The sequence below is a fragment of the Garra rufa genome, chromosome 23 (assembly GCF_049309525.1).
Source record: "Garra rufa chromosome 23, GarRuf1.0, whole genome shotgun sequence".
Classification (NCBI taxonomy): domain Eukaryota; kingdom Metazoa; phylum Chordata; class Actinopteri; order Cypriniformes; family Cyprinidae; genus Garra; species Garra rufa.
In genome coordinates, this window is record NC_133383.1 from 20972631 (window position 1) to 21078238 (window position 105608).

Genomic DNA, 105608 nt, shown 5'->3' on the forward strand with positions numbered 1-105608 from the left:
CAAATGATTTAATTAATCATATACTTACGATTAGTAGGACAATTATAAAAATAAATAACTAACTAACTAACTAACTAACTAAATAAATATATATATATATAATAAGCTTAAAAACATTACGTCGTGAATTGGGAACTCAAGGAACTCAAGTAAGTAAGAACATTAAACACTAACTCACAGTAGGATTTTTTTGTTAAACAAATGAGTGTGTCGATATGTATTGTTATTGTGATATAAGTCTTATAGCGATCAATGCAGTAAATTAAAAAAAAATGATATGCTTAATGTGTATTATTGTATCAGTAATCAGGCACGTGCAGAGGGGGGGGGGGGGGGGGCGGAGGGTGCTCGAGCACCCGCCCCTTTTGCTCAGATGCCCAAAGTGCCCTTCTGTCAGAGGGCACCTGCAGGTCCTAAAAACTCCTCAATTTAGTTGTATCAAATTTAAGGCCATAAAAATTTTGAAATATGTTAAATAGTATAAGAAAATACTTAATTATAATTTAGGAGGTCGTACATTTGGGGACGGAAAGACGAGAATCGCGATATGGCTGGATTAAACTTCAAAAGGCAATGATGTCATTGAATAAATATGCACGCTGTAGGTTTTAAAGTCAAAACGCGGCACTGATGTCTTTATATGAATTTATCTGAATGGGAACCGACTGTCCTCAGAAACATGTCGTTGTCATTTTCATTTATTGCCTGATAAACAGCGTTAATGCTGATTTGTATACAGCTGTTACTAGAGAAACCTTAATATTTCAGCGCTCTTAAAGCGCCCCCTTGTGACAGAGAGTGACTTTTTCTTTTCCACATTTTTTCAGCTCTTTATGGTCAAATTATTGCAATTATCGACCCACGTTGTTATGCAGCAAACACAGAGTTGTAAATGTGAAAGAAGTTAATGTGCCTTCTAAAAATCTAAACAAATAAGACAGTAATAGTTATGTTTTAAATACATATAATAAATGATAAACTCGGTTTATCCCTTTTAATGGAATAAAGGCTGAAATTCCATTGTATAAGATATTTTGTTTTGTTTTGTGTAAAGCTGTATCTGAATTAAAGATCATGCCATTTTATGCCTTAATATTCTACCGTACATTGTCAAATCCTACTCATACTGTTCATTTTACTTCTGCAGCTCTTAAAAAGGATCACAATTTGCCTTAAATTGATATTTAAAATATTTTAAATAGTGAAATAAAATTCCTTCCTTAATATGTTTGTTTTATTTCTATACTCTGCAGTAAAGCCTGTTGTCTACAATCGTACAATACAATACAAATTGTACAATACAATACAAAGTGAAAAAAATATTACTGATTCTGTTGTTTGAGTCCTGGAAGGCAATTTAAACTTCAAATAATGCATAATTTGTCTTATTAATGACATTGTTACTTGTTACATAAGTAACTGGATGCCTACAATGAGGTGATGGACCCTAGGGGCTCTTTAATGCCTTGTTTCAGATGCCCTTTTTATACTTTGAGCACCTGCCCCTTTAAAGGTCTCTGCACGGCCCTGTCAGTAATATTAAAAGACCACACACATCTTATGAATCATATTAGTATGAAATGCATGCAACACAATAGCCTACGTTTTTATCAGCTTACTAGCTTTTATTGTGACAATGTGGGAATACGTTTTTTTCTGCCATTTTCCCAAAATCTTATGTTTCAAAAGTACATACGATATGCTATTTATGACAATGTGGGACTTGACGACAATAATGCTACACTTTTCGGTCCTTAAATAAATAAAAAACATTTGTATAGGCTAAAGTGTTTGTTGAGTAAAGAAAACTATACATTTTCAACGAAACAGCTGGCATCGCATGTAAGCAAGAGAGAGAGAGAACCAAAATGTGCGCGTGTCGCTGTAGGCTACTCCATTCACAACATGACTGTGTGGATTTATGATATTTGAACATTTTTAATAGATAATAGATATTATAATAGAATAATTTACAGAGGGGATGCTTTTTGTCATTTTACTCAACAATCCCTCGCATCCCTCTTCAAATCGAGCCCTGGGTATAACAGGTTTATCGTTATACTAACCACAATAGCCTATATATATATTATACTGTACAATGAGATAAAAACACTCCAACGTGTTACAACGTGTCTTTACACGTAAAAAACGTGTTGTAATCACGACGAGTTACCAGTGCTGTCGACCAGACGCCATGACTACACGTAAACAACACGTAAGTACATGTAGAAACGTGTTACAAGTTAAAGATTATAATTTTGTCTCTTTGTTTGTGTGTGGCTAACATGAAAATGACTTGTGCCTCGATAGCGAGTCGGCTGGAGCTGATGTTGTTCAAATAGGCAGGTCATCTGCATCTGCGAGTATAGCTGTTTCATTGAAAATGTACATTGTTTTCTTTACTTAGCAAACACTTTAGCCTACATAAATGTTTTTTATTTATTTAAGGAGCGAAAAAGTCTGGTATTCTTGTCGTCAAGTCCCACATTGTCATAAGTAGCATATCACATCTACTTTTGAAACATAAGATTTTGGGAAAAATGCAGGAAAAAAACGTATTCCCACATTGTCACAATAAAAGCTAGTAAGCTGATAAAAACGTCGGCTATTGTGTTGCATGCATTTCATACTAATATTCATAAGATGTGTGTTTTCTTTTAATATTACTGATACAGTAATACACATTAAGTATAGATATTTGTTGAATTTACTGCATTGATCGCTATAAGATTTATATCACAATAACGATACATATCGATTCACTCATTTGTTTAAGAAAATTCCTACTGTGAGTTAGTTTAATGTTCTTACTTGAGTTCATAGGCGGAGGGTGAACCAGCTGTAAGGCTAACTACAAACATCATAAACTCGTCTTTTAGAAAAGAAAACAGACGCAGCTGTCATGTAGGCCAATAAAATATTTTTAATGGGACGGACTTGTATTTAATGTGATTACAATTTAATAAAAACATTAGAAATTGATAATTATAACTTTTCATTTCAACAGTTATTAAAACAGCGATTATAGGCCTATTCAGAAAACTACATTACCACTAGCTTTCCAAATCTCACTCTCCAAAAAAAACAACAAACAAAAAATAAAATAAAATAAAAAAATAAAACGCGCACACACATTAAACAGGGACGCCTGCAGAATTTCTTCCAAGGGTACACAGTTTTTTTTTTTTTTTTTTTTTTTTTGCGAAGGCCAAATGATCAATGAGACGGTTTAAACTCAACAAGAATGCATCTATCAAAAGCATGCTTTCCGCTATTAAAATAGTTCAGTTTAATAATGGGAAAGTGATTATTTTTCGTTTCGTTTTTTTATTAAGTTAATTTAGAAAAACGTTTGAATCATTTTTTTTTTTTTATTGTTAATTGTACCTTAAATGTTTTTAAAGTAATAACTAAGCGGCCAGCAGCAGTGAGTTGATCATCTATATTTGATCAATTTAGCCTTCTCAAAGCACAAGGACTTGCCTAAATTAAAATTCTTTATATAAAACAGTTCAAGCATATTACACGTTAGTTTAAACGTTTAACCTTGATAAATGCGCGCTGTTGGATGAATATCCAATCGTTTGTGTGGAGACTGGAAGGCAGCTGATGCTTTGTAGGATGGAGGCACCAGTGCATCACTTGTTTGTTTGTTTCTGTGAAAACAATCTAGAAAAAAAAATTCTTCATTTTTGCTCATAAAGGTAGGAGTAATACATCAACTTTTATTTTAGTGCACTCACAATATAAACAACTCGTTTTGCGTTTATAAAATAAATAGGAAAACAGAAGATGCGCCGTCTGGTCTTGAACGGCATCGCTTCACAATCAACTGAAACTCAGCGAATAGCCTCACAGACATGATATATATATATATGATGATATATATAGAAAGCTTTAAATTACCACTTTAAAACGAAATAATTCAAATCGAAAATAGAAACTTTCATTATGTAATCTGTAAAGATTTAAAGATGTTTCTACTGTATATAAAGGCACGTTCATTGAAGAGATGGCGAGTAATTTTTTTCTTCATCTCCATTATTGATGAATGTCTAAAATATAAAAATAAGGAAAAGCCTAAAACAGGCCCGATAATATTTGTTTTAAATTCTATTAAAATTATAATGTTATGTAATATACTATAAAACTATAATTATAATTACAAATTATACTGGCATATGTAAAACTTTAATAACTGTAGCTGCTTATATATTTTCCGATTTTTATGTCTCTCTGTTCTAAATATCTTAAAATTTAGAGGATTTGCTGCAACACACTTTTGTACGATATGCGAATTATTAATTAGCCTATTAGTATTTTAATCCATACCTCAAATGCTTTAAAAACACCTTTAAAAATTACTTTATTGCATTCCAGATGCTTTTAAAGAACTTTTCAATGTACATGTTATCTTAAATTTAAACCATGAATTTGTTGTATTGTAATGAATCTCTTAACATTGTAGGTACGTCTGAGCTTTGTTGTTTATGATGAGAAAAAATCAAGAGTTGAGCGCACTCAACAAAACTGACAAGACTCATTTGAACGCTTCTGATTAGACATTTCATTCCTAAACTCAACAGAATCGTGTGTGATGGTTATAATATGCAACACTGTAAAAACGCCTAAAAAGAATTACGGTGCAGATGAGCAGATCTGTATGTAATGCCGCAATTTACACTTTCTATCATTTTCATTTTATTAGCAACAGACGTAATATATTTAATTTGTTTGTGCAGGGGAATATGTCCAATTTAGTGGCATTTTTTGCCCCAGGTCCCCGTGGCCAGTACACACGCTCCGCTTGAGTTCCTAACTGAATGTGTTCTAGCACTCAACCAATTCACGAGGACGTATTGTTTTTTAAGCTTATTATTATAAATTCTTTTGTAACTGTATTACACGTCAATAAATATGACTAAAAGTGGGTTTTGCGTTGATATCCGAACATTATTTCATAAAACAATTTCTTTAGCAGCAGTAATATGTACATTCATAAAAGTACATTCAAATTGTTTTACCCGTCTGTCAAATGATTGAATTAATCATATACTTACGATAAAAAAGATAAAAATAAAAAATAAGATTTCAACATTAATGTTTAATTCAGTACACTTGAAAGTTAAACTTATTCACATCACTACATTTATTACACATTGCCACCTGCTGTGGAAAGAGGGTAAGAGTTTTTTTTTTATTAATGCCATAAACAGATAATACAGTAATACAGAGATAATACAGGAAACATCAACATTCCAATCAAGTACAAGCAACAACAAAAAAGCCAGAGTTATTTTTTGATCATTTTTGAATTCCTAATGTCCAAATTTTATAGCGCTGACGTCACGTGAGGTCGTCACGTGGATCACCCGCAGAGAGTTCAAGACGTGCGGTCAGACGTTCGATTAGCCGTTCGGCTGTTCGGTCGGTCGGTCGGTCGTTCGGTATTGGCACGGAGTACGCGCCATAGGTGTGGCCTTCAGATTATGACGCTTGGCGTTCTGTCTGCAGCGTCTTTATAAAAGGCTTAAATTCAACACATAAAAATAATAAATCTAAAATGTCAAGACACACAATCTACGTATCTTTCCTGCAGTTTCGCTGTAAATTTAATTTAGCTACCATGTCACGCTGTGACGTATCGATGTGCTGTTGGTCACATGCTTCACGTGACGCAAAGCCGAGGTCAGAGTTCACCAAACTTGAAGTTCGGAACGCTGCGACACGCCAAACTTTTTGCACGTGTTTGCTTTTCTGCATGGAAGATTATGAAGAAAGAAGAAAGATAGACTCAACGCTGCAAACGAGCGATTAAGCGATGCAGCTGTTACTATGAGTAACGTTACAAAAAGCAACGTGTTGCGATACAGTTTGATACCGCGATCTAGCCCAGCAACTCACGGATTCGGTTTCGCGGATGTGATGGAAGAAGGCCAACTGCTCCTGTCCTGTGGTGAGTGAGAAACAACAACAACAACAACAACAACAACTTTAGGGCATTTAAGTATCTTTTATAAACGTGCCTTAGAAAATAGTTAAGTTCAAGTTCAGTTAAAACAGCCTACACAACCCTACTGGTGCTGGGATACTGGTTTTAGCTGGTTTATGCTGGTCCATGACCAGCATAGACCAGCAAAGGACCAGCATTAACCAGCTAAGGACCAGCATAAACCAGCAAAGGGCCATCTTAAACCAGCTAAAGCCAGCATCCCAGCACCAAAACATACCTAACCAGCATATGCTGTTTTTTCAGCAGGGCATGCTTTTTAAAAAAATGTTTTATGCCTTGTTTGTAAATCCTGGGGATAGCGTAGCAAGTAATAATAGAAAATTTATAATATAAATAAATGAATTTAAAATAACACAACAACAAAACAGAAAAAATATGATCTGCTTAAAATAATATCAGTATTACAGTTGGTTAATATTAAAAATATAATAAAATAACAAATACACAATAAAATAATTGGTTAAGATGATCCTTTAAATAATAGCAATAATGTAATATAAAATAACAAATAATAGAATATATAATAGTAACATGAAAATAACTCTTAATTATAATTATATAAATGCAATATAAATTAACACAAAAAAACCTGATGTATGAATATAGAAAATAAAAAATGCTAATAATAAAAGATAATAAACTCAGAGACATGATAGTCTTCACATCGCAGCTTCTCTTATCACAGAGCTTGATGAAGCACCTCAGTGGGTGATGAATTGGCCTCTAACCTCACATGATTAATAAGAATATATTTGCAAATAAGCCGCTAAGCGATGTGACTAGGGATGCTCATTTCGGTTAATTTTCCTGACCGACAACCGCTGCTCGTTATCCGAACATTAACCGTTAACTGATAAAATTAGAATAATAATAATTTAAAATAAAAATAGAATGCACGAGTATCTGTGATGATACATTAAAAATACAAGCAAATGTTTCATTTTAACGTGCAAACAGCAGCATACAGAGTAACAACAAAAGCTGTATTGACATACTTAAATTATCGCTCATCAGCAGCGGTTCTGAGAACAGAGAAAATCTGAATGAAAAAAAAAAGAATAATATAAATAGGCCTACACTAAATATGTATAAATTAAATAACTACCTAATTAAGATGACAAAACTAAAACACACTGAATCCTTTTATGCGCTTTGAAGAACTGTACCGGTCTTATTCTTCTCGTCGGACATAAAAATATATAGCAGGCCAGCCAATACCTCAGTGTGCCTAGTTTTTAACATGTCCACATGCTGTATGGATAGGCAGGACCGCTGCCTGTTAACTTTTAGATCCGCGAAAAAAACACCATCACAAAAACCCTTTCAAATTGCGGTTCGGGACTTCCATCCACTGTCATATGCGTGTGGAGAAGCGCGTGTTTTACAGCGTTCAGCAATAGCCAATCACAGACATGTATGTTGATTTGATTATCACTGTGGCCAATCAGAGGAGGCTATGTTACAATCCACTCACCAACCAAAGTGCCGGTTTCAGTTTTGCTGACTTCTACACTTTCGCGAACTCTCTTATTAAAACAAAGTGTTGGCATTATATAAATAAGAGATTAATTGTGCAGTCTAAAGGTTATTTTATTACTTTTTAATAACTTTATGAGATTGCGATGAACTACTCTAGGATGAGTGATAGCTTTCCAGTGATTGTAACGGGAGCGCCTATTGCGCACTTTCTAGACTATAATTCATTCAGAATTTGAATACATTCACTCACGGATTCACTCTCTGATAACCCAATAACGCCACTTGTCATTGAGTTGCATATAATACATCTGTTTACTAAGTAAAGGTGAAGCGAAATATGTCTGTACAGCCACACTGCACGTGTCGACATGCGCGCGTGAGTAAACAGATAACTTACAAATAGCATTATTTCTTTCACCATGCAGCAAACGTAAAAAAAAAAAAAAAAAAAAAGAATAGAAAAAAACCCTTTTAAACCGTTTAACTGATAGTAATAATCAGTTAAAATTCTTACTGTCGGTTAACGGTTAAACGGTCAATATGAGCATCCCTAGATGTGACTACCAGTCAGAGTACACAAGATGATCAATCCTTGATAGTTTTGAATACCACAGAAGATAGAATATAATCTGAAGAATATTAGTACAAAATATCAAACAAACATCATATGTGTAATATATAATAAATGTAAATGATGAATGAATGAATATATTTTGACATTTTTGAAATGGAAAAAAAAGCAAGATGCCAAAAAATTACTCTCCAAGTATTCTTCGTTCTGCTTCAGTCATTGCTGTACAGTTCTTTAAGGTGTTTGTGAATTTGTTTATGTATAGGTCTAGCCTGGCAAGCCAGACCCACATAAATGTAGGGTCTGGGCACTCTCCATAGACAGGGCTCAACCGGAGGGGTGGGATAAACGGTTGTCTTTCAAACTCCTCTCCACGCAATAGGATAGCGCTACAACCAATCAGAGACGGTCAGGTGACGTAGTCAGAGCGACGAAGATTTTTAACAAAAATCAGTGCACTGTGCAGTCTGTCAGCTAAATAATAGACATAGATGGGCACTAAACCTTTAAAAGTAATCAAAAACATGCACAGACAAATCCAAATTACACCCTGCGGCTCTTGACGATACATTGATGTCCTAAGACACGAAACGATCGGTTTTTGCAAGAAAATGAACAGTATTTATATAATTTTCTTTTTACCTTTGATACACATCCACATCCATCTGTCATGAGCACGAGTTTAGCATATCTATGATTCGACTCGTCACATGTGAACGCGCTTTGATGTAGTATACGCAAACACCGAAAGGGGAAATATGTAAAAAAAAGTCCAGGATGAGTTTGCGCAAGCAAACGTAATCTTTTTCAGCTTTAAATGGGTTTGAACAACCAGGACAAGCGCAAGTAATTACCATTTTGAATAGCAGCTATATCCACAATCTCTTGTGCTGTGTAAACAATGAGTGTCGTATACACGCCACAGATCGCTTCCGGTGTTTGCGTATTCTACACCACAGCGCGTTCAGATGTAACGAGCTCCTGCTCAGGACACATGGACGTGGCTGTGTATCAAAAGTAAAAAAATATATAAATACTGTTCAGTTTTCCACGCTTAATTCACGGAACCAGGAATTCATGTCTGACTGAATTTATGGTCGCAGTTCAGTCGTCATCATGTTAAGCCCGCCCACCGACTCGTGATTGGCCCGGTACATCTTGGATTTTTCGGAAATTTAAGTGAATTGAGAGTAACTAGACTGACCTTAGAAGCAAATGTAATTTGCTGCCGCTAGGGGCGCGTCTAGATTCTAGGCTAGTATAGGTCTATTTATTGATTTAAATTTGTGGCAGTGAAGGAAGAAGTGCAACTCTGTCTCAATCTCTCCTATTTTGCAGCGAGCACACACTCTTTCTTCTCTGGGTAACCAGCTCTTTTTGTGTCTGCTAGTTTCAGTGGCTAGACTGTGCTTACTGAGCCTGTACTTGGTCAGGATTTGTCTCTGCTTTGTGTTTCTGATACTCTGAAGATATTCTTCCAGTTCATAATTTGATTTTATAGTTCATTATAATTGTAATTTACGTGGTGTTTTAGTTTTTTGATCCCAATATTCCAGATATATATTTTAGATTGTTTAGTAACTTCATTTATTTTGATGTTTGAGTAAGAAGCAGTGCCGCTTATTGTTAGTAGAGTTAGTCAGGTTAGTAAGACTCAAAACCAGCTGACTTGGAGGACTTTTTTTTTTCCGGGTGTTCAGTTCTTTGGTTTGTAGTGATTCTGTAGGACTTTTTTGTATATTAAAGATCAATGGAAATCGCCCTAATACTGCCCTACATGCGTTATTGGGTGTTCTCCTTTGTAATTTTAGAATGATTTAGCAGAATTCTGTGTGTAGGGCTTCTGTTATTCATAAATAATATTAATATTACAATAATATAATGCATTCTTCTCCTTATTATTATTATCATTATTATTATAAATACCAACTACTATTCAGACTAATAATAATTACAAGATGCAAAATAGAGATGCATAATATTTTACAGTAGATGCACTTTTAACATTTTTCACAACATTTAAAAGACTTAAATAAAAATAAAAAGCAAAAGAATTTGTAACAGAAAGCCTTATATAAAGAGAGTTTTAGACAATAGACATTTGTGAATAAAGAATTTGCGAGTATGGTTCTGACGTAATTTCCTCTCGTCCAATGGTTCCTGACCTGCACCAGCAATGCCTGAAAAAATGACCAGAAAATAAAACATCCATTTAAGACTTAACTTAGGGTTGATGCCATGTAATGTTCCGGGGTAGACAGATTTTAGCTGTTGCGGTGCAGTAGGAAACACTATAAAATAATTAGTTAAGATGATCCATTAAATAACAATAATGTCATATAAAATAACAAATAATAATAGAACATAAATAATAATAATAACATGAAAAAACTTGAATTATAATGTTATACAATAAATACAATGTAAGTTACCTCAAAATACAAAAACACACAATAGAAAACAAAAAAACACAATAGAATATGTATAAATATAGAAAATTAAAATAAATGTAAGTAAAAACAAATAATAAACTGCCTACTGGCTAACAACTCAGAGACTTGGTAGTCTTCGCATCGCAGCTCCTCTTATCACAGAGCTCAGTGGGTGATGGATTGGCCTCTGTAGTCAACTTCTCACATGATTGCTGTGTTGGATGGTGATGTATAGAGTTGGCTGGTGAGTGCTGTCCCATCACACCATATCAATGGGAATGACCAGTGCGTCAGGTGGTGTAACTCTCTCACTCGCCCAACTCTCACCTGAAGCACTCTTACCATAGCGAGACGCTGCTTTAGATTCTGGCACTGACAGTGACAGACCAATAGTGAGGCATCGCTCGGTGGGTGACGGATGGTGTCAAAGACAGCTTCTCGTGAGATTGTTGACTACAAAAATACGAATATATTTGCAAATATGCAGCAAAGCGATGCGGCGACTACCAGTCAGGGTACAGGAGATGATCCATCCTTGATAGAATTGAAAACCACAGAAGATAGAAGAATAATCTGAAAAATATTAGTACAAAAAACAAAAAAAACAATATGTTTAAAACATAATGAATGTAAATGTTGAATGAATACATTTGACAATTTTGAAATAAAAAAACTAGCAATATGCAAGTAGCAATTTGTTCTGCTTCAGTCGTTGCTGTAAAGTTCATTTATGATTTGTAAATTTGTGTAAATATAGGCCTTATTAATATAAATGTCTTGCAGCGAGCACACACTCTTTCCTCTCTGGGTAATTAGCTCTTTTTGTGTCTCAATGGCTAGACTGTGCTTGCTGAGCCCCTGTACATGATCAGGACCCCAAAGTTCCAGATATATATATATTTAGATTGTTTGCTAATTTGATTTATTTTAATGTCTGAGTGAGAAGCAGTGCTGGTTATTGTTAGTAGAGTTAGTCAGGTTAGTAAGTCTCAAAACCAGCTGACTTAAGGGACTTTTTTCGGGGTTCAGTTCTTGGGTTTGTAGCGATTCTGTAGGACATTTTTGTATATTAAGGATCAATGGAAATCGGCCTAATTCTGCCCTACATGTGTTATTGGGTGTTCTCCTTTGTAATTTTAGAACGATTTAGCAGAATTCTGTGTGTAGGGCTTCTGTTGGAGGTCTGTCCCATCTAGTGTAGCTTCCTCTAAATGGCATATATAGCTTTATATTTGAGGGCATTCATTGCTGTACTGAAACTCCCCGTTGCAGTGATGATCAGGGTTTGAGTCCAGGGGCTGTAGACTGTTCCAGCTGCATCACTAATTCATGAATGTAAATGTGGAACAGTGTTAGCCTGGAAAAATCCAGACCCTAATCTATTAAGATTAAGGGTCTGGGATCGAGCAATGAAAACTGCCTAACTCGAGGGGCGGCACCAAGCATGCATTTGAAACTCTAACTGCACACAATTGGATAACGCCACGACCAATCACAACAATACACGCTTAGCTACCAGCAGAGCTAAATGATGTTTCATTAACAAAGTTCGGGAGAAGCGCGTCAGATGCTTAGCGTAAACATCACAAGTCAATCAGCGCCATAGGTTTAAATACAGCTGACTCACCTCAATTCACCCGATGGTTTATCAGTAAACCTCCACCACCCCATCTCATCACTCCGAGTTCTCGCTACTCCTATTGGGGGGTAACGTACTCTGGGTTCGGGCCACTCCCGAGCTCGGAGCCCTTCACCGGACAGCACGCCAAAGATGCACTACTATTCTCCGGCTAATTATATCAAGCGTGAACTCGTGAACTGATAGATTAAACTCTTGCCGTATCCAGTCGGCAAAACAGCAAAAACGTCCTTCTTGCAAAGGAACGATTCGAGTTTTCGGTTTTCTGTTCCTCTTTTATATGAAAAGCCAAGTCTAACTCGTTCATTGTAGCGGCCAAAGCCGTTTCAAACAACTTGTTGTTCATCTGTAGCGACAGCGATCTTTCAAAGTTTACTATATGATTCGGACGTCGCAGTGCTGTCATCATCAGCTTAGCTCGCCTCTGGCCCGCCTACATCAGATACACCGATTTGATTGGTTCCCACAATTGCTTACGTATTGCAGTAACCTGCATCATTGCTCGATGCCAGAGTGTCTTGCAGAGACAATTCAAATTGTGCTCTCGCGAGACCTCTGGATTTCCAGGGTAGAACAGTGTTGGACTCAGGCTACAGCCCTGCCGCACTCCTCTTTTTTGTGTGAAGAATACTGTATGTATGTTGCCAATTCATATTGCACATTTGTTGTTTGATTTAACCCATTCTTTGATTTAATAATGTCATAAACTTTACCCCTACACCACTTTGTAGAAGTTTGTACTATAATCCGTCATGCCAAATAAAATCAGATGCTGTTTTGAAATCGACAAAGCATGCAAATAATTTTCTGTGCTCTGTGTGTTTTAGGTGTTTATTGATTAGGGTGTGTAGGTTGTAAATGTGGTCAGTAGTTCTGTAATTTGGAAGAAAACCAATCTGACTAAGGCTCAGGACGCTGTTCACTATTCTATTGTTTAAAGTACTGCTAAATAACTTCCCCAGATTACTGCGCACACTAATGCCTCTGAAATGATTAGGGTCCAGTTTATCTCCACTCTTGTGAATTGGGGTAATATTCCATCCTGTTTTAGTAAGTCTTGTGCTGTTGCGGTGTGGCACAGGAACTGTTGCGTCTGGTGTGGACAGAGTTTAGCTGTTGTGATGCGGCGCAGCAACTGTTGCTTCCGGTGTGGACATGGTGTAAGGGTAAACATTTGGTCGAAATCATATTCATAACGCTTATTCCAATTTAAAATCCTGACGGGAGAAGTCATAGCTGTCTTTCAAACCGTAACAGTCAACTGCCCCCAGGGCTTGACATTAAGCTTTGACGTGCTTGTCCGAGTAAAAAATGTACTTGTCCAGGGCAAAAAAAAAGCTTTTTTTCCCCACCGCTGCTATAAATGTAAGGTGAAGCAATAGTCTTATCACTACTCTATAAGGTCTTACTTTAATCAGACAATTTGTGATATTTGCCTTAAAGTGCCCCTATTATGCCTTTTCAAATATGATATTTCATGTAGTGTGTCATGTAGCTGTATGTGAACATAAACTATCTGCAAAGTTGTGACGCCGACAGTGCACTATAAATGAAGTTTTTGTCTATCAAAAAAAAGAGTCGGCTCACATTCGCCTAAACGAGTCGTCAGCAATTCGAATCTTTTTCTGTTACGGCCACACGTCACAAACTACACATTTGCATAATGTCCGCCCACGTTCTATGTCGTGAACAACTTGCCCGCCCACAAACAGTACAATTTTCACGTGGATTACATCATGTCAAGAAGACGCTGTATCCTGCGCTGTGAGAGTAAATTTGTTTTATATGCCCTTCCGAAAGAGTAATCTACAAAGAATGAGTGGTTAACATTAATTTTTTTCAACAACACCTCAGCAGTACAATTCCAATCTTGTGTTGTGTTCGCCTCATTTTACTGATGACTGCTTTTCCAATCTTGGGGAGTAACGTTACAACGCGGGATTCACCAAACGCTTGATTTTAAAAAATGGATCAGTGCCCAGTTTATTTGGACCGGCTTGCTCCTCTGAACTTCTCCCTGTAAGTATGATTAATAATTGATGATTGTATTTTCTAGCGATCGTTCAAAATACGTCTTTGTGTACGTTATGGTGTGTAACAACCCCGCTCATGTCTTGGTAACCGGCTAACTTGCGTTTCTGTTGTTCAGCTGTGAGTGCAATGTAGTCTAAAAATTGTGATTGATGCAGCTTGACTGTCTGTCTGCCTGCCTTATTAGTTTAAGTAATGATAATGATAAACGATGGCTTAACGCAGTGTTATGCATTATACAATGTTGAAGTTCACAACGTAGAGGTGTGCCCGGTTCGCTTACAAAAGCAAATTGCAAGCAATTTTAACAGGTAACGTATGACACCCACTGAGAAACGTCCTGCTCCAGTCGTGCTTACGAAACAGTTTCTTGTCGATGTGCCACTTCAACCGTTTCATCGTCAGACTCCGGCTCGAATTGATAGGGTAAAATCGAGGCTATCTTTTCTATGCATTAACAGGTCTCCGCAGCTGTCATTCAGTTATGCCAATGGGCGTTTCGTTTTTGCGCTGTAGCGGTAGACCAATCCAAAAGGACTGCACCATCTGACCAATCACAGCAGTGAGGGCTCACTGAAAGGAGGGGTTTACAGAGACTGATTCTTCGAACTGCTTCACACGAGTCGTTTACGAATCATTTAGAAACGGGGTAAAATTAAATCTAATTTTGGAGAAAACTAAAGTGTTTTTTGAACTTGCATACATGTAAACCTGTTTTAAGAGACTAATACAACAATATTAACTACCTTTAAAATGGCATAATAGGGGCACTTTAAGTTATTTTCTAGGACACTTTTTAACTTTATTTTCCTAACATTACTAAATGTATGTCCCCATTTACGTCAAATTCTTACATTTTATCAATGCATTCAGTTATATACAGAATAATTAGACTCTGTATGGTTAGCATTCAAATTAAATCAGTATTAATAAACTCAATTTTTCCACTGCACAGGAAACAAACGAACCTGCATCGAAAGTGCCATTAAAATGTATTTACAGCTCAATGAAGAATGAGAGGTTTCAAAAATACATTTACACCATAAAATTGCAAAAATAAAGTTATAAGATTAATGTTTTACTTTTTTAAACATGAGTCTAAAATGTTGGAAAAAATGCAATACTTTTAAATATGAAACCAGTAGGTGGTGGTAAGTCACTGTCTTGATGAGTAAGCCACAGATTAGAGCCCTGCGCGGGACTGTTTTCTTCATCCCGCTCCCGCCCGTGCCCGCCGAATTTCTGACCATTACCGCCCGCTCCCGCAACGTGTGTGTCACACTCCCGCCCGCACCCGCAATATGTATGACAACTCCCGCCCGCACCCGCAAAACTCTGAGAATTTATTCCCGCACGATAATAGAAATGCATTGATTTTGCCTCTTCTCCCGTCCCGCAGGGGAAAAAAACGTATTTGTATTGATGTTATTAAGGAGATTCATGTTTGTTTCTTTCCCTGGCCTGCATGTATTCTGACACACTGGTAGGGAATAGTAGCCTGGGCTATCGAGGACATCTAAAACGCTTAGGCTACCAAGTCCGACTTCAAGTACTTTTTTCACGTAATTGCCGTATGCAGCCAGATGAGGGAGCGCCGCGCAAACATTACAACACACAGACTAATCCAGCGCGTTGTGCCGTAGACAGGCCGTTAGAAGTACAGAACGGATTTGCATCGGGCGAGGGAAGAGGGAGGGCACCCTCTCGAAATCCCCCTGCAAAACAAGTTAAGCTGTCCAAGGAAATGGAGTTGCACTTTACCTCCGTCCTGAAAACGAAGTAAGTTTAAGACTTTTTTTCCTCACTAACGCAAAGCGCGCTGAGCATCCGGATCCCGCAGTGCTTTTTTTAGCCGCCCATTCCCGCCCGCAGCAAAGTTCAAACCGCCCGCTCCCGCGAGATTTGCGTTGGGTCCCGCGGGACCCGGCGGGTCCCAATCCCAATGCAGCCCTCTACCACAGATTCAACCAGTTTGTTCAGTGACTGACCAATTCGTTACACAGCTGTGTTTCTTGAAGATTTCCAACTGTTCTGCTGTGGCTTTGAGTAGAACTATTTTCATTAGCAAAAACAGTCAATGATGTGCTAGTTAATCAGTCAGTTAATATTAACTACTAGTTTATTGAACTACTGTTGTGTAAAATCAATGTCACATTTGCAATCGTAATGCACAAAGTAATACAATAAGAATTATTCTCATCAAAGTTTCGGTGCTGTGCTAGTTATTGTTTGTTATTGATGTTTTAATCAAGTTACTTGTTAAATTGTCTATCACTTGACCCTTCACCAAATCCACTCGTTCCAGACAAGCGTTAATGTCGAGACCTGACTACCACTGTACGGTGAGGAAAAGGTAAGCAAAAATGGCTTGATTTAGTAGTTTTTACACATTTAATGTTGAGTCTCTGTTTAAATAGGTGTAATGTGTTTAAAATATTTAATACTTTTTTCTGCTTGATATGTTTGTAACTTGGCGTTCTGTTTGCACACCTGTTGATGACACGGGTAAAAACTGAGGTAAATGTTAAACTTTAGTTCGTACTTGTTGTAGTTTAGTTGTTTAAAATAGCAACTTAAGCACAACTCATCACATCATAGCTTTAAGATTTTTTTCAATTGTAAGACAATTATATCTCTTGTCACTTCGACTGGAAATAAGCTGGTTAAGGCGTGGTCACATTCACCGTTCTCAATTGATCCTGTAGCTCCATTGTTTTCAGTAGGTCTACGATGTACTTAGACTTGATGCTTTTGGGAAATGCAGCCCTGTTTAGGATGGGGAGTAAAATCTTCGATCAGCCACCATTGTTCGCTTATCTGGAGATCCGTTATTAAAGGTACCAGCCTCGCAGCTCCTCACAATTGTGTCTGCCTGTTACTCCAGTATTTGCTCATGCATACAGGTGAACTGAGGGTATGTGATAAGGATTTTGCACAACAATTCAAAAACCTAGAAGTTTAATTTGAGGGAGTAAAGTAGGCCTTTTAAATAGCAAATAACAGTACACTTCTTATTAGGCTTCACATCATGTCTAATAACAGTGGTGAATATGGACAATTATTTTCTACCTGCCAAAATTTGTATCTCCCCCTTCCAAAATGTACAATCGATTTCTTGATACCTGGCAAAAGTTATAGTGGGTTACATATTTTTTTCAGACTGTATTTTCAACATGCCAAAATTTGTATTCCCCCTCCAAAATGTACAATCGATGCCCTATCATGAAGTGTTTTATATCGTAAGTACTTCACATCATATTTAATAACAGTGGTGAATATGGACAAATTTCTTGTTACCTGGCAAAAGTTATAGTGGCATACATACCTTTTCAGACTGCATCTTCAACCTGCTATAAAAAGTATCCCCCATCCTACAAACTATGGCCTATCAAGTGTTTTATTTTGTTAATACTTCACATGTCTAACAACAGTGGTAAATATGGACAATTATTTTCTACCTGCCAAAATTTGTATCTCCCCTTTCCAAAATTGTACAATCGATGGTCTATCATCCAGTGTTTTATATTGTGAATACTTCACATCATGTCTAATAACAGTAGTGAATATGGACAAGTTTCTTGTTACCTGGCAAAAGTTACAGTGGGATACAATCCTTTTCAGACCGTATTTTCAGTCTGCCAAAATTTTTATTCCCAAAATATATGAATGAAGGCCTATCATGAAGTGTTTTTTTTTTTTTGTTTTTTTGTGAATGCATCATGTCTAATAACAGTGGTGAAAATGAACAAGTTTCTTGTTACATGGCAAAAGTTATAGTGGGATACATATCTTTTCAAACCATTTTTTTTTCAAACTATGAAAAGTATCCTACTCCAAAATGTACAAATGATGGTCTGTCATCAAGTGTTTTATTTTGTGATTACTTCACGTCATGTCTAATAACAGTGGTGAATATGGACAAGTTTCTTGTTACCTGGCAAAAGTTATAGTGTGATATGTGTTTTCAGACCTTATTTTTAACCTGCTGTAAAAAGTATTCCCCCTCAAAAATGTACACACGATGGTCTATCATTGAGTGTTTTATTTTGTGATTACTTCACGTCATGTCTAATAACAGTGGTGAATATGGACAAGTTTCTTGTTACCTGTTAAAATTTTGATTTTTCTCCAAAATATATGAATGAAGGCCTATCATGAAGTGTTTTATTTTGTGAATACTACATGTTTAATAACAGTGGTGAACATGGACAAGTTTCTTCGTACCTGGCAAAAGTTACGTTGAGATGCATATTTTTTCAAACCGTTTTTTCAACCTGCTATAAAAAGTATTCCCTCCTCCAAAATGTACAAATGATGGCCTATCATCAAGTGTATTGTTTTGTGAATACATCACATCATGTCTAATAACAGTGGTGAATATGGACAAGTTTCTTGTTACCTGGCAAAAGTTACAGTGGGATACATACCTTTTTAGACCGTATTTTCAACCTGCCAAAATTTGTATTCCCCTCTCCAAAATATATGAATGAAGGCCTTTTATGAAGTGTTTTATTTTGTGAGTACTTCACATCATGTCTAATAACAGTGGTGAATATGGACAAGTTTCTTGTTACCTATCTTTTCAGACTATATCTTCAACCTGCTATAAAAAGTACCCCCCTCACAAACGATGACCTAACATCAAGTGTTTTGTTTTGTGAATACATCATGTCTAATAACAGTAGTGAATATGGACAAGTTTCTTGTTACATGGCAAAAGTTACAGTGGGATACATATCTTTTCAAACCATTTTTTCAAACTATGAAAAGTATCCTGCTCCAAAATGTACAAATGATGGCCTATCATCAAGTGCTTTATTTTAATACTTCACATCATGTCTAATAACAGTGGTGAATATGGACAAGTTTCTTGTTACATAGCAATAGTTATAGTGATGATATATTTTCAGCCTGCCACAATTTGTAGCCCCCTTCCAAAATGTACAAATGATGGCCTAACATCAAGTGTTTTATTTTGTGAATACTTCACATCATGTCCATATTCACCACTGTTATTAGACAAGTTTCTTCTTAACAAGCTAAAGTTACGGTGAGATAATTTGTTTTTAAATTGTATTTTCAACCTGCCAAAATTTGTAACCCCTGTACAAATTTAATAACAGCGGTGAATATGGACAAATTTCTTGTTACCTGGTAAAAGTTACAGTGGGATACGTACCTTTTCAGACCATATCTTCAACCTCATATAAAGAAGAAGTAAGTACCCCCCCCCCCCCCCCCCTCTACAAATGATGAGTATTTCACGTCTTGTCTAAAAAGTGGTGAATATGAACAAGTTTCTTCTTACCAGGCAGAAGTTATAGTGGGATACATACCTTTTCAGACTGTATTTTTGACCTGTTATAAAAATTTACAAATTATGGCCCATCATAAAATGCTAATAACTGGAGAATATTTTTGATACCTGGCAAAAATATAGTGGGCCATTTGCAAAGATGCATAAAAAATCCGTAGTCACATCTGCTATGGGTGAAGCTGCATCACGAATGATTCGCACAAACATAGACATATATATAGATCAGGATCGGCGCTTTTATTTTCAAAAACGTTAAAGTAACCTTAATCCTCTGCGGCTCAGAGGCCGGGAGTAAATGACGACTGCTATTTTCATCCAATTTCAATCGGAGAAAGTCTTCCCCTGCACCTGAGTCGACACAATGGCGATCAGAGTCGGACTTTTTCAGCTGGCGGATCTAAGGTAAGGCGCTCATGTCAATCAACTATCGTGGCAGCGACCTCTGTCAATGTCATACTGACAAGAGGCTGAGAATGACCTGATTTTAAAAAGGGGATATTTTAAAGATAATAAAAACACACTGGGTAGATTTTTATCATTGTAGGGTGGTTGTGTACACAAACTGCCAACACACATTAATGTTCAAACTAGGGATGCACCGAAATGAAAATTCTTGGCCGAAACCGAAAAACCGAAAGAATTATGGCAATTATTAGTACCATTGCATTTATGGCTATGACCGTGTACTAATCTTACTAAAATCAAGGCGTTGCAATTGTATAAATTAATATTAAAGTTTCAAAGAATAAATCAATTATATTAATTTAAACAATTATTATCAATCAAATATTATATTACTTAAATAACATATACGTACATTTTACAGCCTTTGTTTAAATTTTTATAACACATTATCTTGTGGATCCATCAGTTCACATTTACCACTCAGGTGTTTCTCTTCCAGCAGGAGGCGCTGTCAGAATGGTACACAAAATAGTGCGGCGCTCATGTTAATTCAATGAATGGCCTTTTGAAGTTTCATCGCAATTCTTGTCTTTCAGTCCCCACATTTAAGACCACCTGAAATCATAATTAAGACTTTCTTGACCCCTAATAACACTGCAGTCATCAGTGAAAATTAAGAGCTTTATTTAAGTCTTTCAAAAAACAACCCTTAAACAAAATACGTTTCTTTTAATTTTTTTCCCACCATGTTCAGGGCACAAGAAAAATATTAGGGGACTAAATTAATATCAGCATATAACGTATAATCGCCTCTTATTGTCTCTGAAGAGAATGCACGTCAGATGCTGAAAGCACTGTCAGTTTTTACTTTCACTTTACATATTGCGCAGTTTTCACGTTGCTTGTGTGATATCCATTGGCTCACCTCCCTGGTTTAAAACAAATATTTATAAAAATACAGTATATTGAAAAGACATATCATTAAAATATTGTGACGTAACACCAACGTAAAGCCATTGTTTTTCACTCACTGAAAGCTACATCTGTGTCGATCTCTGCTCTCATCACTGGCTGCCCGCACCACTGCAGACACACCCCCTCTTGAACTTTCGGCTTTACAAGTTTTGCAAATCGCTATCCGTGGGTCTTTGTCAGGTATACTGAAGTACGTCCACACTGCAGTCGTGTTGCTTCAGACAAGCACGTGCAGGCCGCGGTTTCTGTTTGCATCAACATACTGTTTCGGCCGAGTTGTTTCGGTGACAAAAGTCTTTCGGCCGACCGAATATTCGGTGCATCCCTAGTTCAAACAACATGTAAAAGTGAGTTTTGCATCTGATGACTCCTTTAAGTGACTTGCATTGTCTGACTATAACACTATTGCCTGATTGTTCTCCATTTCTTCATCAAAAATGGCCTGAAAAAAAGTATTTAAACATGGTAATGTTTTATGATTGAAAGTGCATTTTTAATTAATATAGTGATATGATTCCTTTTCAGTTATTTAAAATCATTTATTTCTGTATTCAAAATGTTATGTTATATTTAACACATTGATCTGAAACTGGGTTTATAATTTGATTGCACTCATGTCACCTCTGAGCCTCAATAAACATTTTTAACCTTTAAACATCAGAAGGTAAGTTATTACCACATTCAAGTTATTGAATCAGGGTTATTTCAACCTTAACACACTTCATGTAAAATTAATAAAGAAGTTAGATCAGTTTGTATTTTTGCTGTGAAATGTTGCTATAACAAAAACTTCATAAGCTCCCTTGACATTATACTTGGAGAACAAATTTCTGTATTGTTTTCCCTTTGATTTGTTTTTAGTTGGTCTTGAAGTCTTTACCCTTAAATTTACCCTCATAATACCTGCAGAAACCCTGTTGGCCAAATACATCAATGGAAAATGTATTTATGCATCTTTCAGATGATGTATTAATTTCAATAAATATGACTGGGTTTGTGGTGGTGTTTATTTCCGTCTTAACGCCATTTCAGCAATCATGACTATATTCAGGGCGAGAACCAGTTAGTGTTGCCAAATGTAACTTTTCAGATTACCCTAGCAACTTTCATCCAAAGCACTTGGCAACAAATTTAGCCCTTTTTAAATGATAAGGCACACATTTTCCATCTAAATTACACAAAAATATAAAACCAAAGATGACTAGCAGTACACACATTACAGCTAACTTCCACACTACTTAGAACTACAGTTGAACAGAATGTAGTTTTACTAGTTCACTAGCTTAAATTGTTTAAAAATGTAAGTGTTCAAAAATTTTGTTTGTATTTGAAAATACAGACATTTATATTTAATTCTATTTTATGCATTTATATTATTTTACAAACAAATATAAATAAATAAAAATTTCCCCCTTAGATTTGATGCAGGGCCACAATTTTGCACCATGATCAGTTATGACATTATCGTGCGAAGGTCAGAAAACTCTCAGGTTTCATCCAGAGTATTTTAATTTGTGTTCCAAAGATGAACGAAGGTCCTGCGGGTTTGTTGAGGGTGAGTAATTAATGATAGAATTTTCCTGTTTGGGTGAACTGTGTCAAATGTGTCCAACATGCTGCAGTACAGGACAGAACCACTAGGAGTCAGTAGGATGATGAAAGAATGTACCCTAGAAGTATTTAAACCCTTTCTAAGCCACCAAGTGTTCGCTGTATACTTTTGTTCTGTATCATTTCCTTCACGGAATCATGTTAATTGCTGCCAAAGATAAATGCAACCACAGAACAATTACAGAATACAAAAGAACTGAACATCTCCATTCATTTATTTTTTCCCCCCCTCACACAAAAAACAACCACCATGGAAATACAAGGTAATGAAAACATTTTTACAACAACAAGGGATTTTTATATATTTGCAGGTTTATCTGGAGTGTTTACATTGTACACCTCAGGAGATACATCTACTTATAAGAAAGCTCTACAAATAGAAAACATCATCCACTGTCATGTTCTTCTCAAGGCTCTGTGAAATACAACGTCACTCCAAAGTCTTCCTTGTAGATGTCCCAGGTCTTTGATTTGTGTGGATTGTCCAGCTCCTCCCTCGGGAGATACAGGCTATAACACAAACACCACAATAAAGATTTCAGCTTTAGAAAAAAAAAAAAAAAAATCCTGACAAAATACCCACCTATTGTTCTCAATAAAAGAGGTGTTAAACCAGAAATAGAAAGGACAGTCCTCATAGCCCTTTGGCAAACCCTGGACAGAGAGAAAAAAGGAAGTTCAAGCAACTGTGAACATTTATCAAATATAGGAGTCAATTAAATACTACAATAGTGGAGACTTACAGCACTGGACTCAAACATGACCTTCACATCTCCAGTCACAACAGGCCCTTCCTGTAAACTGATGACCACAGCATTGCTACCAGTGTCAGGAAACACCTGGAAAAAAAATGAACATGACAGGACGATCAGAATTATGTGGAATGTAGTTACTTAATATTGTGCTTAGATGAGTGTTTAGTACACCACGAATAAAGCTGCTTGTTTTGCCCTTATTTAATAGAACATGTGTTAAACACGACAGTCATGTTTATGTTTAGACACTTACCGCACAGTTCTGTTGTTTGGCACAAACACACTGGAAGACAAGCTCTCGACTCACTATGATCTTCACCTTCAGGTCACTTCCATTACCCTTCCCTACACCTGAAAAACAACCACAGCCATGAGAAAAATCACACTGCTTTAATATAATCTACCAAAGTTTTTGCTCGTGTTTATCTTCAAAAACATCATTCATTTTGGAACACAAATTAAGAAGATCTTACAGGTTTAAAACGACATGAGGGTGAGTAATTAATGACAGAATTTCCATTTTTGGGTGAACTATCCCTTTACTAAGTTTTTTTTTTTAGATTTATTTTTGCCTTTTATTGTGAAAGGAGAGATCAAAAATGACAGGAAGGAAGTGGAAGAGAGAGAGGGGGTGGGATCGGGATCCGAATACAGGATGCCCGGAGCGCAACAGCACTGTATGTCAGCAAGCAGCCCACAAGGCTATCGGCGCTGACCCCTTCACGTTAGTTTAATACGCAATTAATATACACACATTGTGTATATATAAACACACACAGTGTTTACTTCAAATACAGTCAAGCCCGAAATTATTCATACCCCTGGCAAATTCTGACTTAAAAGTTACTTTTTTTCAACCAGCAATTTTTTCTGACCGGAAATGACACAGGCTTCTCCCAAAAGATAATAAAACGATGTAACAAACTGTTGCAAACTGTCAAAGTCTATGGGAAAATCCAAAGCTCTACACCATTCCTAATAGTCCAAGCTGTTCTAAAGCATCCTAATTACCTTGATTCATAGGGAACAGCTGTTTTAATCAATTCAACAGGTGAAAAACAGAAGCTCTCTGCTATTGGTCACTGGGGACCTGCGGCAACTTCATTGGCTTATAGCGGCCATGTTTTTTGAGATACACAATGTCCTTATAGTCACTCGTTGCACTTTGAACCAAGGCCGCACATACCGATGATGATAGGACAAACGGTTACATCAGGGGTCCCCAAACTAATGCGGCCCGCCCCCACATTTGGACCGGCCCTCTGAACAATGCCAGAGACATATTTTGAAAATGAAATTTTAAATATGTTTTACTTATATCATGTCGGTATTTGCTTTCAAACTAAAATTTCCCTTAGTTATTAACACAGCCTAATTATTTGTTAAATTCACCACCAGAATGGTACATTCAACGTAATGTGTCTCCGTGATCGAACAGGTGATGCGCGAGCCAGCTAGAAAAATCCGAGCGATGACAAAATGACTCAATAGCATTTGCGGTGAAACTAGCACTGCTTGCGGGACAAGTGCAAAAGCAAGACTTCACTCATCTCCCAGTTACCCAAAGTTTTTCAGCTGAGAACCAGTTGAAAAGTCAATTTGACATGTGATTCCAAAAACACAGTGGACCAACACCAGCAGATGACATTGCACCCCAAATCATCACAGACTGTGGAAACTTAACTTCTTAAACTTAACTACTGGACTTCAAGCAACTTGAGCTTTGAGCTGCTCCACCCTTCCTCCAGACTCTAGGACCTTGATTTCCAAATAAAATACAAAACTTGCTCTCATCTGAAAAGAGGACTTTGGATCACTGCAACAGTCCATTTCTTCTTCTCCTTAGCCCATGTTCAGGAGTGGCTTAACAAGAGGAATACAACAACTGTAGCCAAATTCCTTGACACGTCTGTGTGTGGTGGCTCTTGATGCCTTGACCTCAGCCCATTCCTTGTGAAGTTCACCCAAATTCTTGAATCAGTTTTGCGTGACAAGACTGTCAAGGCTGCGGTTCTCTCGGTTGGTTGTGCATCTTTTTCTTTCACACTTTTTCCTTCCACTCAACTTTGTGTTAACATGCTTGGATACAGCACTCTGTGAACAGCCAGCTTCTTTGACAATCAATGTTTGTGGCTTACCCTCCTTGTGAAGGGTGTCAATGATTGTCTTCTGGACAACTGTCAGATCAGCAGTCTTCCCCAGGATTGTGTAGCCTAGTGAACCAAACTGAGAGACAATTTTGACGGCTCAGGAAACCTTTGCAGGTCTTTTGAGTAGATAATCTGATTGGCATGTCACTATATTCTAATTTGTTGAGAAAATGAATTGGTGAGTTTTTGTTAAATGTGAGCCAAATCATCACAATTTAAAGAACCAAAGACTTAAACTACTTCACTCTGCATGCATTAAATTTATTTTATACACAAGTTTCACAATTTGAGTTGAATTACTGAAATAAACGAACTTTTCCATGACATTCTAATTTGAGATGCACCTGTATATCTTTTGAAAAGAAATGATCATTTGTCTGTCTGGTGCATAAAAAAATAATAAACTATTCTAGCATTAAAAGGTATAATAAATACAGGTAAAATCATAATAAAATAATAATAATAATAATAGTAGTCAGTCCGGCCCATGGAATTTTCTTTTATAAACCGACCCGGCCCCCCATTAAAGAAAAGAAAATTATGTGGCCCGCTCAGAAAAAAGTTTGGGGACCCCTGGGTTACATAGTTATGGCTGTATTATGTTTTTTCCCTCTTAAAGCACCACTTTTTTCATGTGGCCTCAGATTGAGCTCTTACATATGCGTTGTGAATTTGGCGAAAATATCTCATTCCGCTCAAAAGTTACTGCTGTTTTAGTAATGCTTCAAATGCTTTGGCGTCATTTTGCGACGGAGAGTCAAAAGTTAAAGTTTTTTTTAATTATTATTGATATTCACTATCCTGAGAATCTTCTTGCACTGGTTGGATTCTGATCAGGCGAAAAACCTAGGACTAATTCACAAAAGTATTTTTTTATTTTTTTTAAAATGCTAAATACCTGATTTTTTTTTCAGAGTGACGTTTGACTCTGAGGCGTGCGTTTTGTCCAATGTTTTCATACTTTCGATAGCTGTAGCATCCCCGTCAGGCCGACTGGTGACATTGTAGACGGTGTGAGTACTACCATCTCTCCAAGTTTCAAGTCTCTACGACTTACAGTTTGGTCTGCCCAATCACTTTTACGTGAAGATTGCTGACTCTTGGCCATTTTACTATGGTTTCAGCGCTATACGCTTGAACCCCTTAATGATAATAATTGACTACAAGCTGGGATTTACCTGCGATGGAGTGGATTCGAATGCTCTTTATTTTCAGGCTCTTCTGAGGTGGTAGTTGACGGTTGTATTGGTTCTTCATAATCTCATAATAACCGACGTACCTACTCTGCAAGTGCAAACAAACAGAAAATTTATCCAAAAAAAAAAAATTTTAATTCAAGGCTTCCCATGTAGTGTCACACACCTGTGAGGGAGTTTCAACACCCTGGAACTTTGAACTCATACTTTTATCAGTTCGTCTCTCCCCAAAATAGTCTAAACTCTCCTGTAAGATGATTTAAAGAAAAAGATTTAACACAATGTTGAATAAGAAGGGCTCTAATTATAAACGATATAAACGTATGAATAGACCCTACCTGTGCACTCTCAAACTGATCGCTGTCGATGAGCCATGTGCACACCATAGTCCCAGTCCTTCCTATTAAACAAAACCCAAATCATTATACACTTCAAATAAACTGTATTCACAAACAACACCGAATACTTTCAAACAACAGACCTTTCCCTCCTTTGCAATGGATGGCGATTACATTCCTGGAGTCTGCCGCCATCCAATCCCTAACACAGGCTGTGTACCGCAGCATATCTCTGACAGGATTAACAACAGACAGAGCTTCCGTCATGCCTCAAAGATGACAACACACTTGCTAAAATATATATCTGCCACTTCAGCAACATGTTTTGATGTTGACAGCACACTTACTCGAGTGACGGCACGTTATGGTCATCTATCATAACACGCTCCACTCTATAGTGAAAGAACTTTGAATCATAACCCTTCTCACCTGAAACAAGATGTCAGATTAGCCACCTTCTCTACCATGCCTTTTAGAAAGATTAAATTTACTTGCAATTAAAGGGAAAAAATGACAATTCTGTTAATAATAACTCAGCCTCATGTCGTTGCATACCCGAAAGACCTTTGTTCATCTTCGGGACACATATTAAGGTATTTTTAATGCTTTTTTAAACCTGCGTACTACCACCATCAAGGCCCAGAAAGGTATAAGGACATTGATAAAATAGTCCATGTGACATCAGTGGTTTAACCATAATCGGTCTCTGATTTCATCAAAAATATCTTAATTTGTGTTTTGAAGATGAACAAAGGTCTTACTTGTTTGGAACATCTAGGGTGAGTAATAAATGACAGATTTTTCATTTTTGGGTGAACTATCCCTTTAATCGAATCAAAATCATAAAGAGAATCATCTACTCACTACAGAGGTTAAACACCTTGTAATGATCCAGATGTTTGGTGTCCAGGAATCTAGCGACCTCCTAAAATAAGCAGGTCAAATATGTAAACTCTTTACATATAAATAAAATCTTCTTAAACGTTTGAGTTTCTTACTCTGATGGGGTTTCTATAGAGCGCCTGCTTCCCAGAAGATGGAAAAGACATGGCAATGATTCTTTCTAAAGAGAGAGAAGGCCAATGATAAATCACTTTGGTTTAAAAAAAAATATTTTATGTTGATGTGGTTAAACATCTGAGGCTAGATAAAATATGAAGATGAAATGATTATATTTCTGCTGAAAATCGACCAAACCTGTGACATAAGTGAGGTCCAGATCAAATCCATCTTTTTTGTACCGTCTTTTGTTCTCGGACACCTGTGAAAATGATTAGACCAAGTTTATTTATAGAGCAATTTCATACAACATAAAATGCTTCACATGGAAAAAAAATAAAAAAAATAAAAAGTGAAAAAAGACCATTTAAAAAATATTTTAAACATGGATTGAAGTATAAAAAAATAGATTTTGTTAAAAGAAAGAAAATTGTTATTTAATAATATTTCACAATATTGCTGTTTTTACTTTATTTTTGATCATAAAAATGCTGCCTTGTTGAGCATATACGTCTTATGATATTGAAAATAAGTAATTGGCTTAAGAGACACACCACAAAATGAGAAACATTTTCTTGGTGTTAAAGTCACTCACCATTCTCCTGGTGGCCTTTTCAAGCTCAACTTTCTGAGAGGCCAGTCTGAAGACACGTACCAGAATTAATATCCTCAGAACTCTCAGAAAAGTGACCACCCTGCAAACACACCACAGTGATATTGTTATACTAATAGAACAGAGTGAAATGTGAGCATTTTGAAAATGTTTTGGATCTGCTGTACCTGGGAATCAGGCTGGCTCCGGAGAAATCAGAGACTGTATAGATCAAGGTGACCACCAGGGTAATGACCACAATACAAGCATCATTTATATTCAGTTTTGAGCGGAAATACACCTTGAATCTGAAAAAAACGGCGGTTTAATCAGAGATTGCTATGGAATAGATCCTGAATGTGTCACATAATAACTGGGCAATAATAATAATGATTTTTTACACTACCAGTCAAAAGTTTTTGAATAGTAAGATTTTATGTTTTTTAAAGAACTCTCTTCTGCTACACTTCTGCATTTATTTGATCCAAAATACAGCAAATGCAGTAATGTTGTGAATTATTTTTACTATTTAAAAAAAAAACTGCTTTCTATTTGAATATATCTTAAAATGTAATTTATTCCTGTGATCAAAGCTAAATTTTCAGCATCATTACTCTAGACTTTAGTGTTGCGAAACCCTTCAGAAATCATTCTAATATGCTTCCTTGCTGTTCAAGAAATATTTTTTACTATTACTATTATCAATATTTAAAACAGTGGATTACATTTTTTATTTACATTTTTGTTATCTAAAATTAGTTAGCTAAAATAAAAGGGTTTATAACAATACACTACGTCATTCAAAAGCTTGGAATAGGGTTATAGAAATTAATGCTCTAATTTAGCAAGGATGCTTTAAATTGAATGATAATGTAACAAAAGATTTCTATTTCAGATTAATGTTGTTCTTCTAAACTTTCTATTCATCAAAGAAACCATAAAAAAAATCTACTTAGCTGTTTTCAACATAATAAATATTTGTTGAGCAGCAAATCAGAATATTAGAATGATTTCTGAGGGATGCTAAAAATTCAGCTTTGAAATTCACAGGAATAAATTACACTTTTTAAATTTATTCCAACAGAAAACAGTCATTTAAAAAAAAAATAATAATAAAAAAATATAATAATAATAATAATATATATATAAAATTGTTTTTGCTGCACTTGAGATCAAATAAATACTGGCTTGGAAAATCTTATTCAAAATCTACATTAAAAAACTTTTGACTGGTAGTGTACAGTACAAGTGTTCAAAACCTGGTGCAGAGCTTGTGGACCAATTAACTTATTTATGTGTTTGAGCTCTAGAAAACTGGTCCAGAGAGATAAAAGCTCATTTGGAAGGGGAAATGTGCTTCCTGCAGATAATTTCCTATCAAAAGCAACTCATCATGTGAAACACAAACACTACAGTGCTGTTGGCTACTATCAGCATTTTGTAAATGATGTTCAAATGAAGAAATACTACTAACCCTTCCACATATACACGGAGCAGCACATCAATGAGGAAAAAGAAGGAGATGACAAGGGAAACGGTCTCCAGTGCTTTTCCAACATCATCACGACTCTTGTTGGGAAGCGACAAGTCCACAATGACCAGAATAATGTCCACAAAGATCAGTACCAGGCCAAAAACACTGAAAATAAAAAGAGAAGCAGCATATTATATCATAAAAAAAACATCACATACACTTTTATGGGAACCTCTTTATGCGACATTCTGAAAAGAAATGAGATCCCACTCACCGAAAACCGAAGGACATCACAAAAGGAGCTATAGTTTTCTGGACACGACTGCAAAATAAATCAAATACAGGATGAGACATAAAAACACTAATCTCAAAACGTCACTATGTCATAAAATTATAAGCTTACTTACTAATACATGGTATCTGGGTCCTCGGTTTCTTCCTTTCCATCATCTATCTGCACCTCTGCCTCCTCTTTTACCCCGTTACTGCTCCAACATAGATAGATACATTAATAAGAGATACAACTTAACCACATTGCATCATTACGGAGTCATTTGTTACACATGCCATATAATTCTGCTGGGAACAGTGCTGAATTACTCATTTAAAGTTGGAGGAGTAAAGGTCATGATGCTGGTCAAGTGTTAGTAACTTTAACTGAATGTTACTCACTTACCCATTAACTTCCTTGGAATCTAACCCAGGGTTGAAATGCACAGATGTCATTTTTACAAGAGTTTTGAGTTTCTCTCTGAAATAAACAAACATTAAAAAAAATCAACTGCAGGTTATTTACTGTACTTACAAATTATCAATAAACGAGTTATCAATCAAACAAAGCAAAATTAGGTCTAACAAACCCAAACATGACAAAAGATGTACTTACTTTAGAGCAATAAATCCTCAGAGGGTCCAAATTCAACGATTCAGAGGTGGATTAAAAGATTTTCTGATTGATATCCCATGGATCACTAATCCTAAAACTTGTCTGCACCATAAAGTTTCGAAATCAAGTATGAAGCCCTAAATTAAATATCTGCATAAAGAAATATAACAAGCAATCATGTTTGTTTCAGTCCGAACAAGATGATAGCAAAGGAATGCCAGCTTTGGGAAAACCGATACAAACCAGACAGAAAGCGCATCCGGGAAACTGTTTTTTGTTTGCTTGACTCGCCGCTTTTCTGCTCTCTGAACAGTCACATATTCCTAAAACAGTATTTCTACATCTCCATGATTGTCTTTACGAGCGATGACTGTCCCGTGATTTTCTGTGATAACAAAGGAAGGAGGTTCAAAGGTTAGCTGTAGTTTTCGTAAGTATTCCATCCACAACCACATTCACACCGCCCCTTTCTTTACTCCCGCTGCAGACGTAGCGGTTTTTAACTTCCTCGTGCACTTAAGTTCAGATGCACACAAAATCAATATGGGCGAACGAGAACGGTGACAACAAAACGAACGCGTCCCTTAAATACTCTGTGTCAATTAATAAAATATGCACGCACAGGCACGTGATTATATTTTTCTAGTTTTTCTTGAAGTGATATCTCCTTAATTATTGTAAATCATTGTGGGGAACTTTTTGTGAAAACAGCTTCATAAAACGTCTAAGTAATGATTTGATTAAAATCTAAAAGTGATAAAAGACGTCTGTATTAAAGGAGCAGTTCACCCGAAATAAAAAAGGGTTACTTAGGGTAATTTCCTCATTCCTTGCAAAATACGAAGGTCTGAATGACTATTTGTTTGATAGAACTCAAATATAAAAAAAAATGTAAAAACGCAGAGGAAACATTAAGCAGTAGATGTCCTAACAGGGATGGTATAGCTACTACATTGCTAATCATAATATTGGTTTTGTGTGTTTTATGTGGAACAGAAATTCCACATAAATTATAAAGAAAACAATTTTACGTTGTTGCTTCTGGTATGTGTGGAATGGAGGAACATGAAGCATCCTTCTGACTCAGTGGGAAGACTAATGTGGACCATGCGGAACCAGCAGCACCTATAAATATTAGAAATGAAAGTCTGGAGGGCATTTCATTGACACTTAATCTGGAGAAGCACCACGTACACCACGCTCTGTAAGTATAGATTTATATTTAATAAACCTTTATTGATATTTTAAAAAGTATATATGCTTACATTGCTTATTTTCTACTTCCTTGCATTTCTGTACAATGTTTAATGTTAATCCAAATTAAATAAAAGCCTATGTTTGCTACATTTGAAGTTTTTTATTCTTTGACCGGATTAACACATTTCTCTTTAGATGGTCATGTCACAGCTGGTGTTTATCTTGGTGTTTCATGCTCTCGTGTTTCTTCAGAGCTCAGTAAGTTTGACCTGAATTTCTACAGCCTATAGAAACAGTGGTTAAAACAATACAAAGATGTTGTTTTTGGTTTATCGAGGCAGAGGAAGAATGCCAAACACCTGAAGTCATCTTGAAGCTGAAGGAAGAGATTCGTAAGCTGAATAATAAACTGCTGATCGGGGAATGGAAAGTTATGCATCTGCGTAATCACCGTCGCTTCAAGCTGGTTCCCAACCTGGAACTATCACTGGAAGACAAGACGACCTCTGAAAACAGCACTGAACCTTTACCTACCCTACCAAGTACTGGAGGCTCATTATTAGTTCACGACAAAGGTAATGTTTATAGTCTTGTGCATATTTGTAATTAAAACTTTTAATAATTTTATGAGAACTGATTATAAACCAATTTTCAAGTTGATAACATTTTAAAATCTATTTTAAAACGCTATGGAATTAAACCAGTGCAGGAAGATTCTCTGGAGCGTATAAATAATTATCAAAAAAGTCTCTCTAATATATCTATAAAGGAATTAGTTATCTTCCCCAAACTTATAATGCCTATGCAGGAGCTAAACCTGAGGTCACATGAAAAAAAATATCGGAGCTTGCCACTTGGTGGTGCTCTAAGAGGGGGAAAAAACCCAAAACAGCCATAACTACGCAACCGTTTGTCCCATGGACATGAAAATCAGGAGGCATGGTCTATAAGGACATTTGCGTATCTCTAAAAACATGGCTGCCATGGGCCTATTAACTTTGCGCACCTTATAACACAAAGTTAACGGTGGTCGATTGGAATGAAACTCGGTGGGCCTGTTCAACTCACGGCCCTAAAGGTCTGTGAGAAATTTGAAATAAATCACCCACTGCATTCTGCATTTTTAAGGGCGTAAACGATTGTATATTGCACGGTTTTTCACACATGCGCACAATATTCCTATCATAAGATAGATCTCCTCATTCCGAACAACTTTGCCTCTAGAACCACTGCTGTCAATCAAACTTTTTGTTAAATGATTGAGAAAATGTAAAAAAAAAAAAAAAAAAAAAAAAAAAACTACTTTGCACACTAGTCCTAGGTTTTCTGCTCAATCTTGAAAAAAACACTGCAGTACAATTCTCTGGACTCTCTGGGTCAATAATTATTAATATATATATATTTTTATTTAGCCTTTGGGAAGCTATAATGGGGTCGTTTAGAAAAGGGGCCTTGTCCAAATGTACCCAAAAGCCTATAAATCCTAAACGAAAACTCAAAACTTCACAAAACCCATTGAGCACGTGACAGGTGATTTCAAACAAGCATGTAAAGTTTTATGGAAATTGGACCACAGCTGGCGCTATAACAGTTAAAAAGGATTCAAAAACACTGTATGTCTATGGTAAATGACCTCAAATTTGCAGAAAATGTTCATACGTTTATGCATACACCAGATCTTCCCATCATATGATCGATCTCCTCATTCTGAAGAACTTTGCCCTTTTTTTAGTTGCTGATTTAGCTGATAACAGGCTTGCTAAATATTATGTAATGTTTTTTTTTCTTAAGCACCTTATAGTGCTTAAAACCCGGTAATCGCTGTTATTGCTAAGGTTTAATTGAAATACAAAAGTAAAAAAAAAAACATATGTTGTGATAAAACAGTGTTAAACTTTCAGTAATAGGTGTTTGATGGAAGATGTGTTTTTTTGTCATTTAAATGTCTGTTAGATTGTTCTGAGTTATATGACAGACTAAAACCAGCGAGTGGATTCTACAGAATTAAACCCAAACCATCACTTGAACCATTCCTTGTGTACTGTGACATGGAAGATGGTGGGGGATGGACTGTGATTCAGAAACGGATCAATGGGAAAGTCGATTTTGACAGGTAAGTCTATGCAGTATGGATATGCAATGGCTTTGTACAAGTTAATATTTTTACGGAAAATTTATGTTCTTACATTCAGACCCACATGAAGGTCAGTTGATCAAATCAGCATTTTTATTCACAGAAAGTGGGAAGACTATAAAAATGGATTTGGTCATTTTCAGTTAAGCAAAGATGAATTCTGGCTTGGGAATGATCATATTCATGCTCTGCTCAGTGATGGTAAGTTTTGTTTATAAGTTGATCATTCTGCATTTCTTCTCTACAATAATAGTTATAAAATCCTCTTTAGGTGAAAATGTGATGAAAATTGAATTGATGGACTGGAAAGGAAAAAGATCCTACGCCACGTACGACAACTTCAAAGTGTCAGATGAAAAAGTATGTCTTTTTTGTTCTTACCTTTAACACTTTGATGTTTCCTATTCCATCAAATTTCTCTTTGCTCATATTTTTCCTCATCTATCCTCAGGATAAATACAGGCTGCACTATGGGATGTACAGTGGTCAAGCAGGAGATGCCCTGTCTGGAGGGGCCAACATGGTGGAGCAGTGGTCAGCCTCTCATAACGGCATGCAATTCAGCACCCAGGACCAGGATCATGATCGCTACCTGCAAGGAAACTGTGCTGTTGAGAACAGAGGGGGATGGTGGTATAACAGGTGATGCTGAGGGATTTCGGAATTTTATGGTTTTGGCTTTTTTTTTTTTTTTACACTAAACACTGTTTCTTATGTTACCTGTTGCTTACTTACAGATGTCATGCTGCCAATCTTAATGGGAGATTTTACCGAGGTGGAGATTACAAAGCCAAGTATGATAATGGTGTGGTCTGGAGCACCTGGAGAGGCCTGTGGTACTCTCTCAGACGCACAACCATGAAGGTCCGGCCCAGCATCTACATGGACAACATAGGGAGTGGAGTAGGACCTATTGAGTAGCAAGACAGCTGAACAGTCTCATCATGCACATTTGTGTATTTTACAGTGTAACTGTACTATAAGCTGTAAGTACTATTAACTAGAAGCTTTAATGTGGTTTATTAAGTCTGTTAACCACAGGACTGATTCTTGTAGGGACAAAAGGAAGAGACTTATTTTGGTAAACAAATTTTTTACAAAATATTATAATCACAGCTTCATATTAAGAAAAATACTGTTTATGTAAATGGGTAAATATAATCATTAAAGGAATAAAAAATTCTGTCTTTAATTACTCACCCTCATGACGTTCCAGAACCTTAAGACCTTTGTTCATCTTTAGAACACAAATTGAGATATTTTGGGTAAAATCCGAGAGCAATTGACACGTTCAAGGCCCATATAGGTAGTAAGGACATTGTTAAAATAGTCCATGTGACATCAGTGCTTCAACCTTAATGTTATAAGTAATGGTACTCTCGTGAACATGTTTTTATTTTTGTTTTCTTTGCGCATTCTCATCGTTTTATATCATTACGGTTGAACCACTGATGTGACATGGACTATTTTAATGATTTCCTTACTACCTTTCTGGGCCTTGAACTTGTCAGTTGCAGGGTTAGAAAGCACTCGGATTTCATCAAAAATATCTTAATTTGTGTTCTGAAGATGAACAAAGGTCTTACAGGTTTGGAAGGACATGAGGGTGAGTAATTATTGACAGAATTCTCATTTTTGGGTGAACTATCCCTGTAATATTCTAACTTTGCATGCATGCATATAATGGCATTTGATATGCATACGAAAATAAAGCAGCATCTAAACATACCAATCTTGAGATTTTGTATTAAACTTTTTTTTATATAGTGCATCTTTAACATGGTCGACAGTAAAAAAAAAAAAAAAAATCATAAAAGAAATTCATATTTAAAGTATGTATTTTCATGTTCTCCAAATACCTGAGAATTTACATTTTCCAGTGTACAAACAAATCCAAATGTGTACAAAATATTATGATGTGGATACTGTATAATGTCTACGACAGTCTCTTAGTGCCATGTTAAAAAAAAAAAAAAAAAAAATTTACGAGATAAAACTTGAAATGTTTCTAGAATAAAGTAGAAAGGTTTCAAGAATAAATTCGAAATTATGAGAATAAAGTCTAAATATTTCAAGAATAAAGTTGAAAGTTTTCAAGAATAAAGTTGAAATGTTTCAAGAATAAAGTCGAAATGTTTTGAGAATAAAAAGTAGAAAGGTTTCAAGAATAAAGTCAAAAATTACAAGAATTAAATCACACCAATCTTTCATTCCTAACATGTATTTAATATATAAAAAAAATCTTTCTAAAGATTGAAGTGGGCTCCAACTCGTTACCGTAAGTTATTGTCTTTTCTGAGGTATATAAGTGACTATTCACAAGCTGTTTCATTTATGGATTAAAACAGTAAATGACTGAAAATAATATTTAACGTCTTCCATTCATTAATGGTAGCACATCAGCCACCTAGTAATCACAATAATTTTGTGCTTTGTTGCTTTTAATAGAACACAGCTCAGCTTTCACATTTTGTCAGTTTTATCATGAAATACAAATTTTCCTGTTTTTACTCTTTATTTCAAGGTCAACTAATTCTCAGAATTTTGATTTTATTCTCTAAAATATTTTGACTTTATTGTCAACATATTTAGACTTAATCTCACAATTTTGACTTTATTTTAACACTTCGACTTTATTCTCAAAACACTTCGACTTTATTCTCAAAGTATTTCTCGACTTTATTCTTAAAATATTTCTCGACTTTATTCTCAAAAATATTATGACTTTGATCTCGTAATCTCCGATTTTTTTTTAAGTGGCACTAAATCGCAGTCATAAATGTCCATGACAGTAATTTGTATAAGAATAAAATGAATTTTCAAATTAACAGTCAAAACTCCATAAATAATAACTAAAATTGATCATAGGTTTCATTTGAAGTTTTGACAACGTTAATATAATACAAAGAGCTTACAAAATCTGATATGCATGTCCACACAGACCAAAATATCCCCTTACTATTAAAAGCAAGTGCTTCATTCTAATAAGACTTTTATCTGAAGTTTGCTTCAGCAGAGTATAGGAACCTCCCAGAAACGCAAGTTTGATCAGGTGAGTTTATGAATAGTCAGAACCTCCACTCCGTCATCTTCACCCAAGTATCCAGAAATGTCCATCATGTGCTGTTCTGACTCTGTGAGAATATATGGGGAGTTGCTGTAGTCCGCAGAGAGAGGAAGGCTGCGACAGCGCCCCCTGCGCTGCTCTGAGGTAGAAAATGTGGAACTGCGTTGCCTTTGGCAGGTAGATGAATTAGCCTCTTTGAGCTTCCTGGCTAGTATGTTCCTCTGGATGGGAGAGGGGCCTCTTCTGCTCCAGTTCTGTTCTGCCCGTTCAGCTCGGTCTAGTCCAGAAGATGGGCTTCGAGCCACGTGATGACGATCCACCAAGGGTTCTTTTGTTGGTGTTACTGGAACTGAATCTTTCGAGGTTGACTGAGATGGGGGAGTGTCAATCCACGGTCTTCTCCTGTGGTCCACTGAGCTATTAGTTATTCTAGGACTGGAACAAGACCAGACCTCAAGTTCAGGAAGTGTATGCTCCCAGGGTCTGCTTCTACAGCTCCCCTCTGGTAGCTGGCGAGGAGTAACTTGGGTCATGCTTCTTTCTCTGAAGGGTCGGGACAGGGGCAGCTGCTGTTGGTTGTTCTCGTGGAAGCTTGAAGTTCTCCTGAAGTTGGGATTCTTGGAGTATGGCGCTCTACTGCGCTCTACCATCTCCACCCAGTCTGCCGTGCGCTCAAGACGTTGTGAGTTGGCACTGAATGAAGACTTCGGGGGACTCAGCAACAAGTCCACCTTTTGTCTGTCTGATAAAGTGTTGTTTTTGGGAGGCCACGTGGGTTCTGTAAAGGCAGACCTTATGCGGAAATGGCTGCTGCTTGACTCCTCTGGGCTGTCAAGCTCTTGGGGCACCGGAGTTAGACCAGTAGGGGTTGAAGTCATTGCCTCTAGCATGGTGTCATCGACTGGACTCTGGGAGACATGGTAGACTTGAGTGGCCTCTCTTAAACCCTTCTTCTTCATCTCCTTGAGCTGCTGTTGAGCCAAGCGGTAGCCAAAAATAGGTGGAAGGATCTTTTGGCCAGAAGGGGACATCCTCTCTGGGTCTTGAGATAGTGGAAGAGGAAGGGTCATGCTCTGTTGACGAGCCAACACACCTCGGTCTGAAGGTCCCTGCTTTGTAGGCAAGGTAAGTCCTTTCTGTAGAGGAACTGTCTGGAGGCTTTCTGAGAAACTGGGTCTCTGTAAGCTGTGACCACAGATAGAAGCCTCATCAGAGTTCTTCCGACCACTGGGAGAGTGCAAAGAGCCACGGCGCATGGAGCTGCACTTTGGTGCACGGCAGAGTTTTCGCCATACTGTGATAAAGATAGTGGCCAGGATCACAGCCAGGCACAGGAAGATCCCAGCCACTACCACTAGATTCCCAGTTAGGGGCGAGTTCACAGCTGGCGGAGGGGTGAGGGGTGGAGGCGGAAGCTCCTCTGAATAAAGAAAAAAAAATTAGTTTATTCAGAATGAATTTATTCCGAAAACTAAAAATAGAATAGATAAATACAGCAAGTAAAATGTTTACCAGTGCAATCTTCTAGTGAACAGTGTGACTGCTCTCTAACCATGCCAGTGCATTGCATCCCACCACTAGAGGGCAGCAGACATTCACGAACACGTTCTCTCACCCCTTCCCCACACGTCACACTACAACCACTCCATGGCTGCCAAGGTCCCCACATTCCTTTAGAGCAATAAAAACGGTATTAGAGAGAAGAAATACATTGAAATCTAAATTATACTTGATGCCAAGGTGTTGTTAAGAAATTTGCAGAGTGTTCTGGTTAATTGTTAGCTGGTTGCAACACTGTGTTTTATACTTGGGGTAAGAGGTTAGAGCAGAGGTGTCCAAAGCTGCTCCTGGAGGGCCACCTTCCTGCAGAGTTTAACTTAAACAACTGCCAAGAAATTTCTAGAGATCTTGAAGACCTTGATTAGCTTGTTCAGATGAATTTATTTAGGACTGGAGGTAAACTTGGCTGGAAAGTGGCCCTTCAGAAGTGGAATTGGAGACCCCTGGGTTGGGGGTCATGAATAAGGGGTTCAAATAAACGACAGCAACAGTGATAAATGTTTTAGTATTCACCACTAATTAGTGAAATAAGCAAATTGATTAACACATAAAAATAATTAGTTTAGGTAGTGTAATCCTGTTAAGCTTTAAAGAAATTCACCCAAAAAGGAAAATTACCCCATGATTTACTCACCCTCAAGCCATCCTAGTTATGTATGACTTTGTTCTTTCAGACAAATACAATCTAAATTATATTTTAAAAAAATGTTCTGGCTCTTTCAAGCTTTTAGGTCTTTCAGGGCTTTTTAATATAACGAAAGTTTCGTCTGAAAGAAGAAAGTCATATACACCTAGGATGGCTTGAGGGTAAGTAAATCATGGAGTAATTTTCATGTTTGGGTGAGCAATCCCTTTAAACTTAAAATTATGAAATAAACAAACCAGTGGTGCTAATTCCAGAATAAATTAGCTGTTTTGTACATGCTCAAAAGATAAAAACAGACTCACTTGTATGTCTTTGCACAATCACACAGGTGTGTGCTAAACTGGGAGCCATGCTGTAGACGAGTGTGAAATGGAAGCAGTACTTATTCCTTCCAGGGTCAAAGATGGAGCAGTTAAACTCAGTCTCATTCTCCCCTTGTGTGAGAAAATTGAAGGCTAGTTGAGTGGGAACAGCCATGTCATTACTCTCTTCCTTATAAAGCAGAACTTTTCCACTTGTAACTGTACAGGGAGGAGCGAGACGCCGGACAGACACGGATCCCTCACAGCCGCTTTTGTAAATGTTATCCACAAGAAGCTTGTAGGAGAAGATGCTGGACAGGTAAAGAGGATCAGAGGATTTGATGTCTTGCTCGATGTGAGGGGATTTTAGGGAAATCTGGATGAAGCCATGCTCTGTCAGAGGGGACGCACATGGCATCTCCACATGTTGTGACCTAACTACTTTAATATTGTGTCTTATCCGGTTCTGCACCTTCTCAAAGGTGTTCCTCCCTATCTGGACTCGTTCCAGGTAGCTGACATCAAGGAAGACAGTTGAAGCTTTGCTGCTAGAACAAGGATGGAAGTTGTCGTTAGTGTACACTCCAATCCTAAAGTCATTAGAGCTCCGGTTGTTGCTGCCACGATCCACAGCCAGGTGAAAGGTGGGCCAGTGCACATGCAGAACTGGACTCCACCACCAGATGGCGCTCCTGTTAGACACGCCAAGGTTGTGTTTCTGCTCCAGTCTGAATCTGAAATTACCTGCATACAGGAAGCAAGAGCAGTTGAACTCCAGTGACCCTTCTGATTGGTTGGAGGGAAGCGACCTGAAGAGTACTGTAACATTCCTGTCGATGTCAATCAATGATACTGTTATCCTGTGGTCGGTGAAGTTGCTTTCAGTGCTGTAATCCACAAACACACTGGCATTGCTCAAGGCGATGTGCATTGATGGCCAGAGATCAATACCAGCCATTGCTATACAAGAAAGAAAATATAAATTAAAATCAATTGATAGACCTCAAAAATAGGAGGCAAAATTTGATGAACAGCTGGGATCTTTGCTATTACTATGTTCCCTTAAGTGGCATAAATTGGCCAGGAGTGACAAATCTACTTCCTGTAGCTCAGGTCCTGGAGGGCCCCTGTCCTGCAGTCCTGAGTCCTGAGTTTAGCTCCAACTTGCCTCAAAACACCTAACTTGAAGTTTCTAGAATGACTAGTAAGACCTTTATGAGCTGGTTCAGTGTGTTTAACTGGGGTTGTATCTAAACTCAAGGAGCAGGGTTGGACATCCATGTTGTAGCTAAAAAAATCTAAGTGACACTTAACAATGAAAAACACATTGTCACAAGGTAGTGAGAGTGGTTTCCTTTAGCTATGTATTCTGAGTGTGTTAGCATGTAGTCATGCAGTTACAAGGATGTTCTCTGTGGTTTCTAGGTGATATTTACTGGCCAAACATTATAGAGCCCACTGTCATTGCCCTGCCCCAAATCGCGCCCATTTGCGGCCTTCCTCTGAGTCCACACTTTTGTGACGTAATGCCGCTTTGACTGTTGGGTGGAAATCTGCCACAAAGCTCGCCTCAGTGCAGGCTCGGCAGAAGTGTGTGAGCATTCTTCTGAAAGCTAAAATGACAAATGGCGGCAAATCGTAAATGCACATAAGGTGTGCCACTTGGGATAGGCCCAAGTCTCTATGCGGTAGCAGTCCTCTTCTGTCTGATTGCTAAAAACATTAGAATTAGGATTACATGCATGGAAATAATTTCACATTATTTCTTCTCATCTTTCTGGCTTTATTGCTACTTTTATTGAGAGTGACTGTAAGTAGAACAAAAAATAATGTGGAGAAAAGGGAGGAAAATGATCTTTAGAATACGCAAACTTACTATCGCCATTATATGCACCACAGCCCATCGAGACGGAGCACAAGTGGCATCCACTAGGTCATGACTTCAACATAATTGGTCATTTTAAATGGTCTTTTTTTTTTCAGACCTAGATTACACCTCATGGTTTGTCTCTGATATTAGTGTATAATTGAGGTCAAAAGTTTACATCCCCCTTTCAGAATCTGCAAAATGTTATTTTACCAAAATAAGAGGGATCATACAAAATACATGTTATTTTTATTTAGTACTGACCTGAATAAGATACTTCACATAAGACATGTTTACATATAGTCCACAAAAGAAAATATTAGTTGAATTTATAAAAAATGACCCTGTTCAAAAGTTTACATCCCCTTGATTCTTAATACTTTGTTGTTACCTGAATGATCCACTGCTGCGCTTTTTTGTTTAGTGATAGTTGTTCATGAGTCCCTTGTTTGTCGTGAACAGTTAATCTGCCTGCTGTTCTTCAGAAAAATCCTTCAGGTCCAACAAATTATTTGGTTTTCCAGCATTTTTGTGTATTTAAACCCTTTCCAACAATGAGTGAATCATTTTGAAATCCATCTTTTCACACTGAGGACAATAGAAGGTTCAAACGCTCACTGATGCTTCAGAAGGAAACACAGTGCATTCAATTTGAAAATCAGGGTAAATTCAACTTATTTTGTCTTCTGGGAAACATATAAGTATCTTCTGTAGCTTCTAAAGGGCAGTACTAAATGAACAAAATCTGATATTTAGGCAAATTCTCAATTCTGTTCAAAAGTTTTCTCTTAATGCAGCACGTTTTCTTCTAAAGCATCAGTGAGCGTTTGAACCTTCTGTAATAGTTGCAGTCCCTTTAGTTGTTATCAGTGTGAAAAGATGGATCTCAAAATCATACAGTCATTGTTGAAAAGGGTTCAAATACACAAAAATGCTAAAAAAACCAAAGAATTTGTAGGACCTGAAGGATTTTTCTGAAGAACAGCAGGCAGTTTAACTGTTCAGGAGAAACAAGGGACTCATGAACAACTATCACTAAACAAAAAAACACAGCCGTGTATCATTTAGGTAATAACACAGTATTAAGAATCAAGGGGATGTAAACTTTTTACATTTTTTTTTTTTTTTTACAATTTTTATAAATTTAACTATTATTTTCTCTTGCAGACTATATGTAAACATATTTTATGTGAAATATCTTATTCAGATCATTATTAAATAAACAATAAGATGCATTTTGTATGATCCCTCTTATTTTGGTAAAATAATTAACATTTTGCCGATTCTGAAAGGGGAATGTAAACTTTTCACCACAACTGTAGATTTAAAAGGATAGTTCACCCAAAAATGAAAATTCTGTCTTTAATTACTCATATTAATGTTGTTCCAAACCTGTAAGACCTTTATCTTCGGAACACAAATTAAGATATTTTTGATGCATAGACAGCAACGCAACTACCATGTTCAAGGCCCAGAAAGGTAGTAAGAACACTGTTAAAATAGTCCATGTGACATCAGTGGTTCAACCTTAATGCTGTGAAGCTAGTGGTACTGTCATGAATGCATGTCAAAGACTGACATGGAATAGATGTAACTGTTGAATAAAGTACTTATTTTTGTTTTCTTTGGAGACAAAAAGTATTCTCATAGCTTCATAAGATTACAGTTAAACCACTGATGCCACATGGACTATTTTAACAATGTCCTTACTGTCTTTCTGGGCCTTGAATGTGTCAGTTGCGTTGCTGTCTATGCAGGGTCAGAAAGCTCTTGGCTTTCAAAAAAATCCTAATTTGTCTTCCGAAGATAAATGAAGGTCTTACAGGTTTGGAACAACATTAAGGTGAGTAATTAATGTCATAATTTTAATGAATTTTGGCTGAACTAACCCTTTAAGGTTGTGCATTTTGAGCCAGGTCTAAATACTACACTACTACATTTTACTCCTAAATAATAATGCAACTGTAAAACACATAAGTGCTCAGGTCAATGTTAAGATAAGTTCTATCGCTGTACAGTACTGTTGTCTATTCCTGCAGTATGAAAACTTGAGGAGGCACTGTGATTTACAAACGCTGTGTGTGTGGGTCACTTCCTGCAGAAAAAACAAATGCATCCAGGGGAAGAGAGCGCAGGAAAAGTCAGTGACCCTCCCTTCCCCCTCCCTCCATTTTCCTCTCCAACTGAACTTGATTCACCACGGTGCACTTGAAACTGCCAATCACTGACCTTCGTTTAAACTCTATTTTGCATGAGAAGCAGAAAAGTTGGATGATATAACAAAACATATGTGCCGCTGTCATGATTCCTGCGGATGTAATGAGAACTAAATTGTTTAATTACACCTGTTGCATTGCAGGTTTGGAGTTCCCTTCCTTGCCACAGTCACCTTTGGTTTGGTTTGATTTTCTACAAAGCTGCTTTGGCATACAAACACAATTGACTTGACTAAGTTCCAGAATAAACTGTTCTTTAAAATGTAAGGACAAGTTCTCACCAAATCCCATCAGGAAGAGCAGCACAAATGGGGTCGCTGTTGGGAAACCCTGTGTCATTCCGACTTCTGCGGCCTCTTATCTTTCTTTGTCCACATCACCCCAATCCACTTTTATAAACTGTCCTGAAACAATTCAATCAGACACAAGGGACAAATTAAATACGCTCACATCATTTCACTGGACCATTAATCGGTAGGGTGGAAAAATGTTTTTGAATATCTTTTTGATAATATCACATTTTAACACATAGTATACAGAGACTATTCATTACATGCATATGTGACCCTGGACCACAAAACCTTATGGGTATATTTGTAGCAATAGCCAAAATACATTGTATTGGTCAAAATGACTCATTTCTTTTTTATGCCAAAAATCATTAGGATATTAAGTAAAGATCATGTTACATGAAGATATTTTTGTAAATATCCTACCTTAATTATATCCTAACTTAACTTTTGATTAGTAATATGCATCGCTGAGAACTTAATTTGGACAACTTTCAAGGTGATTTTCTCAATATTTAGATTTTCTTGCACCCTCAGGTTACAGATTTTCAAATAGTTATCTCTGCCAAATATTGTCCTGTACTAACAAACCACACATCAATGGAAAACTTATTCATTCAGTTTTCAGATATTGTATTAATCTCAGTTTTTTTTTAAATTACCCTTATCAATGGTTTTGTGGTCCAGTGTCACATATAGTACATAGGCTATACTTACACTTATTAAAATAGGCTATACACAATTGCTTTTCTTTAATATCTTTTAATCTGTTGTGTCCAAAAAATTGAGCAATGTTTAATTATGAAAAAAAAGATTTCTTGCTTAGCAATGATTATGCATATTTCATTGCTTTTCTGAGGAAGTTACACATATAGAGAAAAAGAAATACATATAGGCTGTCTTTATTATTTTTGTTGTAAAAAAAAAAAAAAGTATAATTATTACATAATATCATAAATTATTATAGTATTATAAAAAGAAATGATGAATAATAAATGTTTCAAATAGTAAAACTATAATGTTGCTGGGACACAATACATTTGAACACTGCAAAAACGTCCAAACTCCTTTTACTTTATGTTTGAAGCTTATTACTCATATTTTCCAGATATCGCTAACCTTAAACTTACACAAAATAAAATATAAAACCCTTTATGCATTTCACGTCTTACAGGTAACGTTAACGTTACAAACAAAACCTGTCAATAGCCCACACTTAAATGCGAAGTGTAAAGACAAATAAAGATTTAGAGATAGATTATCAAAGTATTTTACTTACATATGACATTAAGTCGGATGAATACCGTATGTTCTTGTATCCTAGTCGGGCTGAAAGGCATCATGTTACCTTGAGTTTTGTTTTTGAGCGTTAAATGAATGAACGTCACGGAGCGCCACTGCTCTGAGGCACGCTCCCATGAGCGCGCACTCACACAGACGGTGACCGTGAACGCGCGTTCCTTTGCTTCCTCTACCGGCTGTTATTAGGGAAAATTAAGTTAGGATGCGGTCTGCTCTCCACTAAAATCTATTTAGTATTTACGTCTAGCCGACGAATTGTGAAGAACTGCATATTATACTTTTCAATGTGTATCCAACCACAAATTTCTGAAGAGAGCTCTGCTGGCTCTCGTTAATACAGTCAATTAGCTATATAGTTCATGTTTCCAAACAAATGTCAGACGTTAGTGGCGAATCATCTGCTTAATATAAAAAACCTCTCCTTAGTAAATCTCCTCACAATGGCGAGGTTTGTCTCAAGATGAGCTTGGCATTTCAGGCAAAATTTTAAGTTCATTAATATATTAAACTATATTTAGGAACAGTCTACTCATTGTAATAGCAGTTGTCATTACTGACTCACATGTTTCCATGGAACAGACCTTAGAAAAACAGAATATAATTCCTCAGTATTAGCAATTAGTGCCAAAGAAGACAAACAACGTTGGTGAAACATCTGATATTATACACCAGAACGAAAAAAACCCAATGAAATGTGATAAATAATCACATAATGGACACATGAAAGAAAACCCAAAGACCTTAAAAAGTTTTTTAAAAAATATTATTTTTACACAACGGTCCAAAATAAGCGTGGAAGACTTTCCATAAAGGGAAAAGCAGATTGCTTTCAACAAGAGTGTCACTTTTGATTAATTTTCTGGTTTTAATTAAAAATTTTCCCTACCTTCTTTCTCATGTGTTTACATCACAGTTTGATGCATATGTAATGCACACATATTTTTATAGACAATCTGACAACACTGAACATAATATCAACATGAAACTGTGTCTTCTTCATCCTCATGATCATTACTGTCATCCCCTTTTCGTTAGAGGCTGTGGAAATCACTAAACATGTTAGACAGAAAAAAAAACAGATGCTGTAATGTACGCAAGTACCAACATTTATGAAAGACCCTATTGACAAACACAGTGGAAAGTAGGTGCCCACTTGTGTCCAGAGTGAAAGCTGATCAGTTATCAGTTCTAAAAGGGATCCAGGGCCAGAAGGAGCTGAGAGCCAGCCGCTTTCGATAACATATCGGTCTTATGCGTCAGAACAGGTTGGGATAAAAACGCAGACCTTCCACTGAATCGTCTCTGCACAAGTGACCCATTTTTTCAGCTAATAACAACCTGTAAAAGAGAGTGATAACATCAAAATAGTGAGAAGACACTTGAGGGATGAATTATTGATGAAATAAGGAAAAGGATGTCTCCTGTACCTTTCTTTAGCGAGGAGAACTGACAGTCCCAACAGCTTGGCAAACTCTTCGGCTGTGAGGGAGCCTTTATCAGACACCTGGGAGAGAAAAAAAGAGAAGGAAACCTCAATTAAACCAGATGGATGCTCACCAAAACCACCGCTCTGTGTTGTGGGGGTATTGCCAAAAGCTAAAAATATACAATATTATGCTCTGATTGGGATAAATGTGTCACAGTGAGTTTTTATAGCAAATGTCTCACACTAGAACTGAAGAGGAAAGAAACAAACTATAAAAACTTATTAGAAAGTTTTTTTTTAGTTTTATTTTTAAATGACAATTAAACTATTTTTTCGCCCAAGATACTCATTTTAATAATGCACTGAAGCATTTTATTGTATTTATTAAAGAAAATAAATTATATGATGTAATAAAATTCATTTTACTTGTATCTATATTAATATATATATTAAATCCTAAGTAATCATAATTTTTCTAAACAATCATACATAATTAAAAAAAAGAAACTATACATTACCAGTCAAATGTTTTTGAACAGTATTATTATTATTTTTTAAAGAAGTTTCTTCTGCTCACCAAGCCTAAATTTATTTAATCCAAAGTACAGCAAAAACGGTAAAAAATTAAATATTTTTACTATTTAAAAACTGTTTTCTATTTAATATATTTTAAAATGTAATTTATTCCTGTGATTTCAGTTGAATTGTTAGCATTACTCCAGTCACATGATCTTTCAGAAATCATTCTAATATTCTGATTTGCCCCTCAAAAATGACTTTAAAGGAATAGAAAGTTTAGAAGAACAGCATTTATCTGAAATTTTTTGTAGACATTATAAATGTCTTTATCATCACTTTTGATCAATTTAAAGCATCCTTCCTAAATAAAAGTATTCATTTCTAATTTATATAATGTATTAATGTATATATGACTCCAAGCTTTTTAATAGTATAGTGTATCATTTTACAAAAGCTTTTTATTTCAGATAAATGCTGATCTTTGGATCTTTCCATTCATCAAAGAATCCTGAAAAATGTGCTCAACTGTTTTAAATATTGATAATAACAATAATAATAATAATAATAATAACAATAATAATAATACATGTTTTTAATAGTAAATCAGCATATTAGAAGATCATGTGACACTGAAGACTGGAGTAATGATGCTGAAAATGTAGCTTTGATCACAGGAATAAATTACATTTTAAAATATATTCAAATAGAAAACAGTTATTTAAAATAGTAAAAATATTTAATTAAAAATGTAATGTTTTTGCTGTACTTTGAATAAAATAAATGCAGGCTATAGCAGAACAGACTTAAACATTAAAACATCAAAAACTTTTGACTGGTAGTGTATTTTTTATATTTTGCAATTTTCTTTTTTTAACATTACAGTAAAAACATTTTTGTGGAAACCCTTTTATTAAATTTTCATTATTATTTTTTCAAAAAATGATTCTACAATGAAAAGTATGGTTCTAAAACAGGCTTTATTTAGGCAAAATCTAATTTCTTATTTTAGTGTAAAATATGACCCATTTATGATCTTAACTGCTTTGAGATTAACCTATATACACCAAACTTAATGGTTGATTCAATATAAATAGAGCAAAAATTGCCCCCTCATGTCAAATGAACGTCAAATATGCTTGCTTTGTTTTTTTGAACATTCCTCTCCTTCACCACATCTGTCTTGGACACTTCGAGGATGGAAATTTCTAATCTGATACGCCTCTCATTCCAGCTCTTTGACCTAAAACACCACCCCCAATCACATCTGCTAGCTGTGTCTTGTCCAAAAACACTTTGAAGGTGGGTCATTTCATGCAATTTCTACGAGAATGAAAGGAGAAACTTCTCTCACTCTCCTAACCACAACCATTTAATAGAAGAGGAAGAAATTGGCTGTACAAGTTTGTGGTTATAAATCTGCTCCAATTTCCACTCTACGAACCTGTAATTAAACATGACAGGAAGTTGCCGCACGATGTCTGAACGGCCACATACTGTAAGTGATTTTACAGACAGCACTCACGTTATCTAGAGCTGAGGCAATCATTTCCTCTTCACTGTGGGACTGGAGCTGAACTACCATCACGCCGCTGTCAAATACTCGCAACCTGACAGGGAAAGAAAAATTGTTTATGTTGGTGGCTACACAACCAGACATTATTGCTCAAATGCAACCTAATTGTGGTTTATGAGTCAAATGGTTGTTTTCTTTTCAAAAGTGGTGAATGCAGACAACAGACAGAGGGCGGACATGGGTCCTAAAAACAGGAAGTCTGCCAGGAAGTGGCTGACCGATCCCACGCTGACCCGCTTCGGCCTACAAAGGCTGGCTCGCACAGACACATCCACATTTGCTCACTTTTACTCACGCAAACACACACACACAAATACAAATGCTCACTCACACCCTTACCGTAGAGGAAGCTTTAGGGATTCAAACATCTTGCAGGCGTTTACCAAATCCTCTGGAGAGAGAAGCTGTGAGGAAATTAGCGAGAGAGATTATAGGCCTTGAAAATATCCATCCATGAACGTTTTTCAAAACATTCACCATACATATACAGTCAAGCCCGAAATTATTCATACCTCTGGCAAATTCTGATTTAAAGTTACTTTTATTCAACCAGCAAGTTTTTTTGCCTGGAAATGACACAGGCTTCTCCCAAAATATAATAAGACGATGTACAAGAGGCATCATTGTGGAAAAAAATAATTCTCAGCTTTTATTTACATTTGAACAAAAAGTGGCATGTCCGAAATTATTCATACCCTTTGCAAACTGTTACAGTCTATGGGAAAATCCAAAGTTCTATACCATTCCAAATAGTCCAAGCTGTTCTAAAGCATCCTGATTACCCTGATTCATTGAGAACAGCTGCTTTAATCAACTCAACAGGTGAAAAACAGAAGCTCTCTGCTGTTGGTTTGTGGACAGTCATGGCTAAGACAAAGGAGCTCACTGAGGACCTGCGGCTGCGCATTGTGGCTGCTCACAAGTCAGGAAAGGGCTATAAGACCATATCTAAATGTTTTGAAGTTCCAGTGGCTACAGTGGAAAGTATTACTAAAAAATACAAGACGTTCCACACTGTGAAAAATCTCAGAGGACGTGGTCAGAACCCAAAAGTGACACCTGTGCTGGCCAGGAGGATAGTGAGAGAGGTAAAAAAGAATCCAAGGATCATCACCAAGGCCATCCTGATGAATCTGGGCTCTGCTGGTGGCAACATCTCAAGGCAGACAGTTCAACACTGCACACCGCTGGGTTCCACGGACGCAGACCAAGGAGGACACCACTTCTCTAGATAAGGCACATAAAAGCCCACTTGGCCTTTGCAAATGCTCATCTGGACAAAGAAGAAGACTTCTGGTCTTCTGTTTTATGGTCAGATTAAACAAATTTAATTGTTTGGCCACAATGGTGTAGCCTTCATTTAGCGTAAAAAAGGAGAAGCCTTCAACCCTAAGAACACCATTCCTACTGTCAAACATGGTGGTGGGAACCTATTGTTTTATTTTTTTTTGGGGGGGGGGGGGGGGGGGGTTTGGGCTTATGACAGTAAACGCCACCATGAAAAAAGAGCAATACATCAAAATTCTCAACAACAACAACATCAGGCAGTCTGCAGAGAAACTTGGCCTTATGGCACCAGTGGACATTTCAGCACGACAACGACCCAAAACACACAGCAAAAGTGGTGAAGAAATGGTTAGCAGACAAAAACATTAATGTTTTGCAGTGGCCCAGCCAGAGTCCTGACTTAAATCCAATTGAGAATCTGTGAAGGGAGCTAAAGATCAGGGTGATGGCAAGGAGACCCTCCAACCTGAAAGAGTTGGAGCTCATCTCTAAAGATGAATGGGCAAAAATACCAGTGGAGACATGGAAAAAGCTGGTCAGCAATTATAGGAAGCGTTTGATTGCTGTAATAGCCAGTTAAGGCTTTTCTATTGATTATTGGGAAGGGTATGAATAATTTTGGACATGCCACTTTTTGTTCAAATGTAAATAAAAGATGAGTAATATTTTTTATCCACAATGATGCCTCTTGTACATCGTATTATCTTCTGAGAGACGTCTGTATCATTTCTAATAAAAAAAAATCTTGCTGGTTGAATAAAAGTAACTTTAAATCAGAATTTGCCAGGGGTATGAATAATTTCAGGCTTGACTGTACATATACATGTGTATAAATCACCCTAAAAATGAAAGGTTTTTAAATGTCATTATAATATTTTTTTTTATTTGGCAAGGGTGTATTAATTTGATCAAAAGTGCCAGTAAAGAGATTTAGAATGTTTTAAGAACTTTTTTTTTTTTTCAAAGAAATGTATGAAGGTTTCCACAAAAATGATTTAGCAGTACAACTGTTTTCAACATTGATAATAAATGTTTCTTAAACAGTGAATCAGCATATTTGAATGATTTCTGAAGGATCATGTGACACTGAAGACTGAAGTAATAATGCTGAAAATTCAGCTTTGCTTCACATTACATTATTCATTACCTAACATTATCCACCTTTTATCTGAGTAACCGATGAGCAGCGCCATAATGGATTCTAACGTCCATTTGGGTGCTTTCGTGTTCCGCTCTTCAAAGAAACCAATGTTAAAACAAGGTAAAAAAGATTGACTGAATTGAAACTTTTTCAATATAACTAAGTCTAAAAATGTGCGCGGGTTTAACATTATATTATCAGCTCAGAAAATATGTTAATTTGACTACAAACACCAGAGACCTGAAATGTAAAGCACCGTTCTGATCAGGCAAGATTTCCGCGTTCAGAAAAAGGTGAATTCATTATAAATCAATTTTAAAATATACTGTAATATAAAACAATTATTTGAAATTGTATTTATTGTATTTTTGATTTAAAAACATTTTAAAAATCTTACCTACCCTAAACTTTTGAACTTTTGAATTGTTTTTTTTTTTTAAATGTTCCTCCCCCCTCCAAAAAAATCTGAATTATTAATTCATAAATATCATTACATTCTGGGGAATCACACCACATGACATTTTAGAATCTGAACTCACCTTGATGTCAAACCTTGGTCAAATTATCTTAATGACTATATGACCATAATTGGCAGACAAGCGTTTTTTAATCATTAATAAACAATATATATACTTTTAAATAATTTAAACATTTAAAATCAATGCTAGCATACCCCTGAGATGAACCTGAAAGCTAGTATTACTAAATGTGAAAACATTCTTATAGATGTAGGGGCCTATGATTTCCACCATTCGGAAAATGCAAATGGAATTGCGTAATCCTGTCATAAAAATGGAATTAGCTGTATAACACGAAATGTTTGGATGATTAAAAAGTAGGCCAGTACATTTAAATCAAAACGTGATTTGGACTAAGCTGCAAAAATACTATTTAAATATGAATCCTACATGTTCTGTGTGTTGCTGTGTGAATGAATGGCGCAGATGCGTGGTTTTGTTTACTACACACATACTGAAGTGTGCATGGCAGTGTTTTCAGCCTCTGCAGCCTCAATATATGAGTACATGAACACATAAACATAATCTCTATTACTGTTCTGAGTCACTTCATGAGCATTTTACCATTTCTTTTGAGAAAAACTATTGTCATATGATCATAAAACAGAAACTTAAAGGTCTTAAAAGTTCAGTTTAACTTGAAGAAATGGTGACAGAAAATGAGTTAATGTAATGATAGTACTACTAATAATAAACTTAATAAAACATTGTTTTTTTAAGGAATATTTACCATAAGAAAATATTTACCAGAATTTATATACCAGAAAAATGTATAAACATGGTTTTTCTGAGAAAAAAAAATAAATAAATAAATAAATAAATAAATATTAACAATAAATTCATTTTTTTTTAAATCAATCAATTAGAGATGGTTTTGATTATAAAAAAAATAACAAAACCATTAAAATGGACTCCAGAAAAATGTCTTATAAAATGTTTTTTTTTGTTAAACTTTTGATAATTGCAGTGTAAGTGTAAGTTTGTGCAATTGTGTAATTAATTACACTTTTTAAATTTAACATTAAAATTCAGAAAAATGAAAATAGAAAAAACGGAATTTGGAAAGAAATAAAACTGATGCAAACCAAACTAATGCCATCACAATCGCATTTAAAGTGAGAGCTTGCTCTCTACTCTCCAGATGGCTGTGCCATCATCAGCTTCTCTCTTAATGCTGCTGGGAAAAAGATCAGGATCAAATCTGATTAACTCAATGACAAGACACACCAATGTGTCCAACTTCATCTTACCTCCATTCCACGGGCTCTGTTAACCAAACAGTACACTTCAGTGAGGGCCATCATTCCTCCACGCTCCTATAGAAAGAATAACAAAGAACAATAGAGGAAGCGTAAGGAAGGAAGGTTAATATCGCCAAGTATGTCATAAGTAAGACAGAATGTAAAGCCATTTTCAACTTTACATCATCTAAACTAACTTTACATCTTCATAATTAATACACAGCTACTTACCAAATAAACTGACAAATACATATAAAATATTTATTGGAGTTGCAAAATGAGGAGCAACACATGAAAATACCACACCTAAACACTACTGTTCATAAGTTTGTGGTCAGAAAATTTGGTTCAATGTTTTTGAAAAGAGTCTCTTATGCTAACCATTTTTTTTTATTAAAAATACAGTAAAATACAGCAACATTGTAAAATATTATTACAATTTAAAATAACTGTTTTCAATTTTAATATATTTTAAAATGCATGTCATGGTAAAGTTGAATTTTCAGCATCATTATCCAGTCTTCAGTGTCACATGTTCCGTCAGAAATCATTGTAATCTGCTAATTTGCTGCTCAAGCACCATTTCTTCTTATTATTATCAATGTTGTAATGTCTTTGATGAGCAAAAAATTCAAAAGAATGACATTTATCTGAAACAAAAATCTTTTGTAACTTTTGAACGGTGGTGTATATATGCAGATGGCCATTCAAAGCTGTTTTATAAGCATAATTGAAATTAATATATAAAAACACACAGTTTATTACCTCCAGTGGGGCCTGCAGCATGTCTCCCAGCTGTTTGGCAAGTTGGATGTGGTACTGTGTGCCTGAGCCGTGCGTCTCTCTGGTCACTGGGTTGGCTATGCCCATACTTAGCAAATAAGACTTGAAGCGGATAGTCTGTTGGATGGCGCACAAAACAAACATGACAAATTTAATTGCAGCTCTATACTAGCCATACATAATAACTCAAAAACAAATGAGCAAGCCTGGCTGTTACAGCCTACTAACAATGCTGAGAAATTCCAGTTTTAGCATGTGAACTTCAAAATTTCTACAGACGGAACAAAACATGCAAAGTTTTTCCTCGTCTGATTGTAGACTTCTGTAATAACGGGTTATTTTCTGTGCAATAAATATTTGTCTATTTGGATGCAATGCTGCACTTAAGAAACACAGTGGCTCTCAATCTTGGCTGCTTTTCAGCTCAATTCTAGGTTCTATTTATGTCTCATTTCCTCGGCCTCAGTGCCCCTGTATAAAGTGTATGTTGCGAGTGACCGGGATTTCTGAACTCTTTGTGGATTACACTGCCAATGTTTGCCAAGCTTTGGATTTACGGACACCCCACTGAGCCAGAGAACATGGCACATATGTACATAATCAAATCCATTATTTTATTAAAGTGAGAAGGACTTATATCTAATCGTTTCGAAGCATATCTGTGCATACGGAGACCAAATAAAACAAAACAGATAAGTATAACAATACATATAACAGCTGTTATCTACATGCAATCTAAGAAAGCCTATTAACTTAAGCAGGATCAAAGCAGTAATTGACTGAGAAGGAAACAGCCTTATAAGGCTCTTCTTACAAGTTCATATCCGTATACACTACTGTTTAAAAGTTTGGGGTCAGTGACTTTAAAAAAAAATGAACAGTTTTATTCAGCATGGATGCATTAAGGGATATTATTCACCCAAAAAATGAAAATTACCCCATGATTTACTGATCCTCAAGCCATCCTAGGTGTATATGACTTTTTTCTTTCAGACAAATACAATTGGAGTTATATTAAAAATATTGTGGCTCTTCCAAGCTTTATAATGGCAGTGAATGGTTGTTGAGATTTTGAAACCCAATAAAGTGCATCCATTAATCATAAGAAGTACTCCACACAGCTCCAGGGGGTAATAAATGCCATCTGAAGCAAAACGATGTGTTTGTACGAAAAAATACATATTTAAAACTATATAAACTGTAATATCTAGCTTCCGCTAACTGTCGTACACACGTTCACGAAAGAGTGGCGTTCCAGTGGATGACGTAAGATGTAGGTGAATGCAGTGACGAGTGCAGAAGCGAAGAGGAGAGAGTAAAACAAAACACAGGTCAAAAATTTGAAGTACAAAATGACGATTTGTAAAGAAAAATGGCTTCCAATAAAAGCCAAGAGGAGACTAGTTTTCCTTTGCTGTAAACAAAATTAGTTCTCATCAACCTAGCATATTCTCACTGGAGCTTACGCTAAATCCTATGTCATCCACTGGAACACCATTCTCTTGTGAACGTGTGCAGTTAGCGGAAACTAGAGATTACTGTTTATAAAGTTTTAAATATGGATATTTTTCTTATAAAAACACATCAATATGCTTCGGAAGGCCTGAGCCCCCCAGAGCCGTGTGGAGTACTTTTTATGATGGATGGATGCACTATTTTGGACTTCAAAATCTAAACACCCATTCGCTGCCATTATAAAGCTGGGAAGAGCCAGGATATTTTTTTAATGTAACTCTGACTGTATTGACCTGAAAGAAGAAAGTCATATACATATAGGATGGCTTGAGGGTGAATAAATCAGAGAGTAACTTTAATTTTTGGGTGAACTATTCCTTCAAATCAATCAAAAGTGATAAAGACTTTACATTGTTTAAAAAATTTAGTAAGTAAGTAAATGCTGAACTTTGGAAGTTTCTATTTATCAAAAAACCCCGAAAAAAATGTACCACAGTTTCCACAAAATATTAATCAGCACAACTGTTATCAAAATTGATAATAATAGGAAATGTGTTTTCCGCAATAATTAGTAATTCAGCATATCAGAATTATTTCTGATGGATCATGTGACACTCAAGATTGTAGTAATGATGCTGAAAATTCGTCTTTGCTATCACATGAATAAATTACGTTCTAAAATATATTCAAATAAAAACAGTTATTTTAAATTGTAATAATATTTCACAGTATTACCAGGGGTGCACATACGTTTTTTAGCCTGGTTCTCATAAGAGTACCTGGAGATTTGGTTTGGTCCTCACACTACACATAGTCTGACCCATTAAATATAACTCTAAAAAGATGTATAATAGTGATAATAATATCATTGGATTTAATAAAAAAAAAAAATATATATATATATATTTTTTTTTTCAATAAAATTTATTTTATGTTTTAAAATAAAAAGGGAGTATTAAATAAAAATACAATTATTTTATACTAAACCTAATTTCATTGTTTCCAAACCTAAATTAGCAAGCTTTTACTTTGGCGGGTTGCTGGCAAGTAATTATACAAACTCTGGGTTTAGTGCTTCTGATTAAAGAGTGTTTAGCGACTGAAATGTCACATTTTTGCGTTGTTCTTTGAAAACGGCATGCTTTCATTACAAATAGAAATCTTATACAGTATTACAGTTTGTCGATCTAAAATGGTAATTGTGCATTAACAGCTGCAACTATGTCGGTACGCAAATGCGCACTCTGAACTTATTTACACAATGCATTTTCTTATTTTGGTCGTGCATGCGGACCTGCGGACCACTTATGTGCACCCCTGAATATTACTGTTTTTACCGTATTTTTGATCAAATATTTGCAGCCTTGCTGAACTTAAGACACTTCTTTTAAGAAACGTTAAAACAATTCTTACTGCCCCAAACTTTTGAACAGTAATGTATAAAATCCAGTTTTAGAATATGACTGGCTAATGCCAAATATCTCAGCCAATCACATTATGACTTATGACACACTGGTGCTTTAGAAAACCAAGTACCTCAGGGTTTTTAAGCTCACCTCATCTTCTGTGATGTCACCCTGTTTGTCTTTGATTTTGTTGGCAATGGATTTGGAGAGTTCCACCATCTCTTTGGCCTGCAGGGAAAGATAGTGATTTGCTGAATCAAGGCTGATAAACCTGACCATGGCTGTATTGTGCATGATAACAGGCCGACCCACCGACCTACTGAGTGACTGACCTTTTCCATTAGTTTACTGAGATCCTCAAAGGCCTGAAAGAAAAGAGAGATATTAGAATAGAAACATGAAAGAAATTATATCCAAAACACCCCTTTATCAAGAGCCAAAATCACCTGTAAATCACTGGGTGTGCCCACACCTAACAGGATATCCCATCACTGTGCACTCTCTTTTTATCTTCCATTATAGCTGTGCCAGGAAGCTAATCAGAGCTATGAGGTCATCTAGCATTAAAAACAGGGTCCCGCTTTTTTTTTTTTTTACATCAGGGGCCCCTCAAAAGGGGGCCACGGTGCCCACTGCCTGATTATCTCAAGCTGGTATCCCAGTGCTGTGTGTTAGATATGACTACCTGTCAGTCTGTTTCTCTTTCTTACCTCAGAAATGTTTTTATCTGTCTCTTTTCTTTTCTCCTCCAACTTCCGTTCAATACCCACAATCCCCACTGCGCGTGTCCTTCCTCCCTACAGAACCACAGAGAGCAGGAGGAAAAATGTTATTGAGCCTCACTCTTTGTTAAACATGCACACGCACAAACAATAACTCAAAAAGCATGCAAACAAATAACAAAGGAACAGGAAGGAAAGGGTTTGCCCAGGGGTTACTGCTTCAGGGTCATGGCTTGTTCTCTACAAGACACAATCTTTAAAAAAAATAAAAATAAACACAACGTTGCAATAAATACAATGTTGCAAGCTATCCATCACATACAATAAATCAACGTATCCAAAGTAAAACAACATTTGTAAATATCTGAGCAGCATTATGTCACAAATGACAAATAGCAAACATTATTACAGTGCCACCATGAGGATGTAATAAGCACTGCATCGTTATTTATTCAAAACAGAATCAAGATTTATTTTATTCTGAACAGTTATCATATCCCTGCAGTAGGTAAGTTAAGAAAACCATAAAGTTAAAAGTTAGATTTATTAAATTTATTGAATTTATTAAATTCAAATAATTAAATAAATAATGTCGCTAATTCAAAATAATATCCATATTTAATGGTTGCATTACTGAAAAAAATTATTAAAAATGTGTGTGTGTGTGTGTGTGTGTGTGTGTGTGTGTGTATATATATATATTAGGGCCGGGACTTTAACGCGTTAATTTAGATTAATTAATTACACAAAAATAACGCGTTAATTTTTTTTAACGCATTTTAATCGCACTTATTTTTGCACTGCGGAACGTTTCTCACTGGATAAGTTTTGGCGGACCGATTATACTGGAGCACCAACTAGCGTTCAGACAAAAAACAAACCACAGTGAACATGGGCAAAGAAGCTGATGAGACCGCTTTGGTTGGCCCTGTGGATGGGAAATTTTGTTATAAAAAACGAATGGATGAAAGCGTCGATAAGAGCATGGTTGTGTGCAAGCTATGCAACAAGGAATTCGCATCTCACCGCAGGACATCGAGCCTATTGCTACACTTAATGGCAATATTGCACTGGTCTGTTGGACTTGGTTGAACAAAAATAAACTATATTTTGTTGCTTAAGCTTATGTATTCAGTCATTCAATGGTATAATTAAAAATCCATATGAAAAAAAATCTTACTCTTCACTGTTCTCAGGTCAAATATTTATATGCGATTAAAATGCGATTAATTTCGATTAATTAATTACAAAGCCTCTAATTAATTAGATTAATTTTTTTAATCGAGTCCCAGCCCTAATATATATATATATATATATATATATATATATATATGTGTGTGTGTGAGCAATATCACACGAGTAGCCTTGAGATATGGCCGTATATCGGCACAGTTGTGATTCGCCGTAGGCCGAGTGCCGTAGGTAATCACAGAGTGCTGATATTTATACAACAGTTCATTCTGGTTCTCAAATCTGATTGGTTGAGAACCGTGAGATATTCTACTGGTATCGCTACAGGAACGCCCTTTCACAATTTTGTATCACTCCGCTTGTTCTAGCCGGGTCTGTTTTGTTTCTGAGTGTCATGGTGGACGTCCAAATCCCATATCATTTTTATAAATAATACTCTTTTTGTGTCACGGAGTGTAGTTTTAAGAGGTTTTCAGGCGAGAATGTACTTGTTTATAGTTCAAATATGCAGTTTGTTAATAAAGATAACGTCTGTTTGAAAATTTGCTTTGTCGGTTTTGGACGTGCGACACCCATATCGTCAGGGGGCGTTCTGCACTCATCAATCCGCTCAAGAGCGCTCTCACCACGGCCAGATCTTCAGGAATTTACCGCTGGCTCTGCTCTCTGTAGTGGTCACACATGACATGTAATTCGTTATGGGTATTCGTGATGGTGATTTTAGTTAACGTTACATTGTTCCGCCTTTAGATGGCGACAAGAGATCGTGTTATGAGTGAGCAGTTAATAGTGACTTTGGGACTTTAAAACTGAACAGTTAAGCGGAAGTTATTTTTAGCTTCAACAACAGCTTGCTACAGCGAATAAATGCACTGAGCAGCAAAATCACCCTTAATAGATGAACAGATATTAACGCTTTCTTCAGTAAACATTCAAACTAATGCCATATCATCATGAATATGAATAATGAATGCTCTATCAGATGCAGGTAAGTTAATCACACGCTCAGTCCATCTCTCTCTCATACATGATACAGTGAGGTTTTAATGCAGTAATACAATAGGCTTTCAATGAAGCAACTCAACATTCCTTCGTTACTAGTTCTAAAGTGACGTTTTGGAATTAGTAACGAAGCTTATGCTCAGCTGATCAACTGTCAAACTTTGATTTGAATTTGTGGCGGAAGGAATAGTTCGCACAATAGAGGGCTTTTAAAGACACTCCGTTGTTATTTTGTTTATGCATTTACACACTCGTGCCGTCGAACTGTTGTATAAACGCAATATCACACTCGTAGACTTGACTTCAGCCTTGCGGCCTCGTGCCTATGGCGAATCACAACCGTGCCGATATACAGCCATATCTCAAGTCTACCAGTGTGATATTGCTCATATAGATAGATAGATAGATAGATAGATAGATAGATAGATAGATAGATAGATAGATAGATAGATAGATAGATAGATAGATAGATAGATAGATAGATAGATAGATAGATAGATAGATAGATAGATAGATAGAGAGTTACAATGTTATTGTTAGTAAAAACTAAAATTCCTAAAATAATGTAACTGAAATAAAGCTGAAATAAAATAAAATAAAATATAAAAAAATGATTTAAATTAAATTACAAATGCTGCTTTGGCAACTAACAGAAATAAATAAATTGCAAAATTTAAAAGTTTAAATTTGATAAGTTAAATCACTTAAATTTTTACTTGTTTCCGTAAAAATTATTTCAGTAAAATTATTAAAAACAAAACTGACTTAAAAAAGGCAGATTAATATAAAATAAAGCTAAATAGAAATAATACAATGAAACAAATTAAAATCACAAAAGTACATAACACAATTACTAAAACAAACTAAATTTGAAATTAAACTTAAAAGTACAATAATAAAAACGTAGTTAAAAATATTAATAATTATATAAAATCAGACAAATAACTAAAATATACAAATAAATATACTACTAACACTGGATAGTTATGATTGTTTTTAAGCTATATTTACATATTTTATAGAATTTACCTAAATCTATTCAACGCATATATATATATATATATATATATATATATATATATATATTCACTACCAGTCAAAAGTTTTTGAACAGTAAGATTTCTAATGTTTTTTTTTAATTTCTTCTGCTCCCCAAGCCTGCATTTATTTGATCCAAAGTACAGCAAAAACAGTAAAATTTACATTTTTATTTATTTAAAATAACAGTTTTCTATATGAAGACATTTTTAAAATGTAATTTATTCCTGTGACTTCAAAGCTACATTTTTAGCATCATTGCTCCAGTCTTCAGTGTCACATGATCCTTATAAAGCTCAAAAGAACAGCAATTATCTGAAATAGAAATCTTTTATTACATTATAAATGTCCCTTTTGATCAAATTAAAGCATCCTTGCTAAACAAAAGTATTTATTTCTATAATTTCTTTCCAAAAAAAAAAAAAAAGATTATACTGATTCCAAGCTTTTGAATGGTATAGTGTGTATATATAACCTTTTTATTTCAGATAAATGCTGATCTATGGATGATTTCTGAAGGGTCATGTGACCCTGAAGACTAGAGTAACAATGCTGAAAATTTAGCTTTAATCACAGGAACAAACTACATTTTAAAATATATTCAAAAAGAAAGCAGTTGTTTTAAATAGTACAAATATTTTACAATATTACTGCTGTTGCTGTTTTTTTTTTTAAATCAAACAAATGCAAGCTTGGTGAGCAGAAGAAAATTCTCTAAAACATTAAAAATCTTACTGTTCAAAAACTTTTAACTAGTAGTGTATAAAAAAAAAAGTATTATTAAAAAATAAATAAATAACAAAACAAAACCTTATAATGTATCACTCAAAGTTTCAGTTTAAGCTGACCTTGGGTCCTATTCCTGTGGGGATGGGCTGTGAGACAGGTGTATTCTCCCATCGCTTCTGAGTCATCTCTTCAGTCAGACGTCTGTAAAACTAAACCCCAAAACAAAGCACAAGTTACTTTATTTACACCTTTCTAGCACTTCAACCCTGCTCCTCTCTAAATGTCATGACTGCTTATAGTGCATGCTTCAAACAGTATTAAGCCAGATTTAGTGGAGCAATAAGCTCCATGTACATGGAAGCAGAACTAATCTATGCATCGTCATCAGTTGAAACATTTTTGTGACATCACTCCTTAAGTTACTGACCTCAATCTGCCCATGTTCCTTGAAGGACAGCTTTATATAAGAGTACTTGCTCTGCTGGTAAGGACCCGGCTCCTTATTTTCTGGGGCTGGGTGCAGGTGAATGACAATCTTGGCACTGCAGGTTGGAAAGGTAACAGTTTATATTAGTGCTATCAAACTATTAATCGCATCGAAAATAAAAGTGTTCGTTTACATAATATATTTGACAGCCAGTTCTACCGGCTTTACTGACAAGATGCGCATTGGATATTGCATGCGAGATATTGTGCAGCCCTAGTTTATATACACTAAAAAAATGCTTTTCTAACTTTGATTTTTTTGTCTTGTTTCCAGCCAAAATATCTAAAAATTCTTAAATCAAGAAGGATTTTCTAGACGAGTAAAAATTATTGTCTTGTTTTCAGAAAAAACAAGTCAAAATTAAGTGTGTTTTTGCTTGAAACAAGAAAAATATTCTTGTTTTCTGTCTGAAATAAGATTTATTTTCTTACCCCATTGGAAGATTATTTTGCTTGTTCTAAGCAAAAAAGCAATTAATTTTGGCTTGGTGTTTTTTTTTTTTTAAAACAAGAAAATAATTTTTACTCATCTAGAAAATCCATCTTGATTTAAGAATTTTCAGATATTTTGGCTGGAAACAAGACAAAAAATCTGAATAAGAAAAGCATTTTCTGCAGTGTACATATAAATTAATGTGATGACGTTTCCAATATTATTATAGCATGCTACACACTTCAGCATTCATTGTTGTTAAAATGCAGTCACCTCTTTCCGATGCCTGCTGCTTGCTCCTCAAAGAATAGAACCTGTGACAAGGGTATGCATATACAGCATTCCTACAAAGAAATTTGAGATTTTAGACATTGTTCTTCATTTAAAGCAAAAGAACATTTAGGAGTGAGAAAAAAAAGTTTAACACACTACCAGTCAACGTTTTTAATGTTTTTTTTTAAAGAAGTCTCTTCTGCTCACCAAGCTTGCTTTTATTTGATCCAAAGTACAACAAAAACTGTAGAAATTTTGAAATATTTTTACTATTTATAATACCTGTTTCTATTTGAATATATTTTCAAATGTAATTAATTCCTGTGATTTCAAAGATGAATTTTTAGCATCATTAATCCAGTCACATGATCCTTCAAAAATCATTCCAATATTCTGATTTGCTACTCAAAAACATTTATTATTGTTAAAAACAGCGAGTAGAATTTTTTATTTTTTTACTTTCATGAAAAGAAAGTTCAGACGAACAGCAGTTATCTGAAACATCTTTTGTAACGTCGCTTTTGATTAATTTGAAGCATCCTTGCTAAACAGAAGTATTCGTTTCTATAATTGATTTCCAAATAAATCAATAAAAATTATAGATTTGAATGGTATAAAAAGCTTTTTACTTCAAATAAATGCTGATCTTTGAATCTTTCAATTAATCAAAGAATCCTGAAAACTGTATTTTAACTGTTTTAAATATTAATTTAAAAAAATTATATTTTTTTTTTAAGAAAAAAAAGAAAGAAAGAAAGAAAGAAAGAAAGAAAGAAAGAAAGAAAGAAAGAAAGAAAGCGGAAGAAACCTGGGAAAGACAGGAAGTTACAAAGGAAGAGGAAACAATTTTGAAAAAAAAATGAAAAAAGTGGGAAAGAAGTAGTAATGGAGAAAATGGGGGAAATGAAGCAGAAAAGGAAAAATGGGTAAAGAAATAAAGCTTGCAGGGATGAGAGAAAAAAAAGAAAAGAAAAGAAAAGAAAAGAAAAGAAAGAGTTAACAGGAAGAAACCTGGGAAAGACAGGAAGCTAAAAAGGAAGAGGAAACAATTTGTAAAAAAGGAAGAAATAGTGGGGAAAAAAATGGAGAAAAATAAACTGAAAAGGAAAAATAGGAAAAGAAAGAAAGAAAAAGAAAAAGTAACAGGAAGAAACCTAGGAAAGAAAGAAAGAAAGTTGAAAATGCAGGAAAGAAACTATATGTAAGAAGGGATAGTTTAAGAAAGAAACCGGGAAAGACGAGAGGAAAGTTAGAACGAAAGGAAGCTAAAAAGGAAAAGGAAAAATTAGGGAAAAAGGCGAAAAAATAAGTGGGGAAAAAAGAAAGAAAGAATGTGGGGGAGAAAAGGAAGAAAAGAAAGAAGGAAAAGCCTCTTTCTCATTTAATATATATATATATTAAATAGCAAATCAGCATATTAGAATGATTTCTGAAGGATTGTGTGACACTGAAGACTGAAGTAATGATGCTGAAAATATAGATTTGATCACAGGAATAAATTACATTTTAAAATATATTCAAATAGAAAACAGTTTTTTTTAAATAGTATAAATATTGTATTTTGGATCACATAAATGCAGGCTTGGTGAGCAGAAAAGACTAATTTAAAAAACTTGACTGATTGTGTAAGTTAAGAAATTGGACATGAGTTAATGTATGAACAAGAAAAAGATATACATGATTCTTCTGGTCTCTCCAGAGAAGGCGATGGGTACTGAGAAGAACGACTCCCACATCAAGTTTAGCCTGTCAATGAGGAAAAATTTAAATGTGGAACATTATTACACACTATTCAAGCAATGCATATCTTATAATATCATTTTATATTAACAAATTTCTAATTCTAAAATTTATTTCTACCAGCAACAAGAAAACGAAACGATATTATCTAAAATACACATGCGTTCAGCTGTAACGTTTGCATCATTGTCAGTATCACATGGTTGTCATTCTATAACTTTTACGTTAGTTAAATCCACACTATTTACGAAAAAAAATACCTTGTCATCACCATCGTAAAGTCTCACTCCTCTTTGCTGAATTACTAACGTTTCGTTCATCTCAAGTAGCCCATTTGTCCAAACAAATCTGTCCATTTTTTATCAAAACAAAACAAGTTAACAGAACTAGAGCATATTATACATTACGCTACAGCTGTTTACTTCCGCCTAGGAGTCCGGGAACGCGCCTGATGGAAAAATACGACAATCCGTTTACAACTTCCCTCTGCGCATTCCTTTATTGTGTGTTATATAAAGTCATACAAATAAACTTAACAATGTCCATTTTATTTTAAATGTCCTATTAAGAGTGTTTTATATCTAGCTAATTTGTTTGTTATCGTTATAAAGAATTGTCAATATTTGTGACAAATCGCAAAACGACCATTAAAATAAGTTAGGATTTGAATATTAAAATATACATTGTTTACACTATTCCTGTCATTTTAAAATATAATGTCAACTCCTCGTGAGGCGTATTTAGAAAGACTCTTTCGTATTGGGGTCCTCACAAAGGAAGTCGCACACGAACTGCAGCCTTTAGCATCTCTGCTAAATCCCAACAAACAGCGATAATATATATCGAAATAAACAAGATCAACGCGTGAACTATGATCTTCGATTACTTAAGCGAAAATTGTAATCGTGCAAACATGATAAAAGACATGCATATATGTAAGGAATGGTGCATTTGAAGAGCGTGTGGATTTAGCACTGGGCTATTGTTGTTCCTCATGACATGATGCCAGCCTGATCTTAAAGAGACCGCGAGCCTTCTGTTGTACCTGCTGAATCTCTCCGAAATGATTCTGGGTTTACTAAAAAGATAGATTATATGCAAAAGTTTGATCAATTCTATGAATAAGGTATAACAGGGTTATTGCTTTAAGTTTCACAACAGCAGGTGAATGAAGGCTCGACATTGAGATGCTGTAGGAGGAATTGTTAATCAATACAGTGATCAGAGCATCGACAGAGAAGATGGACAAGAAATCCTTTGATATCGTCTTGGACGAAATTAGAAAGGTATAATTTGTATTTGCGGTTTAATATGGCTTGTCTGTTTTGGAAAGAGCCAGCTGTGATCATATTAGATGATTATGATTATAGAATAAGCAACAGAGGATACAATTAATGCTGTAATTTTTGTTTGTTCTAAAGTGCGTTTTGACAGATCAACGAATTAAAGCTATTGAGCAGGTTCATGGCTACTTCTCCAGTGAACAGGTATGTTTATATAGTAACAGTAGGGAACTAATTCTGCAGTATTTCATCTTTATTTACCTGTCAAACTTCCTTATTTCAGGTGATTGACATTTTGAAATACTTCTCCTGGGCGGAGCCACAAGTAAAGGCAGTCAAAGCCTTGCAACATGTAAGAATGCTTTTTACTGATTATATTCACCCACAGTCTTGTTATTTGAAACTTAATTTAACGGCATCACATGGTTTTTCCTTCAGAAAATGGTTGCAATTCCTACAACGAAGGTTGCGAACATCCTTAATTGTTTCACATTCTCAAAGGACAGAATTATTGTCTTGGAACTCATAGCTCTGTAAGTTACACACTACAAAAATGACAAAGCATAACAGCTAATATTTAAACATGTTAGATATAATGCAGCAATGCAAAATGTAATGTAAACTTTACAGAAATATTTCCGATGCCCAAAATTACCGTCCCGTGGAGGATGCGTTCCGTACCTACCTCGCTGAGAAGAAACGTGCAAGAAGAATCCTAGAACAGGTAAAACTTCCTTGTTTGTCTGAACTGTACATCATGGCCAAGTGTAGACTATATTGAATAAATGAGGATTTAAATGCAGTACATGTCTGTAATTTGTTTAGGTGTGTAAAGTGGGATGTAAAGCACCAGTGGCGATGATTTCATCCTGTGGGATGATCCCAGGCAACCCTTACCCCAAAGGCAAACCCAGCCAGGTGACTGGAACGTTCCCTGTAAGTTCATTCACTTTATAAATACATTAAATGCGTTTTAAATACTTACTGTTCTTTAAAATTGCACTTATGTCACGATTTGGTCAGTTACCAAGATATGCGGCCATGTTAGCGATACTCTGATGTAAATAATGTAGTTAATATACTACTGAATACATTGTTCTGCTCATTTATGCTGTCTAAACCATGGAAAAAACATGGAAGCTGTTAAATCATATAGAGACGGACTTAGTAAGCAGGAAATGGTGCAATATTTTGACAAACTGAAGTTAATAGGTGGTAAAGATACCTGACCGGAAATTCTAAGAAACAACACTAATGTTGTCAAGATTCTTGAAAATCCTGAAAATCCTGGTTCGGTTTGGCCAACCACAAATGCCTTGTGTTCCTTTTTGTTTGTTTTTTTGCACTCTTATTCTTGATTTGTTATAACTTTTGGCAGTCTGTAGTATTCCAAATGTTTTTCCTGGTCCGACCAATTAGTACAGTCCAAAACATGACAATAATTGACTCTTTTCAAAAGCAATAATCAGCAAAATATGCGAGTTTTTCTTCGGTTCAGTCGCATTGTTTACATTCAGTGCGCCAATATGGCTGACTGAAGACAGTCATGATAAACACTCTATTGTGGAACTTTCAAGGGATTATCTTCAAAAAAGGATGGAGACGATACAACCCTGGATGGAAAGGGCATTGCTGCACGCATCCTTGGACCAAGCAAACCGGTATGTTTTAATGGACAGGTGTTACTTCCCAAACATATTTGTTCTTTGAATGTTTCTGATAGTTCATTATTGGCTTAGAATGTCATGTGATCTTGAATAGTAAACAGGTCTCTTATTACATCCATTTCTCTCTTTTTCCATAAGTCACCATCAACGTACAATCCACACAGACCTGTGCCATACCCTATTCCACCATGTAGGCCACATGCAACCATCGCTCCAAGTAAGAACCATTTTTTTTTTCAAATTAGAAAACGAAATATGATCAAGAATAAATAAAGTAGACCAGGGGTTCCCAGACTCAGTCCTGGAGGGCCGGTGTCTTGCAAAGTTTAGTTCCAACCCCAATTAGACACACCTGAACCAGCTAATCAAGCTCTTACCAGGCACACTAGAAACTTCCCAGCAGGTGTGTTGAGGCAAGTTGGAACGCTGGCCCTCCAAATTCGAGTTTGGGCACCCCGCAGTAGGCCAAACATATGCCACCAATGTGTCTGTGTGTAATATGAAAGTTAATTTGGGGGACTGGATGTAGAATGTTCTTACCCTGTTCTCTGGATGCTGCCCAGGTGCGTACAACAATGCAGGTCTGGTGTCAGTGGGTGGGGTCATCACCACCAGTGTGCCACCCCCACCCTACCGAGCCACCCCCAATTCGGCAGGTACAACGTGCAGTTGCTGTTGCTAGCGCTGTGTGCTGCCTTTAACAGCTGCAGACTGTAGATGCTACCTCACCACGGCATGCTCTAAATCTACCTGCAGCACCTATAGCAGTGGTTCTCAACCTTTTTTGGGCCAGCGCCCCCCTACCCATTATTCAGGTCCCTCACTGCCCCCCATCAAATAAATCATAGTGTAATTGTCCTCACTAAATATTAAAGTTGATTATTATTAGTATTTTGTGTTTATAATAAGGACTGTTATTATATTTATAGTAATTCAAATGTATGGGGTCATTACAATTTTTACTTAATTCAAGGATGCATTGAATTGATCAGAAAAAGACAGTGATGTACTTTTTTACAGTAAATTATATATATATATATATAAAAACAGTAATAACATTCATTTACAGAGTTTTTAAGCAAATTGTTGATTTTCATTGCTACAGCTTCAGTGTTGTTGTGATGCTGATATACTTTATTGCCCCAAATTTAAAAAGACTATATAAAAATTCCTGTTTAGAACATCCAAAAGGACATTTTTACATAAGTGATTTTAGTTTGTTCTTCCATTTCTGGAACTCTTGAACACCCTTTTTACTGTTGTGATATGTTAAGATATTTTCAATTAGCTTTCAGTAAAACAAAAAAATAATAATAATATCCCTTGGAAAATACCCTCTTTTTTGAGAATTTATTGAATTCCCTTTTTTCTGAGATAGTAGACATGGTTAATTTTGTGGGTAATACCACATTTACACATGCAAATGGAAGAAATGTAAACTCTACTTTACTATATTTCGCAATTTTTAGAATATTTCAAAGTTTGCTTACAAATACCTTAAAGAAAACTAAGTACAACACTAAAAGTTGGGATGTTTTGTAAAATGATAAAATCTATGATTTGTTAATTCTATTTAACTTTTATTTAATTGACAACATTACAAAGAAAAGATTTCCAAAGTTTTCACTGACCAACTAACATGTATTTTATTAAATATAAACATTTTTTTAAGTAACAAAAGTGCAACACACTCCAAAACAATTGGGACAAAAAGAAATACCTCACGTAATGTTAATCACACTTGCACACTGCCTCCTTAATTTTCGTCCATCATAAAAAAAAAAATTCGGATCGGGTTTGATTTTTTGCGTTTTTCGCATCTGTAGCAAGCATTTTGAGAGGTGTTTTGACAGTTCAGAGCCACCGTACAAGCGAACGCCAAAATCCAGAATTGCGTCTGTCAAGTTCATTCACTTTGTCCCGCAGCACTGTAAAGGTCATTGTAGGCTGAGTTCCCAAATAAATTAGTGATCTTCTTTAATATGTGGCTCCAGTAATGCTAGCAAAGCATTAAAGATTACTGACATCCTGAAATAAACTTTGAATCACCCGGGATAATCCCGCAGTTTATTAATAAGGAAGTGCACCTTAAAAGTAGGCTATTCCATCATTCCTATCTGTTTCTCTTTTTAAGAAGAGAGCGGACAACAACATCTATTTCGTGTTGTTTTGCGTTTTTTTCACAACGGATGAATTAATACCCATCGGACTTTGTGTGTGACGAATTTTTAGGATTATGAATACGAAAAAACGCACACGAAAATTTCGGACTCGGTGTGCAATGCCTTTAACACTGCTACACTGGCTGCGAACGGCGCAACAAGTTGCGTTAAAGCATATAAATCCCGTTATAATCTGTCATTCAGTAACTGAGCGCGAGCGCTACAGTAAACGCATTCCGCACGCTTATGCTGCAGACAAGTTGACAAATAGATATAGAAAGTGCGCTTTGATGCATCCAGTGTAGAAATGGCATTAGGATGTGGCAGACCGTTTTCTTCTGCAAGTTTCAGCTCAAACATATTCGGTTTAAACTCGTCTTAATCAAACGCCCCCCAAAACCACCTCAGCGCCCCCCTTTCAAAATTATTGCTTTCAGCGCCCCCCGATGCTCTCCCAACGCCCCCTGGGGGGCGGTACCGCCCCCGTTGAGAAACACTGACCTATAGCATGCAGTTTGATCATGCTTAAAACTATCTCTGGGGTTTCTTTACTGATCTAACTGAGCTAATATGGTCTTTCCATATGCTATGACTGATTATAAAGCACGCAAATTCTAGAATGCTTATTGTACTGCATCCAAGAGACTTGTTTTTTTTAAACAAATCTAAGGGATGGGTAGAAATTTTCTACTGCACCCAGATATTTCTTTAAAGGGTTAGATCACCCAAAAATGAAAATTCTGTCATTAATTACTCACCCTCATGTCGTTCCAAACCATTAAGACCTTCGTTCATCTTCGGAACACAAATTAAGATATTTTTGCACTCTCTGACCCTCCATAGACAGCAATGGTCCTTCCACATTCAAGGTCCAGAAACGTTGTAAGGACATAGGTAAAATAGTCCATATGACATCAGTGGTTCGACTGTAATTTTATGATGCTATAAAGGTCTTAAGGGTTTGGAGTGACATGAGGGTGAGTAATTAATGACAGAATTTTCATTTTTGGGTGAATTTACCCTTTAGTATAGGTTTGCAACAACTTTCCGTAATGAGTTTTATCACAAGGGGGTGCTATGTCTTACATTGTCAGTCCATGTTTAGAGCATGAATGCTTGCTCTGCTGCATTGTGCATCTTATGGTGCAGCTAGAGGACTGGGAGATTTCCTAAATTCTCTTTCGCTTTCTTTCTAATGCATCTTTAAAATCCAACACTAATAACTTAGATGCATGTGGTACCTTTGTCTTCATTTCATAGGATTTTTTTCTTTTTGTGATTGTAATAATTGTTTCATATTTTCAGGTTACAGCCGACCTGTCAGCCAACAAAATACAACCTCCAACATTTCCGGCACACCTGCTATCTCTCCTCATAACTCCACTGCATCTACTCCCGTCACCCCCCAGCCTCAGCCTACCACACCAATCACTCCGGTTTTTCCTGGCATGGTCCCATCCCAGAATCCTATAACCCCCTCCCCTACTCCTGCCCCCTCGCCCTCAGTCATCAAAGGGCCTCCTCTCCCAGCTGGCTCTCCCCAAGTTGCCTCAAACTCCAGTGGCCACACCACGCCAGTTCCTTCTCCATTCCCTGGCATGCCCCCTTCTGGTCGAAACACCCCTTCAGTCATCAGAAGTCATACCCCATCTGGAACACCCTGTGGAACACCCGGGCCAAGTACCAGCATCCCTCCTTCTCCCTTCCACAGTTCGCCCCGTTCAGAAACACCTTCCGGTGGACTCACACCTACTCCCAGGTCAACTGGTGACCCGTTGACTCCTCACGGAGCTATGGGACTATACTCAAAGAAGGGGTACCCACAATCCTCAGATTCCCAGTCACTCCCTGGCACTCCCTCTACCCAGTCACATTCAGTTATCCGTAGTTACACACCCTCAGGGATGTCCTCTCTTACTCCTGGACGCTCTACTCCCAGCATGCAAGGTGTTGGTGGATTACCTGCGGCTCCTAGTCCTAAGCTCTCTCCTGGACCGAACTCCCAGGTAGCCATGAATAGCCCTGCTGGAGCTTTGTTTAGCGAGCAGCATGCCAGCTCTATGGTCCGGCACGGCGGAGGTAGTGGAAGCAACAGTCCTGTCCCTTCTGCTTTCAAAGGTCCCTCCCGCTCTGGCACCCCTTCTCTTAGCTCTCTAGTAATGCCTAACTCTGTTGTTCTTGCTCGACCCATGGGAATGGCACATGGTGCTGCCTCGCCACAATCTTCTTTACCCAGCACTGTTGGTGTAGCCGGACTCCACAGTCTTTCCTCAGCTCTGGGCTCTCAGTCTGTAAGCAGCCCTTCTCCACATTTTCCAACAATGTCTCCTTTCCCTGGTGCCCAATCCTCTATTTCCACCCCATCCACTCCTACTCCTCCAGTCTCATCTGTATATTCAGGCCTGGCTCACTCTAGTGCTCCTACGCCCTCTCCCTTTGGCCTGGGATTGACCACAGCTCCCTCTGTGTTCCCGGGTCTTCCTCCCGGTGCAAACCCTGCCTTCCCAGGTTTTGGAGGCTCAGGGCCCACTGCAGCAGGTAGTCCAGTGCTGTCCTCCTTAATGGGGCTTCCAGGAGCCTCGACTTCAGTAGCCACCGTTGCACCTCTCCAGGCAGCAGCAGTCGCAGCAGCTGCTGCAGCGGGAGTCCCCTCCTCTTCACCTGTGCTTCCTGGATTCGCCTCTGCATTCAGCTCTAACTTCAACCCCGCCCTTGTTGGCCAGGCTGGGTAATTTTTTTAATTAAAATTATTTTTAATTTCTATATTAATTAAGTTGCATGACTTTGTTCCAAAACCTAGTGAGTTGCCTACTTTGCCAGCATTGTAGGTGCGCAACACAAGGACTTCTCTAATAAAGGAAGCATTACATGCAGGAAGCACTGTTTTATCTACTACTAGTGTGTTTTTTTTAATGTGCATTAAAGTGTTAGTTCACCCAAAAAAGAAAATTCTGTCATTAATTACTCGCCCTTATGAGTAATAAATGGACTTTTGTTCATCTTTGGAACACAAGTTAAGATATTTTTGATTAAATCAGAGAATCAGACCCTAGTGTTTTGTGCAACAAAGTATTCTCATAGCTTTATAAAATTACAGTTGACCACTGTCATATGGACTATTTTGTCGATGTTCTTGGTACCTTTCTGGACCTTGAACATGGTAGGACCCTTGCTGTCTATGGAGGGTCAGAGAGCTTTCAAATTTCATCAAAAACAACTTAATTTGTGTTCAGAAGATGAACGAAGGTCTAACGGGTTTAAAACGACATGAGTTAATAATAACACTATCCCTTTAAAGTGTTATACTGTTAGCTTAGCAACATGGTAGTGGGAAAATCTAAGGTTTCAAGTAAGTATAAAGAAACTTTTTTGAGGTTTTGTCTCAGGATGCTGCCTTAGAAGGCCTATGAAGGCAGTACTTGAACTTGGTTCTTTAACTGGTTGTGTCAAACATTTTCCAGTTGAAATGCTCTGCAAAGTCCAAAGTTTTCTATTCTTAATTTTTTATCAGTGATATGCATTCCTCAAAGTTATAGTAAAGCCTATACTGTCATAACTGTCAAAAGTAAACTATAGCCACAAAAACATTTTATGGTCATAACTTAAAGTTTAGATACCAAGTCTGTCAGCAACATATAACACATGAATTATTGCTGTATGCAGTGAGCACATATGTGCCATAGCTTTTTAGTTGCCTATGAATTGAGTTTTACAGATTATTGTGAAACTACCTAATAAGCGCAGTTAGTAAGAGAATCATTAGAATTGCATTATTAAGAAGCTTATGTAATGTTCCTTAATGTGTTACTCAGGCTAACTGGTAGTCTCCAGGCACCTGGAGGTGCAGCTTTTCCAGGGTTGCTGTCTTTCCCCCCAGGGATGCCTAGCTTCTCCACAACAGCATCCCCTGCTGCCCTCTCTGGTCTTCACAACTCTGCCATGCAATCTGCTCTTTTGCAGGTATCTATATATTTATTGGAAGCTGCGGCTCTTTATTTTAACATTAAAGTTCTACTGCATATTCTTATTATGCCTGATTTTATGGTTGCAAAACAAGATTTTTAGAGGAATTAAGCTAATGTTAATGTTTGTTTTGTATGCGTGATGGCAGGCTCACTCTGCATCAGCGCTCGACAGTTACCCTCCCCAGCCGAATGGATTCACTAACTACCCTGCAGCCGCTGGCTCGAGCTTCCCTCTGCAGCCAGGCCTGCATCCGTCACTGGGCTGGCAGTAACTCATTGTTATTGAGTTACAGAAAACAGGCATATTGACAACTATGCGACCTAGTGTGCGTAAACAATGACGAATTGTGGACTGTGGTGCTCTACATGGAAAAAGGTGTGTCATAACGCAATTATGGGTAAAATTCAAAAACTACTGTGGCAGCTCTACTTTCCACTAATTTCCTGTGGAAGAGACTCTCAATTCAAAACAAGCTTGTGGTTTAGAGCTCTGCATTAGCAGAACATAATTTTGATTGACTTTTGAGGGCTGGGCTGTGTTTTCCAAAAGCAAATTGCCACCAGTGGTGTCTACGATCAACTAAGCATACAATGCTTTTGATAAACGCAGCCCTGGGCTGTTTGTTATATGTATTCGAATGCAATGAATACTATTCTTTAGTAGTATTATTTTTTTGGTTTGTAGAAGTAATTAGGGCTTAACACTGTTTAAGCATCATAATTTTAAAAAATGAATACTAAAATGAATTTTAAATATACACCAGTAGAGGAAATGTGAATAGTGTGGGTGTCTAAATTTTGCTAAACTGTTTTTCCCTGTATCATGAAAGTAGTGAGTGAACTGACCTTTTCTTCAAATGTCTGTCAAATACTGTACATGTAAATACCCTTTTGAGAATGGGTAAATTATGTGTTTGCTCTTTGTACTGTAGCTGTTCTGTTCTTTTATTATTTTCCCAAGTTACATTGCAAACGTTAAAGAAGTTAAGTTGCTTTGCAACTCCAAAGTGACTTTAGTGTTACTAATTTTACACTGTTGTGCAATTTTGCTGATATTAAGGTCAGATCCATGAATTTTGCATGTATACAATGTGTAGATCTCAGAGTCTACAGTAATCACCTTTGTTTTCGTTATATATTATAAAATATTATAAAGAATATGGTAGGTTTAGTCTAGTATGTTCTAACAGCATCATGAAATAAAAGTTCTTTTCTTAGATTTTCAGTGTTTGTATTTATTTATTAGCAGTGGATATGTCACTTCACCCATAACCTCTTCAGGACTTTCCAGAATGAGCAAAAAACCCACAGCAGCTTCATAAAATATGCACTGAACAGACAAACAAAACCAAATTTAAAACGATTTGCTACCAGAATTAAAATGATACCAGATCAATTATAAAAGATTACTGAAATTGGTGAATTGCAATCGGTTTTCAGTTGGCAGCTATTGTTTTTTTTGTTTTTGTTTTTTTTATATATATCAGAATCAGAATCAGAATCAGAATGAGCTTTATTGCCAGGTATGTTTGCACATACTAGGAATTTGTTTTTGTGACAGAGCTCCACAGTGCTACAGAATGACAGTGACAAGACGATACATATTATAAAAAGAACAATATACAAGTATACAAGACAGACAATGTGCAAAAATAGCAAAGACATTTGAATGGAAGTAAGTATGTGCTTTAAATAAATAACGGAAAAATGAATAAAGAATGTATAGTGTTGTATGTTCCACGATCAAGTGTTCATGAGATGGATTGCCTGAGGAAAGAAACTGTTTCGGTGTCTGGTCGTTCTAGTGCTCAGTGCTCTGTAGCGCCGACCGGATGGTAACAGTTCAAAAAGTGAGTGTGCTGGATGTGAGGGGTCCAGAGTAATTTTGGCAGCCCATTTTCGTACTCTGGATAAGAAGAGATCTTGAAGGGTAGGGAGGGTTGTACCAATGATTCGTTCAGCAGTCCGGACTATCCGACGTAGTCTTCTGAGATCAGAATTGGTAGCTGAGCTGAACATATAGAAAAGTGACAATAGTTTACCACAAATAATGTGTTGGAAGGAAGTTTTTGTATTACTGATTTCCCCTTTTTGATTGTAAAAAGTCACTATTGAGGTCTTTGCTAGTGAACATTTTTAGACAATTGTTCAAAATATAACAGATTATTTGGACTTTGATTCACCCTGCCCATACTTTTTTGGTCACATAGCGGGAGTGAAATAACTACTTTTCTACGACGTGAGTTACAAGTCTCCTGTCATTACTAGTTTCCACTTGACCTTTTAATCTCTTACCTGGTGTTAAGCAATACTACCTATGAGTTGCATGTAAGCAATGATTCAAAATTCCTCACTAGACGTCTATACAAAATATGGTAACACTTTACAACAACGTTCCATTTATTAATTTTAGGCAACTACATTAGTAAACATGAACAATGAAAAATATTTGTAAAGCATTTATTAATTAATAATTAAGGTAATAATTACAACATTTACTAATACAAAATTGAAATCCAAAGTTGTATCTGTTAATATTCTATCAATGGAGCTAAGCTAACATTAAAGGTGCCATAGAATGCATTGAAACAATATTTTAAATTGTTCTCTGATATCTACATAGAAGGTATATGGCATAGGAAAGGGCAAAACATTTCCAGAAATGGTTTTACAGGTCAATTTACAACCCCAGGATTTGTCCCTAGAATGAAATGGTCTGTTTTTGCCTTATTTGGAAGGCTCGTGAATATTAATGTGAGCTCTGCTCTGATTGGCTGTTTCACAGAGCTGCTCATCTCAATAGCTTGCACATGGAGGAAATATTTATTTAATTACGGAGCTCTAGCCTCTTTTAATATGCGGTTTTGAATCCCCAACATGTCATTATCAGCGTAGTCATCTCTCTCCGTTTATGTGGTAAGTGAAATCTAACTGCAATGTAACAGGCTACCGCTAGCATTAAGCTAACCATGTCCCTTCAGTTATTTTACTGATGTACTGACGTTACTGGTGATTGGGCGATGCAAATGTTGGGGGCATAAATATTAACAATCCCGGGGCTATTGCGTAATAGTCGGTGTTATGTTGGAATTGACCTATTTTTCGGTGGTGTTTTGCAAACACTAGATTTATATAAGAAGGAGGAAATGGTGGTGTTTGAGACTCACGGTATGTCATGTTCATGTACTGAAATGTTATTATTCAACTATGCCAAGCTAAACACAGTTTTCCAATCTATGGCACCTTTAACTAAACAATGAATGGTTGTACTTTTTTTTTTAGACAATTAATATTTTAATGTGTTGGAAGAAAGTTTTTGTTGTATTACTGTTTTCCCCTTTTTGATTGTTAGAGAAAACCTGGTAAAGTCAATATTGAGGTCTTTGCTGGTGAACTTTTTCAGAGAACAGTTATAAAATATTACAAACTATATTGACGTTGATTTACCCTGGCCATACTTTCGGTCAAGTAACGGGAGTAAAATAATCACTTTAATCTCTCTACGTCATGAGACATGAGACTCCTGCAATTCTTAGTTTCCACTTGACCTTTTGTTTACTTACTTAGCGTTACACAATATGAGTTCCCACATGTAAGCAATGAATTAAAATTTCTTTGTTTTTTAGCATTCTTGTGTGTTTGAACCCTTTCCAACAATGACTGTATGATTTTGAGATCCTTTTTTTCACACTAAGGACAACTGAGGAACTCATATGCAACTATTACAGATGGTTAAAACGCTCACTGATGCTCCAGAAGGAAAAACGATGCATTAAGAGCCAGTGAGTGAAAACTTTTGAACACAATGAAGATATATACATTTTTCATATTTTGTTAATATAGTACTAGATGACTGTAAACTTTTGAACAGGGTTATTTTTTACAAGTTCAACATTTTAAATTTCAATTACTTTCTCTTGTGGAAAGCATCTTTTATGTGAAATATCTTATTTAAGTCAGTACTAAATAAACAATAACATGCCTTTTGTATGAACCGTCTTATTTAAAATAATTTACATTTTGCAGATTCTGCAAGGTTTGTAAACATTTGACTTTAACTGTAGTTAAAAACTGATCAGAAATATTTACAATAAAAAAATTGATTTAAAAAAAAATATTTAAAAAACATAATCCTATAGTTAACAGCAATATTGTGATTTCTTTCGATAATCATGCTTTACTGACAGGTTGAAATAATTTGTATACTGATCTACCGGTTTTATTCACTGATATGATTATGATATGATAAAACAAGAAACTTTTTAAAAAACAGTTGGAAAAAGCATTCACATCTTTACAGGGAGAAGCACACTTGCTTAAAAGCTGAAGAATAAAGCATCTTGGCTTAAAGACAAAAAAACACAGCAGATATGTTTCAGAGAAATCACAATCATCATAACAGCTTCACTAACAAACATTAGCCTCATATTGCACAATGGATGGTGTCACAAGACCATTAGTCTGTAAATGATCTTCTAATTGCATTGTCGACAAGGCCACTCCCTTCATAGGAAGTGCTTTCGCAGTACAAATACATCTCTCAGTTATCCACAAAGCCAGAGCCGCTTCTACACATCTCATGAAGCAACAAACTCATATGGAAATGGAGTCAGATACAGAGCGAGGAGCCCAAAGCAAGCAGAATCTAATAAGTAAGATAATCTCACCTATTTTCTCTGTCCATTTTGTCTCAGAACATTGGCTGAGAATATAATAATTGCTATATAATTGTCGATTGAGATTGTACTCTAACTATCATCAGTTAGATATGTCATTTGCATTAGTGTTTGGTTTACAAAGCAGACAATTTTCCACACCAGTTCACAATTGAACCTGTACAATGTTAGAGGAAGAACATAATATACAGTACATATATGAAGTCAAATAGCTGTTTTTGTTATTTTTAGTAGTCCTAGTCAGAAATTGTTTAGAAATAATCACCAGAAACTGACAAAAAAAAGAGCCTAAAGTTAATGGTTCTACATGCATATGCTATGTCGCAGTATCTAACAGAATAGTAACTCAATGACTATTTAAAGGAACCTCAAAAAGGCTAAAATGGTGAACTATGCACACTTTTTAAATCTATTTAATAACTTTGTACTAAAATCTTGATGTTGGATTCAAAAAAAGTTTTGTATTTGTCAACTACTCATTTTAACCTTCAACATTTTGTGGTTTTAGAGTCGACCCATTATGCTGATTTGAATAGTTCCTCTGTTAGGTTAACAGTTTGCTCTGTACACTTCAAAACAGAATAGCTTATTCATACCCTTTCACTTTTTCACCTTTGTTTTGTTGCAGCATTATGTTAAACTGCTTTAAATGAGTTTTTTTAGGACATTTGATTTTTTATTGTACAATAACCAGTACAATGAAACGCTGCATGTGAACTTGCTAAGTAAAATGTAAACACACGTTAATCCTTCCCTTAAAAGAGTATGATAAACAGATCATGAACATAAAATATGGCCTTGGTTTGAAACTGTTGGGTGTGCAGTGTGTAGAAAAATTAGCGTAGCCTTATCCGTCACACTTAGGGCTTGTGGGCCAATGTTCACCACCCACCCACTCATAAAGGACCACCTAGATATTTTAAGATGAGGAGGGTCTCCCTGGTGACACGTTTATCTAAGGTATGGCTGATCCACTGAGGGGCCGATATTGAATTTTTAGTGTTAAATGCTTCTATTCAAGGTTGAGGGTAAAAGATAAGATGTGGTTCACAATTTAATGGTTAGTATGGGTTAAAGGAACACTCCACTTTTTTTGGAAATAGGCTCATTCTCCAACTCCCCCGAGTTAATAAGTTGAGTTTTACCATTTTGAAATCCATTCAGCTGTTCTCCTGTTCTGGCGATATCACTTTTAGCATAGCTTAGCATAGATCATTGAATCCTATTAGACCAGTAGCATCACGTTCAAAAATGACCAACGAGTTTCAATATTTTTCCTATTTAAAACTTGACTCTTCTATTCCGGCGTAATAGTCAAGGAAGTTTGCTGCCGAAATATGGCCGAAGCAGGCTCAATAATTTCATGCAGTGCCTGAAATTAGTTAACACTGCGTGATATTACTGCGCCTGCTTCGGACATATTTCGGCAGCAAACTTCCTTGACTGTTACGCCGGAATAGGAGTGTAGTTCCTAATCTTATCAGCCTAGAAAATCGCAGCTTTACATTTTCTGCCGGTCTTAGTACATGATATAACTGCAGTAGAGTCAAGTTTTAAATAGGAAAAATATCGAAACTCGTTGGTCGTTTTTGACCGCAATGTTATTGGTCTAATAGGATTCAATGATCTAAGCTATGCTAAAAGTGATATCGCAGAACAGGAGAGCGGCTGAATGGATTTCAAAACGGTAAAACTTAACTTATTAACTCTGTAGGAGTTAGAGAATGAGCCTATTTCCAAAAAAAGTGGAGTGTTCCTTTAAGATGAGTGTTAGTGATAAGTTTAGTAGTCAGTTGTTACACTTTTTTGTGGTCACTCTAAAATGACGTGAAACTAGGATGTGGGGACAATCTTGAAACTGCATGGTTCAGGTTTTCCATTAGACAATTGCCTTTAGCAATACAACTTCCATATGAAGTATTAAATCACATGCTGCATGCTTTGAATAAAATATAATTAGCACCATGAACAATTTGACCTATTGAACTTCATGTTAGTCATGTGCTGTTTGTGAGAACAACGCCATTTTCTGTGGTTGCAGGTGAAAATAGTGGGGGTCTTGGCTGCTGTGGGTGGATCCTTGTGATTATCTCCGCATTTTTCTCCATCTTGTTATTTCCAATCACCATTTTCATAAGCATTAAGGTATGAAGCACAATAGGACAAACAAAACTCAAATCAATATTTCAAGGCCACTTGTTCATTTGATTATAGATATAATAATGAATTTGACAACATAATATAACTAAATACCTTCCTTACAAGTTTTATAAGTCTTGCCCTTTAACAGGAAGTTATGTTTTAGACCTCCAGTTGTTGTTGTTCACATAATTTATAACCCATTTTATGTGTTTGATTACTGTTTTATAGATTGTGAAAGAGTATGAGCGTGCTGTCATATTTAGACTGGGGCGGATAACATCCCGAAAAGCCAAAGGACCAGGTAAACAACGTTTAGTAGGCCTACTTGAGTAGACTCATAGGCTCTCATCAGATCTTCTATTTGGGTCAAAGCTAAAGAAATACTAAAGTAACACCAACTTTTGTCAAAGGCAAATCAATATCTGCCTTCTGATGCGTTCTTCAGGTGTTTACAACAGCTGAGGACATTCACAGAACTCGAATCACTAATATATGGCACAGATGATATAATAACAAATATAATTCAACAATGTTAATTTACCTGTTTTTAGGAATTTTCTTCGTCATGCCCTGCACGGACTCCTTTGTCAAAGTGGATCTTCGAACCATCTCATTTGACATCCCTCCCCAGGAGGTAAACTAAAAACAAATATTTAGTAAACGAGAAGTTAATATCGATCAACTTACATTTAACAAACAATGGCAATTACGTTGTCCATTTTTGCTCAGCCAGTGTGAGTAGTCCCAGCAAGCGAAGTCAGCTGCTCCTAGCCTTTAACGTTTTGCTCCTGAACACTGTTTTCGAACGAATCTTTTCCGTGAATGATTCAATGACTCGGTCATTTCTTCCTGAAGGAGTCACTGTTGTTGAGTAAAGACTTTGAGACTTAATTCGGGATAACATATTAAATAGTACTCTCACTGTTTGTGCCACATAAATACGGGAGAAATAGTAAGAACAGTTTGCTATTTTGAATTTATATGGCAAGCCATTTCAGCCTAAAATATACTAAGCATTACTTGTCGTAATTGCATTTTTACTAGTAACAATTCAATTAGAGAGCTCTATAATTCAGTTCCTACTAGTAACAATGCCAATTAGATAGCTCTACAAATGAATTTTTACTAGTTACAGTTACAATTAGAGAGCTCTCTAATTCAATTCTTACTAGTAACAATTCCAATTACAGAACTCTCTAACTGGAATTGTTACTACTAATAATTCAGTTGTAGAGCTCTCTAATCGAAATTCTTACTAATAAAAATTCAGTTGTAGAGCTCTGTAATTAAAAATGAATAAAAAAGTCAATGGTGACATATGACTTGTAAAAATTAATTTGTAGAGCTCTCTAATTGAAATTGTTACTAGTAAGAATTTAATTAGAGAGCTCTCTAATTGGAGTGTTACTAATTGAATTGTTACTAGTAAAAGTGCAATTACGACGAGTGACGCTTAGTATATTTTAGGCTAAAACGGCTAAAATGGCCCGAGTGAATAACTAATGACTCACTCTTGAAGACCAAACGTGTTTCATTCCTGAATGAATCAGTGTTTTTGAAAAATCGCTTCAGTAAATGATTCAATGACTCACTCAAAAGTCTCGTTACTGATGTTTTTGAGCGAATCGTTTTAGATTATTCAGTGTTGAACTCAAAACACTGTCTCAGTCATATTAAGTTTAGCTCGTGAGTACTTACCAAGACACTTGTTTTGTTCCTGAAATAATGTTTTTAACGAATTAGCTGAGTGATTCAATAACTGAATAATAGATCTTTTGGCAACTATGTAGAAAGAGCCACTAAAAACTGTATAGGCTAATGTTTAATGTTCACTATAAAATGTACATGTATTTATTAATCAGTTTAAGACTCGCAATTAATATTTACTGATGACACTTACTAAGTTGCCACATTTGTGTTTTTGTTTGCATTTAGATCTTGACCAAAGACTCAGTGACAGTTTCTGTGGATGGCGTTGTGTACTTCCGAGTAAGTGACCCTGTTGCATCAGTGGCAAATGTGAGTAATGCAGATTACTCCACTCGCCTGCTGGCCCAGACCACCTTGAGGAACGTCCTGGGCACCAAGAACCTGGCTGAGGTCCTTTCTGACCGAGAAAGCATCTCCCAAAGCATGCAGGTGAGTGAGTGAAAAGAAGGGGTAAAATGGTATCCCTGCTTGTGCAGGTCTGATTCAAGTTGCTAAAACTTTGTTCCATAATTCTCCTCTCTGCTGCAGATGACTCTAGATGAGGCCACAGATTCGTGGGGTATCAAGGTGGAGCGGGTGGAGATTAAAGATGTTAAACTGCCACAGCAGCTGCAGAGAGCAATGGCGGCAGAAGCAGAGGCGGCCCGTGAAGCCAGAGCGAAGGTGAGTATTACTGCCAGACATACTAATATACGGTACACACCAAAAGTTTCAAATGAATGAGAAGGTGTGTCCAAACTTTTGGTCTGTACTGTATGTCTAAAAAAATTACACCATATTTATTTTACATTGTGAGGCCACACCCTAATAGAATGGTTTGTGACAATACAGGTGATTGCAGCGGAGGGTGAGATGAACGCATCCAGGGCTCTGAAGGAGGCGTCTCTAGTGATCGCAGAGTCTCCATCTGCCCTTCAGCTCAGATATCTCCAAACCCTCAACACCATTGCAGCCGAGAAGAACTCCACCATCATCTTCCCTCTGCCCATGGACGTCATAAGCCACTTCATGAGGAAATGATTGAGAAATATTCACAAAGTGTACAAATGTTCGCAAGGCACTCATTTAGAAATTTTACATAGTTTTCTTATGTTTCATGTTTAACATATTTCAGTTTTTTAAGAGATAAAGAGATGTAATTTATCTATAACAGGGAAGAGAGACAAGGTTTACAAATGATTAATTTAAAAATACATTATCAATATCATATTTTACAGCATATATGAATGTGTAACAACTTTCAAATGCCAGTTTTATATTCTTATATACAACAAGCATGCATGAAATTAAATAAACTTAAACAAAAACTGACTTTACATTTTTAAAATATTTATAGACATATAGTTTTTACCAATGTGAATGACCATAAACAACCATTCATTTAGAGCCCAAAAAAGATGAGGACACTATTGTGCCAAAGAATTAAAGGAAATGAGCTCCCAGTGTCAATGTTATGGTGGAAGTTTAAAGATTTCTGTGTGGTTTTTCATCCTCTCCTATCAGTATGATGGATTCCTCATACACATCCAGACGGAGACAAAGTAAAACAAAGGAAAGTATGTGTAAATGTGTTACATTTGAAATGTTATCTGTGACAAAACTGTGAGAAAGATCATGTGAAGGTCATGTGATTAGATGTGACTAGAATCTTTGAACCCACTTACCAAAAGCAGTGAGTAGAGTTGGTTAAATTGCTGTGACAAAATGTATTCTTTTCAGACAACACTAAACTAATCTAAAATATTACAGCTTATTTGGACGTTGATTCAACTTGCCCATACTTTTGGTCACGCATAGCGGGAGTGAAATAACTACTCCAAACTTTTCCACAACCTGAGTCACAAGACTCCTGCCATTACAATTTTCCACTTGACCCTTCAATCACTCACCTTGTGTTAAGCGATGTTACCTATGAGTACCTGCATGTAAGCAATTCATTAGATATACAGTTGCAATCAAAATTATTCAACCTCCCAGAGACCGCAGTACTCTACAAATGTCAGGACTTTATAAAACTTGCATCTACAACATTTTACTAATTAATATATAATGTAATGTTTTTGAGTTATAGGCTTTTTAATAACACAGCTATGTCTTTATTCAACCCCTGTTCATCATTGCTGTTTTACTTTATTTTTATGGTAGGGAACAAAATTGTCTTAAAACACAATTAAGCCTTTAGAAACTCTATATAAAAAACTGAATTAAAAGGATATGGCTGTTACACATCCATACATTTAGCCCATATATGTGCTGAAGTTGAGTAGCAAATATGTGACACTGGACCACAAAACCAGTCTTAAGTCGCTGGGGTATATTTGTAGCAATAGCCAAAAATACATTGAATGGGTCAAAATTATAGATTTTTCTTTTATGCCAAAAATCATTGGGAAATTGAGTAAAGATCATGTTCCATGAAGATTTTTTACTAAATTCCTACTATAAATATATCAAAATGTAATTTTTGATTAGTAATAATATGCATTGTTAAGAACTTAATTTGGAGAACTTTAAAGGTGATTTTCTCAGTATTTAGATTTTTTTGCACCCTCAGATTCCAGATTTTCAAATAGATGTATCTCGGCCAAATATTGTCTAACAAACCATATATCAACAGAAAGCTTATTTATTGAACTTCCATATGATGCATACATCTCAGTTTTGTAAAATTTAACCTTATGACTGGTTTTGTGTTCCAGGGTCACATATGGCAAAGTCTACAAAGCTCTCACAAAAGCTTTAGAGAAGAAATTGTTTTAATATATTAGAACGTCTAAGGCTACATGAAGATTTCAAAGACATTCAAAATTCCTAGAGACACAACTGGCCTTATTCCTTAGTTTAAAATGTGATGTACCAGAAAACCTTTGGGGGTGTTGTACAAAAAAGCACCATATCACAAAATGTTTGATCAGAGCAACTCAGAACAACCTGCAATGTACAGCTAAATTCTTTTAAGAGACGACGAAAAGAGGAAAAACATTTCAATGCAGTGAGAAGAGAAAAACACTAGACAAACCAAAATAAACCATTCAGTCAAAAGTTCTTTAAAGAACCATCTCTTTCTTACCTTTTTATAATCTGAAGAACCTTCTTTCACCACAAAGATCATTTTGTGAAACAAAGGTTCTTCAGATGTTAAAGGTTCTTTATGGAACCATTTAAACAAAAACGGTTCTTCTATGGCATTGTGGAGCACCTTTATTTTTTAAGAGTGTAGTCTTCATGTTGAGGCATCTTGCCGAATACCACTCTTAACCAAGAAGAACAAAAAGGCCGACTTGAACATGCTAAAATTCATTTAGATTCACATGTGGGGTTCTGAATGAATGTTTTATGGAGTGATGTGACCAAACTGGAACCTTTTGGACCCATGGATCAGTGGTGTGTCTGGTGGTGCAAAAAAGGCAATGCTTATAAGCAGAACTCCACCATCTCCATAGTCAAACATGGAGGAGAATTGTCTTTGGTGCAAAGACTGAAGCTAATGATCAGGACAGTCATCCCAAAGAATACAGTAAATCTGAATCTACTTATGCTTGGTTCAGGGATCAGTCATTAAATGTTCTTGAGTGGCCTGTTCAGTCTCCAGACTAAATTCTCATTGAAAATATTTGGTGGAATTTGAAAAAAGTAGTGGCAAAGTGATGTTTTAAAGAATAAAACATTCTGCACCAAATTTGACTTCTGGGGTTTGAATAATTTTGAACATGAACGTTCAGAGCCAATTTGATTTTTTTTAACTTCTCAGAATTACTTAAATGTGCATGAACTTTCCCTAATAGTTTACTGATGGCATTGTTGAATTGCTTTCACAACATTTAGTTCTCTGCAGCAAACTGTCTTGCGGGTCAAGGGGGTTGAATCATTTTGATTGCAACTGTAGGTAATACAAAATTTGAGGACACACAAGTTATACATAAGCTAACTACATTAGTACAACATGATTTAACAATGAAAAAAAACTTGTAAAACATTTAAAGTTAATAATTGCAACATTTACTAATACATTATTGAAATCCAAAGTTGTGATTTGTATATATATATATTTTTTTTTTATTGTAATTGATTTATTTATAGACAATTTAAATTAAGTGAATGTGTAGGAAGGAAGCTTGTGCTGTATTACAGAATTACCCTTTTTGACAGTTAGAACGTCTTTGCTGGTGAACTTTTTCAGAGAACAGCTAAAAAAAAATTTTACAGACTATACTGACGTTGATTTACCATAACCGTACTTTGGTCAAATAGCAGGAATAAAATAACCAGTATATTGTCACGATGTAGGCAGGAACACACGAACAACGATGTAGTAAAAGACGAATATTTAATAAATCCAACGGAATACAAGCAGACACAGGAACAGCACGGTAAGACATCCATATAACATCAAAGACCGACAAGAGTACAGGGGGAAACACACACCTTAAAAAGACAGACTAATTACAACCACAGGTGCAGACAATGACGGCGAAACCAAAAACACTCAGAACAGCGGGGGAGAATGGGAGAAACCAACAAGAAAGTCCGGGGGTGTGACATTACCTCCCCCTCCCGGAAGGCACGTCCTCGTGCCGACAAAAGGAAACAGTACAAAGTCATAGGAGGGGGCTTAGGTGGAGGACGGACTCCCGGGAGGAGGGCACAAGATGGAGTCCAGGGTGGTGACGGAGGGAGGAGCCAAGGAGGTGACAGGAAGGGGCTGGAGCAGGAGGAGCCAGGTGGGACCCAGAACGCAGCCAAGATGTATTCCCACGGTGGAGCCGATGGAGGGAGGAGCCATGGTGGAGGAAGGGCTGACGACTCCAAGGGGCTGACCGACGGAGGCGGAGCAGGTGGTGGGAGAGCCCGAGGCGGAGATGGAAAGCCGATGATCTTGGGTGACACCGCGGATCCGGAGGGCCAAGGCGGAACCCCAGGCTCTGGCGACCAAGTCGGAGATGGAGATCCGGAGATCCGCGGCGGAGCCGGAGCGACAGAGGACCGAGGCTGTGCCCGCGGGAGGGAGGAAGTCCACAGAGCCGGTGGGACGGCGCGACGAGGCACAGCCGGAGGAGTAGAGTCCAGAGGCGAAGGTGGGGCGACGACTGACCAGGGCGGAGCCGGAGGGACGATGGTGCCCGGTGGAGCTGGTGGATTGACGGGCGACGGCGGAGACGAGGGAGCAGAGAGCCGGGGTGGAGCCGCAGGGTCCGAGGGCCGAGGCGGAGTCCAGGACTCTGAGGCTGGAGGCGATGGTGAGGGATCCTCCAGCCATGACACCGATGGAGACTGGCAGACCCGCGGCGAACCCACCGCACAGATGGTGGGTTGAGGGTGAGCAAGGGGACAGACAGCAGACAATGGGGATTCAGGTAGGCTGGGCGGAACCAGCGGAGATTCAGGACTAGGCAGAAGAGGGAAATCCAGAAAATCCAGGCAGAATAGGTATTTCCATGACACAGTCAATAACATCCCCAAAATCTTGTTCCAGCTCACCCTCAGTGATAGTGCAGTGGGCGGGGCTCTCTACCTCCCTCTTTTGCTCCACGAAGCACTCCACCGTCGCAGATGTAATGGTCGGCTCACGCACCTGATCAGCAGTTCTGCCCCCGTTGGCACTCCATACTGCTGTCGCTCCAGGCTCGGGCTTTCCGTCTCTGATGGGCTCATAATCCGCGGGTCGGGTTGGCTGGCTGGGCTCTGGGTCTGGAGTGGCACTGACGAGATGCTCCTTGGAACAGGCGGGGAACTCGGGTCTTTTTCTCGCCAGTGTCCACTCCACAAACGCGGCAAAATCCGCTCGAGGGCCGTCCTCGGACGACGGCGCTCTGCATGACGCGTTGAGGCTAGCGTCGTAGAACGCACAGAGCGCGTCATCCGGGTAGCTGGTGGTGTTTGCTACAAGCTGGAACATGATCGTAAAACCCTCGAGCGGTAAATCCCCCTGCTTCAGCCGGAGGAGGATGAATTCTGGTTGGAGGAAGGGATCCATGGGGGAAACACACTACAGAAACAAAAAGACTGAAAAACAGAACGAAAAACTAAACGGTAGTGATGTGACGTTTGACACCGAAGCTTCGAAGCTTGTATCAAAAAAACGAAACATCTCACAGTGAAGCACTGTACCGGAGCTTGATTCGTTTTGTCCATAACCACGTGACCTGTGACGTCCGAAGCTTCGTTTTCGCACACAACCACGTGACTGCTTCATATTCTGATTCAAATAACGCGAACCCCTTTTGCAAGTATCAAGTGTCATTCACTTTTTGTTAAGAATAAATCATAATACGAATAAATATGTACATGTGTAGTTTTGTGCATATTCATTTTGTAGTTATCCTTGCTTCACAAGCACTTCTAATTAACACTAATATTAGTCAAAATTATTCTTAATTTACTTTGAACATATATGCCTACATGAACCATGCTTATACTTGTATAATTTTATTAAAACGTTTATTTACAGATCAATTCGAGTAAAATTACTGTAAAATTTCTGACATAGCACAAATTGATGTGTTTAATGAAACTGTCCAAAATCGCTTTAAGATCTGGGACGCGAAAGCAGCTTTTCCCACCTTTGTCCACAAGATGTCATTAGTGTGCAACATGTTGAAAAGCTTCGAGTAACGAACCTTTTTACGATACAGTTGAGGGGAAAGCCTCGGTGCTTCGAAAAGCTTCATTTTCCCATCACTACTAAACGGGGTGGAATACGCAAAAAAAAACTGTTTAGGTCGGTCTTTCTGTCACGATGTAGGCAGGAACACATGAACAACGATGTAGTAAAAGACGAATATTTAATAAATCCAACGGAATACAAGCAGACACAGGAACAGCAGGGTAAGACATCCATATAACATCAAAGACCGACAAGAGTACAGGGGAAAACACACACCTTAAAAAGACAGACTAATTACAACCACAGGTGCAGACAATGACGGCGAAACCAAAAACACTCAGAACAGCGGGGGAGAATGGGAGAAACCAACAAGAAAGTCCGGGGGTGTGACATATATACTTTCCCAAGTCATGAGTTACAAGGCTCCGGCAATGAATAGTTTCCACTTGACCCTTTGTTCATCTACCTGGCATTATGCATTATGACCCAATGAGTTCCCGCATCTAAGCAATGAAGAAATTCCTCATTAGATATAATACAAAATATTTATACAGTAAATATAGTCATAAACTGATTAGAAGTAATCCATCAAATTTCTATTTAAGCCTAAAAAATCCATGGTTTAGCAGCAATAGTTTTAAATTTTAAATTTTTTTTTACTTATATAACTGCTTCATTAAACAAACATCAGCCTCACGCACAATTGTCTGTAAATGATCTTCTAATTGCATTGTCGATAGTGTTGGGCAGGTTGCTTTAGAAATGTAGTAAGTTACCCTATTTAAAATATAATAAATAATGTAACTATTCCAATTACTTTATTAAAGTAATGTAACTGATTCCATTTGATTACTGTTCTAAATGTATCTATTTTTCCTAAACTCAATCATTTTCAAACATTTAAAGCAGGCAGGGTTAACCTTACTGTACTCAACACTAATTCCTTTTTTGTGAAAAAAGTATGGAGAAGGCTTGGAACAGCTCATGATCCAAAGCCTACAACATCATCTAGGGAAGATTGTGGAGCAGTGTAATGGCATGAGCATGCATGGCTTCCAGTGGCACTGGGTTACCGGTGTTTAGTGATGATGTGACAGAAGAAAGAAGCAGCCAGAAGAACTCTGAAGTGTATAGGGATATACTGTCTGCGCAGATTCAGTTAAATGGAGCAAAGTTGTTTGAGCGGCTCTTCATACAAATAGACGATGACCTAAAACATACAGCAAAAGCAACCTAGGAGTTTTTAAAGGTAAAAAAGTGGAATATTCTGCAATGGCCAAGTCAATCTTCTGATTTCAAATTGATTGAACATGCATTTCACTTGCTGAAGACAAAACTAAAGGCAGAAAGACACACAAACCAACAACAACTGAAGTCAGCTGCAGTAAAGGCCTGGCAAAGCACCACAAAGGAAGAAACCCAGTCTATGGTGATGTCCATGAGTTCCAGACTTAAGACAGTCATTGCCTGCAAAGGATTCTCAACAAAATATTAAAAATGAAGATTTTATTTATGATTATATTTATTTGTCCAATTACTTTTGAGCCCCTGAAAATGGGGGGTCTGTGTATAAAAATGATTGTAATTCCTTAGAATTTTATGTTATATTGTTCAACCCCTTGAATTAAAGCTTAAAGTCTGCACTTCAATTTCATCTTGATTGTATCATTTTTAAAACTATTCTAGTGGCATACAGAGCCGAAATTATGAAAAGTGTGTCAGTGTCCAAATATATATGGACCTGGCTGTATGTCATTCCACGAAACTGGTACGATTTGGATTTACACATTTTAGATTTTTTTACCAAAATGTATTACTTTTCTGAATATCCCACAATACTAATAAAAAAATATTTCTTTCCCACCTCATCAAATCCCTATTATTTTTGGTCATTATTTTCAGATATGTGCACTATTAGTCTTCAACCCCATTATGGACAATATGATATATCATTATAAAATGTATTTGTAATGAAATCAACATATTTCTATTAATTCAGTATTTGCAAATATAAAAGTTACATAAAATCTCACACCTTTGCTCTACTAAAGCCTGAAACAGAACTTTTTGTGACAGCAACCTCATCATTTTTGATCAAAGAAGTGGCTTAACTTCAGAATTTAAACTAAAATCTGTATTCATATGATTGCTCTGGACATTTCAGACTGAGTTCAACAAACATTAAATTACTTTTTCATAAATTAACCTCTTAAACTCTGCGGTGTGTTTCAAAATGTTGCTGCTTCATTTACACGACCTTCCTCATATAGTATCAGCCCAAATATGGTCTCATTTGAAAGCTTAGAGTCTCCTCTTTACGAGGAATACCTTCTCAATATATATATATATACACATATATATATATATAGTTGTTGTTGTTGTTTTCTTCCCCTTCGAGCGACAGCTGACGTCCGGTTTTAGTGGCAGGTACTGTCGGCTGCCAGTGGCAGCCACTTCCTGCTGACAACTGCCAATTTTTCGCTGAACCCCCTCTCTAAACCCTGCTTGATTTTTTTTATTATGCAAACATTTAACATACAAAAAGTACAGAACAGACAAAACCTTTACAGGAAAAGATAATAATAGGACAAAACAACACTTCTTGTAAAGTTTCACATACACAGATAAAGATTTACAGATGAATAAGAAAATAATAATAATAATAACTTAATATAAATAAATAAAATAAGAAAATAATAATAATAACAAACACATACAGAGGAAGAACCTTTGCATTACTGTGCATTACTGGTATTACCAAAACAATCTTCATAATATTTCAAAATTTTATCACTTTTCTTGTTTTTAATAATAATAAAAAAGAGATTTAAGGGAAGCATCGATTTCAATTAAGAAATGAGAAAAAGAAGGCTGCGATTTAGAGAATTTTTGTTTATGAATAAAAAATTTCCCAATCAAAATCAAAAAATTAACTGTGTAATTCACTGAAATACTAGTTTTACCTTTATAGTAACAAATTATATCTTTTAACTGAAAGGAACTGGAAGAATCAAGGTGCTTACCTATATAAAAATGTAAACTATTCCAAAAGTTTTGAGTCTTTACACATTGAAAAAATAAATGAATCAGTGTTTCATCCTTCATCCCACAAAATGAGCATGATCTGTCAACATCCATATATTTTGCCAATGTATCGTTTGCAGGATATATTTTATGAAGGATCTTAAAATGAACTTCTTTTATTTTATTTGGAATGCAGTACTTGCTGGCCAAATGGGTGCCCTAAGCAAAAATTTACTTTTGTGCCCCTTCCCCCAAATATTACGGAAGTAAAAAAAAAAAACCTACTATAGGGGCTAAAATAGAACTTTATTCAAATAAAAGTAAATACATAAATAAATTGTATCATTTATAAATTACAATTGTAGCTCTACAGCAAAAAATACAAACTAAAATTACACTTTAAATAAAACTTTTAAAAATGTGAAATCTTAATAAAATAAACAATAATAAACTGAAATAAAATCAACACTGTCATCTGCTGGAGCAGTTCAAAATTTACAATAAAGCAGACTTTGACAATAAAGCAGACAAGGGTTATGATGTCCACATATTTTTGTTGAGGAAATGATAGGAAAGATTATGTGGATATTTTAAATGTTTGGTCAATATTAAACAAGGAATTTGATCGTCATGTAAGTGTAACATTTACCAGGCCTTTGGTGCCCTTTTCAGGCATTTCTATTAAAATTGTAATGTAAACTGCTAATTTTGTATTAGATTATGTATTTTAACACTGTTATTTAATGACACCATATGGTCATTATTAATCAATAATCATAATTGCCTCTGTGTTTTAATATAATGCATTTTAAGTCACTGTGTTTACTTAGATCTGCTTTTATTCATATTAAGAAAGATGCGTTAGTCGTGAAATTATTACCGACATTAAAACACATTAACGTCGACAGAATAAAATAAAGTTTCACAGGATTATGAACGCACCTGAAAGTGATACACGGGCTTCATCTTGGGCTTTTTTTTCTTTCGTTTCGTTTCGTTTAGTATTGATGTCTCTTTCCAGGACCAGGCATATTGTCCATCAATTATTATCATCATTTTTGGCCAAATAGGCAGCCGTAAACAGAGGTGAGGGCGCGTCGCGGCGCAGATGCTGCATGTCACCACGGGTGCTTACTAGCCTACTCTGCGCTTACCGTAAAATGCAATATATATACGTTTATATTTTTACATGTATATTATTAATATTAATTTATTATTATAATATATAAAAACGTTTTTTTTTTAGCAGCTGGGATGGGGCCCCCCTGGGACTTGGTGCCCTACGCAGACTGCGTACTCTGCGTATAGGGAGCGGCGGTACTGCTTGTGAGGTAATAACAGGCTTCCTTCCAGTCTATTAACTCAATAAGAGATGCCCAGTAAAATTTGCCTCTAGGAACATTATATTTTTTTCTGTAGAATTTGTCGAATATGCTTATTATTACATTTTTTGTTAAAAATACTAATTCCGCTAAACCCTGCTTGAAAAGCCGCCAAATGTCGCTAAATGACGTCATGCACTAATTAGCATATCCGTGACGTCATTGCTGCATTTTAATGCAGCCAAATTCTCAATAAAACGGTTTTCATTGATATATTTCATAGATAAATGAATATATTTTAAGGATCTTTTGTCAGACAACGGGGTAAATATGAAATAGTGACTGACACGTAATGCTGCATTCACGCCATAATGACCGTAATTTCAATCTGACAACACGTGACCTTCTATTTGGAGTTGTTCAAGAACTCGGACTCGGAATTATGCTTTTTCTATGGCAACACTATCAACACCTAAACAGAGCCTACGTTGGTCAGGTGGTACAGCGGTCATGTGGTACAAGTCCTAGCTCTCAGAAGACTCCCAGTTTACAAATTGTAATTACAAGTTCTACAAGGACGTGAAAGCTTTTTAAGTTGGAATTTCGTAATTGGGTGATTCTTAGACTATGGGCACTTTTATGTACTTTGGTCATATTTTTAAAAATGTGATAATGATTATTTTTTAAAAATATTTTTAAAAATGAAAATACAGTTTAAAAATACGACTTATCTGGTAACTATTAATGTACCTGAATTAAGCACTAGTAAAATAATTAAAATACATTATAGTATTTAATGTGAGACCTCTATCAATATTACTTTTTATACAAAATATAGCTGTCGCACAGTATTGGTGTCATTTCCACCACAACACTGTAATGTATCTTAAAAAAGTTTGTGTGGAACGTTTTTTTGGTGTTTTCTATGGAAATGTTGAGTGACATCAGAGCACATGTCGAACATGGAGGGAATTTAAATTTTCATCAACAACAAATGAAGAAAAAAGTAAATATTGCTTGATCAGTGAATATATTTATTCTATGTAATTTCCACCGTCAAGGGTGTTATTAAAAAGCTAAAAAAATTAAGTTAAATAAGAGTATTTTACATACACGAAATGCTAAGTAATAAATCAAAGCCAATCAGTGAAGCTATCTTCCATTTTTTCACAAAAAAAAACTACAGAAATGTCATTTCCACCACACTGCCCTCTGTGGTGGAAATGACATTTATGGTTATGACATTAAAAGTACAATTTATGGATTGTGAGAATAGATTTGCATGACTGCAAATGTTTCAATCCAGAAAAAGTCATGTTGCAGCATTGGGACGAAGCTTCCTTACATTTACGTTAATTCCTTGTCATTTCCACCACCACCCTGTCATTTCCACCACACACACATTTTTAAAAAAATAATTAAAAAGTTCTCATCACACATTAAAAAAATTATCCACAATTTCTGAATCATGCTCCACTTAATATAAAGACCAAAGTTATTCTATTTTTTAATTGTATATTGATATGCACATTTGTTCATTGCAGGTCAAAAAAAAAAAGTAAAATATTAACCATTTCTCTTGTAATCTAAGTTTGTCCTCTTACAGACCTTAAAACTAGACAAATTATTTAAACTTATGAGACTGTGTTATGTGACTTTTGAACAAATTTTTTTTCTTCAACTTCTCAAGGCTAAAAGTGCCCCTAGTTGAAGAAACGCCCAATTATGGGAATTCCAATATGGCGTGAACGCACTTATTAAGACATTACCGGAATAACCAAAAGCGGAATCAACTGCGCCTCACCTCAGGGTTGCCAGGTTTCACAACAAAACTTGCCCAAAAAATACACGTTCTTTGGCTGGGTTCTCCTTGGCAAAATCGCCAAAGTGGCTTAATATCACATTATTAGGGTCACTTCAACCCACGAACCTGAAAAACAACCCACAAAAAAGTTTTAAAGTATCCCAATTGCACGGAAAAGCCACTGAGTTGGCAACACTGCCTAGCGATTAGTGTTTCATTCCTGAACAATCAGTGTTTTTGAACGAATTGTTTTCGTGAATGTTTCAATGACTTGGTCATGTCTCCTTCTCGAATGAGTGTTGTTGAATAAAAAGTCCAAGGCTGAATTCGGATGAAAATAGTACTCTTTACTATCCATGAAACTCATCAAGCAGTCTCTTGTTTTGTTTCTGAAACAGTGTTTTGAATGAATTGGAAGAGTGATTCAATAATTGAATAATGCATGAGATCAGTCAGTACAGTCAGTAAACTGTATAGGTTAATGTTTAATATAAAATGTACTTGTATTAATCAAATTAGAACTCACATGGCATTTACCAAGTTGCCACATTTGCGTTTTTTTTGCATTTAGATCTTGACCAAAGACTCAGTGACAGTTTCTGTGGATGGCGTTGTGTACTTCCATGTAAGTGACCCTGTTGCCTCAATGTCAAATGTGAGTAATGCAGATTACTCCACCCGCCTGCTGGCCCAGACCACCTTGAGGAACATCCTGGGCACCAAGAACCTGGCTGAGGTCCTTTCTGACCGAGAAGCCATCTCCCAAAGCATGCAGGTGAGCGTGATACTGAAAAGAAACAGGTAAAATGGAGAAAATTTGTTGCACTAATCTCCTCCCTGCTGCAGATGACTCTAGATGAGGCCACAGATTCGTGGGGTATCAAGGTGGAGCGGGTAGAAATGAAAGATGTTAAACTGCCACAGCAGCTGCAGAGAGCAATGGCGGCGGAAGCAGAGGCGGCCCGTGAAGCCAGAGCGTAGGCGAGTATTACTGCCAGACATTACTAATATGTATGAAAAAACTACACCACATTTGATTTACAATTTGTGAGACCATACCCTAATAGAATGGTTTGTGACATTACAGGTGATTGCAGCGGAGGGTGAGATGAACGCATCCAGGGCTCTGAAGGAGGCGTCTCTAGTGATCGCAGAGTCTCCATCTGCCCTTCAGCTCAGATATCTCCAAACCCTCAACACCATCGCAGCTGAGAAGAACTCCACTATCATCTTCCCTCTGCCCATGGACGTCATAAGCCACTTCATGAGGAAATGATTAATGAATATTTACAAGTGTACACATGCTCGCAACCCGCAAGCCATTTGTTTAGAAATTTTACATGATTTTCTTATGTGTCATGTTTTCATATTTCAGGTTTTTCGTGTTGAAAAGAGTGACAAGGTTTACAAATGATTTATTTTAAAAAATACAATATCAAATCTTATTTTAGAACATATATTAATGTCTTTCAGATGCTGATTTTATATTCTTATATACGTTTACATGAAATTAAATAAACTAATAAAAACAGATTTTACATTTTCTAAATATTTATAGTATATCCACCAATGTGAATGACAATCTTCTTCAGCTGTTCTTTATCTAACCATAAATAACCATTCATCTTGAAGAACCCAAAATAAACATCTACAGTCGTGGCCAAAAGTTTTGAGAATTACATAAATATTGGAAATTGGAAAAGTTGCTGCTGAAGTTTTTATAATAGCAATTTGCATATACTCCAGAATGTTATGAAGAGTGATCAGATGAATTGCATAGTCCTTCTTTGCCATGAAAATTAACTTAATCCCGAAAAAAAAAAACTTTCCACTGCATTGTTAAGAAGGCTTCAGGGCATCCAAGAAAGTCCAGCAAGCGCCAGGATCGTCTCCTAAAGAGGATTCAGCTGCGGGATCGGAGTGCCACCAGTGCAGAGCTTGCTCAGGAATGGCAGCAGGCAGGTGTGAGCGCATCTGCACGCACAGTGAGGCCAAGACTTATGGAAGATGGCCTGGTGTCAAGAAGGGCAGCAAAGAAGCCACTTCTCTCCAAAAAAAAAAACAAAACATCAGGGACAGATTGATCTTCTGCAAAAAGTATGGCGAATGGACTGCTGAGGACTGGGGCAAAGTCATATTCTCCGATGAAGCCTCTTTCCAATTGTTTGGGGCATCTGGAAAAAGGCTTGTCCGGAGAAGAAAAGGTGAGCGCTACCATCAGTCCTGTGTCATGCCAACAGTAAAGCATCCTGAGACCATTCATGTGTGGGGTTGCTTCTCATCCAAGGGAGTGGGCTCACTCACAATTTTGCCCAAAAACACAGCCATGAATAAAGAATGGTACCAAAACACCCTCCAACAGCAACTTCTTCCAACAATCCAACAACAGTTTGGTGAAGAACAATGCATTTTCCAGCACGATGGAGCACCGTGCCATAAGGCAAAAGTGATAACTAAGTGGCTCGGGGACCAAAACGTTGACATTTGGGGTCCATGGCCTGGAAACTCCCCAGATCTTAATCCCATTGAGAACTTGTGGTCAATCCTCAAGAGGCGGGTGGACAAACAAAAACCCACTAATTCTGATAAACTCCAAGAAGTGATTATGAAAGAATGGGTTGCTATCAGTCAGGATTTGGCCCAGAAGTTGATTGAGAGCATGCCCAGTCGAATTGCAGAGGTCCTGAAAAAGAAGGGCCAACACTGCAAATACTGACTCTTTGCATAAATGTCATGTAATTGTCGATAAAAGCCTTTGAAACGTATGAAGTGCTTGTAATTATATTTCAGTACATCACAGAAACAACTGAAACAAAGATCTAAAAGCAGTTTAGCAGCAAACTTTGTGAAAACTAATATTTGTGTCATTCTCAAAACTTTTGGCCACGACTGTACACAGATGAGAGTTCTTGCTTCCATTTTCTTAACTTCTCCGTTCACGTAAATGTTTTCTAACTTTCCACTAGAGGACAGTATTGTGTCAAAAAGTTAGAGGAAATGAAGTTCCAGTCTCCATGTTATGGTGGTAGTTCAAAGACTTCTGTGTGGTTTTCCATCCCCTCTTCTGTCAGTATGATGGATTCCTCATACACATCCAGACGGAGACAAAGAATAACACTAAGGGGAAAGTATGTGTAAATGTGTTACGTTTGAAATTTCAAATGTCATTTTAAATACAATTAAACATAGAATCATTAACATCCAAATGTCCAACCACTTTCAAATAAATAATATATAATTAAATTAATTATTCTTGAACCAATCAAAGGTTTTAAAGTGAGAAGGTATTTTGATGGTAAATCTACTTTTGATGTTTTATATAAAATTGTACAGAATACAGTATTTAATGTAATTACATCAGAAGTACTGCCCTGATAGCACACATACATCACAGAGACGTCTATTTGACATCTATATTTACATCTGGAAGACGTATTTTTTAGTGTTGCTCATCTGCAATACGTCTATAGGACATTTCCTGTCCTTAAGATGTTTATGATTTAGAATGTATGTAAAACTGACATCTTATAGACATCTGTCAGATGTTTGTTCAAAGCAGATGCTTTCCAGATCAAGTCATTTTTCACAGACATATGTGTGCTGTCTGGGTGTAAATAAATTACAGAAAAATTAAGAGCAATCCCTTACTTTACTTTTTTTAATGAAACATAACATTTAATAACAGTAATTAATTACTTAATGCAATACACCCAGCTCTGTCGGTGAGTCTTTCAGGTTACATCGTTACTACAGCAGAGGGCGACAAAGTGTGTTTTTTGTGTTATTAATGTTTTACACATTCTGTCACGAACGATAGTACGTCTCGTTCAGCCAATGAAATGCTCCGTCATAATCCGTACTCGAATGCTATTGGCTCCTCAGTATTTGAATAAATAGGTTACTAGCCGAAACGAAAAATTGTGGAAGGACAAAGATTCATTTAAATACAATACTTTTTGTACATTTTATATGAACTGCCATAATATTGCAGGAACTCATTCAGATTTCTATGTTCATGTTCTACAGACAAAAACAACAGCATATGGATTTGGGATGATATGACTAAATAACAGAACTGACATTATTTCTTTAATAAAAAAAAAAAAAAAACAGATGTTTTCACAAGTATAATATTTCTAGTTTAGGAAATTAGGGTTAGGGTTAGGCTACTTACCAGATCAGGATGGCTGGTATGAGAGTTAGGCCTGCAGCCAGCAGGAAACTAAACCCCGAGAACCATGACAGTGTAGCTGCATAGATGCTGCTGAACATGGTAAATGAAACACCAATACTCAACATCTCCACAAAGGCTACACACGCAAACATGGCACCTGTGCACAAACAAACAGCCATAAGGAACAACCTTACACAGCCATCAATAATTCAGAATTCATGTGAATTGGGAATGCTCTGTTTTTTGGGAACACCTGGATTTGTTTGAAAAACTGTAATAAACTCTATTCTATTCTATAGAGATTCTTACCTTGCTCAGATCCAGACACTATTTTGGACATCATGGATCGTAGGACAGGAGTTGGCATGATGGACAGCAGCAAAGGCAACCTCACTGCAATGAATAAAACATAGACCATTGTTCCTCCTGAAAATAGTCCATCCAGCCACCCATTAGAAACTCCAAAACTGCACAAACTCAGTTTTACCCAGGAACATGAGCAGGGTTGACTTTGCAAACGCTGCCATGATGAGGCCGGCTGCCACAGACATCAGCCCCAGTAGGATGATGTAGGCGTCTGGCAGACAGCGGGAAAGTAGCGCCACACCCGCAAAACTAACCAGATAGATGGCAGTGGAGAGAGCCGAGCCATAACCCACCAAAACCTCACTCCAACACAGAGGAGTATTCAGCTCATACAAGATGAAAATGGACATGCCACCCTGCAGGGCTACCTGTGAGAGACACAATAATATTAATAGTAATAATAAATATAGCTGCAAGCAGCAATTAAGGGGCCAAGCACTAGACAAGCAAGGCAGCAAGCATCAGAGCAACTTAAGCAATAAGTAATTAAAGGAACATTCCACTTTTTTTTTTTTGAAATAGGCTAATTCTCCAACTCCCCCCGAGTTAATAAGTTGAGTTTTACCGTTTTTAAATCAATTTAGCCGTTATCCTGTTCTGGCGATATCACTTTTAGCATAGCATAGCATAGATCATTGAATCCTATTAGACCAATAGCATCGCGTTCAAAAACAATCAGCGAGTTTCGATATTTGTCCTATTTAAAACTTGACTCCTCTGTAGTTATATTGTGTACTAATACCGGCGGAAAATGTAAAGCTGTGATTTTCTAAGTCGATAAGATTAGGAACTACACTCCCATTCTGACGTAATAGTCAAGGAAGTTTGCTGCCGTAATATGGACGCAGCAGGCGGAGTAATATTGAAATTAGTTCCCAGCTAGGTTAGCATTTGCACATGTGCTGCATGATATTACTGCGCCTGCTTCGGCCATATTACGGCAGCAAACTTCCTTGACTATTACGCCGGAAGGGGAGTGTAGTTCCTAATCTTATCAGCCTAGAAAATCGCAGCTTTACATTTTCTGCCAGTATTAGTACACGATATAACTACAGAAGTGTCAAGTTTTAAATAGGACAAATACCGAAACTCGTTGGTCATTTTTGAACGCGATGTTATTGGTCCAATGGGATTCAATGATCTATGCTAAGCTTTGCAAAAAGTGATATCGCCAGAACAGGAGAACGGCTGAATGGATTATAAAACGGTAAAACTCAACTTATTAACTCGGGGGGAGTTGGAGAATGAGCCTATTTCCAAAGATAGTTGAGAATGAGCCTATTTCCAAAAAAAGTGGCATGGTCTGAGTCAAATTAGTTAAAAATCGAAACAACAGTCTAGGAGGAGTTCGAAAAAGATGTTTTCAACATAAATCAAAATGGTGGACAGGAAGTTTGGCCGACTATGGCAAAATTTGCATCATACTTGTTAAACTTGTTCTCAGCATAACCCAAGGAATGTTTTGAAATTAGTTTGACAATAAGCTAATGCAATGAAGAGTTCTAAGCATCTTTGAAAACTTTATTATTAATAGTTAATAAATTGTTTATCGTTTTTGACCAATAGGCGTCGCTGTTACCAAATTGTGAGGTGACAATGGCACATACAAAGTTTGGTGTCAATATGTCAAAGCTTTGCAGAGATACAGTCTCAGATGCAGTTTGGCGTCATTCCAGCAAATTCATTGATGCGTTAAATAAAAACCATTTCGTATATCGACATGAAATACATTATTTTTTTGTAGCATGGTCTGAAGATGATCTAAGTCAAAATTTTTAAAAATTGGACCAGCGGTCTACAAGGAGTTCGAAAAAGTTTGTCCAACTATGGCAAAATTGGTATCTTTGTTTTCGGCATGAGCTAAAGAATATGACCAGGTTCATAAATTTATTTTAATCTAATTTAAGTCCAATTTATTCAAACTTTATTAGCATTTTTGGAAATTTCTTTATAACTTTTGGCCATAGCAGAAAAACTTAACCTCACAAATTTTACATTTTGGTGTCCATTTGACTCTGCTTGAGCCAAGGATTCAGACGACCTTATGGTTCAAAAGTTATCAGCATAAACATGAGTGAAATTTTGGATAGGGCTGCACGATAAATCGAATGCGATTATGAGGCTCGTTTAGTCAATGAAGCCAGTACTTTGATCAGTAGTAAATTTCCATCACGTGCGTTCAGCTGCGTTCAGCTGGAGCGTTCAGAGGCGTAAATCACTGACAAGCTACGCAAAATCGCGCTCAAAAGATTTTGCGTAGCTTGTCAGTGATTTACGTCTCTGTGTATTAATTGCCGCTCCAGCGGAACGCACGTGATGGAGATTTACTACTAATCAAAGTACCGGCTTCATTTACTTAACGCGCCTCATAATCGCATTAAATTTATCGTGCATCCCTAATTTTGGACAAGTGGTGGCGCTAAAACTTGATATGGCTACTGTTGAGACTGTCCTCTTTCTGTGTGCCAAATTACATAGACACGGCTGACATAGACACAAGAGTGGAAGAAACAGAAGAAGAAGAAGAAGAATAGGAACGCCAATGGATACAATAGGTGCCTTCGCAACATCGGTGCTTGGCCCCTAATAATAATAATAATCTTGATGCTTAAATTGGGGCTACTTCCTCATCTCTGAATTAAAACTTACATACTGTGAGTTATATATGAAATTATCCATTTATATTGTACTGACTCCCACTGTATACTGACTGACCTGTCAGTATAACTTGTTTGGAAGCATCCATTATTTCTTATATTTATAATTCCGCTAGAGGCACAAAAATTGCAAACTTCACTGTCACTTCTGATGTACCACAAACAGAGAGCTTATAAATAATGTCAGAATTATCATAATCACCCTGAAAAAGGCAAAAGCAGCCAGCATGAGCAACAGCACTACGTTCCTTCTCCGTTTAGAGGTTGCGAAGAGCAGGTAGACGCCCTGCAGACGGGTGGTAAGAGCTTGAGACCGGTTTATTCGAGGGACTTCAGAAGCTGAGGGGTCAGATGAAGTCAGACTGGGATCTGGAAGAACCAGGGACTCCTTCAAGACCACCAGCACATAGAAGAGGTTTATCAGATGCAGAAAGACCGCGGTGAGGAAGGGCCAGGTGAAGCCAGCTGCTTTGATGTAGAATCCAGTGCACAGTGAAGCTAAGCCAGTCAAAACCCCCAAAATCATGTCCAGCCGAGCCATTCGGACAGTCTTCTGCCCTTCCGGATCCTTTCCGCAGAGGTCGGCCACATAGGCGAAACATCCGCCAATCAGAGTGGTGGGGCCGCCCATCAGGCCTGAGAGGAAGGAGGCAGCTAGCAGGTAATTGAGACTGAAGGAGAATCTACTGACCAAAACATAAGATAATGCAAACAAAGTGTCGCCCACCAGAGGAGGAACAATGGCAACTTTACGCCCACGGTAGTCACTGTATGAGACCAGGAGCAAGGCGGATATGAGACTGGGAATGAGGAAGCACAGTTCACTCTTGAGGAGGAAAATGGACGTCTCCTTCTGTACTGCCTGAGAGAGGAGAGAAAAAAAGCGTTCAGATCAGAACATAAAACAATAGGAATATATAAACATAAAGCTCAATGAATATTTGTTACAGACATGGAGATTAACTGTAAATTTCACCAAGCTGACTCACTCACTAAAACTCCCACAGGTCGTGTTTTCATATCATTTTAAGTTTTATTTTGATGTAACAAAGTGGATATATCTAAGTGTGTGAGTTGTTTACTTACCTTTTTTTTAATTAGTCTTCCAATTAACGCCATTATATTGTTCATTCAGACTGATTCGCGAACACGGATCGCGAATGAACACAAGAGGCGGGTTTTATCGGATGAACCAATCACAGCCGAACATAACCAGTCATATCCAATCATATCATGACTTTACCTGCTGGAGTTGCTGTTGGACAATGTTTCTTTAGAAAAGTAAGTAATTTACACACTTTTTAATGTTCTATTTTGTAATATTGGCGTTGTTTTATTTTTGTACTACTCATTTATATATATATATGAACTGTTCTTTTTAGTTATGCCTGTAAAACTTAGTCAATTGAGTCTTCGTGAGAGATGTAGGGAGTGAAAGTGAGCGTGAAATATGACACCGGTAATTCAAATTTATCAAATGACAAGCAGATCCACTGTACAAGCTTTTGAATTGAAAAGGAATTTTCTTACACACACAAGGACTTCAAACAGAAAAAAGTACAAAACATTAGCTCAACTTCAGCAAATATAACCGGTTCTCCAGAACACTTTTACTGAGATATCAACATCATTATCAATGTAAACTTTACCTAGTTAACAGTGCAAACAGTTTATTCTCTGAACACACTCATTATATTTAAACATTTTAGTCGTTTTAGTTTTGCCTTTCATTTGCTGATAATTATTCTAACCTTTATTTTAAAGATTAAAATGTTGTTTTAGTAGTATGTTTACTGTTATATTTTTTATTAATATTTAGAATTAACTTCTATATGAAATGTATAACTTTAGTGTTTTATATATTATTTTTTTTTTCTTTTTATTTATTCCCAGTTAGGAATTTTAATGCTTCAATTTAAATTATTTCAGTTATTTGCAAGGCATTTTTATATTTAGTAAAAAATGTTTTAAATGTTTTTAATAGTTTTAGTTTTATAGACAACGTCCAGACATTTTATTTCCTCTAAAATCAATCTAGTGTGTCTTTTCTAGGTGTCTTTTCTACATTATAATATTAAAAAATAATATTCATACACTAAAAAAATGCTGGGTTATTTTTACCCAAATGCTAGTTTTAGCCTGTTGGGTCATTTTATTGGGTTGTTTTTCATATTTTTACCCAGGTCATGGGTAGTTTTTCTGTACTCGAAAAATATTGGGGTATTTTAACCCAAATGCTGGATTCAGCTTGTTGGGTCATATTAATGGGTTATATTTTTTTTACCCAGGTGCTGGGTGGCTGCTAGGTTATTTTTTCTACCCAATCACTGGGTTGAGCCTGTCTCTGTTGTGCACTTCTTTAGCGAAATACAGGTTAGATTTTATTTCATTTATAAGGTCAACTGTGCTGTAAATTATATTATTTTATGCAACACAACATACAAGGATGAGATGAAAGTCATCTGCATCAGCACCGGTCTTTAGTTTCGAAATGAAACGCCTTTTGCTGGTCCAAAACATAAACTTATTTTATTCGATATAATACTAAATATAATTTAATTAAATGTTAAAATATGTTCTCTAATTCTTAATTCTTGTTTATGGGTAGGTAACGGAGTCAGTCACGGCATCTTTCAGCTACGAGTGTTTTTTTAATTTCCAGCCCATTTCAGCAATATAATATTTAATATTTAATAATATTTAAACAATAGTTAACGTAAATTAAAATCCAGCATGTTGGGTAAAAACATTTAACCCAACCAGCTGGGTCAAAATAACCCTGCATGTGTTCTGTCCAATATTTACAGAGTGCTGGGTTGCCAAGTTGGTTTGGTTTTAATCCAGTGTAATTTCAATTCAATTGCTATATATTAAAGATATATATGAAATATTATAGATTCAAAGTTAATAGCGGCTAATTTGTTGTGTTACTAAAAACAGCCACACATCACAGAACATGTGATAAACGCCTTCAGAAGAAGATTTTAGGAAGTCATTATTGGAAAAGGAAAGGAAAGGAAACTGAAGCAGCTAAAGGCTCTGACCTGGTGTATGGTGACATAGCTCTGGTTGTTTGAGCAGTGAGACAGGCTCTCAGCAGGGTAGGTCGTGCCGCTCAGCTCAAACCACAGCCTACGGTACACATACTGCTGCAGCAGAGGGTAGATCATAAACATGGCAAACGCATACAGGCCAATTGCCGGTTCGATCAGAAGCACTCGACCCATCCCACTTCCTGCTCTACACCGGCAAAAATAATAGGAGAGATGCTTGAGAGGACACTAAACAATCACTAAACCAATAACAGAAATGACAATCAATGAGTTTATTAATTTATTATGAACATATAATTAAAGTCTTTTGCTTACATCTATATAGATATAGATAGATTCTTACCTTTAAGTTAATATAAGAGAAATCTTTCCATATTTACAGCATTTTGTTCCTTCTTCAAATCCACTTGAAAAGTCATAGGACACGGCAAACAGAAAGATCACTTTATAGTAGGTTGTATTCCGACCAGATTATTCATTTGAGACTTTAGAGCCTGTAAGAGAGAGACTTCCACTCCTTACGTTTGTTTGTCAAGACTACAAATCCTCAAAGGAACACACACCCTCAGAACACGTATGTGTGTTTGTGTAG

At 36.5% G+C, this 105608-nt stretch overlaps 8 protein-coding genes across 10 annotated transcripts; 4 read left to right on the forward strand and 4 right to left on the reverse strand.

The window, feature by feature from the left end:
- Positions 1–22667: 22667 nt before the first annotated feature.
- On the reverse strand, positions 22668–31317 carry tpte (transmembrane phosphatase with tensin homology). 2 transcript variants are annotated; one of them, XM_073829724.1, is made up of 20 exons: positions 31107–31317; positions 30864–31013; positions 30654–30728; positions 30385–30462; positions 30252–30299; positions 29978–30142; positions 28692–28811; positions 28507–28606; positions 28110–28173; positions 27911–27975; positions 27777–27837; positions 27260–27341; positions 27056–27144; positions 26913–26974; positions 26741–26821; positions 26557–26662; positions 23482–23579; positions 23217–23312; positions 23057–23127; positions 22668–22983 (listed from the first exon to the last, which is right to left on the reverse strand). In XM_073829724.1, the coding sequence occupies exons 3-20, from the start codon at positions 30701–30703 to the stop codon at positions 22881–22883; spliced, it is 1539 nt and encodes a 512-aa protein (XP_073685825.1). In that variant the 5' UTR covers positions 30704–30728; positions 30864–31013; positions 31107–31317; the 3' UTR covers positions 22668–22880. The 2 variants fall into 2 exon arrangements, with proteins under 2 accessions (XP_073685825.1, XP_073685824.1); XM_073829723.1 differs by having other exon boundaries at positions 30864–31317.
- Positions 31318–32261: 944 nt separating this feature from the next.
- Positions 32262–35833, forward strand: fgl1b (fibrinogen like 1B). The gene is made up of 7 exons (XM_073829726.1): positions 32262–32318; positions 32398–32635; positions 34014–34173; positions 34298–34395; positions 34466–34554; positions 34646–34836; positions 34932–35833. The coding sequence occupies exons 1-7, from the start codon at positions 32262–32264 to the stop codon at positions 35113–35115; spliced, it is 1017 nt and encodes a 338-aa protein (XP_073685827.1). The 3' UTR covers positions 35116–35833.
- Positions 35834–36059: 226 nt separating this feature from the next.
- Positions 36060–46035, reverse strand: thsd1 (thrombospondin, type I, domain containing 1). Its single transcript, XM_073829719.1, has 5 exons — positions 45422–46035; positions 44134–44256; positions 39770–40729; positions 38774–38932; positions 36060–38681 (listed from the first exon to the last, which is right to left on the reverse strand). Exons 2-5 carry the CDS (start codon positions 44189–44191, stop codon positions 37243–37245), a joined length of 2616 nt encoding a protein of 871 aa, XP_073685820.1. The 5' UTR covers positions 44192–44256; positions 45422–46035; the 3' UTR covers positions 36060–37242.
- A 155-nt stretch (positions 46036–46190) lies between these two features.
- Positions 46191–64905, reverse strand: vps36 (vacuolar protein sorting 36 homolog). Its single transcript, XM_073829725.1, has 14 exons — positions 64668–64905; positions 64345–64413; positions 62668–62738; positions 61903–62017; positions 61595–61684; positions 57504–57590; positions 57126–57158; positions 56944–57021; positions 53915–54049; positions 53159–53224; positions 49302–49366; positions 48912–48996; positions 46872–46948; positions 46191–46782 (listed from the first exon to the last, which is right to left on the reverse strand). Exons 1-14 carry the CDS (start codon positions 64761–64763, stop codon positions 46701–46703), a joined length of 1149 nt encoding a protein of 382 aa, XP_073685826.1. The 5' UTR covers positions 64764–64905; the 3' UTR covers positions 46191–46700.
- Positions 64906–65149: 244 nt separating this feature from the next.
- proser1 (proline and serine rich 1) lies at positions 65150–74703 on the forward strand. 2 transcript variants are annotated; one of them, XM_073829721.1, is made up of 12 exons: positions 65151–65693; positions 65829–65894; positions 65974–66042; positions 66129–66223; positions 66321–66414; positions 66516–66626; positions 67268–67351; positions 67496–67574; positions 67921–68013; positions 70825–72247; positions 73332–73479; positions 73631–74703. In XM_073829721.1, exons 1-12 carry the CDS (start codon positions 65649–65651, stop codon positions 73754–73756), a joined length of 2433 nt encoding a protein of 810 aa, XP_073685822.1. In that variant the 5' UTR covers positions 65151–65648; the 3' UTR covers positions 73757–74703. The 2 variants fall into 2 exon arrangements, with proteins under 2 accessions (XP_073685823.1, XP_073685822.1); XM_073829722.1 differs by lacking the exon at positions 67921–68013 and having other exon boundaries at positions 65150–65693.
- Positions 74704–78012: 3309 nt separating this feature from the next.
- On the forward strand, positions 78013–83323 carry stoml3b (stomatin (EPB72)-like 3b). The gene is made up of 7 exons (XM_073829806.1): positions 78013–78136; positions 80202–80305; positions 80531–80603; positions 80854–80936; positions 82238–82441; positions 82541–82675; positions 82844–83323. The coding sequence occupies exons 1-7, from the start codon at positions 78064–78066 to the stop codon at positions 83030–83032; spliced, it is 861 nt and encodes a 286-aa protein (XP_073685907.1). The 5' UTR covers positions 78013–78063; the 3' UTR covers positions 83033–83323.
- Positions 83324–93333: 10010 nt separating this feature from the next.
- On the forward strand, positions 93334–96059 carry LOC141298965 (stomatin-like). Its single transcript, XM_073829256.1, is given in 4 exon segments — positions 93334–93339; positions 95338–95541; positions 95613–95747; positions 95854–96059. Coding segments are annotated over 4 exon segments (534 nt in total). The 3' UTR covers positions 96043–96059.
- An 887-nt stretch (positions 96060–96946) lies between these two features.
- Positions 96947–105190, reverse strand: slc46a3 (solute carrier family 46 member 3). Its single transcript, XM_073830145.1, has 6 exons — positions 105008–105190; positions 102166–102825; positions 99428–99674; positions 99250–99333; positions 98941–99097; positions 96947–97883 (listed from the first exon to the last, which is right to left on the reverse strand). Exons 1-6 carry the CDS (start codon positions 105188–105190, stop codon positions 97784–97786), a joined length of 1431 nt encoding a protein of 476 aa, XP_073686246.1. The 3' UTR covers positions 96947–97783.
- Between the last annotated feature and the right edge of the window lie 418 nt (positions 105191–105608).

Coding starts and splice junctions, on each gene's coding strand:
- slc46a3 (XM_073830145.1), bottom strand. CDS start 105,190: ATGGGTCGAGTGCTTCTGATCGAACCGGCAATTGGCCTGTATGCGTTT. Junction 99,675..102,165: donor CTGCTTTTGCCTTTTTCAGG/GTGATTATGATA, acceptor TGTCTCTCACAG/GTAGCCCTGCAGGGTGGCAT. Junction 99,098..99,249: donor AGTGTCTGGATCTGAGCAAG/GTAAGAATCTCT, acceptor GTTTGTGCACAG/GTGCCATGTTTGCGTGTGTA.
- vps36 (XM_073829725.1), bottom strand. CDS start 64,763: ATGGACAGATTTGTTTGGACAAATGGGCTACTTGAGATGAACGAAACG. Junction 53,225..53,914: donor TGCTGCAGGCCCCACTGGAG/GTAATAAACTGT, acceptor TTCTTTCTATAG/GAGCGTGGAGGAATGATGGC. Junction 49,367..53,158: donor ACAGAGCCCGTGGAATGGAG/GTAAGATGAAGT, acceptor ATTTCCTCACAG/CTTCTCTCTCCAGAGGATTT.
- tpte (XM_073829724.1), bottom strand. CDS start 30,703: ATGACATCTGTGCATTTCAACCCTGGGTTAGATTCCAAGGAAGTTAAT. Junction 28,812..29,977: donor CTCCGTGTATATGTGGAAGG/GTTAGTAGTATT, acceptor CGTTTTTTTCAG/ATTCAAGGTGTATTTCCGCT. Junction 23,580..26,556: donor TCGAATCCACTCCATCGCAG/GTAAATCCCAGC, acceptor GTTGTTTTTCAG/GTGTAGGGAAGGGTAATGGA.
- stoml3b (XM_073829806.1), top strand. CDS start 78,064: ATGAAGCAACAAACTCATATGGAAATGGAGTCAGATACAGAGCGAGGA. Junction 78,137..80,201: donor AAGCAAGCAGAATCTAATAA/GTAAGATAATCT, acceptor CTGTGGTTGCAG/GTGAAAATAGTGGGGGTCTT. Junction 80,604..80,853: donor CCGAAAAGCCAAAGGACCAG/GTAAACAACGTT, acceptor ACCTGTTTTTAG/GAATTTTCTTCGTCATGCCC.
- proser1 (XM_073829721.1), top strand. CDS start 65,649: ATGGACAAGAAATCCTTTGATATCGTCTTGGACGAAATTAGAAAG. Junction 65,895..65,973: donor GCTACTTCTCCAGTGAACAG/GTATGTTTATAT, acceptor TCCTTATTTCAG/GTGATTGACATTTTGAAATA. Junction 72,248..73,331: donor GCCCTTGTTGGCCAGGCTGG/GTAATTTTTTTA, acceptor TGTGTTACTCAG/GCTAACTGGTAGTCTCCAGG.
- fgl1b (XM_073829726.1), top strand. CDS start 32,262: ATGTCACAGCTGGTGTTTATCTTGGTGTTTCATGCTCTCGTGTTTCTT. Junction 34,174..34,297: donor GGGAAAGTCGATTTTGACAG/GTAAGTCTATGC, acceptor TTTTATTCACAG/AAAGTGGGAAGACTATAAAA. Junction 34,396..34,465: donor TCATGCTCTGCTCAGTGATG/GTAAGTTTTGTT, acceptor AATCCTCTTTAG/GTGAAAATGTGATGAAAATT.
- thsd1 (XM_073829719.1), bottom strand. CDS start 44,191: ATGACACAGGGTTTCCCAACAGCGACCCCATTTGTGCTGCTCTTCCTG. Junction 40,730..44,133: donor GCTCTTCCTGATGGGATTTG/GTGAGAACTTGT, acceptor TTTCTTGTATAG/CAATGGCTGGTATTGATCTC. Junction 38,682..38,773: donor TTCACTAGAAGATTGCACTG/GTAAACATTTTA, acceptor TTCTTTATTCAG/AGGAGCTTCCGCCTCCACCC.